The sequence below is a fragment of the Coregonus clupeaformis genome, chromosome 10, assembly GCF_020615455.1.
Source record: "Coregonus clupeaformis isolate EN_2021a chromosome 10, ASM2061545v1, whole genome shotgun sequence".
Taxonomy (NCBI): Eukaryota; Metazoa; Chordata; class Actinopteri; order Salmoniformes; family Salmonidae; genus Coregonus; species Coregonus clupeaformis.
This window is the reverse complement of record NC_059201.1, coordinates 45,616,663-45,760,841: the sequence shown is the minus strand read 5'-3', so window position 1 is coordinate 45,760,841 and position 144,179 is coordinate 45,616,663. Positions and strand designations below refer to the sequence as shown.

Genomic DNA, 144,179 nt, shown 5'->3' with positions numbered 1-144,179 from the left:
TCTGCTAAGGGGACAGGACAACTTCACCGCATCAAAGGGACGATGGACGGGGCCATGTACCTTCAAATCTTGGGTGAGAACCTCCTTCCCTCAGCCAGGGCATTGAAAATGGGTCGTGGATGGGTATTCCAGCATGGCAATTACCCAAAACACATGGCCAAGGCAACAAAGGAGTGGCTCAAGAAGCACATTAAGGTCCTAGAGTGACCTAGCCAGTCTCCAGACCTTAATCCCATAGAAAATCTGTGGAGGGAGCTGAAGGTTCGAGTCGCCAAACGTCAGCCTCGAAACCTTAATGACTTGGAGAAGATCTGCAAAGAGGAGTGGGACAAAATCCCTCCTGAGATGTGTGCAAACCTGGTGGCCAACTACAAGAAACGTCTGACCTCTGTGATTGCCAAAAAGGCTTTTGCCACCAAGTACTATGTCATGTTTTGCAGAGGGGTCAAATACTTATTTCCCTCACTAAAATGCAAATCAATTTATAACATTTTTGACATGCATTTTTCTGGATTATTTTGTTGTTATTCTGTCTCTCACTGTTCAAATAAACCTACCATTAAAATTATAGACTGATCATTTCTTTGTCAGTGGGCAAATGTACAAAATCAGCAGGGGATCAAATACTTTTTTCCCTCACCGTATGAGTAACCTCACTGCGTTCCAAATGGCACATGACATGTTTTACTGAAAATACAGGTCAAGACAAAAGGATTCTAATATCCCATAAGTATTTTAAAAAATGAAGAAGAATTTTAAACAATGGGACTAGCAATGCAAGTGAAAATGACGGGAAGTGAATGTTAGCAGTACAGAAAGTTTGCCATCAAAGTGGAAAATAAACACAATCGTAGTGAATTGAGCTAACTACTCGGCAAACACAGAGTATAACTGTTTTATTCTATTCATTTAAAAGTTTTTCTAAATATCTACAGCCACTTTATTACTTGATGTCCCGACAGCTGGTCACGTTTTCAATGCAATTTCCTGTAGAATCAGCAACAGCGCTGGTCCAAAAAATGTGTTTGTTTTCTAACTCTGCCACATAGAATTATTGCATTGTCCTAACATGTACACTATGTACCTTCAGAAGGTATTCAGACCCCTTGACTTTTTCCACATTTTGTTACGTTCTAAAATGGATTCAATAGGTTTTTTCTTCATCTATCTAAACAAAATACCCCATAATGACAAATCAAAAACAGGTTTTTAGAAATGTTTTGCAAATTTATTTAAAACAGAAAACTGAAATATCACATTTACATAACTATTCAGACCCTTTACTCAGTACTTTGTTGTGGCACCTTTGGCAGCGGTTACAGCCTCGAGTCTTCTTGGGTATGACGCTACAAGCTTGGCACACCTGTATTTGGGGAGTTTCTCCCATTCTTCTCTGCAGATTCTCTTAAGCTCTGTCAGGTTGGATCGACGCTGCCACCACCATGAACATCCAAAGATGTTCGATCAGGTTCAAGTCCGGGCTCTGGCTGGGCCACTCAAGGACATTCAGAGACTTGTCCCGAAGCCCCTCGTGTGTTGTCTTGGCTGTGTGCTTAGTGTCATTGTCCTGTTGGAAGGTAAACATTCACCCCAGTCTGAGGTCCTGAGCTCTATCTCTTTTCAACAAGGATCTCTCTGTACTTTGCTCTGTTTATCTTTCCCTCGAGCCTGACTAGTCTCCCAGTCACTGTCGCTGAAAAACATCCCCACAGCATGATGCTGCCACCACCATGCTTCACCGTAGTGATGGTGCCAGGTTTCCTCCAGATGTGACACTTGGCATTCAGGCCAAAGAGTTCAATCTTGGTTTCATCAGACCAGAGAATCTTGTTTCTCATGATCTGAGAGTCCTTTAGGTGCCTTTTGGCAAACTCCAAGCGGGCTGTCATGTGCCTTTTACTGAGGAGTGGCTCCCATCTCCACAGAAGAACTCTGGAACTCTGTCAGAGTGACCATCGGGTTCTTAATCACCTCCCTGACCAAGGCCCTTCTCCCCCTCTTGCTCAGTTCGGCCGTGCGGCAAGCTCTAGGAAGAGTCTTGGTGGTTCCAAACTTCTTCCATTTCAGAATGATGGAGGCCACTGTGTTCTTGGGTATCTTCAATGCTGCAGACTTTTTTGATACATTCCCCAGATCTGTGCCTCAACACAATCCTGTCTTGGAGCTCTACGGAAATTTCCTTCGACCTCATGGCTTGGTTTTTGTTCTGACATTCACTGTCAACTGTGGGACCTTATATAGACAGGTTTGTGCCTTTCTAAATAATGTCCAATCAATTGAATTTACCACAGGTGGACTCCAATCAAGTTGTAGAAACATCTCAAGGATGATCAATGGAAACAGGATGCACCTGAGCTCAATTTAAAGTATCATAGCAAAGGGTCTGAATACTTATGAAAATAAGGTATTTCAGTTTTTTCTTTTTATAAATTTCCAAAAATTTATAAAAACCTGTTTCCACTTAGTCATTATGGGGTATTGTGTGTAGATTGATGAGAATTGTTATTATATTTAATCCATCCGTAACAAAAAGTGGAAAAGTCAAGGGGTCTGAATATTCTCCGAATGCTCAAAAGTATGTGGACATCCCTTCAAATTAGTGGATTCGGCTATTTCAGCCACACCTGTTGCTGACAGATGTATAAAATCGAGCACACTGCCATGCAATCTCCAAAAACAAACATTGGCAGTAGAATGGCCTTACTGAAGAGCTCAGTGACTTCGAACTTGGCACTGTCATAAGATGCCAACTTTCCAACAAGTCAGTTCGTCAGATTTTTGTACTGCTAGAGCTGCCCCGGTCAACTGTACTGTAAGTGCTGTTATTGTGAAGTGAAAACGCCTAGGAGCAACAACGGCTCAGCCGTGAAGTGGTAGGCCACACAAGCTCACAGAACGGGACAGCCAAGTGCTGAAGTGCGTAGTGCATAAAAATCGCAGCTTCATGAAATGGGTTACCTGCGCTACCTGCCTGAAGGCATAGTGCCAACTGTAGTTTGGTGGAGGAGGAATAGTGGTCTGGGGCTGTTTTTCATGTTTTGGGCTAGTTCCAGTGAAGGGAAACCTTAACGCTGCAGCCTACAATGACATTCTAGACGATTCTGTGCTTCCAAATTTGTGGCAACAGTTTGGGGAAGGCCCTTTCCTCTTTCAGCATGACAATACCCCCGTGCACAAAGCAAGGACCCTACAGAAATGGTTTGTCGAGATCGGTGTGGAAGAACTTGACTGCCCTGCACAGAGCCCTGACCTCATCCCCATCGAACACCTTTGGGATGAATTGGAACGCCGACTGCGAGCCAGGCCTAATCGCCCACCATCAGTGCCCGACCTCACTAATGATCTTGTGGCTGAATGGAAGCAAGTCCCTGCAGCAATGTTCCAACATCTAGTACAACGCCTTCCAGAAGATTGGAGGCTGTTATAGCAGCAAAGGGGGGACCAACTCCATATTAATGCCCATGATTTTTGAATGAGATGTTTGATGAGCAGGTGTCCACATACTTTTGGTCAAGTAGTGTACATATACAGTTTAATTCTGTAGTATATCTAAACCTGTGTAGTGAATGAAGGGTGCATATAGGCTAACATTGTGATATAGCCAGTAATCAAGTCACCTGACCTTATATGGCTGTTAAGGCCATACAAATGTAATTACATTACCTGCAGAATTGGATGCACTAAATATGGCCGCCGGTCCACCCATCATGGATCATTTACTTGAATGGGGATCGCCCCTTCTGGGAGTTCTATTTCTATTGGTGTGGAAGAACTTCACAGGCCTGCGCAGAGCCCTGACCTCAATCTCATCGAACACCTTTGGGATGAATTGGAACGCTGACTGCGATCAAGGCCTAATTGCCCAACATCAGTGCCGGACCTCACTAATGCTCTTGTGGCTGAATGGAAGCAAGTCCCCGCAGCAATGTTCCAACATCTAGTGGAAAGCATCCCCAGAAGATGGAGGCTGTTATAGCAGCAAAGGGGGGACCAACTCCATATTAATGCCCATGATTTTAGAATGAAATGTTCGAGCAAGTGTCCACATACTGTTGGTCATGTAGTGTATATTTTCAACATAGAGAATCCCTGGGTATTCCCTGAGTAGCAATGCACTTCAAATCAAATCAAATCAAATTGTATTTGCCTCAGGCTTCACCTTACAGTGAAATGCTTACTTACAAGCCCTTAACCAACAATGCAGTTTTTATGGCTTGGGGGTAGAAGCTTTTAAGAAGTCTTTTGGACCTAGACTTGGCGCTCCGGTACCGCTTGCTGTGCGGTAGCAGAGAGAACAGTCTATGACTAGGGTGGCTGGAGTCTTTGGCCATTTTTAGGGCCTTCCTCTGACACCGCCTGGTATAGAGGTCCTGGATGGCAGGAAGCTTGCCCCTAGTGATGTACTGGGCCATACGCACTACCCTCTGTAGTGCCTTGCGGTCGGAGGCTGAGCAGTTGCCATACCAGGTGGTGATGCAACCAGTCAGGATGCTCTCGATGGTGCAGCTGTATAATTTTTTGAGGATCTGAGGACCCATGTCAAATCTTTTCAGTCTCCTGAGGGGGAATAGGCTTGTTGGTGATGTGGACACCAAGGAACTTGAAGCTCTCAACCTGTTCCACTACAGCCCCATCAATGAGAATGGCGGCGTGCTCAGTCCTCTTATTTTTCCTGTAGTCCACAATCATCTCCTTTGTCTTGATCACGTTGAGGGAGAGGTTGTTATCCTGGCACCACATGGCCTGGTCTCTGACCTCCTCCCTATAGGCTGTCTCATCGTTGTCGGTGATCAGGCCTACCACTGTTGTGTCGTCGGAAAACTTAATGATGGGGTTGGAGTCGTGCCTGGCCATGCAGTCATGGGTGAACAGGGAGTACAGGAGGGGACTGAGCATGTACCCCTGAGGGTCCCCCGTGTTGAGGATCAGCGTGGCAGATGTGTTGTTACCTACCCTTACCAAATGGGGGCGGCCCGTCAGGAAGTCCAGGATCCAGTTGCAGAGGGAGGTGTTTAGTCCCAGGGTCCTCATCGGAAATGCTAGCATGTAGGCTACAATTGTCTATATCAAGCTTTATTCGGATGTGTGTGTTTACGGTACACTCTTTGAAAAAAAGGTGCTATCTAGAACCTAAAAGGGTTCTTCAGCTGTCCCCATAGATGAACCCTTTGAATAACCTTTTTTGATTCCAGATAGAACCGTTTGGATTCCATGTAGAACCCTTTCCACAGAGTGTTCTACTTGGAACCCAAAAGGGTTCTGCCTGGAACCAAAACTGGTTCTACCTGGAACTAAGAAAGGTTATCCTATGGGGACTGCCCCAAAAAACTTTTGGAACCCTTTTTCTAAGAGTGTATGTGCCTCACCAGAAGGCACACAGGGACCTTTTTATAGATCTGTAATACTCTGCAGAAAATGTTCATTGATTTATCTAAAGGGACATGTGGATGTGGTATATTTATGTTGTCTCTCTGTGCAGCTGTTCTTCCCCAGGCTAGGAACCTGGAGAGGAGAAGGAGTGAGGGAGGACACTGCTGCCCCATCCTCATCATCTATCTATCATATCTATCCTCTACCTCTCTCTCAGGACCATCTTTCTATTTTTCTTCTCCAAGCTGACCCATGACCCAGGCAGCGTTGAGTTGACTGTTCCCTCAGTGTGAGAGAGCTTGTCAGAGATACCCATCCCAGCCCAGTTATCACAGACTCCTGTGGACACACAGCTCTGGGAGACTGCATTCATGTTTTTAATAAATATACATCTAAATATTCATCTTAGGGAAGAGGGGTCTGCATGTTATTAATGCATGTTAAAGGAGCTGATCATGTACTACAGCCAAGCACGCCCCCATTCACATCAACAGGGCTGTAGTGGAGCGGTTCGAAATATTCAAGTTCCTCAGTGTCTATCAAGGATCTATCATGTTCCAGACACACCAACACAGCTGTGAAGAGGGCATGACAACGCCTTTTTCCCCTCAGGAGGCTGAAAAGATTTGAAATGGGCCCTCAGATCATCAAACATTTCTACAGCTGCACCACTGAGAGCATTTTGACTGGCTGCAATACCGCTTGTCATGGTAACTGCTTGGCATCTGACCCCAAGGCGCTACAGAAGGTAGTGCGTACGGCCCAGTATTTCACTGGGGCTGAGCTACCTGCCATCCATGACTGCCTAAACCAGGCGGTGTCAGAGGAAGGCCCCAAAAATTGTGAAAGACTCCAGCCTCCCAAGTCATAGACTGTTCTCTCTGCTACTGCACGACAAGCGGTACCGATGCACCAAGTCTGGAACCAACAAGACCCTGAACAGCTTCTACCCCCAAGCCATAAGACAGCTAAATAGTTAGTCTGGATAGCTATTTGGTTAACTATTTACTATCTGCTTTGACCTTTTTACATTAACTTTTTTTGACTCATCACATACTCACTACTTTTTATTATCTATGCTGTTGCCTAGTCACTATATTCCTAGTTATATGTACATATCTACCTCAATTACCTCGTACCCTTGCACATCGACTTGGGACTGATACCCCATGTATATAGCCAAGTTATTGGTGTTAATTGTGTATTTATTATTACTTTTATTATTACGGGTTTTTACTTTTCTATTATTTCTCTATTTTCTTTCTCTCTGCATTGTTGGGAAGGGCCCGTAAGTAAGCATTTCACTGTTAGTCTACAACTGTTGTTTACGAAGCATGTGACAAATACAATTTGATTTGATTTAATGATTCTATCTGCTCCTAGGGAAGATGTGACTGTGAAAGTCCACTCGGATTGGTCCCTGTCATTTATCATTCTCATCTTATCTTCTAGGTCATCATCGGTATCGTATTTGATTATCACTGAATTAATGTTAGCACTTAGCCTACCTTCACTCCATCTCTAGTAGTTACTCACATCCTTCCCTCCTTTGTCCCTTCCTTCTTTCCTCCCTTCCGTGGGATCAAAGGGCAGACAGAGATGTAGACGATAGCATTAATTGAAATGTCACATTTGTGAAATAGAGTGCAGGAGGCTTTCTTTGAATTTTGATTGAACAGTAGGGTTGGCTGTAGAATTCAAACAACTGCCTTACCGAACTGTCATAATGGGGTGGAGCAGTGCAGTTATTCTAGTCATAAAGAGGATGGGAGAAAGAGAGAAAGAGTTATACAACATTTTTAACCACTAATAATATAGTAATTCTCTTTTTGTGTGTGTAATGTTTACTCTTAATGCCTTATTGTTTTTGTTTTGTTTAATTCACTTTGTTGTTTTCTGTCATTGTTTTTGTAAAAAGAAAATCACTTGCTTTGACAATGTAAACATGTCAATAAAGCCCCTTTCAATTGAATTGAGAGGGCAGATGAGAGGAAGGGATGAGACGGAGGGATGAGACGGAGGGATGAGAGGGAGGGATGAGAGGGAGGGATGAGACGGAGGGATGAGAGGGAGGGATGAGACGGAGGGATGAGAGGGAGGGATGAGACGGAGGGATGAGACGGAGGGATGAGACGGAGGGATGAGACGGAGGGATGAGAGGGAGAGATGGAGGGATGAGACGGAAGGATGAGAGGGAGGGATGAGATGGAGGGATGAGAGGGAGATATGAGAGGGAGGGATGGAAAGAGAGGGATGGAGAGAGAGGCAGTTTGGAAGACAGATGGAGAGAGAAAGAGTCAATCTGAAGGAGAGATAGAAGATACACTCTAGAGATGGCCATCTCTAATTCGTGTGTGTGTGTGTTTAGAGTGTGTTTAAAGTGTGTGTATGTTTGTTTGTGTATCACCCGACCGTGACGCTGTGGGTCCACCCTGACTCGACGTGCTCCCTCAGGGCTGGACTCTGTGATATAGCAGAAGAAGAACTTGGAGTAAAAAGCCAAACAAGAATGATTAACACACTATATATACTATCCCCTACCCACTAAAACCCCATAACTCACAGGTCGTGTCAGCGATTCCAACACCCTTATAATTACTTGTTAGACCCATGGTCCTAGTTTACTATTACCATTATGAGAAACACTGCTACAAAATGTACTATATATTGTACTCTAGCAGCCAAACTATATATTACCTTTTTTGCTCACACACCCTATGAGAAACAGTGTTACAAACTTACAATAAAGGCTAGCTAGTTGTACCTTTCTCTTTCTCTCTCACACCTTGGCTTTATAGTAAGTGTGTGTGTAGGTCTACTTCTTGGTAATAAGTGTGTGTAGGCCTATAGTGTGAGTATATATACCTGCAGAGGATGAGAGCCTGAGGGTGTGTATTCTCTGTGGGGAAGAGCTGTATACCTGCAGCAGCTGTTGGGCCAAACGCAGTCACGTCATGACAAACCCCCTGGAGACAGATCAGGACTACCCCCTCCCCAGTCATACACTCACAGGCCCTTCCCTAACAATTAACCCTCTCCTCTCCTCCTCTTTTCCCTCTCCTATTCTCTTCTCTCCTCTCCTCTACTTTCCTGTCCTCTCCTCCTCTTCCTCTCCTCCGCTCCTTTCCTTTCCTTTATTCTCCACTCCACCTCTCTTCCTTAATGACTTTAACTATTAATGAGTACAACTGTGAAACTTCCTAGGTTTATCTTTTTAATGACTATTATTATTATCTAATTTACTGAGAAGGTTTTTTCTTTTGGACAGAATAAAAGCCAATTACGCAGTGCCATGCACACTGTTTAAGGGGAACTTGTCTGAATGCTAATTGATTCAGGGAGCACTAGCATTTAGTGCTCCCTTTCGTTCTTCCCTCTGATTGTGTCAGCCCTTTGTGTGTCCAGGGTGACTGGGTTGTATCCACACTGTCCTCCTGACTCCTGTACAGTAGTCCTCTGGGCTCTATGATTAGTTTTCTGGACTGGTGTTCCAAGTTCCAAGTCCTTTTCCTTTGAAGGAAAACGTGTCTGAAAATGGACCCAGCTGACACAATGTGGCACCTTTGACATGTCACACAGGGGTTGATTGGAAATGTCACGAACAGTGGTGTGTGTGTGGGGGGGGGGGGGATACCCATACTTGCGTCCTAAATAGTAGGCTGTTTGAGTATGAGAAAAAATTATGTTAAATAGTATGTGACATTTAAAAAACAATCGAGTATACTATAAATGCCCGGATGCCATTCATTTCAGCTTTGACAGCAGCTGATCAATTAGATACGGTGATGCGCTTCCGAAATCAACGAATATCGGGAAACAACGCAATCGCAAATGACGCATTCTCAGTATGCGAAAATATGTTTATTATGACCAAACCATAAGTCTCAGCCCTGGCTTAAACTGTTATCAAGTGACAGTATGGGACAATGTAGTCCAACAAATCCCTTGCTCCATATGACATGAGCAAATCAAAAGGTTTGTGGTACATTATGTAATTTACATGAAATACCTTGCATGGTGGACTTCGCTTCAAAACAACTTTAAATGCATGCAAATGATCATCAAAACATACGGTTTCAAGAGCTGACCCAACCAAAAAAAAACATTTTCCTCTTTCAGAACAACAGCCTTAATTTGGTAAAATACTGGCATTTCAATGACTACTTCACCACTATGACCAAATCAAGATGATATTCTGTACCATGGTGCTTTACCCATTTAACTGACAAAACATGTGTGTGCACTGAGGCATTCAACTTGGCAGCAATCTCGTGGCCTTCTGTCACGATCGTCAGGGAGAGAAGTAGACCAAGGCGCAGCGTGTGAAACAAACATGACTTTAATTAGTTAAAGTATACCAAAACACGACTCGTGAAGTCCACGGTAAACAATACCGACACGGAACAAAAACCCACAAACACAAAGTGAAACACAGACAGTTAAATATGGCTCCCAATCAGAGACAACCAGCCGACAGCTGACACTCGTTGCCTCTGATTGGGAGTCACACAGGCAAACATAGAAACAGACAACCTAGAACACCCAAACAAAGAAACAGAACACAATGAATGAACACACCCTGGCTCAACATATAGAGTCCCAGAGCCAGGGGTGTGACAGTACTCCCTAAAAGGCGCGGACTGCGCCCGCGCCTAAATACGAGCAAAACAGGGGAGGGCTGGGTGGGCATACCTCCTCGGCGGCGGTTCTGGCTCCGGCCTTGCCCACCACCCTCCAACAAACCCCCCATAGCGCCCCTGGTCCGGTCTGGCCCCGCTGGCTGGAGCTGGACGTAGCAGGGGCGGTAGGCTTCAGCTCCTTAGTGGAGCAGTTGAGCGGTACCTGAATTGGCACCGATGACCCAGGCACGGGTTGTGCCGGACTGACGACTCGCACCCTAGGCTTGGTGCGTGGAGCAGCGACGGGCCTTACCAGGCTGACGCACTGCACCCGGGCTTGGTGCGAGTAGCAGGAACGGGCTGAACCAGGCTGACGACTCGCACCCCTGGCTTGGTGCGAGTGGCAGGAACGGGCTGGACCAGGCTGACGACTCGCACCCCTGGCTTGGTGCGAGTGGCAGGAACGGGCTGGACCAGGCTGACGACGCACACCGTAGGCTTGGTGCGTGGAGCACGGACAGGCCGGGCTGGGCTGTCGACGCACACCGTAGGCTTGGTGCGTGGAGCAGGGACAGGCTGGACAGGGCTGGCGACGCACACCGTAGGCTTGGTGCGTGGAGCAGGAACAGGCCGGGCTGGGCTGGCGACGCACACCGTAGGTTTGGTGCGTGGAGCAGGGACAGGCCGGGCTGGGCTGTCGACGCACAACGTAGGCTTGGTGCGTGGAGCAGGAACAGGCCGGGCAGGGCTGGTGACGCACACCGTAGGCTTGGTGCGTGGAGCAGGAACAGGCCGGGCAGGGCTGGCGACGCACACCGTAGGCTTGGTGCGTGGAGCAGGAACAGGCCGGGCTGGGCTGGCGACGCACACCGTAGGCTTGGTGCGTGGAGCAGGAACAGGCCGGGCTGGGCTGGCGACGCACACCGTAGGCTTGGTGCGTGGAGCAGGGACAGGCCGGACGACGCACACCGTAGGCTTGGTGCGTGGAGCAGGAACAGGCCGGACCGTACTGGGAACACACACCACTGGCCTTAAACGGGGATCAGGAACAGGCCGGACCGGACTGGCAATACACCTCAGTACCTCTCGCCGTGCCTCTACAACTTCCTTCCCTCCTCTCGTCAATGGCTCCCGTAACCCGGTGGCCTTCTCTCCTCGTCTCCCATTACGCCCTGTGGCAGCCTCCTGCTGCCCAGTCGCCCATGCCGTGTGCCCGCCCCTAAAAATTTCTTGGGGTTGCCTCTCGCCTGTCCGACGTTGACCCGTTTGGCGCCGCTGCTCCTCTCCTGCCTGGGTCTCCCCCTTTATCGCCCTCCGGTACCGGACGGCCTCCTCCTCAGTAATCTGCCCCCAACCGAGGAGGACATCCACAAGAGTCACCTCCTGCGTGTGTTCCTGGACACGCTGCTTGGTCCTGGTATGGTGGGTTTTTCTGTCACGATCGTCAGGGAGAGAAGTAGACCAAGGCGCAGCGTGTGAAACAAACATGACTTTAATTAGTTAAAGTATACCAAAACACGACTCGTGAAGTCCACGGTAAACAATACCGACACGGAACAAAAACCCACAAACACAAAGTGAAACACAGACAGTTAAATATGGCTCCCAATCAGAGACAACCAGCCGACAGCTGACACTCGTTGCCTCTGATTGGGAGTCACACAGGCAAACATAGAAACAGACAACCTAGAACACCCAAACAAAGAAACAGAACACAATGAATGAACACACCCTGGCTCAACATATAGAGTCCCAGAGCCAGGGTGTGACACCTTCTTTCAGTTCATTGAGCCTTGACATCTTTCCTGGACCTATAGCTAGTCTCTCCTGGCTGAACATTTCCCAGTTATATGCCATGTAATTTAGGTGTTTCTTGGATAAGCTCATAGTGACAAAAAACTCTTCAGTTGTTGTTTTTTAAAGAAATTATGTTTTGCCTCGTAGCGCATACACCACGAGTGAAGAATGGGCCCAATATTCCTTATACAATGAGGATAATGTATCATGAAGTGGTGTTTCGGTAACATATTTCTATCATGAAACAAATACTTGAACAGCCTATGATGTTCAGCAATTAAGATTATCAGATAGATAGTCATGCCCTCTGTTAGTATACACAATATTTACAATTGGTAGAAGTAACAGAAGCAGCTGCCATTATTTATCATCTTTCTGTACCATATCACCAAATATCAATGGCAAATTACGGAGAAGACACCAAGAATGAATTGCATTTAGACCCAAATCTGCAGGTTGACTGCAGGTGGACGATTCCTCCTCTCTGTGTAGCCATAGTTAAATGAATGAATTCTACCGTACACATCTTTAGCAGTCACACAAGTTTTCCCTCGAATTGTGCAACTCCTTCTAGAATGTCATGCATTATATCAACAGAAAAATTGTCTGTAGTATTGAAGTACTGCAGAGTTCAATAAGCAAGCACGCTTCACACCGTACATATGAGGTAGTGTTGGGTTTGACTGAATAGTTTGACAATGGTCTGAGTGCATGTGTTTTGTTCATAAAGTCCATCTTGGGTCATCCTCAGAGAACACAGTTTGAAAATCCAATTTCTCAGTGAGGTAAAAACGGCAAAAATAACGAGCACTAAATGATTCCACAAAACCAAACAGGCAATGTATACCAAGATTATCTCCAGTTAGAGTGCCTTGCAAAAGTATTCATCCCCCTTGGCGTTTTTCCTATTTTGTTGCATTACAACCTGTAATTTAAATTGATTTTTATTTGGATTTCATGTAATGGACATACACAAAATAGTCCAAATTGATGAAGTGGAATGAAAAAAATAACTTGTTTCAAAATATTCTAAAAAATAAATAACAGAAAAGTGGTGCGTGCATATGTATTCACCCCCTTTGCTATGAAGCCCCTAAATTAGATCTGGTGCAACCAATTACCTTCAGAAGTCACATAATTAGTTAAATAAACTCCACCTGTGTGCAATCTAAGTGTCACATGATCTGTCACATGATCTCAGTATATATACACCTGTTCTGAAAGGCCCCAGAGTCTGCAACACCACTAAGCAAGGGGCACCACCAAGCAAGCGGCACCATGAAGACCAAGCATCTCTCCAAACAGGTCAGGGACAAAGTTGTGGAGAAGTACAGATCAGGGTTGGGTTATAAAAAAATATCTGAAACTTTGAACATCCCACGGAGCACCATTAAATCCATTATTAAAAAGTGGAAAGAATATGGCACCACAACAAACCTGCCAAGAGAGGGCCGCCCACCAAAACTCATGGCCCAGGCAAGGAGGGCATTCATCAGAGAGGCAACAAAGAGACCAAAGATAACCCTGAAGGAGCTGCAAAGCTCCACAGCGGAGATTGGAGTATCTGTCCATAGGACCACTTTAAGCCGTACACTCCACAGAGCTGGGCTTTACGGAAGTGTGGCCAGAAAGAAGCCATTGCTTAAAGAAAAAAGGCATGTGGGAGACTCCCCAAACATATGGAAGAAGGCACTCTGGTCAGATGAGACTAAAATTGAGCTTTTTGGCCATCAAGGAAAACGCTATATCTGGCGCAAACCTAACACCTCTCATCACCCCGAGAACACCCCACAGTGAAGCATGGTGGTGGCAGCATCATGCTGTTGGGATGTTTTTCATCGGCAGGGACTGGGAAACTGGTCAGAATTGAAGGAATGATGGATGGCGCTAACTACAGGGAAATTCTTGAGGGAAACCTGTTTCAGTCTTCCAGAGATCTGAGACTGGGACAGAGGTTCACCTTCCAGCAGGACAATGACACTAAGCATACTGCTAAAGCAACACTCAAGTGTTTTAAGGGGAAACATTTAAATGTCTTTGAATGGCCTAGTCAAAGCCCAGACCTCAATCCAATTGAGAATCTGTGGTATGACTTGAAGATTGCTGTACACCAGCGGAAACTAGAGCTGGAGCAGTTTTGCCTTGAAGAATGTGCAAAAATCCCAGTGGCTAGATGTGCCAAGCTTATAGTGACATACCCCAAGACACTTGCAGCTGTAATTGCTGCAAAAGGTGGCTCTACAAAGTATTGACTTTTGGGGGGTGAATAGTTATGCACGCTCAAGTTTTCTGTTTTTTGGTCTTATTTCTTGTTTGTTTCACAATAAAACATATTTTGCATCTTCAAAGTGGTAGGCATGTTGTGTAAATCAAATGATACAAACCCCCCAAAAATCAATTTTAATTCCAGGTTGTAAGGCAACAAAATAGGAAAAATGCCAAGGGGGGTGAATACTTTCGCAAGCCACTGTACTTGGACAATACTGCCATGTATACGACCACTGAAGAAGGGAACTTCAATACCCTCCGTCTCAAGCGCTTTCAAATCGCTTACTATTGGCTCAAGAATGGAATCAAATCCATACGTTTTAAGGTCCTTGGTATGGAGGAGTGCACATAAGTGAATATTTACCAAGATTAAATTAAACTTTGGGGGACAATTTCTCAAAGTAAAGTATATACTGTACCTCCCAACTTGTGAATACCCTTTTTTGATCCCAATGGATGAGCAGTCTCAAAGTCATCATAAAATACTTGAATTTGCTATGCATTTTTCTCTTTAGAAAAGAGAGGATGTCTCTTCATATATATTCCATCTTCCAAATCAAAGTAAACTCCATCTTTAAAATTGTGCCCTGAGTTAAACATGCAACTTGTGTTTGGGTTCTTCAAAATTGACTGCAATGTCTCGAGAATTGGAACGTAAGAAAATGTATCAGTTATGACTATTTGAGCATAAGTTCCAGTAGTTTTGTTTCTTCTATTGTCAAATCTAACACCAAGGACTTTCTCAACTGGTTGAACTGTTCCCCATTTTTGTATGATACCAAATTCAACAATGTGAAAGGATTTTCAATATCCTGAATGTTGGATTTTTCTGACAGTTTCTGTGTCTTTTGAAGATATACATGTAAGAGGGGTCGCTTTAGCTTGACCCTGTATCCCCTGAACTGCTTCTTCCATGGAAGATACAGAACTATTTACAGTCGTCTGACCTACACCTGCAGTTGTGCAATAGCAGACGCACACATATCAAGTGTGTTCTTGTTAGATATTGGTACAACGTGGTCACAACTAGAATTTGAAGGAAAATCAGCATTACTTGGCTGATTATCAACAGCTGTATTAGCATCCAAGTTAGCATTTAACAAAATTTGTCTCCGGAATGTGCCCTGTTCAAATGCTTCCTAAAGCCTGAAAATGTACCAAATACACAACAACAATCTGCTTGACCACATTTTAGAATTCTACCAGGGCACATTCCATGCATCAATTTGAGATGCCTCACGAGCAAGTTGGTACTTCCATGACTAGCATGGCAAACAAAACATATCATCATAACTTAATCGGCATTAGTGCAGGAGTCTAGCTCTGAGCTCAGCAACCCTTGGATTCTCCTTAACCTTCCCAATGTATATGTTGTACACAATTGTCTGTATGAAGGTGTAAATTTTGCGCAGCATTGTATTGTAAGCAGTACCAAAAACAAAGTGAGTCTTGAAAAGCTCATCGAAGGCACCAAGAGCATTCGCTGACTTGCACGGCAAGGCTCGCTTGTCCAGGATGATGAAGTAAGCATGGACGCTGCTCTTCCTGGTCCTGACTGCAAGAAAATATGGTTGGCGGCTCTGGTCAATCGCATCATGGTGCTCCTGGATACTGGTTCTTGCCTGAAGATGACAAAAACGAACACCATCATTAGTTCATCATAACGGCTGCAGCACTGTCCAAGAATAAGAATGCCAATACAAACCTTTTGGAATACCACAAGATGCTGTTCAGCTTGGAATGCAGATATCTTGCCTGGTCTTTTGCGGCCTTGTGATGAAGGAGGAATCAATAGGAGCAGGAGAAGGATGGAGGAAAGGTCACCGTCCCATCCTAAACAAAGAAGAGATCCTGATTTAAAATGGTAAATTCTTCATCAGTGACATTAACATTTCAGAGTTATTTGAAATATAAATAATAAATTATCATCATCTAACCGTCAGCATTCGTGTCAGCTCCCTCATCAACTGCAGATTCTGCCATCTGGATCAGCTCCTGAAGTTCAGCTTCCAGAGTGGCCTTGCTTAGAATGATGATCTTTTACTTGGCTGATGTTCCCTCTCCAAACAGCAGCACAAAATCCTGTTCAATCTGAAACAAATACGTTTCGTGCAAGTCAATTTCTTTCTCACAAAACATTCCACTTTAACCTCCAAAACAGAGTTTGAGTAAATCACCAGCATACACATTAATTGAACTACAATTACGGAAGTGTTGTTTTTGTTTAAATTCACTGGCCAACCTGATTTGGCATCTAGAGATTAAACGCAATTTATACAACTTAAAACTGTTCTTTAAAAAAAGTCTTACCAAGCCCTTCACATCCAGAAAGCGTGGAAATTCGGTTAGGATGGTGGAGCATTTACTCAGGTCATGGGTCATCTTCTTCCTGTACTCAAAGGTCAATTTCATTTTCTGTTTGACTGTTTCTTCATCAGAAGAATGCTTCATAAGAGAAATGGCCTCTCTGCACTGGTCTTCACTCAGGGTAAACAAAGTGGATGGACTAGACTCCCTCTCAGCAGTTGGCCCTCCAGAGTATAGTTGAGTGGGCCGTTTCTCAGATGAAGCCGAATTCCTCTGAACGGTTTTGATTCTATACGAGAGGTACCCTTCTCCACTATTAGGGTCGTAATAATGCTCAGATACCATACCAGACGAATTAAACGCAGATAGATGCCCTTTATCAGTTGTAATGTATACTTACATATCCATTTGCAGTGTAGGGATCCTTCAGGTATGGGAACAAGGAGACGATACCTTGTGCAAACGTTTCTCTCACACTGCGCGGTGGTGATGTCCTGACAAGAATATAATGTTATGTTTAGGTGGCAAACAGAATCTCCACAAGCAGCATTGGTCCCCAGTCAGTTAAATATGAGGAGGGACTTTTGAAGCAGCATCATGCCCATCGAGTTTGATACAAGATAAATATTCTACCAATAGCAGTGGATGGTCAGCAATAGCCTAAGCAATTATGTGACTGAGATACTGATACAGAAGTCATTTTTAACATTCAGCAGATATGGGAGCAAGTAAAGCTCAACAATTTTCATTATGAATCTTTCCTTTAAACTTACCCGTGAGTCATCGCCGAAACAAGAATGTAGATAATCTTTCGTCTGTGTCACGCACGTTGACTGATGACTCGTGGAACCAAGGCGCAGCGTGATAAGCGTACATCTTTATTGATACACAACACACGAACAAAACAACAAAACGAAACGATACGTGAAGTCCTGAGGTTACACACACCAAACCTTTACGGATCAAGATCCCACCAACTAACTGGTGCTAACAGGCTGCCTAAGTATGGTCCCCAATCAGAGACAACGAGCTACAGCTGCCTCTGATTGGGAACCACCCTGGCCAACATAGATCTAAACAATCTAGAACAAAAAACATAGAAAAAAAAACATAGAAAAATCCACACCCTGGCTCAACATTTAAGAGTCCCCAGAGCCAGGGCGTGACAGTACCCCCAAAGGCGCGGACTGTGACCGCGGCACACAAACACAAGAGGGTAGGGGCCGGTTGGGCATTCTGCCTCGGAGGCGGATCCGGCTCCGGGCGTGACCACCACCTTTTCTCCACCTCCCCGTTGCGCCCCTGGTCTGGTCTGGCCCCGCTGACTGGAGCTGGACCCGACGACGGTGGACCAAACCTTACCGGCTCCTGACTGGAGTTGGACCGGACCCCGGTGGAGCGGATTGCTTTGACTCCGGAGTCGAGCAGCTGACCGGTGCCGGACCAGGCACCGGTGGAACAGGCACGGGCCGTGCCGGACTGGACACACGCACCACTGGCTTGGCGCGGGGAGCAGGAACGGACCGGGCTGACGACGCGCACCACTGGCTTGGTGCGGGGAGCAGGAACAGGCCGGACCGGGCTGGCGACGCGCACTACTGGCTTGGTGCGGGGAGCAGGAACGGGCCGGACCGGGCTGACGACGCGCACCACAGCCTTGGTGTGGGGAGCAGGAACAGGCCGGACCGGGCTGGCGACGCGCACCACTGGCTTGGTGCGGGGAGCAGGGACAGGCCGGACCGGGCTGGCGACGCGCACCACTGGCTTGGTGCGGGGAGCAGGAACAGGCCGGACCGGGCTGGCGACGTTCACCACTGGCTTGGTGCGAGGGACAGGAACAGGCCGGACCGGGCTGGCGACGCGCACCACTGGCTTGGTGCGAGGGACAGGAACAGGCCGGACCAGGCTGGCGACGCGCACCACTGGCTTGGTGCGAGGGACAGGAACAGGCCGGACCGGGCTGGGAACACGCACCACTGGCTTGGTGCGGGGAGCAGGAACAGGCCGGGCTGGACTGGGAACACGCACCACTGGCTTGGTGCGGGGAGAAGGAACAGGCCGGGCTGGACTGGGAACACGCACCACTGGCTTGGTGCGGGGAGCCGGAACGGGCCGGGCCGGACTGTGGAGGCGGAGTGGAGGTCTGGAGCAGAGAGCTGACACAACCCGTCCTGGCTGAATGCCTATTTCCAAACAATATGTGTGAGGCATCAGCACAGGACGTACAGGGCTGTGCACTCGTACTGGCGCTACAGCACGTGGCACTGGCGCAGGATATACGGGACCGAGGAGGCGTACTGGAGGCCACGAGCGTTGAGCCGGCACACCCCGTCCTGGCTGCATGCCCATCTTAGCACGACACGTGCGTGGTGCTAGCACCGGACGTACAGGACTGTGCCGGAACACTCGCGGCACAGTACGTGGCTCCGCATAACACAGAGCCTGCCCAGTCTCACGCTTCCTAGCCTGAGTACGGGGAGTTGGCTCTGCTCTAACTCTAGGCTCCGCCAACCACCCTTTTAGCCCCCCAAAAAAAAAAATCTTGGGGCTGTCTCTCGGGATTCCTCCTCGGCCGGTACCCTCTGCAATGCCGCTGCTCCTCTCTGTAGCGTGCCTCCACAGTCTCCTCCCAAGGACGGCGATCCATTCCGGCCTGAATCTCTTCCCAAGTCCAGGATCCCTTCCCGTCCAGGATCTCCTCCCAAGTCCAGGCTGTCTGTTCCTGGACACGCTGCTTGGTCCTTTTCTGGTGGGATCTTCTGTCACGCACGTTGACTGATGACTCGTGGAACCAAGGCGCAGTGTGATAAGCGTACATCTTTATTGATACACAACACACGAACAAAACAACAAAACGAAACGATACATGAAGTCCTGAGGTTACACACACCAAACCTTTACGGATCAAGATCCCACCAACTAACTGGTGCCAACAGGCTGCCTAAGTATGGTCCCCAATCAGAGACAACGAGCTACAGCTGCCTCTGATTGGGAACCACCCTGGCCAACATACATCTAAACGATCTAGAACAAAAACCATAGAAAACTAAACATAGAAAAATCCACACCCTGGCTCAACATTTAAGAGTCCCCAGAGCCAGGGCGTGACAGTCTGGTGCAGTCAGTCAGGCTTTTAGTTTTGTATGCTCTCTATTAGCTGTAAAAAACAGGAGTGAAAATCCATTTGATGGCAAGTGAATTGAAGAATTACAATCATACATTTTTTGCTTTCGTGAGGGGCTTCCATCCTCGCTGAAAATGATTGTATCATCCGACTCATGGTCTGAACCACCCATCACAGAACTGGCAGAGACAGGACTCATCAGGGAAGATTCTGAAATAAACAAAGATGACAATACAGGCATGTCAAATGTATGGTTATACTGAAAGTGATGCCACAACTAACCAAGACTTGAAAACCAGCACATACCTTGAGCATCATTGTTCATTGTGAGCTTAAAAAAACCAAGATCTGGCCGTTTCACCACATCCTCAAACACATCCCCATCAACTTCAGTTCCAGACTCATCATACAGCTTTGCCTCTGATAAACTAGTAAGTAGGATCTCAAATTTCAGGAAAGCTATGACAAACATTAAAACAACAACCTGCAATTAGAATTGCAATCATAATGGTAAGCGTAATCAGACTGACTTGTAAATGTATGAAAACAATACATCCATTTCCAATCACAAATTAAAAGTGTCAGGTCAATGATCTTGACATATTTTTGTTCACCATTTAATATCACCCTGATCAGCATGACTAGGCCTGAAAGCAGTTAATAGTACAAGATAAGGCCAAAATGGATGAAAAAGCATTACATTTGTATTTCAATCATGACACATTATAAGGATGACTACAAACGTTTTCACCAACACTCCTTTACTTAGCAGTGCTAATTTCAAAGTATATTATGAAAATATTGGATCATGACCACAACTTGTCTGATATTTCTTGAAGCAGGTCCCAAACTACAGCAACAGACTATTCAACTCACATTCACTGTCCTGAAATATGGACACAGCCTAATTAGTCCAGTAAAATACACTCATAATTCCAGCTAGTCACTATATTATGTTGTCATGTTCTAGGAGCAGTCTTACAAGACTGCCAAAATGAACTGGTGATAAAGCGAGTGGGAAACGCAGTTAGCTAGACTAGCTAGCTGCCGATGCAATGGCCACATTATTTATCTAAAAGCATCACCCACAAATCGAAAATTCAGTTGTAATTTGGCTAAATAAACAACTCACCTTAATCAGATAAGTCATCAATATACAGTGAGGGAAAAAAGTATTTGATCCCCTACTGATTTTGTACGTTTGCCCACTGACAAAGACATGATCAGTCTATAACTTTAATGGTAGGTTTATTTGAACAGTGAGAGACAGAATAACAACAAATGAATCCATAAAAACGCATGTCAAAAATGTTATGAATTGATTTGCATTTTAATGAGGGAAATAAGTATTTGACCCCTCTGCAAAACATGACTTAGTACTTGGTGGCAAAACCCTTGTTGGCAATCACAGAGGTCAGATGTTTCTTGTAGTTGGCCACCAGGTTTGCACACATCTCAGGAGGAATTTTGTCCCACTCCTCTTTGCAGATCTTCTCCAAGTCATTAAGGTTTCGAGGCTGACGTTTGGCAATTCAAACCTTCAGCTCCCTCCATAGATTTTCTATGGGATTAAGGTCTGGAGACTGGCTAGGCCACTCCAGGACCTTAATGTGCTTCTTCTTGAGCCACTCCTTTGTTACCTTGGCCGTGTGTTTTGGTTCATTGTCATGCTGGAATACCCATCCACGACCCATTTTCAATGCCCTGGCTGAGGGAAGGAGGTTCTCACCCAAGATTTGACGGTACATGGCCCCGTCCATCGTCCCTTTGATGCGGTGAAGTTGTCCTGTCCCCTTAGCAGAAAAACACCCCCAAAGCATAATGTTTCCACCTCCATGTTTGACGGTGGGGATGGTGTTCTTGGGGTCATAGGCAGCATTCCTCCTCCTCCAAACACGGCGAGTTGAGTTGATGCCAAAGAGCTCGATTTTGGTCTCATCTGACCACAACACTTTCACCCAGTTCTCCTCTGAATCATTCAGATGTTCATTGGCAAACTTCAGACGGGCCTGTATATGTGCTTTCTTGAGCAGGGGGACCTTGCGGGCGCTGCAGGATTTCAGTCCTTCACGGCGTAATGTGTTACCAATTGTTTTCTCGGTGACTATGGTCCCAGCTGCCTTGAAATCATTGACAAGATCCTCCCGTGTAGTTCTGGGCTGATTCCTCACCATCCTCATGATCATTGCCACTCCACGAGGTGAGATCTTGCATGGAGCCCCAGGCCGAGGGAGATTGACAGTTCTTTTGTGTTTCTTCCATTTGCGAATAATCGCACCAACTGTTGTCACCTTCTCACCAAGCTGCTTGGCGATGGTCTTGTAGCCCATTCCAGCCTTGTGTAGATCTATAATCTTGTCCCTGACATCCTTGGAGAGCTCTTTGGTCTTGGCCATGGTAGAGAGTTTGGAATCTGATTGATTGATTGCTTCTGTGGACAGGTGTCTTTTATACAGGTAACAAACTGAGATTAGGAGCACTCCCTTTAAGAGTGTGCTCCTAATCTCAGCTCGTTACCTGTATAAAAGACACCTGGGAGCCAGAAATCTTTCTGATTGAGAGGGGGTCAAATACTTATTTCCCTCATTAAAATGCAAATCAATTTATAACATTTTTGACATATGTTTATCTGGATTATTTTTGTTTGTTATTCTGTCTCTCACTGTTCAAATAAACCTACCATTAAAATTATAGACTGATAATTTCTTTGTCAGTGGGCAAACATACAAAATCAGCAGGGGATCAAATACTTTTTTCCCTCACTGTATAGTAAGCAGCTGAAATAAAGAGAACAAACTAGCATGAGGCTAAAAAAGCTCAGTACTGAAATGAGACACGCGCCCATGGAACCACCAAGTGGAGCAGACTAACTGCACAGGACAGGGGTGAGCTAGTTAGCTAGCATGCTAGCTATCTAGCAAAGACATGCAAATAGTTAAACGCAAGTAACTCTAACACACAATCAGAACTGTTACACTGCAGTCTGACAACCAAGTATCAAGTATTTATATTAAAATAGCTAAATAATATCAGTGAAATCATTGTTTAAAACCCACCTTTGCATGGAGCAAATTAGGATTTTGTGGATTTTTTAAAATTGTATTTCACCTTTATTTAACCAGGTAAGCCAGTTGAGAACAAGATCTAATTTACAACTGTGACCTGGCCAAGATAAAGCAAAGCAGTGCGATAAAAACAACAACACAGAGTTACATATGGGGTAAAACAAACATAAAGTCAAAAATACAACAGAAAATATATATATACAGTGTGTGCAAATGTAGCAAGTTATGGAGGTAAGGCAATAAATAGGCCATAGTGCAAAATATTTACAATTAGTATTAACACTGGAATGATATATGTGCAAGAGATGATGTGCAAATAGAGATACTAGGGTGCAAATGAGCAAAATAAATAACAATATGGGGATGAGGTAGTTGTGTGGGCTAATTCAGATGGGCTGTGTACAGGTGCAGTGATCGGTAAGGTGCTCTGACAACTGATGCTTAAAGTTAGTGAGGGAGATAAGAGTCTCCAGCTTCAGAGATTTTTGCAGTTCGTTCCAGTCATTGGCTGCAGAGAACTGGAAGGTATGGCGGCCAAAGGAGGTGTTGGCTTTGGGGATGACCAGTGAGATATACCTGCTGGAGCGCATACTACGGGTGGGTGTTGCTATGGTGACCAATGAGCTAAGATAAGGCAGGGATTTGCCTAGCAGTGATTTATAGATGGCCTGGAGCGTAGTGGGTTTGACGACGAATATGTAGTGAGGACCAGCCAACAAGAGCGTACAGGTCACAGTGGTGGGTAGTATATGGGGCTTTGGTGACAAAACGGATGGCACTGTGATAGACTACATCCAATTTGCTGAGTAGAGTGTTGGAGGCTATTTTGTAAATGACATCGCCGAAGTCAAGGATCGGTAAGATAGTCAGTTTTACGAGGGCATGTTTGGCAGCATGAGTGAAGGAGGCTTTGTTGCGAAATAGGAAGCCGATTCTAGATTTAACTTCGGATTGGAGATGCTTAATGTGAGTCTGAAAGGAGAGTTTACAGTCTAACCAGACACCTAGGTATTTGTAGTTGTCCACATACTCTAGGTCAAACCCGTCGAGAGTAGTGATTCTAGTCGGGTGGGCGGGTGCCAGCAGCGTTCGATTGAAGAGCATGCATTTAGTTTTACTAGCATTTAAGAGTGTCACGGTTTACTAAGCCAGAACCCAGAAGCAGACCAGGACAAGGTAAGTGGTGTCAAAGGTGAGTGTTTATTTAACTGATCCACGAGTGCTGCTGAATAATCCAGGGAACAGAGCGGGCGGCGTGGATGAGTTGTTGAGGGTGCAGTAGTTGGTCCAATGATGGCTCGGCAGTCGCCGACCATCAGGCAGAGGTTGGGTGAAGGTTCCGGACGAGTGATGTTCATGGCTAACGATCCGGCAGGGAATGGATGTTAGGCCAGAGCCTAAGAAGGGTGATGATCAGGACCAGGTGTGCAGATTGCTGATGGGATGCAGGTGCGGAAATCAAGAGAGCTCCCGCCTAGCAACGTTGCCCGGCAACCAGGCAGGGAGCGTTCCAGAGCCCTCGGGAAACTGGAGATCACGAGCAGAAAAACTAGTACACAGACAGGACCCGACTCAGACTGCCGGGATCGTTACAGTACCCCCCCTCCGACGAACGCCACCGGGCGGACTCCCCGGAGCGCCAGGATGGAGGCGGTAGAAGTCACGAATGAGGTCAGCATCTAGGATCTGTCGCCGCGGAATCCAACTCCTCTCTTCAGGACCATACCCCTCCCAGTCCACGAGATACTGGAAACCCCGGCCCCGCCGTCTGGAATCCATGATGCGTCGCACCGTGTAGGCAGGACCACCTCCGATCATCCGAGGAGGAGGAGGAGGAGGCGGAGGAGGCAACAGAGGACTGAGGAAAACAGGCTTGAGGCAGGAGACATGAAAGGTGGGATGGACTCTGAGCGTCCTCGGTAGTTTGAGTCGAACTGCCACCGGATTGATCACCTTCTCCACCACAAATGGACCAATGAACTTCGGTAACAACTTCCTAGACTCAGTCCGTAAAGGAAGATCCCGTGTGGCCAACCAGACCCTATCTCCGATGGTATAGGTGGGAGCGGGGATCCGGCGACGATTCGCCTGGAGCTGATACCGGTCCGAAACTCTAAGGAGTGCCTTTCTGGCCCGATGCCAGGTCCGGTGGCAACGACGAATATGGGCCTGAACAGAAGGCACTGAGAGCTCCTTCTCCTGAGAAGGGAACAAGGGAGGTTGGTAGCCATACAGGCACTGGAAGGGAGACATCCCAGTGGCAGATGTAGGGGAGAGTATTGTGGGCATACTCAACCCAAGGCAACTGAGAGACCCAGGAGGTGGGGTTGGAAGAGACCAGGCAGCGTAGCGTGGATTCCATCTTCTGGTTGGCTCTCTCCGCCTGACCATTAGATTGGGGGTGAAAACCAGATGTGAGACTGACTGTAGCTCCAATGGCCAAACAGAAGGACTTCCAGACAGCAGAGGTAAACTGAGGGCCACGGTCGGAAACGATATCACTGGGCAACCCGTGGACCCTGAAAACCTCCCTAACCAGGATCTCGGACGTCTCCGAGGCAGAGGGAAGCTTGGCAATTGGCACAAAGTGGGCGAACTTGCTGAATCTGTCCACGATAGTCAGAACGACCGTGTTCCCCTCAGAAGCGGGCAACCCAGTGACAAAGTCCAGGGCCAGATGCGACCATGGTCGCCGGGGAATAGGAAGGGGGTGAAGTAGTCCAGAGCTGGGCCGATTGGTACTCTTATTCTGCGCACACACTGGACAGGCAGCAACAAAACCCCGAGTATCCTCGGCCATGGCAGGCCACCAAAACCGTCTGCGAAGAAACGCCATCGTCCGAGCCACGCCAGGGTGACAAGCCATCTTGCTGGCGTGGGACCATTTGAGGACAGCAGGACGAACCGACTCAGGCACAAACAACCGACCGGGTGGACCGTTACGGACCGGGCTGCGTCCGAAGGGCCGCCATCACCTCCTCCTCAATCTTCCACATAACTGCTCCCACGACGCAGTTCCGGGGGAGAATTGTCTCGGTCTTGGACCCACTCTCTTCCGTCTTGGAGAACATCCGGGACAAGGCGTCCGCCTTGCCGTTCTTAGATCCAGGTCGGAACGTCAGGGAAAAATTGAATCGTCCGAAAAACAACGCCCACCTGGCCTGGACGGGAGTTGAGACGTCTAGCCGATTGCACGTAAGCAAGATTCTTGTGGTCAGTCCAGACAATAAACGGTTGCTCCGCCCCCTCCAACCAGTGGCGCCACTCCTCCAAGGCAAGTTTCACCGCGAGAAGCTCCCGGTTACCCACATCGTAATTCCTCTCCGCAGGCGAAAGGCGACAGAGTAGTAGGCGCAGGGATGGAGTTTACTGTCCGTGGAGCATCGCTGCGACAGGATGGCGCCAACTCCCACATCAGACGCGTCCACTTCAACGACGAACTGACGGGCCGTGTCCGGTTGAGAGAGAATCGGTGCGTTGGTGAATCGCCTCTTCAAATCCAGAAACGCTCGATCCGCCTCCGGATTCCACTTGAAGGTCCTGATACTGGAAGTCAAGGCAGTTAACGGAGCGGCCACACGGCTGTAATCCCGGATGAATCTGCGGTAGAAATTCGCAAACCCCAAAAATCTCTGGAGCTGCAATCTCGTACCGGGCTGGGCCCATTCCAGAACCGCTCTAACCTTCTCCTGGTCCATCCTAATCTCTCCCCTGGAGATGATGTACCCGAGAAAGGATGTCGTGTGGGCGTGAAACTCGCACTTCTCGGCCTTCACGAACAGGCGATTCTCCAACAATCGCTGCAGAACCTGCCGGACATGCTGGACGTGGTCGGAAGGTTCCTTCGAGAAGATCAGAATGTCATCCAGGTAAACAAACACAAAGAGACCGATCATATCTCTCAGGACGTCGTTCACCATACTCTGGAATACCGCTGGAGCATTGGTCAGTCCAAACGGCATCACCTGATACTCAAGTGACCCATCGGTGTATTGAAACCCGTCAACCACTCGTCCCCCTCTCTGATCCGGACCATGTGATACGCATTGCGTAGGTCTAGCTTGGTGAACACCGTAGCACCCTGTAAGGAGTCGAAGGCAGAACTCATCAAGGGCAGGGGATACTTGTTCTTGACCGTGATGTCATTCAACCCCCGATAATCAATACACGGTCGAAGAGAGCCATCCTTCTTACCCACAAAGAAGAATCCTGCCCCCAGGGGTGATGACGAGGGACCGAACGAGACCAGCAGCTAGGGACTCCTTGATGTAGGTCTCCAAAGCCTCACGTTCAGGTCGGGAGATACTGTATAACCTTCCCTTGGGGTAGACAGCTCCAGGGAACAGGTTGATGGCACAATCATATGGTCGGTGGGGAGGGAGTGACAGAGCCTTCTGCTTACTGAACACTTCCCCCAAATCGTGATATGTCTCGGGAACCAGGGACAAATCTGGGGGTTTAGCCTCAATCACCTGACTGGGAACCGAATGGGGACAGGCAGTCTTGAGACAGTTAGCATGACAATCAAGGCTCCAACTCGTTACCTTGCCCGTCACCCAATCGAACGTGGGATTGTGTTCCTTCAGCCAGGGGTATCCAAGGACCAGAGGAACATGGGAAGACGGCAGAATGAAGAATGAAATCATCTCCGAATGATTCCCCGACAACAGCATCTTAACCGGTTCAGTCCTCATCGTGATACGTGCCAGACTACTGCCGTCCAGAGTGGTAGCTTCAATGGCTTCCGGCAATTGCTCCTTGGAAAGCCCCAGCTGTTCCACCAACTCGGCATCAAGAAAGCTTCCATCGGCACCTGAATCGATAAAAGCGTTAATCGCTAAGCTCTGATTCCTGTTCATAAGGGTAGCCGGGAAACGGGGTCTGACAGAGGTATTGAGAGGTCGAAACTGGCTCGCTAAAAGTCCTCCCAACTTTAGCGAGCCGCGCAGTTTGACGACCGCCGGGAACCAGTGGCGAGGTAATGTCCCGAACCACCACAGTAGAGGCAACAGTTAGTCCTACGTCTGTGTTGGCGCTCCTCCTTGGTTAACCCGTGCCGCCCCACTTGCATGGGTTCAGAATCGGGAGACAGGACCTCTCCACTAATCCTGTGTGGTGGACGATGATCGACGTATTCTGGTCCAATCCCCGACCCGACTGGAACCTGAGAAGCTGATCGGTTGGACGGGACCCATTGCTTCTCCCTCCTTCGCTCTCGGACTCGATTATCCACCCGAATAGACAAGGCTACCAAGCTGTCCAGGTCACTAGGCTCCGGATAGGAGATCAACTCATCCTTGAGCTGCTCCGACAGACCCTGGTAAAAGGCCGCTTGCAGAGACTCCTCATTCCACCCACTCTCCACAGCCAACGTCTTGAACTCGATCACGAAGTCGGCCACGCTGCGAGTTCCTTGGCGAAGCGAAAACAGGCGCCTAGCTGCGTCCCTCCCTCGGACGGAATGGTCGAAGAGCTTCCTCATCTCGGCCGTGAACCCCTGGTATGAAGCCATGCAGGGATCCTGTCGTTCCCAAACGGCTGAAGCCCACTCCAGCGCTCGACCACGCAGCAACTCAATCACAAAGGCTATCCTAGCTTTGTCTGTGGCATAAGAGTAGGGCTGTAGATCGAACACTAATCCACACTGCATAAGGAAGGAACGGCATCTTCCCAGCTCCCCCTCATATTTATCCGGCGTCGGAACCTTGGGCTCACGGAAGGACGCAGCTCCAGAAGCGGCAGGCGAGATGGGTGAAACCGGTAGTGGATCCTCCACCGGAAACTTGCGCTGGTTCTGGACCTCCGTCAGACCGGTAGAAAGGTTCCGAACTGACAACGCGATCTCCTGTAGTACCGTGCTATGATGGCCCAACATCTTCTCCTGATGGGTAATGGCATGGCGAACAGAGTCCAGGTCCGCTGGGTTCATTACTGGCCGGATCGTTCTGTCACGGTTTACTAAGCCAGAACCCAGAAGCAGACCAGGACAAGGTAAGTGGTGTCAAAGGTGAGTGTTTATTTAACTGATCCACGAGTGCTGCTGAATAATCCAGGGAACAGAGCGGGCGGCGTGGATGAGTTGTTGAGGGTGCAGTAGTTGGTCCAATGATGGCTCGGCAGTCGCCGACCATCAGGCAGAGGTTGGGTGAAGGTTCCGGACGAGTGATGTTCATGGCTAACGATCCGGCAGGGAATGGATGTTAGGCCAGAGCCTAAGAAGGGTGATGATCAGGACCAGGTGTGCAGATTGCTGATGGGATGCAGGTGCGGAAATCAAGAGAGCTCCCGCCTAGCAACGTTGCCCGGCAACCAGGCAGGGAGCGTTCCAGAGCCCTCGGGAAACTGGAGATCACGAGCAGAAAAACTAGTACACAGACAGGACCCGACTCAGACTGCCGGGATCGTTACAAAGAGCAGTTGGAGGCCACGAAAGGAGTTTTGAATGGCATTGAAGCTTGTTTGGAGGTTTGTTAACACAGTGTCCAATGAAGGGCCAGATGTATACAAAATGGTGTCGTCTGCGTAGAGGTGGATCTGAGAATCACCAGCAGAAAGAGCGACATCATTGATATACACAGAGAAAAGAGTCGGCCCAAGAATTGAACCATGTGGCACCCCCATAGAGACTGCCATAGGTCCAGACAACAGGCCCTCCGATTTGACACATTGAACTCTATTTGAGAAGTAGTTGGTGAACCAGGCGAGGCAGTCATTTGAGAAACCAAGGCTATTTAGTCTGCCAATAAGAATGCGGTGGTTGACAGAGTCGAAAGCCTTGGCCAGGTCGATGAAGACGGCTGCACAGTACTATCTATTATCTATCGCGGTTATAGTATCGTTTAGGACCAGCTCGGAAACTGGATTGCATAGCGGAGAAGGTACGGTGTGATTCGAAATGGTCGGTGATCTGTTTGTTAACTTTGCTTTCAAAAACTTTCGAAAGGCAGGGCAGGATGGATATAGGTCTGTAACAGTTTGGATGTAGAGTGTCACCCACTTTGAAGAGGGGGATGACCGCGGCAGCTTTCCAATCTCTGGGGATCTCAGACGTTATGAAAGAGAGGTTGAACAGGCTAGTAATAGGGGTTGCGACAATTTCGGCAGCTAATTTTAGAAAGAAAGGGTCCAGATTGTCTAGCCCAGATGATTTGTAGGGGTCCAGATTTTGCAGCTCTTTCAGAACATCAGCTGTCTGAATTTGTGTGAAGGAGAAGCTGGGGGGACATGGGCAAGTTGCAGCGGAGGGTGCAGAGCTGGTGACCGGGGTAGTGGTAGCCAGGTGGAAAGCATGGCCAGCCATAGCAAAATGCTTGTTGAAATTCTCGATTATTGTAGATTTATCGGTGGTGATAGTGTTTCCAGTTTGGAGGAGGTGCTCTTATTCTCCATGGACTTTACAGTGTCCCAAAACTTTTTGGAGTTAGTGCTACAGGATGCAAATTTCTGTTTGAAAAAGCTAGCCTTTGTTTTCCTAACTGCTTGTGTATATTGATTCCTAACTTCCCTGAAAAGCTGCATATCACGGGGGCTATTCGATGCTAATGCAGTACGCCACAGGATGTTTTTGTGCTGGTCAAGGGCAGTCAAGTCTGAGGAGAACCAGGGGCTATATCTGTTCTTAGTTCTGAATTCTTTGAATGGGGCATGCTTATTTAAGATTGAGAGGGAAGCACTTTTAAAGAACAACCAGGCATCCTCTACTGACGGAACGAGATCGATATCCATCCAGGATACCTGGGCCAGGTCAATTAGGAAGGCCTGCTCGCTAAAGTGTTTTAGGGAGCGTTTGACAGTGATGAGGGATGGTCGTTTGACCGCGGACCCATTACGGACACAGGCAATAAGGCAGTGATCGCTGAGATCCTGGTTGAAACAGTGGAGGTGTATTTAGAGGGTAAGTTAGTCAGGATGATATCTATAAGGGTGCCCATGTTTACGGATTTAGGATTGTACCTGGTAGGTTCCTTGATAATTTGTGTGAGATTGAGGGCATCTAGTTTGGATTGTAGGATGGCCGGGGTGTTAAGCATATCCCAGTTTAGGTCACCAAGCAGTACGAACTCTGAGGATAGATGGGGGGCAATCAATTCACATATGGTGTCCAGGGCACAGCTGGGGGCTGAGGGGGGTCTGTAGCAAGCGGCAACAGTGAGAGACTTATTTCTGGAAAGGTGGATTTTTAGAAGTAGGAGCTCAAACTGTTTGGGCACAGACCTGGATAGTATGATAGAGCTCTGCAGGCTATCTCTACAGTAGATTGCAACTCCACCCCCTTTGGCAGTTCTATCTAGACGGAAAATGTTGTTGTAGGGGATGGACATTTCTGAATTTTTGGTGGCCTTCCTAAGCCAGGATTCAGACACTGCTAGAACATCAGGGTTGGCGGACTGTGCTAACGCAGTGAATAACTCAAACTTAGGGAGGAGGCTTCTGATGTTAACATGCAAAAAAACAATGCTTTTACGGTTACAGAAGTCAACAAATGATAGCTCCTGGGGAGTAGGAGTGATACTGGGGGCTGCAGGGCCTGGGTTAACCCCTACATCACCAGAGGAACAGAGGAGGACTAGAATAAGGATATGGCTAAAGGCTTTAAGTACTGGTCTTCTAGTGCGTTGGGTACAGAAAATAAAGGGGGCAGATTTCCAGGCGTTGTAGAATAGATTCAGGGCATTATGTACAGACAAGGATATGGAAGGATATGAGTACAGTGGAGGTAAACCTAAGCGTTGGGTAACAATGAAAGAGATAGCATCACTGGAGGCACCGATTGAGCCAGTCTCCGCGTGTATGAGGGGGTGGAACAAAGGAACTATTTGAGGCAGTTTGAGAGGGACTTGGGGCTCTACAGTGAAATTGTATAATAAGAACTAACTGGAACAGCAATAGCCAATGCATATTGACATGGGAGAGAGGCATAAAGCAACCACAGGTGTTATTCGAGAGAGCTAAGACAACAACTGGTAATGGCGATGAAAGTTTGGGCTGAGGCTAAACAGATAAATAGGACAGGGTACCCTGTAAAGGAACTGTCCAGCAGGCATCAGCTGTGCAGCTGAGTGATCATAAGGTCCAGTGAACAGCAATATGTGAGTCCGAGAGCAGTTCGAATTGGTGCTACAGCACAGGCTTGCAGGAAGCACGGCTGTTGTTTGCGTGTGCTAGTGGGCCGGGGCTAGCAGATGGATCTTCGTGGTTGTCGCAACGGGAAGCCTGTTGAAACCACAGACGATTACGTCGGCAGACCAGTCGTGATGGATCGGTGGGGCTCCGTGTCGACTCTAGGAGGTCCCGTCCGGTTGACAGAGAGGTAGATAGCCGGGAGATGGGCCTGACTCGAGGCTAGCTCAAGGCTGATTAGCCAACAACAACATTCATTTGGTTGCAGCTAGCTAGTTGTGATGATCCGGTGTTAAAGGTCCAGTGATTCAGTGATTCCGACAGAAAAACCGATATGTTCTGGGTCAATAACGCGCTGTGCAGACAGTGCAGACTGGCCGATAATAGTCCAGGCTAGAGCTGGCTGGTAGGTAGTGCAGGCCACGGACAATGGTGAAAAACCGCTAACGGTGGCTAATAGCAAGTAGCTAGTTAGCTGGCTACTCCCGTCCGGTAGACAGAGAGGTAGATAGCCGGGATATGGGCCTGGCTCGAGGCTAGCTCAAGGCTAACTGGTGCTTGCTTCGGGGGCAGTGGTGATTAGCCAACAGCAACATCCATTCGGTTTCGGCTAGCTAGTTGCAATCCAGTGTTAATGTCCAGTGATTCAGTTATTCCGGCAGAAAATCCAATGTTCTGGGTGAAAACCGCTAACGGTGGCTAATAGCAAGTAGCTAGTTAGCTGGCTAGCTAGTTTCAACTGGAGATTATAGATAAAAGGTAAGTCAATAATAGAGTCCGTTCCACATTGAGTGAAGCGGGTTGCAGGAAAGTATATTTAGTAGAAGGATGAAAAGTGTGATAGGGAAATATGTACGAAAAATACAAAAAAAAATACAAAAAACAGGCTATTTACACGGACACACACAGAGTACACGACCGCACTGCTACGCTATCTTGGAACCCCATCCAACAATGGCGTCGAGAAAATAGGAAATTTGAATGCAGAAACTGAATTTATGGGTGGGGTTGTGATGATGTTTACACTTACTGAGTAAAAGTCTACACTAATAGAGTAAAATGTTATACCTTAGCAATTAACACCAGTTATCAGCACTGACACTAGGGGTCATTTGGCACTGCCAGTTGCTAAAACAACTCTATGGGAGTCAATCACTTTTGACACTGTGAATTTAACACTGATGATTTTACTGTGTACTTTGCTCATGTTTTGGTTAATGTTGTACTTCATCTTATGTCTTTTCAGAATCTAAGTAAAGGAGTGTGAGCTGGAGGGGCAGCTGTCACCTGCATGGGTGAAAATGAAGTGGGAGAACCATAAGCAAAAAAACAATGTATGCTACCGTATGTTATCTTGATATTATTTGACTTTTCGCTAAGGGCAACAACACTTTCCCATCCATTTCCTATGCTTCACAGGCACATTCATGTAAGTGTGAAGATATACATGTTAGAAAGGTGCAAGTATTCCAGGGAAGTCTAGTTGGCATAATACCTTTTACATGGCTTTACATGTAGTATGTTTGACGCTGAAAACTAGGCCACTCCAACACCCCACCGGTCATCATCTCCTCCTCTCCCTCCCAGAAGGGTCCAGATGTGGAGGTGGGAGAAGTAGGTGACTGCCAGGGAGGCACGCCCTATGGCCATTTTGTAAGTCGCTTTGGATAAATGCGTCTGCTAAATGGCATACTATTATTATTATTATTATTTTAGAGGCCATGATTAAGAAGTAGTTTTATGTATTTTGTATGTATTGAATTTATAGCTATTAATTTCTTCATTTTCTACTGTTTTTGGTGAAGTCCTTTTTTTAAACCCAAAGTGGATTTCTGTTTTCTCATTGAAAGTGTTTCTTGTTTGTAATATATATATATATTTTTTTATGATACTGTTACATCAAATGTTGGTGTGTTTTACTTTCAACATTCAAAAATGCACTCGCACATCTCAGCTATCTTGTTGCAGGTGCATGGTAACAATTAGATACCTTGAAAGAAAAAAGAAACCCGCACACTGCTCTTGCAAGTATACATTTTTTGTTGAAGCTTATGTATCGGCCTCTTGTCCTTCGTCATAGCTTTTTACTCTACTAAATTAAATAAACCATCTTTGGTATAATAATAATTTATTTCATTTCTATAGCACTTTCATTACAATCTCAAAGAGCATTAAAAGCAACAAAAAAACAAACAAGCAATACATAATGAGTAGCCTAGATATAGTTGGCTAGGTCAACCAATAGAGGCCAAGTCTTTGAGTGCATGCATCCTCCAAAGGTGGTCAGGGGGATGGTTGATGGAGTCTGGTGACTATCTTGTAGAGGGCTACTCTGGGAACCAGCCTGAGTCGTGTAGCCACTGGACTGCTACTTCACAATGTATATCACCAACTTGAATGATGCCTCAGCAGCTCTGGGCACCAGAAAACCCACCACACACAGTTCAGAGTAGTAACAGTTAGCCAGTCGTCCTCATTATGAGCCCTCTGCCTCAGCACTGCATTCCTCTACTGCATTTCCCATTCCTTTCCAGCTTCAGGTGACTCTTAAATTGATACATGCGTAGGCCTATGGTACACTTAAGTTTACTCCAAATACGTTGTTCCAAATGCTAGCTAACGTTAGTCCAAAACAACAACACGAAAGGTCACTGGATGGAGCTACAGACAATCCTTTCCGGTTCATATGAAGCCGTGACTGATGATGTGTTCAAGACAACAGGGAACTCTGAAAAAACATGTTCAAACTGCGAAAAAAAATTTGAACGGTCATTCAACTCGGAATTACAAGTCAGAAACCCGGGCGTCACCCAACTTCTCCGACATGAAGATCACCGACGTCACCATTTTTTCCCCAGTCTGAGCTAGTTTTGTTTCCGTAGTCCCAGTTGTCTTGAACGCAACAAAAGTAGTACGTTTCGGCCGTGGCATACTGCATACTTTTTACTAAACAGTACGTTCTAAATAGTATGTGCAGTAGTCTGATTAGAACACAGTATGCAGTTTAGTAGTAGGCGAGCCAGATTTCGGACATGGCCAGGAACTCGCACTCACGTATGCAAGCCCCCACAAAGCAAAAGCATGACAGCCAACTGAGGTTTTAATGTTTTTGAAGAGAAAATCCAGTATGTGGCAAGTTCTGGGGACATTTAGGCTTAGGGGTTAGGGTTAGGCTTAAGGTTAGGTTTAGGGGTTAGGGAAAATAGGATTTTGAATGGTGTACACAGGGATAGTAAAACATACGTTGTTTGTGTGTGTGTAAAAGTGTGCCTTTAAAGGGGCATTTTGGACAGGTAGAGGCTACGAATACGGAGTCCTGCCCCTCTGGAAACTTATTTTGTGATCTCGAATCACGTTCTGCGCATGTTTTATTTGACACACACATTCACGTTTCTCTCTTTACTCACCCTCTTCTGAACCCTCAACCAATTTGATCGATATGATGGTAGCCTATCTCTCTGCCTCTTATTTCTGAACAGCTGTGATTTGAACGAACCTTCCAAAAATATATACAGTGGGGAGAACAAGTATTTGATACACTGCCGATTTTGCAGACAAAAATTCAGAAAATCACATTGTATGATTTTTAAGTAATTAATTAGCATTTTATTGCATGACATAAGTATTTGGTACATCAGAAAAGCAGAACTTAATATTTGGTACAGAAACCTTTGTTTGCAATTACAGAGATCATATGTTTCCTGTAGGTCTTGACCAGGTTTGCACACACTGCAGCAGGGATTTTGGCCCACTCCTCCATACAGACCTTCTCCAGATCCTTCAGGTTTCGGGGCTGTCGCTGGGCAATACGGACTTTCAGCTCCCTCCAAAGATTTTCTATTGGGTTCAGGTCTGGAGACTGGCTAGGCTACTCCAGGACCTTGAGATGCTTTTTACGGAGCCACTCCTTAGTTGCCCTGGCTGTGTGTTTCGGGTCGTTGTCATGCTGGAAGACCCAGCCACGACCCATCTTCAATGCTCTTACTGAGGGAAGGAGGTTGTTGGCCAAGATCTCGCGATACATGGCCCCATCCATCCTCCCCTCAATACGGTGCAGTCGTCCTGTCCCCTTTGCAGAAAAGCATCCCCAAAGAATGATGTTTCCACCTCCATGCTTCACGGTTGGGATGGTGTTGTTGGGGTTGTACTCATCCTTCTTCTTCCTCCAAACACGGCGAGTGGAGTTTAGACCAAAAGCTCTATTTTTGTCTCATCAGACCACATGACCTTCTTCCATTCCTCCTCTGGATCATCCAGATGGTCATTGGCAAACTTCAGATGGGCATGGACATGCACTGGCTTGAGCAGGGGGACCTTGCGTGCGCTGCAGGATTTTAATCCATGACGGCGTAGTGTGTTACTAATGGTTTTATTTGAGACTGTGGTCCCAGCTCTCTTCAGGTCATTGACCAGGTCCTGCCGTGTAGTTCTGGGCTGATCCCTCACTTTCCTCATGATCATTGATGCCCCACAAGGTGAGATCTTGCATGGAGCCCCAGACCGAGGGTGATTGAACGTCATCTTGAACTTCTTCAATTTTCTAATAATTGCGCCAACAGTTGTTGCCTTCTCACCAAGCTGCTTGCCTATTGTCCTGTAGCCCATCCCAGCCTTGTGCATGTCTATAATTGTATCCCTGATGTCCTTACACAGCTCTCTGGTCTTGGCCATTATGGAGAGGTTGGAGTCTGTTTGATTGAGTGTGTGGACAGGTGTCTTTTATACAGGTAACGAGTTCAAACAGGTGCAGTTAATACAGGTAATGAGTGGAGAACAGGAGGGCTTCTTAAAGAAAAACTAACAGGTCTGTGAGAGCCGGAATTCTTACTGGTTGGTAGGTGATCAAATACTTATGTCATGCAATAAAATGCAAATTAATTACTTAATAATCATACAATGTGATTTTCTGGATTTTTGTTTTAGATTCCGTCTCTCACAGTTGAAGTGTACCTATGATAAATATTACAGACCTCTACATGCTTTGTAAGTAGGAAAACCTGCAAAATTGGCAGTGTATCAAATACTTGTTCTCCCCACTGTATGAAGGCTACAACCTTCTCCGTCTGTTGTAACGGATATTGTCATAGCACAAGCAAGACACAGTCTACAGATTGCATTGGGTCAAAACAATTAGTGTTTTGTGTGATGATAGTTACATATGCTGCCATACAGCCAGCATTTTGCCTCCTGTTTAGCCAATGTTTGCGATGATGAAAAAAGAACATTACATCGCTATTAACTGCCTGTCTGTCTTGCTTGTATGATATGCTGCATAGGCTACACATACAGTGCCTTCAGAAAGTATTCACACCCCTTGAATTTTCCACATTTTGTTGTGTTACAGCCTGAATTTTTTTAAAAACTAAATTAGATATTTTGTCACTGGCCTAAACACAATAGCCCATAATGACAAAGTGGAATCATATTTTTTGAATCATAAAGCTGAAATGTCTTGAGTCAAAAGGTATTCAACCCCTTTGTTATGGCAAGCCTAAATAAGTTTAGTAGTAAAAATGTCACATAAATAAGTTAAATAGACTCACTCTGTGTGCAATAATAGTGTTTAACATGGTTTTTAAATGACTACCTCATCGCTGTACCCCACACATACAATTAAATGTAAGATCCCTGAGTCAAGCAGTGAATTTCAAACACAGATTCAACCACAAAGACCAGGGAGGTTTTCCAATGCCTCGCAACGAAGGGTACCTATTGGTAGATGTGTAACAAAAAAAGCAGACACTGAATATCCTTTTGAGCATGAAGTTATTAATTACACTTTGGATGGTGTATCAATACACCAACTCACTACAAAGATATGTTGCGCCCCTGAAAAAGGTGAGAAATAATCACGAGAGTTATACGGTTATGTTTCCTCACTGAGAACTTTAGTGTAATGAGGAAAAGACCGCGATTTCCCCGGGAACTTGGGTGGAGACCAGAGCAATCGATCTCAGGCTCATAGATTAAGAGCATTTAGTAGATCACAGATTAACACTTTTACCCTTAAATTAGGCACCACAAAATAAAGTAATCAATATAACGTTTACACATTCCTCTTACAATTTTTACCCTTTGTACGCTTGACGGATTTTAACTTTTTAACACAATTATATGAACTTTATCAATCTCTATGAACTAGTACTGAATGCATGATCTTTTTAACCTTAGATATTTTAAGATCCTCACATACTATGAACTTACTGATACTTTGTAGTGTATAACAGGCTATGAGTACTTCCTTTAACCTGTCACACTCTCCCCGACAAAATAAATGTTGTCCCAACATTACCAACATTGTCTTCTTAAATAGTCTATATGCACTGGACCTAGAAAATCCTCTTCCGTAAGCTAGTACTTGAGCAGAGGTCAAAGGTCACAGTTCAAATAGAACCAACAAGTTATATTCACAGTCCATATCTGTTGACCAGCTGTATAAACAGTCCATAAGCAGTCTTTTCTCATACTATTGTCAACAGTCCATCAGTTTTAATGATCTATATGCATAGTCTGCTAATTGTCTCTTGTGACAGTCTGTGAAATCAGTCAGTAGTCCATGGTCAAACATGTCAACTCTGTAGCCTCATGTTTGCTGAAGTCCATACATGTAGGGTGGCTGAAGGTAATATCGCTGTAGTGATGGCAGCCATGGAACCAGTCCTGGTGCAGGGTAGACAGGGAACAACTGTGGCTGTGGCTGGATACTGTAGCAGGAAGGGATACCAAGCTGATCATAGGTGATACGTCTTGGAGGATGTCTCTCTCTTTGTGGCAGCTGGTAGGCTGGTTCCTCAGGTTCAGCAGCAGCAGTTAATGAAGGAAAGGCACTTAGTGGACGATCATCAGGCAAATTTTTAGCAGGCAAGTTCATCTCCTCAGCAGGCAGGTCTTTAAATGTTGTTGTCTCCTCCAGCTGCTTTTCAACAAGAGGCTGTGCTGGTAGCGTATCAGGAACTGGCACCGCAACTGTCTGTTTTACTGGTGGGGGCCTGTGTTCCGACTCTCGCTGGTTCAGCATACCTCTCCTCAGGTACTGTAGGAGATGTGGGGACCTGTAGCGGCTCATGATGAAGGTCATATTCATCCCCGCTGTCTTCATCAGAATCTAGAGGCTGTGATGCAGGCTGATGTCTCTTTTTTTTCTTACTTTTGTCATCTTTAGTCATTTCTGGTTGTGTCTCAAAAGGTAAGTGGTCACAGGACATGAGCAGGTTTCTGTGCAGGACCCGGGAGCGTCCCCTACCCTTTTCTGGTCTCAACTCATAAATCGGCAGGTCTGAACCCATTTGTCTCACTACTGTGTGAATTTTATCTTCCCAATAGTTATGGAGTTTGCCTGGTCCTCCTCTTGGTGTCAGGTTTTTAATCAGAACTCACTCGCCAGGCTGTAGCACTGAACTCCTAACTTTAGTACCATAGTACTTCTTACTTCTTTCAGCAGATTTCTGAGCATTTTAATTTGCAATGGCGTATGCTTCTTCCATCCCTCGTTTCCAGTTCTCCACGTAGTCTCGCTGGTTACTGGAACCTGCCTCTGTGCACAATCCAAAGAGCATATCAACAGGAAGCCTGGTTGATCTCCCAAACAGAAGATACAATGGTGAATAGCCAGTCACTTCGCAACGGGTGCAGTTATAGGCATAAAGCAGTTTGTTCAGAGACTCCTTCCAATTTGACTTTTGTGTCTCAGTTAGTGTCTTTAGCATTTGCAACAATGTTCTGTTCATACGTTCCACTTGACCGTTCCCCATCGGGTGGTAGGGTGTTGTTCTGGACCCCGCCATGCCACTGAGTTTCTTTAACTGATGGAACAACTTATTTTCGAATTCTCCCCCTTGGTCATGGTGGATGCGGGAGGGGAACCCAAACTTCAGGGCAAAGTCATTGAAGATGAGATTTGCAGCAGTTTTTCCTGACTTTGATGTGGTGGCGTAGGCTTGAGTGAAACGTGTAAAATGATCAACAATCACGAGGATGTACTCATATCCCCCTTTGCATCTGTCGAGATGGAGGAAATCTATGCATACCAGTTCAAATGGCTGTGTTGTCACAATGTTTATCAGAGGAGCTCTTGTTTCATGGCCTGGCTTTTTCTGCTTGACACAGCTACAAGTTTTAGTCACATAGTGCTCGATGTCAGATTGCATATATGGCCAGAAGAAGCGGTCACGTACTAGTGATACAGTGCAGTCAGTACCTTGGTGTCCCATGTTATTGTGCAACTCTTCCATCACCTTACCTTTGTACTGCTCTGGTAGAACTAACTGCTTGCGGGCTGTAGTGATTCTGTACAGAATGCCATCACTGTCTATTGTCAATTTGTCCCATTCTCTGAATAGGCATTTTGTCTTTGGACTGGATTCCTTTTGCTCTTTAACTGGCGGTTTGGAACCAGACAGTTTGAAATCGAGCACAGGACAGATGACCGGATCAGATTCTTGTGCTTCTCTTATCCCATCTTTTGGGAACGAGCTGATTGTTGCAGTGGTTGTCTCACCTTCAGCTGATACTGACATAGATGCAGCTGAACGTGACCAAGGTACAACAGACACTTTCTGTACCTCAACTGATTGTATCGTGGCAGCAATGGTGTCTGGTGGAAGCTCCTCAGAACATTCTCTCATCAGTGACTCTACATCCAGTGGCATCCTAGACAAAGCATCTGCTTCACTGTTCTCTCTGCCTGGCCTGTACTTTATTGTAACGTGGAAATCAGCCAATTCTGCAACCCACCTGGAAGTGGTTGCGTTCAGTTTTGCAGTAGACAGAATGTAGCTGAGCGGGTTGTTATCGCTGTATACAGTGAACGTCGGAGCATAGTACAAATAATCATGGAACTTATCAGTGATTGCCCATTTTAGAGCTAGAAATTCTAGCTTGCCAGAGTGGTAGTGATAGTTCTTCTCAGCTGCTGTTAAGGTTCGAGAGCCATAAGCAATGACCCTAAGCTTTCCATCTTGCTCTTGATAAAGAACTGCTCCCAAGACTTGGTGTGACGCATCAGTGTGTACAACAAATGGCTGAGTGAAATCAGGGAAACCTAAGACTGGTGGGTGAAGCAAACACTCAATCAGCTGTTCAAGTGCCTGTTGATTCTGGTCAGTCCACAGGATTGGTTTGTTTGAGTGCACCACATGACTTACTTTCTTTGTTTTTGTTTTCCGTGGGTGGTCAGGTAATTTCTCTGAATCTGCTTTCAGGAGGTCATACAGACAGCTGGCCCTCCTAGAAAAGTATTTGATGTACTGTCTGCAGTAAGTGAGTAAACCAAGCATTTTTATGAGCTGGCCCACAGTCTCTGGTCTGATTTCTTTCAATGCTCTCACTGCTTCAAAATCGGCTGGATCCACTCTGCTGCCCTCTGCAGACACTATTCTGCCCAAATAACGGACCTGGGGTTTTATAGAGATCACACTTACTTGGCTTGAGTTTGATGCCATACTCTCTGAGACGCTGCAAAACTTTCACTCACATGGCTGTCGAAAGTTTTACTGAAAACTAGCGTGTCGTCCAGATAAGGAATGCAGATGTTATCCCGGAGCCCTTCCAAACATTCCTCCATACAACGCTGAAAAGCTGCAGGAGCGTTCATGAGGCCGAATGGCATATGTATCCACTCATAGAGTCCCCACGGGGTCACAAATGCTGTCAGTGATCTGCTTTCTTCAGAGATGAACCTCTGGTGATACGCTTTTCCCTGATCTAAGAGGGAGAACCAGGAATTACCACCTAAACTGTCCATGATGTCTTGGACCCAAGGGATGGGCTGGCGGTCGGGATGTGTCTTTCTGTTCAGGTCTCTGTAATCTATACACAACCGGAGGGTCCCGTCCTTCTTCCTAACGCACACGACAGGTGAAGAATATGAAGAGTTTGACTTCCTAACCCAGCCCTGGGTTATGAGGTCATGAAGGTAACCCTTCATCTCCTGATACAGTGGCCTGGGCACTGACATGTGTGTGCGCTTGACTGGTTCAGAGTCCTTTAGAGAAATATTCATTTTCAATCGTTCAATGCAGCCAATGTCATTGTCTGATCTGGAGAAGGAGTGACACTCTTCTCTAAGCATTTGCCTAACAACCTCTCTCTGCTCTTCGGTTAGGTGAATTAAACCTACTGGTGGATCCCACTGTTCAGTAGCAGTACATGGGGTTCGAACGCTGGTGTGATTCACTGTGGCTGGGGTGACAGCTTTTTCAAAGACTTGGGCAGGTAACACAGTCATAATGGTTTGTACTGTACCGATTATTGTGCGTCCTAGCAGGGCAATGTCGTGCTCAGTGGGGTTAGAGACATCAAGCATGATAACTGGAAAAACACCTTTCCTGACTCTGACTAGTGTGTCAAATAACTCAAGTTCATCTGGCCACTGCGGGTTCAGGTCTGGCTGGAAAAGCATTGTCATGTCCTCTTTGAAAGGCTGGGAAGCTACACGGCACTCAATCTGAATGCTATTGTGTTTTGGTACAGCAACCTTCTCTTTCTTGGTTTTCACTGCATATTCATCTGTCTGTTCTGCGCTAACAGCATGTATAAAAGCTCTCACCTTGTTTCTTTTGAGGCTTGGGAAAGCTTTTTTCACTGTACTGTACCGTTTATTCTTTTTCGGTCATTGTCAGGATGTGCTCGATAACATTGAAACCTAAGATGGGATGAGATAGGTGACAGCCTTTCATTACCAGCACTGGGAAGATCAGTTCCTTTGTTTGGTCAGTTTCAGAGGCTAGCCGAAAAGTTGTTTCAATCCATCCCAGGTACGGCATTTCAGTCCCATTTGCTGCAGTCAATCTTAGATCATCATGCAAGTCCAGAATTTCTGAAACATCCCTCAGCCTTGCGTTTGGGAGAGATTCCTCTTTCCATCGTTCATCAATGACCAATACCTGAGAGCCTGTGTCCCATAGGGCTTGGAGGTGGTGGCAATTCAGGTGACACTCAACAAGGCACTGTCTGCCGACTAGCGAGGTGACCTTATGGGGGGTGGCAAACTTGAGCTAGGGATGGTAAAGAGTGGGCATTTTCCTCTGTACAGGAAAGCTTTTCACTGGTAGAGTCAATTTTCAGGTGAGTGCATTTTTCCTTATGTTTAGTCCAATGTTGGTTTTGACATCATTTGGAACAGTACAGTGTCTCTTTACATGATGAACATTGTTTCAGGTTCTCAAATGAATCTTCTCTGGCACAATTTTCACATTTCTGGGACTTTTTGGTAGCTACGGTTAACACTCGTCCCTCAGCGGTAACCCTTCCCCGTTTAAAGGGGACTCTTTTGATGGTCTGACTCCCCAGATTTTACATCCAGCTTGAAAATGTTCTCCACTCCCACATCGGAAGCAGTGTGTGCAGCGTGCATCTGTTCTGGCCTGCTGGCAGACAAAACACCTCCTTGGAGCTTGAGCAGAGCGGTTGGTATACAGGTTAGGTGCATATTGATGCTGCGCAGGGTCAGATGCTTGGGGCTGACTGTAGTTGCTGTAATACTGCTGCTGGGAAACAGGTGGCTGGGGGTCCCTATCTGGCCTCCTAACTGGAGGTGGGGCATAGGCATAAGGCGGTGACTGAAACATAGGCTGCTGTAATGTCTCCTTAATCTGAGCAATCTCTGCACTGAGACCTTTTAGGGAAGCTACACCTGTCTTAAGTTCAGCTAACTCTGTTAACAGTTCTGCGGGTATCTTAGCTTTGGCTTCCTTCACAGGACACTTTCCAGATGGCGTATCTTCTAACTGGACTACACTTACAGTTGTAGCAGGCTGTGGGGCATTAAACCACTTTTTGTTTCATCTTTCTATCTCATTAGCACAAGCAATGTTAAGCTTCTCTAGCAAAACCTCATCTGATGTTTCGATATCTAGCAGGAGAGGCTGCATGTCTATCCTGATACTGTCACTCTGGAGACCTGTAAGGACTGTGTGTAAACACATGCGCTGGACTAGAGCAGGGTCATACTTAAGCCCTGATTCTGACTCCTGGGACGCAAATAGTACTTTCTGCCTCAAATCTAAGACGGGCATCAGGAAGCTTTGATGGGTCTCCTTGCTATGCTGTGCTTCTGAAGCTAGCTGTTCATAAAGCTCTGTTGCACTCTTCTCTTGGAAGTGGGAACGCAGGATGCATCTAAGTGTGGGAAGAGTTAGCTGGGGTTTACCTTCCAAGTAGCTGCGTAGCTGTGAGCCTGGAGAAATAGCCCTGATTACTGCATCTACTATTTCTACCTCAGGATAGCCTCTGTTAAGTCCATTCTCAATCTGATGGGCAAGGCTGGAAAATGTCAGTTTATCTTTCTGGCCCGGTTCACCTATCTGACCAGACATTTTAAACTCTTTGCGCCAGTATGAGCCGGGCTGTGCACTGGGTAAGAGCTGCATGCTCCCCTAAAGATGGGCAGGGGGTTGGGGCTGGCGCAGAGAATCACTGGCTTTGGCTGCAGTAATCTGCTCAGTTCCCACCCCTTGTTGTGGGGTTACAGTTCTCAGTTCCTCTATTCTGTGATGTGTTCCGACTGTTTCAATATCATGGTCAGTTTGCCCTGTTTTGTTATTGTTAGGCCTACTGCTGCTAGGTAGCTCTCTCTCTGCTCTCCCCCTCCCCTCTGTCTGTCCTTGATTGCAGGAGTGAAGTCTGGTGTGCGGGAGTCAGGGTTCCAGCTGCAGCTCATTCACCATAATCACCTCAGCCTTTAAGACCCGGTCAAACTTTCCACTCATCGTCAGATCATAGTCAAGACAACCATATATTTGGAACCTGACTCCTGCCTCCGCTTCACTCCTGCCACCACCATCCTGCTTTCCACTATCGGGCCTCTCCTTTGGACTCACCACGGACACTAGGACATTACGGTACCACACCTGCCCTGACCTGGATCTGTACCCTCCCTGTAACCTGGACTTGCTCTTCCCCATTTATTGGAAACCTGGACTATTGAACATTATAATAAACCTGTTAAAACTTCTCTGGCTTGGTGTACTTGTCTGCATTTGGGTTCTGTCCAGTTAAATCATAACAGTTATCTATGGCACTGATCATCTCTGTCATTTTGTCTTTAAGTAGCAACAATTCCGACATGCCGCCATCTTCTAACTCTGCAACTTCCACTCAAGGAACATCATAATGTGAGTCATCAATGATATGCAGGATTTGTCTTGAACATCTCTTCTCTGTTCGCCTGATATGTCAAGGAAATCACATATCTCTAGTAACTTGTCTTTAGTCAGGGTGTGCAATTCTCCTACTACCTCTTCCTGTAGTTCTTCCAAGGCGGTTGTCATGTTGACAGGACAGGAGGAACTTTTACTGTGCAGGAGTTGACTCTGAATTAGATGGTCCTTACTGTCTCTGATGGTCTCTCAATGGCCTCAGTTGACACGTACTTAACCACCAACTTCCAGCTCTCCTCGAACAGCAACACTTTCCTCACTCGTACTTCTACACCTGCATTACTAGCTGTTTGGGGTTTTAGGCTGGGTTTCTGTACAGCACTTCGAGATATTAGCTGATGTAAGAAGGGCTATATAAAATAAAATTGATTGAAATTGACTGCAGCCTGCCTGGGTTGTTATGTGGGGATTTAGCTGGCTCGGAATTCAGTGACCAGGAGCCTCCAAAAATGTTACGCCACTGAAAAAGGGGAGAAATAATCACGAGAGTGATACGGTTATGTTTCCTCACTGAGAACTTTAGTGTAATGAGGAAAAGAGCGCGATTTCCCCGGGAACTTGGGTGGAGACCAGAGCAATCGATCTCAGGCTCATAGATTAAGAGCATTTAGTAGATCACAGATTAACACTTTTACCCTTAAATTAGGCACCACAAAATAAAGTAATCAATATAACGTTTACACATTCCTCTTACAATTTTTACCCTTTGTACGCTTGACGGATTTTAACTTTTTAACACAATTATATACATTTTATCAATCTCTATGAACTAGTACTGAATGCATGATCTTTTTAACCATAGATATTTTAAGATCCTCACATACTATGAACTTACTGATACTTTGTAGTGTATAACAGGCTATGAGTACTTCCTTTAACCTGTCACAGATACAGGCGTCCTTCCTAACTCAGTTGCCGGAGAGGAAGGAAACTGCTCAGGGATTTCCACGAGGCCAATGGTGACTTTAAAATAGTTATTGTTTAATGGCTGTGATAGGAGAAAACGGAGGATGGCTCAACAACATTGTAGTTACTCCACAATATTAACCTAATTGACAGAGGGAAAAGAAGGAAGCCTGTATAGAATAAAAAAATATGTTTGGGGCAAATCCAACATATTACTGAGTACCACTCTCCATATTTGCAAGCATAGTAGTGGCTGTATCATGTTATGGGTATGATTGTAATCGTTAAGTTTTTCAGGATAAAAATGACACGGAATGGAGCTAAGCACAGGTAAAATCCTAGAGGAAAACATAGTTCAGTCTGCTTTCCACCAGACACTGGCAGATGAATTCACTTTTCAGCAGGACAATAACCTAAAACAAAAGGCCAAATCTACACTGGAGTTGCTTACCACGAAGACAGTGAATGTTCCTGAGTGGCCGAGTTACAGTTTTGACTTAAATCTACTTAAAATCAATGGCAAGACCTGAAAATGGTTGTCTAGCAATAATCAACAACCAGTTTGACAAAGCTTTAAAAATTTTCTAAATAAAAATGGGCAAATGTTGCACAATCCAGGAAAGACTCACAGCTGTAATCGCTGCTAAAGGTGCTTCTACAAAGTATTGACATAGGGGTGTGAATACTTACGTAAATTAGATATTTCTGTATTTCATGTTCAATACATTTGCAAACATTTCTAAAAACAAATTTTCACTCTGGCATTATGGGGTATCGTGTGTGTAGATAGATGAGATATCACGTTTCAGGAGAAGACCCAGATGCAGACTGTCAGCGCGTGCTGTAGGTGGGTGCAGTGGTGGAATCAAACGCAGGACACAGACGGATAGTCCAACAGACTTTAGTGATCGCCAAACACGGCAATAGGTCAACTCTTGCCCGAAGGCGAAATACGCACGAAGGCGAACAAAACAAAAGCGCACAAACAGGTGCGTAAATACTCCAACAGTGGAGGGAAGCTCAACCGAGCGAAATACAGGAATCACGCCCTATACACGAATGACAAAAATCAATAACACACAACACTAGACAAACACCACGAGAAACTTATAGAACACTAATTAGGCTAAACAAGAACAGGTGTGACAACAAACAGACAAAAGCAAACGAACATGAAACATACAACGGTGGCAGCTAGTATTCCGGAGACAACGAACGCCGAAGCCTGCCCGAACAAGGGAGAGAGGCAGCCTCGGCCGAAACCGTGACAGTACCCCCCCTTGACGCGCGGCTCCAGACGTGCGCCGACTCCGGCCTCGGGGACGACCCGGAGGACGCGGAGCAGGGTGCGTCGGGTGCCCACGATGGAATTCCGTCAGGAGAGACGGGTCCAAGATGTCTCTCCTCGGCACCCAGCACCGCTCCTCCGGACCGTACCCCTCCCACTCCACTAGATACTGGAGACCCCCCATCCGACGTCTCGAATCCAAGATGGACCTCACAGTGTACGCCGGTGCCCCCTCGATGTCCAATGGGGGCGGAGGAGTCTCCCTGATCTCACTTTCTTGGAGTGGGCCAGCTACCACCGGCCTGAGAAGGGACACATGGAACGAGGGGTTAATACTTTTATATTCAACAGGCAGTTGTAATTTGTAACACACCTCGTTCAACCTTCCCAGGACTTTAAATGGCCCTACAAACCGCCGACCCAGTTTCCGACAGGGCAGGCGGAGGGGCAGGTTTCTGGTAGAGAGCCAGACTCGATCACCAGGTGCGTACACCGGTCCCTCACTGCGGTGGAGATCGGCGCTCGCCTTATGACGTCGGAGGGCCCGCTGCAGGTGGACGTGTGCAGCGTTCCATGTCTCCTCCGAGCGCCGCGCCCACTCATCCACCGCAGGAGCCTCGATCTGGCTCTGCTGCCAAGGTGCCAGAACCGGCTGGTAACCCAGCACACATTGAAAAGGGGTTAGGTTAGTGGAGGAATGGCGTAGGGAATTCTGGGCCATCTCGGCCCAGGGAACGTACCTTGCCCACTCCTCCGGCCGGTCTTGGCAGTATGTTCTAAGAAACCTACCCACATCCTGGTTCACGCGTTCCACCTGCCCATTACTCTCCGGGTGGTAACCCGAGGTGAGGCTCACCGAGACCCCCAACCGCTCCATAAAGGCTCTCTAGACCCTGGAGGTAAATTGGGGACCCCGATCAGACACAATATTCTCGGGTACCCCGTAGTGCCGGAACACATGGGTGAATAGTGCTTCGGCGGTTTGCAGGGCAGTAGGAAGGCCCGGCATGGGGAGCAAACGACAGGCCTTAGAAAACCGGTCCACAACGACCAGTATAGTGGTGTTCCCCTGTGAAGGAGGAAGGTCAGTAATGAAATCCACCGAGAGGTGAGACCATGGTCGTTGTGGAACGGGCAGGGGTAGTAACTTACCCCTAGGCAGATGTCTAGGCGCCTTACACTGGGCGCACACCGAGCAGGAGGAAACATAAACCCTCACATCCTTCGCCAACGTGGGCTACCAGTACTTGGCACTAAGACAGTGCACTGTCCGGCCGATAACAGGATGTCCAGAGGAGGGTGACGTGTGAGCCCAATAGATCAATCGATCCCGAACCTCGAGCGGAACGTACTTCCGACCCTCAGGGCATTGCGGAGGACTAGGGTCGGTGCGTAACGCCCGCTCGAGTTCAGCATCGACCTCCCACACTACCGGTGCCACCAGACACGACTCCGGCAGTATGGGAGTGGGCTCCACGGACCTCTCCTCCGTGTCATACCGCCGAGACAGCGCATCTGCCTTACCGTTCTGTGACCCAGGGATGTACGTGATCTTAAATGTAAACCTGGTCAAGAACATATTCCATCTTGCCTGGCGAGGGTTCAGCCTCCTCGCTGCCCGGATGTACTCCAGGTTACGGTGGTCCGTCAAAATGAGGAAAGGGTGTTGAGCCCCCTCAAGCCAGTGCCTCCACACCTTTAGGGCCTGTACCACGGCTAACAGCTCCCTGTCCCCTACGTCATAGTTCCGCTCCGCCGGACTGAGCTTCTTAGAATAAAAAGCACAGGAGCGGAGTTTAGGTGGCGCGCCAGACCGTTGTGAAAGCACGGCTCCTAGACCGGCCTCTGACGCGTCCACCTCTACCTGGAACGGCAAAGAGGGATCCGGATGCGCCAGCACCGGGGCCGAGGTAAACAGGTCCTTCAGCCTCCCAAACGCCCTGTCCGCCTCGGCCGACCACTGCAGACGCACCGGACCCCCCTTCAAAAGAGACGTGATGGGAGCTGCCACCTGTCCAAAACCCCGGATAAACCTCCTGTAGTAATTTGCAAACCCCAAAAACTGCTGCACCTCCTTCACAGTGGTTGGTGTTTGCCAATTACGCACGGCCGACACCCGGTCTACCTCCATCTTCACCCCTGACGCAGACAACTGATACCCCAAAAGGAGACCGACTCCTGGAAAAACAGACACTTCTCTGCCTTAACATACAGGTCGTGCTCCACCAGCCTCCGCAACACTCGGCGCACCAGGGCCACATGCTCGACACGGGTAGGCGAGTACACGAGAATGTCATCTATGTACACAACCACCCCCTGCCCCTGCATGTCCCTGAAGATCTCATCCACGAATGATTGGAAAACTGACGGAGCGTTCATCAACCCGTATGGCATGACCAGATACTCGTAATGGCCCGAGGTGGTACTAAAGGCTGTCTTCCATTCATCGCCCTCCCTGATGCGCACCAAGTTGTACGCGCTCCTGAGATCTAATTTAGTGAAGAAGCGCGCCCCATACAATGACTCAGTCATGGTCGCAATCAACGGGAGTGGATAACTGTACTTCACCGTAATCTGATTGAGACCACGGTAATCGATGCACGGGCGCAAACCACCATCCTTCTTCTTCACAAAAAAGAAACTCGAGGACGCAGGGGAAGTGGAAGGCCGTATGTATCCTTGTCTCAGAGATTCGTCTATGTAGGTCTCCATAGATTTTTTCTCCTCTTGAGACAGAGGATACACATGGCTCTGTGGGAGCGCAGCTCCTGCCTGGAGGTCTATCGCACAATCTCCCTGCCTATGGGGCGGCAACTGCGTCGCCCTCGACTTACTAAACGCAATAGCCAAATCCCCATACGTGCAATGCGGGCACCTGGTTTGGACTCTCCACCGAGGTAGCCCCTACGGAAACGCCTAAACATCTACCCACACACTGGGCAGACCACTCCATCAGAGCCCTCTCCTGCCAAGAAATAGATGGGTTATGGGTACTCAACCAGGGCATGCCCAGCACCACCGGATACGCAGGAGAGTCAATCAGAAATAGCTGAATCATCTCCTGATGACCCCCCTGCGCACACATCCTAAGTGGCGCAGTGACCTCCCTGATCAAGCCCGCACCCAACGGACGACTATCTAGGGCATGAACGGGGAAAGGGACATCAACAGGAAGAAGGGGAATCCCTAAAGCTAAACAAAACTTCTTATCAATAAAATTCCCAGCCGCGCCTGAATCTACCAGCGCCTTATGCTGGGAATGAGGTGCTACCTGTGGAAAACGCACAGGTATACAGAAATGTGCAACAGAGAGCTCTGGGTGAGTGGGGCGCCTACTCACCTGGAAGGAATCCCCAGTGCGGGACCTGTCGTCCTCTCCCCTAGGAGGCCATCCCCAGCACCTAGCCGCGGTGTGTCCTCCCCGACCACAGTTGGTGCAGGGGATGGACCCCCTAGTAAGCCGACCCCTCCTCTCTCTAGCGCCAGCGCCCCGAGCTCCATGGGGCACGGCTCGGAGGCGCTGGAGGGTGAAATGGACGGACCCCCTCGGGCGTCCGCGGGTAGCTAGCAGGTTATCCAGCCTGATGGACATGTCGACCAACTGGTCGAACGTGAGGCTGGTGTCCCTACAGGCCAGCTCCCGACGGACGTCCTCTCGTAGACTACATCTGTAGTGATCGACGAGAGCCCGATCATTCCACCCTGCATCTGCCGCTAGAGTACGGAATTCGAGGGCGAACTCCTGAGCACTCCTCCTCCCCTGCCGGAGGAAGACCAGACGCTCCCCGCCGCTTTCCCCTCCGGGGATGGTCAAACACCGCCCTGAAGCGGCGGGAGAACTCCTCGTAGGTTATGGTGTCCGCGTCGATCCTCCTCCACTCCGCGTTGGCCCATTCCAACGCCTTCCCGGACAGGCAGGAGATCAGGACGGACACGCTCTCATGTCCCGAGGGCGCCGGGTGCAAGGTGGCCAGGTACAGCTCCACCTGGAGAAGGAAACCCTGGCACCCAGCCGCGGTTCCATCGTAAGCCCTCGGGAGCGAGAGTCGGACTCCTCGGGGTTCCGGTGCGGGAATAGGCTGACTGGCCGATGGTGCTGGCAGGGCGGGTGGCGGTGGAGGCGTCCCCCAGCCTCGGATGGTGGTGATCACCTCCTGCAGTGCGGTCCCCATCTGCAGGATCTGGTCACCTTGTTCCCCGGACCCTGTCCTCCAGCGTCGCCTGGGCTGCTGCGGCTCCTGCTGATTCCATTTAAAAGGTGTGTTATTCTGTCAGCGCGTGCTGTAGGTGGGTGCAGTGGTGGAATCAAACGCAGGACACAGACGGATAGTCCAACAGACTTTAGTGATCGCCAAACACGGCAATAGGTCAACTCTTGCCCGAAGGCGAAATACGCACGAAGGCGAACAAAACAAAAGCGCACAAACAGGTGCGTAAATACTCCAACAGTGGAGGGAAGCTCAACCGAGCGAAATACAGGAATCACGCCCTATACACGAATGACAAAAATCAATAACACACAACACTAGACAAACACCACGAGAAACTTATAGAACACTAATTAGGCTAAACAAGAACAGGTGTGACAACAAACAGACAAAAGCAAACGAACATGAAACATACAACGGTGGCAGCTAGTATTCCGGAGACAACGAACGCCGAAGCCTGCCCGAACAAGGGAGAGAGGCAGCCTCGGCCGAAACCGTGACACAGACAGTGTCGAAGTAACAAAAGTTTACAGAAACAGGGGGCAGGCAGTCAGTAATCCAGATCAGAGTACAAAAGGTACAGAATGGCAGGCAGGCTCAGGGTCAGGGCAGGCAGAATGGTCAAAACCGGGAAAACTAAAAAACAGGAACTTGAGAAAGACATGCGCAAGGGGAAAAACGCTGGTAGGCTTGACGAAACAAAACGAGCTGGCAACAGACAAACAGAGAACACAGGTATAAATACACTGGGGATAATGGGGAAGATGAGTGACACCTGGAGGGGGGTAGAGACAATCACAAAGGCAGGTAAAACAGATCAGGGTGTGACATGAGAAAAACAAATGTTTTAATAGATTTTGACTTCAGACTGTAGCACAACAAAATGTGGAATACGTGAAGGGGTATGAATACTTTCTGAAGACACTGTAGCTTGCCTAAATAGCTGCATGTAACTCCCCTACAATAGCTTACTGTTACAACAGACAAAGAACTATGTTTGTTCGAACTGTTTTGTGTACAAGCGGCATCGGAGTCATGGAGTGACTGAGCACTCAGCAACAGCTGAAAGGAGGAAGGGTAGTGGATCCCGCATGCACAAAAATCGCAGTATTTTTTAGCATCAGCAAGTCGGATTCCAGAAAATCCGGAACCACAGCCACTCCATTTTGGAAATCATGTCATGTGGACCTCTTTGTGTGTCTTGTTGTCTGTTTGTCAGTCAAATCATTTTTACTGCAGTGGGCTAAATAAGGGTCACACAGAGTGTTTCTTGGTAGTCTCAAACAAATCTTCTTTGAAACAGAAGTATACACCTCAGACACATGGTTATGGGCTTACAAAAAGGAAGACACCTGTAACATGTCAGATATAGTTAAAATGTATTCAATTTTGAGTTTGCATCCCAATATTACACTTTATATACATCACAGACTGAAATATAAGAACTTGACATAAACACTGGATTTTCTGAGTTTATTCATTTATATTTATAAATTATGTAATTTAGAAAAATATTAATAACATTCCCCCCATTAGGCCACTAGGTCATTTGACTGCAGGAAAGGGGTACATCAGAAGATCAGTTTGACCAGCACACCTTGACAAATTGTTGTTTCTCCTAGCACCATAACAGCTGTATTTTACTGCGATGTTAGGCTGTGTATTTAGAGTCTGCAGTATTATTTTTACACAATGACTTATTAAATAGCAGTACTTTTGCCTCAGGCAAAATGGCTGCCCACTATTAGATGATTATCAAGAATAATTAATAATAACAGCGCATCAAAATTCATAAGGAATTACAATTTTTCAAAGAGGAGACAAACAATAATATGGAATGATAATGACCTCAGTCAGTGCTTTAAAATACTGTCCTAATTAGGCCTAGCTGTTTACGTGTCAATTATTTCATTATTTTACGTTTGTTGGATTATTTTATGATGGGGATGGAAAGGATTACTGCATGGATCAAAAGCAAAGAGACCATGCCAATGTATGGTTATTGAACGTGTGTGTACAGGACAAACGGCAGTAATCTGCCTTCTCTGTTCGTGCGCTTGTGTGCGCAGAATAACAAAACGGCATGCATTCAAAGTTAATGAGCAGGGAGAAGTGAAGTGGTCTCTGTCATTGGGAACGCTCCTCCTTTTCTAGAGGAAACGAGAGGTATGAATATAGAAGATTGGAGACGGAGATGAACAAAGGCTACAGGGCTTTCAGCTTGCCTGGTTAATGCCAGAGAGGTTACTCATACATTAAAGAACGAGCAGAGGGATCAAAGCCATAGTTTGTGGGTGTAAGGGGGAGGAGGCTGGGAGGAAGAGGTTAGGGGGAGAAAGGGGTAAGGGGTAGGGGGAGGAAGGAGTGAGGGGTAGGTCTGTGGCAGTCTTGGAATTTTAGGTTACGGTAATAGGCAGGCCAATGTAGGTTAAAAAAAAGGGTCACAATTGTGTTTGTACACTTGTTTCCATGGATATGCTTCTTAATAAAACCTATTTGAAACAAGCCATTACACTTTGTTATTATAATGGCATTCATTATTATTATTCAGGTGATTACTTATAAATATTAATTAACAAATTAAGAAATGCCAGGTTGGAGAGGATCTGTCGCATTTTCGTATTGACACAACACTAACGGAGTCAAAATAAATATATTATTATATTATTGTTATTATTATATTATAAAATAAAGATATAGCCCTACATTGTCCTTGTTAGTTAGGCTTTTCTGCATATATATATTTTTTTTTTACAGAGATTCTATTTCGACGCACAAAACCATTCAAACAAAGTCCACTTTTCCGGAAATATTCGCATAATGTCACAAACCCTACTGCTGCGGTCATTCGATGGCAGTGGCATTGGCATATGTTCTTCAAAGAGAGGACACTGTAATGCGATAAATAATGTAGCCTAAGCTACTGAAAATAGGCCTTTTACAAGATTAAATCATGACAGGAGCGTTTGATTCTTATTGAAAAGATGGAGTCATATCGGCCAGGACCGGGTCTGATCAGCGTTGATTAGTCTATAAATTAAGAAAAGATTCCGTATCAAATTATACCATGCCAGGTTGGAGAGTATTGGCACATTGTCCATTTGACAGAACATTAGCGCATTATAGGCCTCAGAGCCAGAACAACCTTGTCGACTGCTGTTGAATAATTAATTAATAGTCAGACACATCAACCTTTTTTAAATGAAGACCAGTTTATTTATTTACTCTATCAAATAGTTTTGTATTGCCAGTCTCTCTTACATCAGCTTGATCATTCATGAATAGGTACATCATCTAAAAACATATGAACTTACAACAGAGTTGGAGAGTAGTGAACTACATGTAGTTCAACTAGTAATTTAAGTACATTTTCTCACATATGTTTGTTGCCTCCTCCCTCTCTTTCCCCAGGAGCGGAAGTTGTGTGCCCACTGATTCCTACAGAGAGGATCTGATCTCCTATGAGTCCTCTGGCTCGCCAGGGAGATTTCTGCCAGGACCTGGACAGGAGGCTGCTGGGAGACGGTGACTCCGAGAACCGACATCACAGGTACACTACAGTAGGCCCTAGACACACACACACACACACACTCTCCACTGGGCTATACCTAGTACTATAGAAGTAAACAACATTATTACCTCTATGGCCATCTCACCACTTTGTGTTTGAAGCCATTAAATGCCAATAAGCAGAAGAACAGTAGGCATATACGTATTTGTTGTTAACTGCTTGAATCACTAATATATGTAATAATGGATATGACTGTCTACATCGGCAGGTGTAAGAACACAGATAGCTAGGTCAGTGGCACAGAGATGGACTCTGCACATAATGTGAATGTAATGGTGATCCATTCTGACAGTTAGTGTCAGTTTTACTGTTATTGGTTTTGACTCCTCTTTGGCACTGCCACAGAATAACAGGTCACTCAATTGTATTAGCCGGCTTTGCCTTCAGCCTGCCGTAAGGCCTGACAACCTGGCACATATTCAACCGGCAAATCATGTTATAACGGGAATAAGTTAGGCCTATAACATAAAGGAATAAGTTAGGCCTATAACATAAAGGAATAAGTTAGGCCTATAACATAAAGGAATAAGTTAGGCCTATAACATAAAGGAATAAGTTAGGCCTATAACAGAAAGGAATAAGTTAGGCCTATAACATAAAGGAATAAGTTAGGCCTATAACAGAAAGGAATAAGTTAGGCCTATAACATAAAGGAATAAGTTAGGCCTATAACATAAAGGAATAAGTTAGGCCTATAACATAAAGGAATAAGTTAGGCCTATAACAGAAATGAATAAGTTAGGCCTATAACATAAAGGAATAAGTTAGGCCTATAACAGAAAGGAATAAGTTAGGCCTATAACATAAAGGAATAAGTAAGGCTATAACAGAAAGGAATACGTTAGGCCTATAACAGAAAGGAATAAGTTAGGCCTATAACAGAAAGGAATAAGTTAGGCCTATAACAGAAAGGAATAAGTTAGGCCTATAACAGAAAGGACAATAGTGTATTTTGAAAAAGCATACATGTATTTGATTTTTCAATAATGCTCAAAATGTACACTGTGTACAGTACCGGTCAAAAGTTTTAGAACACCTACTCATTCAAGGGTTTTTATTTAGTTTTACTATTTTCTACATTGTAGAATAATAGTGAAGACATCAAAACTATGAAATAACACATATGGAATCATGTATTAACCAAGAAAGTGTTAAACAAATATATGTTATATTTGAGATTCTTCAAATAGCCACTCATTGCCTTGATGACAGCTTTGCACACTCTTGGCATTCTCTCAACCAGCTTCATGAGGTAGTCACCTGGAATGCATTTCAATTAACAGGTGTATCTTCTTAAAAGTTCATTTGTGGAATTTCCTTCCTTCTTAACGCGTTTGAGCCAATCAGTTGTGTTGTGACAAGGAAAACCCTTGAATGAGTAGGTGTTTTAAAACTTTTAACCGGTAGTGTATGTTTTGTGTATAATTATCAAATCATTTGAGTTTCCAGCTGGTACCAATGGGATTTGGACCTTGTTGATGGTTGGTGGTCGCTCTGTGTTTATGAGCTGAATCCCCACTGTGTGCCAAAGTGTGTCTGTGTTTATGAGCTAGGGTGTGCTCCTGTCCTGCGAGTGACATATTAACACACACGCACACACACCGTATCCTGTGAGTGACATCCTGTCAGGTGCCAATGAAAGGTTAAGGTCCACAGGACACTGCTGTCACTCACCAGGGGGCCGGCCACAGCCACCACCACCATATGTACGGCCTGCTGCTACTCAGTACTTACCCATACTAGACTGGACTGGAGCTGTAGCAGAGTCCCCTGGGCTCCACTAGCACTGTGGCATAGCACCTAATGTTTAATGAACAGTAAGAATGAGAGGTGAAATTTAGGAATACTAACAATGTCTGCATCCCAAATGGCACCCTATTGCCTTTTATAGGGTACTACTGTTGACCAGAGCCATATGGGATATACAGTGTATAGGGACCATTTGGGACACAGCCCGTGTAACTGCTTGAGATGTTTAGGAATGACTGGCTATATTGGAACTTTATAGTCCAAATCAAATCATTTTGGCAGACACTTATGCAGGTAGTTTTGATGCAGAATATAGGCTAAAAAGTGATTGAAAGAAAGTGAATAGGGGGAAGACTAGAACTGAGACAAAGGGGCCAAACGACAGAATGACTGTTTTAGCGAGAGGGAGAGAGAGAGCTGCAGATAAGACTGATAGTGAGACGGTGCGAAGATTGGTCTCCACCCAAACATCACCATAGATAGACTTTGTTGCTGTTGGTGTGGTGTATCATGGAGGTGTGTTGTACACACTGTCTGTCTGTCACAGTGTGTGTGTGTGTGTGTGTGTGTGTGTGTGTGTTTGTTTGTCTGTCTGTCTGTCTGTCTGTCTGTCTGTCTGTCTGTCTGTCTGTCTGTGTGTGTGTTTATGTGTGTGTGTGTTTATGTGTGTGTGTGTGTGTGTGTGTGTGTGTGTGTGTGTGTGTGTGTGTGTGTGTGTGTGTGTGTGTGTGTGTGTGTGTGTGTGTGTGTGTGTGTGTGTGTGTGTGCTGATGATTATCTCTCTCACCTGCCATATGAAGTGTCTCTGTATCTTCCTCTTTATGGAAAAGCTGCATTCCAACCTTGTCATACCCCGAGGCTGCTGAGGTGAAACCACCCCCCACTCCACTCCAATCCCACAGCGCCCGGGGGCAAGGCCGTGTCACAGTCATGAATTATAGGAATGAGAAGAGCAAGAGAAAGTGAGATTTTGAGAGAGAGAAAGTGAGCAAGAGAGAGAGAGGGAGAGAATGTAAAGCGGGAGAGATGCGTCCGGGAGCTATGTGCATGCCTACTGCTTTAGCTTGCCTGATTTCCCTTCAAATCAGCTTCCCCTCAGCTCTTAACCTGTCAGGTGAACCACAATTCCAGCCACCATGGGAGGAGAGGGGAAGTTCTGGCCTACAGCCACGCAGCATGGTGGGGCACATCGTGGTGGGCTGGGACTGGGGGATGGACCTACAACCACCAGCTAGGGGGACAGCAGCAGGCGTGTGTTGGGGGTGGGGGGGTTGAGTGTGTGTGCATTTGTGTTAGTGTGTACATGCATGAAGAGTGGGTGATAGAAAACCCAAGGGGGGCATTTCTGTGTGTGTGTGTTTGTCAAGCGCATATCTGTGCACAGTGCTATTGGGGGGTGACTACAAACTGAGAGAGGAATAGGTATTTGCAACAGCAGTGTTTTGTCAGTGTAGTAGCCCATGACAGGGCCATTCTGTGTTGATGTGATCTAAGGAAACAGAGGAACACAGCTCTAGTAGGGGGATACATCCAGGGTGTCGTGTTGGATATGCAGGGCAGAAGGGGATGTGTGGATACAGTGTGTGCTGTGTGTGGGGGGTGGGGGGTAGGGTGTCGTGTGTGGACCCTCTCAAAGTTTGATGACTTGTCCTTTCTCACCGTGAGGAATCACATTGTCCAGCCTAATACACCAGCTGGACATCACTTCTGCACATATGCATAGAGAATACACACACACACACACACATACAGACACAGATGACACCACATATGCACACACACACACTTTCTTTTGCCTTCTGTCACTGTGTTTCATCTCAACTTTCCACCACATACACACACACACACACATTCTGACAGTATGTCTCTCTCTCTTTCTCTCTCGCTCTTTGTCATCTCTGTATCTCCACACATGACTGCAGACCTGACTGAAATTGAGTGACCGTGACAAAATCTGCATCTCTTCTCTATTCCCACTGTCCAAGGCCCTGCACTGTTTGTGTGTGTGTGTGTCTATAAATGTGTGCGTGCACGTGTGTGTGTGTGTGCGATGATACTGTGACAGGTACCCATGCTCCTGTCATTGACTGGTCTCGTCTCGTAGAGGTCACCGGAACACTGGAGCCTTCTCGGACCATCACCCCCTGTCTTTGTGAAGGGGCCAGCCGACCCCACACCCCCGCCTCCTCCTCCCTCTGTCAGCCTCCCTTCCATCTCAAAGTCACCTTCTCCCCTCTCTGTTTTTTCATAACATGTTAGTAAAAATAGTGGGTGGGTATCGTATGGATTTGCACCTGGTTGTATTTTCCTGAGAGTTCTAGGCCAATTTCTTTATAGTTTCTGACATATAGCTGTGCTAGCTTATGTCTCACTGCTCAGTATTGCCTACGGCTTTTTGAGAACGCTCCAGAAAATTCCTTTGGAATTCAAAGCCAAGCTCATGAAAGCGCATTAAATGGTAACAAGCTAAAAGTTTCACAGCATATTTCACACACAGGCACATTGTGATAATGGATCAACTGTAGCTTTGAAGGGTAGGAAGAGAAAATGACGGTAGCTTGAAGGCACCACTAAAACCATCCTCTCAAGTCCAGAAACAATTTTGGCACCTGGAAAAGAGGAATATCAAGCATAATATGTGTTTTCTAAACCAAATGGAAATTTTTTTCTCTCTATTGACTGATTCAATTTAGTGAGAGTAGCTTAAGGCGGGAGACCAGGAAGAGAAAATTATTTTAAAAGGCAGAAGCTGTAGCATTTGTGTGTGTGTGTCAGTGCATGTGTGTGCGTTTGTGTGCTCTTCGCTGTATTCCTCAATGTGCTTCATATTTCAGTTTCCACTTCCAATCCATAAAATGCAAATTATCTAAATTACTCAGTGATAGCTCTTGGCTAGATTTCAATTTCAATGCAACGTGGCAGTTTTATTAAGATAAAAAGGGACTGGTTGTGTGTGTCTGTGTGTACCAGAAATAGTTTAGACTTGTTTCATGGCCATTTTCTATTATATTGCTAATGTAGCCAAGTGTTAGCTAACTCAACTCAAACAGAATGAAACTGCCTTGCCTTATTGTCAAGAGTCAGTGAGCTTTGTGTCAATGTTTGGTGTCCTGTCATTAGCGGTGCCTTGCAAAAGTATTCATCCCCCTTGCCGTTTTTCCTATTTTGTTGCATTAAAACCTTTTAATTTAAATAGATTTTTATTTGGATTTCATGTAATGGACATACACAAAATAGTTCAAAAATTATAAAAAATAAATAATGGAAAAATGATGTGTGCATATGTAGTCACCCCCCTTGCTATAAATCCCCTAAATAAGATCTGGTGCAGCCAATTACCTTCAGAAGTCACATATTTAGTTAAATAAAGTCCACCTGTGTGCAATCGAAGTGTCACATGATCTGTCACATGATCTCAGTATATATACACCTGTTCTGAAAGGCCCCAGAGTCTGCAACACCAAGCAAGCAGCACCATGAAGACCAAGGAGCTCTCCAAACAGGTCAGGGACAAAGTTGTGGAGATGTACAGATCAGAGTTGGGTTATAAAAAAATATCCGAAACTTTGAACATCCCACAGAGCACCATTTAATCCATTATTAAAAAATGGAAAGAATATGGCACCACAACAAACCTGCCAAGAGAGGGCCGCCCACCAAAACTCACAGACCAGGTAAGGAGGGCATTAATCAGAGAGGCAACAAAGAGACCAAAGATAACCCTGAAGGAGCTGCAAAGCTCCACAGCGGAGATTGGAGTATCTGTCCATAGGACCACTTTAAGCCGTACACTCCACAGAGCTGAGCTTTACAAAAAAATCCATTGCTTAACGAAATAAATAAGCAAATACGTTTGGTGTTCGCCAAAAGGCATGTGGGAGACTCCCCAAACATATGGAAGAAGGTACTCGGGTCAGATGAGAATAAAATTGAGCTTTCTGGCCATCAAGGAAAACGCTATGTCTGGTGCAAACCCAACACCTCTCATCACCCCGAGAATACCATCTCCAAGCATGGTGGTGGCAGCATCATGCTGTGGGGATGTTTTTCATTGGACGGGACTGGGGAACTGGTCAGAATTGAAGGAATGATGGATGGCGCTAAATACAGGGAAATTCTTGAGGGAAACCTGTTTCAGTCTCCCAGAGATTTGAGACTGGGACGGAGGTTCACCTTCCAGCAGGACAATGACCCTAAGCATACTGCTAAAGCAACACTTGAGTGGTTTAAGGGGAAACATTTAAATGTCTTGGAATGGCCTAGTCAAAGCCCAAACCTCAATCCAATTAGGAATCTGTGGTATAACTTAGATTGCTGTACACCAGCAGAACCCATCCAACTTGAAGGAGCTGGAGCAGTTTTGCCTTGAAGAATGGGCAAATATCCCAGTGGCTAGATGTGCCAAGCTTATAGAGACATACCCCAAGAGACTTGCAGCTGTAATTGCTGCAAAAGGTGGCTCTACATAGTATTGACTTTGGGGGGGGTGAATAATTATGCATGCTCAAGTTTTATTTTTTTTGGTCTTATTTCTTGTTTGTTTCACAATAAAAAATATTTTGCATCTTCAAAGTGGTAGGCATGTTGTGTACATCAACTGATACAAAAAATCAATTTTAATTCCAGGTTGTAAGGCAATAAAATACAAAAAATGACAAGGGGGGTCAAGACTTTCGCAAGCCATACAGTTGAAGTCGGAAGTTTACATACACTTAGGTTGGAGTCATTTAAACTAGTTTTTCAACCACTCCACAAATGTCTTGTTAACAAACTATAGATTTGGCTAGTCGGTTAGGACTGCTACTTTGAGCATGACACAAGTAATATTTCCAACAATTGTTACAGACAGATTATTTCACTTATAATTCACTGTATCACAATTCCAGTGGGTCATAAGTTTACATACACTAAGTTGACTGTGCCTTTAAACAGCTTGGAAAATTCCAGAAAATGATGTCATGGCTTTAGAAGCTTCTGATAGGCTAATTGACATCATTTGAGTCAATTGGAGGTGTACCTGTGGATGTATTTCAAGGCCTACATTCAAACTCAGTGCCTCTTTGCTTGACATCATGGGAAAATCAAAAGAAATCAGCCAAGGCCTCAGAAAGAAAATTGTAGATTTCCACAAGTCTGGTTTATCCTTGGGAGCAATTTCAAAATGCCTGAAGGTACCACGTTCATCTGTACAAACAATAGTACGCAAGTACAAACACCATGGGACCACGCAGCCATCATACCGCTCAGGAATGAGACGCGTTCTGTCTCCTAGAGATTAACGTACTTTGGTGTGAAAAGTGCAAATCAATCCCAGAACAACACCAAAGGACCTTGTGAAGATGCTGGAGGAAACAGGTACCAAAGTATCTATATCCACAGTAAAACGAGTCCTATATCGACATAACCTGAAAGGCCGCTCAGCAAGGAAGAAGCCACTGCTCCAAAACCGGCATAAAAAAACCAGACTACGGTTTGCAACTGCACATGGGGACAAAGATCATACTTCGTGGTCCTCTGTAGCTCAGCTGGTAGAGCACGGTGCTTGTAATGCCAGGGTAGTGGGTTCGATCCCCGGGACCACCCATACGTAAAAAATGTATGCACACATGACTGTAAGTCGCTTTGGATAAAAGTGTCTGCTAAATGGCATATTATTATTATTAAATGTCCTCTGGTCTGATGAAACAAAAATTGAACTGTTTGGCCATAATGACCATTGTTATGTTTGGAGGAAAAAGGGGGATGCCTTGCAAGCCGAAGAACACCGTCCCAACCGTGAACCACGGGGGTGGCAGCATCATGCTGTGGGGGTGCTTTGCTGCAGGAGGGAATGGTGCACTGCCCAAAATAGATGGCATCATGAGGAAGGAAAATTATGTGGATATATTGAAGCAACATCTCAAGACATCAGTCAGGAAGTTAAAGCTTGGTCGCAAATGGGTCTTCCAAATGGACAATGACCCCAAGCATACTTCCAAAGTTGTGGCAAAATGGGTTAAGGACAACAAAGTCAAGGTATTGGAGTGGCCATCACAAAGCCCTGACCTCAAGCCTATAGAACATTTGTGGGCAGACTGAAAAAGCGTGTGCGAGCAAGGAGGCCTACAAACCGGACTCAGTTACACCAGCTCTGTTAGAAGGAATGGGCCAAAATTCACCCAACTTATTGTGGGAAGCTTGTGGAAGGCTACCCGAAATGTTTGACCCAAGTTAAACAATTTAAAGGCAATGCTACCAAATACTAATTGAGTGTATGTAAACTTCTGACCCACTGGGAATGTGATTAAAGAAATAAAAGCTGAAATAAATCATTATTTCTACTATTATTCTGACATTTCACATTCTTAAAATAAAGTGGTGATCCTAACTGACCTAAAACAGGGAATTTTTACTAGGATTAAATGTCAGGAATTGTGAAAAACTGAGTTTAAATGTATTTGGCTAAGGTGTATGTAAACTTCCATCTTCAACTGTATATACAGTACCAGTCAAAAGTTTGGACACACCTACTCATTCAAGGGTTTTTCTTTATTTGTTTTACTATTTTCTATATTGTAGAATAATAGTGAAGACATCAAAACTATGAAATAACACATATGGAATCATGTAGTAACCAAAAAAGTGTTAAACAAATCAAAATATATTTTATATTTGAGATTCTTCAAAAAGCCACACTTTGCCTTGATGCAAGCTTTGCACACTCTTGGCATTCTCTCAGCTTCATGAGGTAGTCATCTGGAATGCATTTCAATTAACAGGTGTGCCTTCTTAAAACTTAATTTGTGTTTGTTAATGTGTTTGAGCCAATCAGTTGTGTTGTGACAAGGTATGGGGGGTATACAGAAGATAGCCCTATTTGGTGAAAGACCAAGTCCATATTATGGCAAGAACAGCTCAAATAAGCAAAGAGAAACGACAGTCCATCATTACTTTAAGACATTAAGGTCAGTCAATACGGAACATTTCAAGATCTTTGAAAGTTTCTTCAAGTGCAGTCACAAAAACAATCAAGTGTTATGATGAAACTGGCTCTCATGAGGACCGCCACAGGAATGGAAGACACAGAGTTACCTCTGCTGCAGAGGATAAGTTCATTAGACTTACCAGCCTCAGAAATTGCAGCCCAAATAAATGCTTCACAGAGTTCAAGTCACAGACACATCTCAACATCAACTGGTCAGAGGGAACTGTGTGAATCAGGCCTTCATGGTCGAATTGCTGGAAAGAAACCACTACTAAAGGACACCAATAAGAACAAGAGACTTGATTGGGCCAAGAAACACGAGCAATAGACATTAGACTGGTGGAAATGTGTCCTTTGGTCTGGAATTCAAATTTGAGATTTTTAATTTTTTTAAATTGAAGAATCTCAAATATAACATATATTTGTTTAACACTTTTTTGGTTACTACATGATTCCATATGTGTTATTTCATAGTTTTGATGTATTCACTATTATTCTACAATGTAGGAAATAGTAAAAATTAAGAAAAACCCTTGAATTAGTAGGTGTGTCCAAACTGTTGTCTGGTACTGAATATTTCTTTTATTAAAAAAAATGTATATACAGTGGCTTGCAAAAGTATTCACCCCCCTTGGCATTTTTCCTATTTTGTTGCCTTACAACCTGGAATTAAATGGATTTTTGGGGGGGGTTGTATCATTTGATTTACACAACATGCCTACAACTTTGAAGATGCAAAATATTTTTTGTTGTGAAACAAACAAGAAATAAGACAAAAAAACAGAAAACTTGAGCGTGCATAACGACCCCCCAAAAGTCAATACTATGTAGAGCCACCTTTTGCAGCAATTACAGCTGCAAGTCTCTTGGGGTATGCCTCTATAAGCTTGGCACATCTAGCCACTGGGATTTTTTCCTATTCTTCAAGGCAAAACTGCTCCAGCTCCTTCAAGTTGGATGGGTTCCGCTGGTGTACAACAGTCTTTAAGCCATACCACAGATTCTCAATTGGATTGAAATCTGGGCTTTGACTAGGCCATTCCAAGACATTTAAATTTTCCATTCGAGTGTTGCTTTAGCAGTATGCTTAGGGTCATTGTCCTGCTGGAAGGTGAACCTCCGTCCCAGTCTGAACTCTCTGGAAGACTGAAACAGGTTTCCCTCAAGAATTTCCCTGTATTTAGCGCCATCCATCATTCCTTCAATTCTGACCAGTTTCCCAGTCCCTTCCGATGAAAAACATCCCCACAGCATGATGCTGCCACCACCATGCTTTACTGTGGGGATGGTATTCTCGGGGTGATGAGAGGTGTTGGGTTTGCGCCAGACATAGCGTTTTCCTTGATGGCCAGAAAGCTCAATTGTAGTCTCATCTGACCAGAGTACCTTCTTCCATATGTTTGGGGAGTCTCCCACATGCCTTTTGGTGAAAACCAAACGTGTTTGCTTATTTTTTTCTTTAAGCAATGGCTTTTTTCTGGCCACTCTTCCGTAAAGCCCAGCTCTGTGGAGTGTACGGCTTAAAGTGGTCCTATGGACAGATACTCCAATCTCCGCTGTGGAGCTTTGCAGCTCCTTCAGGGTTATCTTTGGTCTCTTTGTTGCCTCTCTGATTAATGCCCTCCTTGCCTGGTCTGTGAGTTTTGGTGGGCGGCCCTCTGCGGCCTTTCAGAACAGGTGTATATATACTGAGATCATGTGACAGATCATGTGACACTTAGATTGCACACAGGTGGACTTTATTTAACTACTTATGTGACTTATGAAGGTAACTGTTTGCACCAGATCTTATTTAGGGGCTTCATAGCAAAGGGGGTGAATACATATGCATGCACCACTTTTCCGTTATTTTTGTTTTGAATTTTTAGAAACAAGTAATTTTTTTCATTTCACTTCACCAATTTGGACTATTTTGTGTATGTCCATTACATGGAATCCAAATAAATATCCATTTAAATTGCAGGTTGTAATGCAACAAAATAGGAAAAACGCCATGGGGGATGAATACTTTTGCAAGGCACTGTAGGCCTCTACATAGAAAGAAAGAGAAAAACAGACACAGACACAGAGAGAGAATCAGCATTGATGACTTCAAGTCACCAGGGGAGTCTTTCTAGTTGGATTTAATTTGATAAAATGTTATTTACCTTGAATATTGCAGCCCATTTGTGTAGGCTATAGGCCAGACAATAAATAGTTAAACAATAAATAGTGGTTGAATTTATCCTCAAGCCGACTACTGTTTTCCTCATTGTTAGGCTATTTAATGTGTAATTTCTATAAAGAACATTATAAATAGCAGCTAAATAGCAGCTAAATACAATATATAGCTATAGATAGTATACTGAATAATGAAACAATCCCTAGTAAGCTAGTGTTTTGAGGGTGGACTGACTGTATTATTTGGCATTAATAGACTGGTTTTATGCCCAACTTTCTATCCAAGCTGGGAGAGAGCGCGAGGACAACTCATGTCATGCAGGTTCAGGTAGCCTATACAGGACAGTTGTATATTCAAAAAAATCTATTCGGCACTGGTTATTATGCTGTTGCATCAAACATTTATTTTACAATCTGCAATGTTTGAATTTTCAATTTTAATTAGTGAACAAGTAATTATTATTGACGCCAGCCAACCAGCATACACTGAGTACAGCTTCGGGAAATGTTAGGCTTAACATGAGAAAATTATGACCAAATAGGCCTACCAATGAACATTTATATATTAGCTAAAACAAAGCTATAGGCTACATGCCCTGGCAGTGGCATCACAGAAAGCCTGTAATCGATTCAATAGGCAGCTGCATAGTCATGTCATAATTTCAGCACCATGGACAGCGGTCGGTAGTCTATACTTTGTGAGTGGCTGTCTGGCGAACTCCGACTATGCAAGGGTCCAGAGAAACTGCATTACACCAGTGGATAGCCTACACAATTGTACTCTAACATATGGTTTAAAAAATGTAGCGATATAATACTCCATTCAAAACATACTTAAGTAAAAGTAAAATTACTGACTGAAAAATACTCAAAAAAGTACAAGTACTTGGAAAAGCTACTCAATTACAGTAACGAGAGTATATGTAATTCGTTAATTCCACCCCTGCCTGTATGTTGCCCTAAGGGTTGAGCAAAGTGCTTATTCACTTATTCACAAATATTTACAGCTGTAATGGCTATTAAAGGTTATTCCACAAAGTATAAGACATATGCAATCAAGAGATCTTTGTTTTGTTGATTTTTTTATCAGTTTGGAAAGTTTTCTATAATTGTCTTTCACTTCGAAAATGTGGAGTAGGTTGTGTAGATCTGTAGGAATTTTTTTGAATATAATCACTTTTTAGATTTAATTTTAGGTCAGCAAAATGTGAAGACTGTGTAAGGGGTGTGTAGACTTTCACTAGGCACTGTTTACTAAGCTATGCTATACTATGCTTGCTCTGTGCTGTGAGCAAAGAAATACTGAATCTGTACACCCCTCTGGCCTGGAAGACAAGCCATGAGATCATTAATTCACAATTAGTTTATTCATTAATTCATTAATTCATTCATAGATATTAATTTGGCTATGAAAAAGAGCTGAACGTCTCAATGTCTTCCAGTCTCTATCATCACACTCTCTGCATCTCTTCTCTCTATGCTATCTTTCTCTTGCATTCACTTTGACACCCTCTCCTACCTCCCTCTCTCATTTTCACACCCTCACTCCCTTCCTCACACTCTCTCTCCTCTCCTCACTCTCTCACCTCTCTTTCTCCCCTCCTCTGTCTCTCTTCCTCCCTTTCCCCTCATCTCCTCCATCTCTCCCCTCCCTGTCCTCCGTCCCGCACTCCAGCTCACTCTCCTCTCACTCTCACTCTCTCTCTCTGTCTCTATGATGAGCGTAAGGCAGCTGCTGCCTGAGAGACCACCCGGTGTTTCTCAGCATGAGGCTGATGTCCAGGCATATACTCATCCTGCATCTTCACACAGAGAGAGGGGGGGAGGGAGGGAAAGCGAGAGGGGTGGGAGGTAAAGGGAGAGAGAGAGAGAGAGAGCGAGAGGGAGGGAGAGAGAGATAGAGGGAAGGAAATGGAACGAGAGAGGGTGGAGGCATATCCCAGTCTGAATCTTCAGACAGCCCATTACATCCAGCCAGACAAACTGAGAGACACACCACCCCGTCAGTAATCTCCCAGGCCAGCCACGTCCTACTCACTGTGCTGGGGGAGAGGGAGAGAGAGGGAGGAGAGGGAAGGGGAGGGATGTAGGAAAGAGGGAGACAGAGCAGAGCGAAATGCAAGATGGTGAGAAGAGAGACAGGGAGTAAGTGATGTGAGGGAGATAGATAGATAAAGAAGGGAGGGGTGAGAAGGAGAGAGAGAGGGGGAGGAAGGGAGAGTGTACAGACCACACAGAGGGAATTAAATGACTGGGAGACTATAAATGCAAGTTTTATGCAAATGGTGTTTGTATATTCTGGACTACAGCATGTATATTCATTTGCAGCAGTGTTAAGGTATTCTCAAGATCACCCATTCGTTCCACACTCAGACATATGAATAATACAAGGCAGGCTGGGAAGAATCCATCTCCACTTCAGTTCATTCCAGTTTCTAACCCTGAGTGTGTCTCAAATGACATCCTGTTCCCTATATAGATCCATAAGGTTCTGGTCAAAAGTAGTGCACTATGTAGGGAGTAGGGTGCCGTTTGTGACACATTCCCTGTCTGCTTTAGGCGTTGAATGGATGCCTTTCTAGACACACACAACCTTCAGTGGATGATACATAACTCATATACATTTGTCAGCGTAGAGTACACTAATGTCATATATAATCAACCAACATGTCATTTGTCTTCCTGGTCCCCCTTTTCCTCCTCCTTCATGACCGTTATAATATGCTAACTCTCTGTTCGCCAGCATATGCCTTGTAAAACACAGTAATGAAAAGGACTATGAAAGTATATATAACAACAGACATATCCATGGATGAACTGTATCATATTTTTTCTGTCTTTATTCTTTAAAGGATCATCTGAGAAAATAATACATATTGTATACCTCCCCCTCAGACACTCAAAAGATCATTACTGAGCCATCCCCAAAGTTTGATCCATCCATTGTATTCTCCATCACTAGTTTCCTCTAGATTGTTCGGTTGAGTTGCTTTACCTCTCCTCAGTGAAATCAAGGCCAGTTGGTGGGTGTATGTTTTTAGAGTCAAACTTCAAAGTGCTACAACCACCCACTCTGATACTGATACAAGCCCTGGTTGCAAGCTATACCCATCCAGATCTATCTTCATTTATAATATGTTGCTGTCAATATTTTTACATCTAAGATCGGTGCACTAAGTTATATATGGTTTTTCCATAGTTCCATTTTGACGTAGCTTTTTAAGGTTAATTCAAGGATTTACCACAGGTGGGTTCCCAGGGGGACTGTTTTCATTTCCACCCCTGGGTAAGTGTACTGATGTTGTATATTTTGGCATGTGATGTGATGACCATGTCTGCATCCCAAATGGAACCCTACTTCCTACGTAGTACTACGTAGGGGATGGAGTGCCATTTGGGATGCAGACCATTATAACAAGGTTGACACTGATCCAGAGGGAGATGCCATTTTAAGGGCCTGAAGGCTGATAATATGAAATATGTAACTGATTTGTTAATTTTTGCAGCTCTGCAACAATATGTTTCTCCTGAGAGTTTTGTTGGAACTGTGTTAGTAAACTAAATGAATAAAAATGCTGAGCAAAACACAATTGGGTCGTTCCACAAAATAGGTGCCTTTTGAGTCCCTTTGATATTTAAAGTAGATATTTATGCACCAATATTGAATTTTAAAAGCCTGTTAAATGAAGTGCACTTTAATATAGACCACATGGAGAATTCAAGAAATCAGATTTTTTATATGAATAAAGGCTTGCTAAAGTGCCAAAATTCTGAATTTTTACTTGTCCCTCCATCAACCCTGTGTTACTTCTAGGAAGATTTCACCCCACTTAATCCAAAAATGTCTCCAAGATTCACCATCATTGTAAAGGCCTAGTTATTGTGCTGCTTTAACAAAGTCATTTCTGAAGATTATTATTTATATTCATGTGAATAGTGATGCATTTACGTCTCATTTTTAAGGCCAACCCTTATGCAAACAATTCACCCTTTTTAAAATAATGGACCATTCCACCAAGTTAAATGATTCACAGCAGGTGACATAGTTTGGGTCTTCTGAATAGCATGGTAGAAAGAGAAGTAAGTATTCTCTCTCTTTTTGGTCTATTCATAATTGTTTTATCATCTTTGACTGAGGTGGTCGAGCTAAACACCTCAACCCTATTCGCTCAATTAATGTTAGGAAAACTTAAATTTGATTAAACTTTCATTATGTGTGGAACATATGTATAATTCCTAATTTCATGAACACCATGTGGTCCCATGCGCTTCACCACATGAGTAATTGCTGATCTTCACCTAAAACCTCAACCCTGTCATCGTCAACCCAACGGTAACTTTATCAGTTTGATATTATAGGTGAGTTTATTTGATCAAGGGATACTTAATCAATGAGAAATGTATTTATCTCAAACATGTTTTTATATAATAGTTAGGCTAGGCAGTTGCATAAGTGTCTGTAACTTAGTTGACAGACTGTGTGGTACAAGTGCAGATAAAATGCTCTTAGTTCATAGGATTTTAATGCCTGAGATGGGAAAAATTATTTTTCCGTAGGCTAAACATATCCTCCATGCAATTGAATGTTGAAATAACAAATATTTAAAAGTAAAAAAAAGTACAGTTTCCATGTCCAAAAGGCACCCATTTCGTGGAACGACCCAGTTATACTATTTCTCTAAAGGGTCACAACATATGTAGGTAATTTGTACTATTCACTTAATTGCTCAATATTCAGTTATACATAAGTTGTGTCGGAGAGCAAGACTCAAAAGTAAGACCTGGTAAGGCAGAATAAGAAGCCCCGTACACACTCAAGTTGTATAACTGATGTACAATGCATTTGACACGACTGTTTTGATACAACGGAGAGTTTATCTGCACAAAAATAATTGCACAAGTGGTTTGGAGATACATTTACATTTTAGTCATTTAGCAGACGCTCTTATCCAGAGCGACTTACAGTTAGTGAGTGCATACATTTTCATACTGGTCCCCCGTGGGAATCGAACCCACAACCCTAGCGTTGCAAGCGCCATGCTCTACCAACTGAGCTACACGGGACTAGCTACCGCATAATGGTTGTGTAAATATTTTTGTGAAGACAAACTGTTTCATCCCAAGAATATCAGTTGTGTATCATCACCATGGTGTCAAATGGGTTGTACATCAGTTGTACAACCTGAGTATGTACGGGGCCTGAAATAAAACATCTGATCTCGTACAAGTTGTACTGATCCGATGATACGAATGGCAACCTAGTCCGTATATAGTGCAATACTTTTGACAATAGGGACAGGGGTGCCATTTGGGACAGAGACCGATAGTGAGTATTTGCGTTTCTAATATAAATGCTAATAATTATTGTCTTTGGAACAGTGCAGAAGTAAAATCTATGAGATACGGTAAGAACAGTATGCTGTCTCCTCTCACTTGTGCTAACACTTCCTGGTCAGGTGCTACCTATAAACAGTACCAGTCAAAAGTTTGGACACACCTACTCATTCAAGGGTTTTTCTTTATTTTTAATATTTTCAACATTGTAGAATAATAGTGAAGACATCAACATTATGAAATAACACACATGGAATCATGTAGTACCAAAAAAGGGTTAAACAAATAAAAATATATTTTATATTTGAGATTCTTCAAGTAGCCACCCTTTGCCTTTATAACAGCCTTGCACACTCTTGGCATTCTCTCAACCAGCTTCAACTGGAATGCTTTTCCAATAGTCTTGAAGGAGTTCCCACATATGCTGAGCACTTGTTGGCTGTTTTTCCTTCACTCTGCCATCCGACTCATCCCAAACCATCTCAATTGGGTTGAGGTCGGGGGATTGTGGAGGCCAGGTCATCTGATGCAGCACTCCATCACTCTCCTTCTTGGTAAAATAGCCCTTACACCGCCTGGAGGTGTGTTGGGTCATTGTCCTGTTGAAAAACAAATGATAGTCCCACTAAGCCCAAATCAGATGGGATGGCGTATCGCTGCAGAATGCTGTGGTAGCCATGCTGGTTAAGTGTGCCTTGAATTCTAAATAAAACACCAACAGTGTCACCAGCAAAGCACCCCCACACCATAACACCTCCTCCTCCATGCTTTACGGTGGGAAATACACATGTGGAGATCATCCGTTCACCCACACCGCGTCTCACAAAGACACGGCGGTTGGAACCAAAAATCTCCAATTTGGACTCTAGACCAAAGGACACATTTCCACCGGTCTAATGTCTATTGCTCGTGTTTTCTTTGCAGCAATTTGACCATGAAGGCCTGATTCACACAGTCCCCTGTAGTAATTGTTTACGTTTTTGCTGAGGAGGTCTTAGTCGCACAATTTAACTCTTTAAAATGTTTGGTGCTGTATTTCTCAAGTGAAAACATGTGCATGAAATCTAGCCGTCTCTTGTTGAATGACAACCAACACTTAATTGGAGTACTACTGTTGACCAATCACCGACAAAGGGGTGTAGACTTCGGCTATCAAACTTCGACTTGCCTCAAGGTAAACATTTGTGTGCCCGAACAGCCACAGAAACAAAAGCTTTCGAACACCAAAATGATCAAAAAAAGTCACAAAATGTCTTCATAATACATGCGCAAGCTGTTTCGACTGGGAAGCATGCGACACTCTTAAGAGACCACCAGAGACCAGATCCCAGCGGTGTGGAATCCATCACCAACATTGTCGTCATCAGCAGGGTCGCTGGCCTGTGGAGTATCACTGCTAATCAGCAACTCCATGCCGGCCCCAATATAACCCTGCTGTCCAAATTCAGACAGCCCCTGTCTCACATGATCAGGCAGGCTTTACAAGCACCCCACTGTGGCTATGCTTGGTACTGCCATTGCCAGCTCAATTATACTGTAATTATACATTGATATGAAAGAACACATATGATATGTAAGATGGATGTTTTGGTAAATAAATGAGCAGTGATCTGTTTTACATAAAACATTAAATTGCTATTTTCATGACTAACATACCACAATAGTCATTCATCCTTTTCCAAATGATGGTAGAACAGAGCGAGAGCGAGAGGAACAAAAGCCCGCAAGCACGCACTCACACACACACAGTCGGCACACGTCTTTTGGTTTGTAGCCTAATACAACATCTAGATGTTTCATCAGAGACTGAGTGACCACTGTACAGGAAGTCTTTGATAACAGACTGTTCTCTATAATTCTCCATGACATTAATTGACATGCTCCTATCTAACGTCCCTACTCTCCCTCCTCCTCCCCAGAGATCCCTGCCATTGTAATGTTAACTAAATGTCTATTTCAGGAGGAAATTGGTCCCTTTGTGTTGGCAGAGGGGGAATTATGCAACGAGCATGGACTAACTGCTAGTCATTTTAATTACCTCTCGCTCTCTCCCACTGAAAACCAACTGTTCTGTTTGTCTGGAGGTGAAAGAGAGAGAGAGAGAGAGTTAATGAAGTAAGTTAATTTGAGATAGAATGATCTTTGTTTTCATATGTTGCTTCCTGTCCTTGTTTCCAGATTTGCTCTTAATTGGTTGTGCCCTCATTCAGACGATCTGACAACAAAAGACAACTGGAGAAGGGAAGGAAAGATGGAAGGAGAGAGAGGGGGATGAGGACTTCACGAACACTTCCTCTGTGACAGATTATGCAACAGTCATTTGGCTGATGTTATTTACCAGTAGGTGTTATAACACCATAGTAGAAATTCAACAAAAGTGCTACGAAATAGCCTGCGGGCTCTGGACCGGTTGAGACAATATCATCAAGTTTGTAAGGTCAAAGTCTGTTGTCTATTAACAATTCTAATAGGCAGTGGTAAACTTGTCAAAGGGTGGTGCACTTACTTTCACATCATTAAACTAATGATGTATTTTGGTTCAGAGAACAATTGGTGTGCGTTTCCTTTTCTGGCTTCTAAAGCAGCCTACTCACACACACACACACACACACACACACACACACACACACACACAAACGCTCTTCTCCTGACTGTGTTCAAGAGATTCCTGTGGGAATCCTCTACACCTTATACAGTTCCACATGGATAGCTGATCCAAACAGCCGCATCATTGAATGGCCCAAACAGTCCTATGTCCATCTGCCACCTACAAGCTGTAGGCCTACATCTCTCTCTCTCTCTCGCTGTCTCCCTATCTACATCCTTCTCTCCCCTACCCCCATGAATTTGTGTCATTTCTGAAGTAGAGAGTTATTGTAGCTCAAAATAACTAACCTAATTTGTTACACAAAAAAAACTCCCCTCTCAGTAGTACAGTCAAATAGATCGTTTCCAGTTTTCTGACCAGAGCTTACAAAGATCAGTAATATTCCCACTCACTCAGACAATGCACTTGTTGTATATTAATAACGTGTTTGTGTGTGTGTGTGTGTGTGTGTGTGTGTGTGTGTGTGTGTGTGTGTGTGTGTGTGTGTGTGTGTGTGTGTGTGTGTGTGTGTGTGTGTGTGTGTGTGTGTGTGTGTGTGTGTGTGTGTGTGTGTGTGTGTGTGTGTGTGTGTGTGTGTGTGTGTGTGTGTGTGTGTGTGTGTGAAGAATGGATGACATAATGCCACTACTCACAACCATAAAATGAAATGTGATTTATATATTATTGCCGTTAATCCGTGCTGAGCTAAAGAATCGAGCTACCGCTTACAAAAAGACAGGACACGGAAATGGACGCATACAAGAAAGCCCACTATGACCCCTGATGAGACATAAAACATGCAAAAGGACAATATAGGAGGAAGGTGGAATCCTATTACACCAACTCCAACGCTCATCGTATGTGGCAGGGCTTGCAGACGATAACGAATTACAAAGGGAAACCCAGCCGTGAGACGCCCAGTGATGCAGAACTCCCAAATGAGCCAAATGCCTTTTATGCTTTTTTTTTTATTTCACCTTTATTTAACCAGGTAAGCCAGTTGAGAACAAGTTACAACACATAGTCTTGCATGAAACCCCCTGGTTGTTCTGGATGACTGTGTGATATCGCTCTCTGTGGCCGATGTGAGTAAAACATTGAAATAGGTAGGCAGGAGGAATACCAGGGTGCGTTCTCAAAGCATGCACAGAACAGCTAGCAAGTGTCTTCAGGGACATTTTCAATCTCCCCTTATCCCAGTCTGTAATCCCAACATGTTTCCCAGGAACTCCAAGGTAACCTGACTAAATGACTATCGCCCTGTAGCTCTCACAGCTGTAATGGACTGTCGTTTCTCTTTGCTTATTTGAGCTGTTCTTGCCATAATGTGGACTTGGTCTTTTACCAAATAGGGCTATCTTATGTATACCACCCCTACCTTGTCACAACACAACTGATTGGCTCAAAAGCATTAAGAAGGATAGAAATTCCACAAATTAACTTTTAACAATGCACACCTGATAATTGAAATGCATTCCAGGTGACTACCTCATGAACCTGGTGTCATCAAGGCAAAGGGTGGCTACTTTGAAGAATCTAAAATCTAAAATATATTTTGATTTGTTTAACAATTTCTGGTTACTACATGATTCCATATGTGTTATATCATAATTTTGATGTCTTCACTATTATTCTACAATGTAGAAAATATAAAAAAATTAAGAAAACTCCTTGAATGAGTAGGTGTGTCCAAATGTATATACAGTATATGTAATAATAATAATAATAATAATAATGATAATAATAATAATAATAATAATAATAATAATAATGAAAAAAAAATCAAATTCCCTTACGTTGTTGACTTTTTTCAAATCCAATCAGTTTCATGTTGATTCAACGTCCTCATATATACATTTATTGTTGAAATTATGTGGAAACAACGTTGATTCAAACAGTTTTTTCCCAGCGGGCAGCGTTCAACACTATATTCCCCTCTAAGCTCATCACAAAGCTATGGACCCTGAGAATGAACACATCCCTCTAACTGGACTTCCTGACGGGGTGGCCCTAGGTGGTGAGGGTAGGCAACAACACCTCTGACCATTAACACGGGGGCCCCTCCAGGGTGTGTGCTTAGTCCCCTCCTGTACTCCCTGTTCACCCACGACTTCGTGGCCACGCACGACTCCAACACCATCATCAAGTTTGCTGACGACACAACGGTCACAGATGCAACAAATATAGCCTCTTACAAGGCAAGCCTCAAAATATGTTAATGAGCCATAAACAACATTATCATGCACCCACTAGTAGTCAAAAGGTTTTTGGTGCTCCAAAGGTATGGTGTGGCAACTGTACTCTGTGGGGTGGAATTACAGTACCATTCGAAATACAGCAATTTTCCCACACTGCACCATAATTTACAACATGCTGCAGTTAAATGTTTCAGAGTTTTTTTTTTCTGTTGATAATACCTCAAATTACCAGATAAATTATAGTTTTCCATTACAGTGTTGGCTACCATTCCTATGCATGGTGACTCCTCCTGTTATAGAATCCACTAACTTTAGGAAGATGGTAGAGCACAGGCAGAGGGGGGCAGGGGGCCCTGATAGTAGGTGGTAGCCTATGTCAGTGCACTGGACAGGCACTCCTTAAACACAGCCAAATGAACTTCTCCACACTAACAGAAGGCAGCAGTCCTCGTCTACAGTCCTATAACCAAATGGGAATGGAAGTCCATTCTACATATTAACCAATCTAGGCAAAGATCCTTGTAATAATGTGAGTTTACATAGGCTAATGAAGCTTGATATGTCTCTGAAGCTTGATGGGGACATGAAGTTGAGCAATTGAAATCAAGTTCCTGCCAAGAATGCATTGGGGTTATTAACAGTCTAAAGTTACAAGAGTAGCCATTAGTAAAGAGCATCAAAGGCATTTGGTGGATATTGTATTTCCTGAGAGGGGGAATAGGCCTATTTTTTTTTCTTGGAAAGGCATTCCATAAAGGACATTCATTAATATTTACAGTAGCATAGATTCAAGACAAGTAGATTATTATCTCAAATTTCAACAAGTACTTTGTGCATAACAATAACCCAATGCAGGATACATTCCAAGAACAACTGCTACACAGCAAGCAACTTGCGCGTGAGACTACAGAGCATGTCAGAGAGGTTGGTCTGAGTTGAGGACTGACAACAGCTCGCAAGCTGCCCGCCTCAATAGTTAGGGGGTGCGTCTGTTTCGATGTTGACCTGATGAACTCGCATACAGAGAAGGATCTCTCTCTCTCTCTGCCATTGAAGACATTTAATTGGAAATACATGAGGCAAGAATGTTCTAACCGCATTATTAAATGGCACGTGATGTTTAAATTGGCTAATGAGAATTAACTCTAACATTCAGAATATTTTACACAGCCTCATTCAATCTGGTTTTGAAGAGCGCTTGCGGATCGAGACATTTAGGAACATTTTGAATTATGTAACTTTATACTTGACTATCTACTCTGGTCAGTGTTTCCGTTTAAAGTCATAGTAGCCTACTATATCCTACACTCGGCGCCTTGGAATTTCGAGCACAACTATGTGGTCAAGAATGTCGAGGAATTTGCCACTCCTGCCAATCTGAACTCGATTTCAGAACCAAGGACAGTTCCCACCTGCTCCACCTGGGAGACCGACGCGCGACGTTTCCTCACTTCCTGACTCAATTTGTATTCAAAGTTCTTATACTACTTCAAAAGTCACAGCTCCACACAGCTTTGGGTAAAAGGGACTTTTCATCATTTTAGTGGGATCGAACGAGTGAACATCGAAGTCTTGATAAGGCTATGGCAAGATTTTAACAATGCAACCAGGTAAGAAATTAACTCACTGTTACAGCGCGCCAGTTTTATCAGGAATACTTTTGTATCCATATATCATGAGCTGATGCGTTGTTCACACGGTTTAATGGTGCTCTTTCTACAGGTCGATAGTAACTGTACAATACATTATACCCCAATGATAACAGAGTTATTATAACATGGATTGCAAAGAATAGAGTAAAAAAAGAACAGGATAGCTACCTGTTGTATCGTCATAAGTCTTGGCACAAATAGCTGTTTGCTATTTTACCTCCATATCGATGTAGGTTTACACATTGTAACCTACTATGCTATATGGCTAAATTATGTCGTTTATGGAAATAGCTTACAAATAGATAATTTCCATTTGAAGAAAGACGTTGAATTTACAAGATCGATTGCATACAATAGTAGGCTATATTACATGCTGGAAGAGTAAACTTATTATTATTACAAATAAATATAATCTTGATTCAATGTTTATAAACACAGGCACAAGTTGTCACCACTCCCACTTCATCTGGAGTCCATGCTCTATTCTTCTGCACATTATCATTCTAAAGCAAAGTCTGACAGGTCAGAAGAATGTGACACAGTATTGACTATGTTTTAAAATGTAGTATTCCTAGATTATACATTGTTTGTTACTAAATGATATCCTAGGGGCTATGTATTGCTCACTGGTAGGCTATATAGAAATTTGCTCAGGTGCATTTGCATTATATTAGACATTTTAGTCATTTAGCAGATGCTCTTATCCAGAGCGGTTTACAGGAGCAATAGCCTATTTAAAAGTCACAATGGTAAGAGCGGTCAAAGGATAGATTTTATTGAGAGTGCAGAGCTGGAGATGCAGGTGCTAGCCTACGAAAAATGAAATCAATCATATATATATAGTCATTTAGCAGACGCTCTTATCCAGAGCGACTTACAGGAGCAATTAGGGTTAAGTGCCTTGCTCAAGGGCACATCGACAGATTTCTCACCTAGTCGGCTCAGGGATTAGAACCAACGACCTTTCGATTACTGGCACATCATGACCATGCTCCATGAGACATCAGAGATCTGTCCTAAGTTTTAAAGCTGACCATAGCAGCATATAGGGTAGGCTACAGTAGGCCTACCAGGAGCTATATGAATGTATTGTTAGATCACAGTATGTGGTGAACAGGTACTGAGGCAACTTGGATTTTGTCTGTCCTCTCTCCTACCTATAGGCTAGGCTACTACCTGTCTGTCCTCGCTGTTAATTATGTGTTGTGAAGTAAAAGTTGTCAAAAATATAAATAGTAAAGTAAAGTACAGATACCCCCAAAAACGACTTAAGTAGTACTTTAAAGTATTTTTACTTAAGGACTTTACGCCACTGCATATAGGTGGCGTAAGGATTCAAACCCACAATCCTGGAATTGCAGGTGCCATGCTCTACTAACTGAGCCATACAGCACCAGAAACAGACGCAGTTCCTCTGTAGGCTAATATATTTAAATGGGAACAGAGATTCATCTCATTGAGCTTTATCCATCTTCATGAAACACCATCAAAACCACCTTCCTTCCTGTTTTGAAGTGACACCCATTGTGTGTTGTATCTCTGTTCACTTTACAGGACCAATAGCCCCATTCATCTCATGTAGAAAGGAGTCAAAAGCCTCTTATCACCCCACAAAAAGTGGATCGTAATTGGATGACTTTTTGTGGGATTGAGCCCAAAACCCTCCTGTGAGAATTTGACACTCGGTCACTAATGCTCTAAATTGTAGCATACAATGGCTATTCAATCACACTTTCTGGTTTGAATAGGCTTCCGTTTACTGAGTGCACTTTTTGGATACATCACAAAAGAACACCAGTTGGCCTTCTGAATGCCCCCCTGCAAGAACTACTTGAAATCTGAAGTACCTATCAGAGTTGGATTCAGCTATTGAACTTTTTGAGTTCATTTTGAAGCCCATTGAGTCTTGGGCATTCTCACACTGTACTGATGAAAATACCATAGCAATGCAGAGATGAGTGCCGGGGGAAGGTCTTGAAGTTAACATTTTGGTTCAAGTGAGGAGAAAGGGGAATTGACCAGCATGTTGTGGTATGTGTATGTGTGTCCGTGTGTTTGGATTGAGAGATGAAATGGATCACTGAAACACAATAGTGACTTGGAGTGATAAGAAAGCGGGAAAGGTACAGTAACACATGGGTTAATCTAAATCATGATTATTTTACAGTCACAAATAGATACCACCTTTAGGTGTATCTGTCTAGAATAAGACATGTTATCCCCTTATGATTACAGGTGTTATTCCCATTCATCAACACAAGGTGTCTACTGTTAGTGTTGCCTTAGGAGGTAAATCCTTGTTACTTATGTGTTATGTCTTAAATATTTATATCCATCTTAGCATGCATTGTTTAATTGTTTATTTATTGAAATGTTAAAACAAGTTAAGAACCAAAGCCATTATTTTAAACATTACAGACTGAGCATCAATCATACTTATACCAGTGACATTATATAATACTTATTATAATCACACCAGCCATTCATACTCGTACCAATGGTGATATCCATTATAATACCAATGTTATGATAGATAAAATCAGACATGTTAAATATATGAAGGCTGTATTTGAGCAGTGCCTTGAGCAGCTGGGCTCTCTGTCTGAGGGCAAACAGGGCATAGGCTCCCTCTGGCTCCACCATGTGTTGTGTGATGGTGTTCAGGTCTGTTAGGGAGGGTCACTGGCTGTGCTGTCTGACATCTCACCACCTGATCAGGGTGCCACTTAACACAGCATGGGGACATCTACCAACTGATAACATTACCGTCCATATGAAGGTGCCATCATGCACCATTTACCAAGACAAACTGCAAACTATTTGATCTGAAAGTCCAGCTCAGTAGAACCTATTCAAGACTCTTCTACATCAATATATTCACAAGCGTCTGCTTCCCACAGTTGATGCAAACAGAAGCTTAATTGGGAGTCTTTGTACAGTAAAAGCCGGTGAACTATACTGTACTAACTAATCTGAAGGACCTGTGCTTGGTTGAAACACGTGATCAAAGCAACATTTGTACTTAGTCACACAATCATTTGGGAAATGTCCATTATTTGGATCCGAGAGAGAGAGGCACATTGTATTAGAGCCGGTTGACTACTGTACTGTATATTGCTAGAGTGATCTGCGTTGGAGAGACCTACAGCTTTTCCATGCACGTGATGGGAGGCTGGTGTGGAGTGGGTACTGTATGTGTGTTTTAGCTAGCTAGCTGAGGGTTCAAAGTGGAGCAATTATGCACACTGTCTTCTCTTTTTGAACTCCTGTTTCACTGGGTATAATTGTGCAGAGACAGCTGGGTAGGGAGGGAGCAGCTCTCTTGGTTGCCGAGTGCTATCGTGACGGTCGATTCCGCCGCGAGACAGATTGAATGATGTGACCAAGGCCTGATAGAAGATACGTCAGAACTAAGAGGAGGCTGAGCGAGAGTTGACAGTTGTAGTAGCAGCTCCAACTTGTGTCGAATTACTCTTGGTCCCCTTGGTTATTTACTATCTCCTGTTTTAGGGAAAAGTATTAGGAGCTCTACTAAGTGGGAAATGTTTTCCTAATATTGCCACAGATATAATTTGATATCTACTTACCTCCCAAACTTCAAGCTTGTGTATCCCCGTATCTCTTCAACACACACGTGGGGAACTTGTAGTAGGACTTTGTTAGCTATCACCAGACTAAGATCCACTCTTGGATCAAAACGTTGTATAACTACGCCTAATTAAAGGTATGTGGTGATGCAATCATGTGTCCGTGTCCTATATCTTTAGGATTTATTTAGCGACTATGACAGTCAGTCCTTAGAACTTACCTTGGCCTAGTTCCTGTTGGCCCCCTTCTTTGTCTTCTTGTTTGGCCCTGATTCGTCCATTAAACTCGGGCTCGGCAAATGGAGAGCCCCCACCAAGCCCATCTGGTACAAGGGACAGTCGAGAGCGAGGATTTGATTGCTAACGTCAATTAAACCGTTTTGGGTCACCTGTACCCCGTAGCTCCTGCTGGAAGGCTTTACAACAACAGACTGTGGCTCAGTCCCAACAATTTCTCCTTCTTGTTGAAGTGTGAACTCGTTCACTACTCCCCACAAATTGTAAAGCATGGATTGGTGTAGGCATGGGCTAGGGGAGGTTTCCATATACCAGTCATATCCTTTCAAATACATAAAGGGAAGTGAACAAGTACACAGTTCGAGAGAAAGGAGATACTATTGGGACACGCTATGAGACAGGAAGAAGGATCTGGCTGGAATATTTGTATGCTTCATGATCTCACCATACCAATCATAGCCATGCCAAACACCTGCTCCACTAAACTACATTAAACAAAAGGTCTCGGTTTTGCGTTGACAGGTCTAAACAGCTATAAAATAGAAAAGAAGGTAGGAGAAAATGTAGCATTGTAAAAGAGTCAACACAGTCTACTTTGTCTTGTACAATAATATGGACAGTAGATTTGGACAGTAAATTTGGTTATTTATGAAGATTTGGCCATTACAAGTGTTCTCCTCACACTATTTTTGTTGAGCGTGGATTACTGTCTTGCAAATGGTGCACAGGCAGTTTCAGTTATTTTTCTCTTGGAGGGAGAGAAGAGGTTTCATGAATGCACCATATGGTCACTGTCTCCCACAGCCTACAGTAATATAGGGTTTGAGTTTCTGTAGAGATGGCAGATTCAGCAGCAATCATTGCACTTGTTCCTGCCCACCCACAGGAAGCGTGACAGAAAATGCTATTGGCGTTTTTCCTATTTTGTTGCATTACAACCTGTAATTTAAATGGATTTTTATTTGGATTTCATGTAAGACATACACAAAATAGTCCAAATTGGTGAAGTGAAATTAAAGAAATTCAAAACAAAAATTACGGAAAATGGTGTGTGCATATGTATTCACCCCCTTTGCTATGAAACCCCTAAATAAGATCTGGTGCAACCAATTACCTTCAGAAGTCACATAAGTAGTTAAATAAAGTCCACCTGTGTGCAATCTAAGTGTCACATGATCTGTCACATGATCTCAGTATATATACACCTGTTCTGAAAGGCCCCAGAGTCTGCAACACCACTAAGCAAGGGGCACCACTAAGCAAGCTGCACATGAAGACCAAGGAGCTCTCCAAACAGGTCAGGGACAAAGTTGTGGAGAAGTACATATCAGAGTTGGGTTATAAAAAAATATCAGAAACTTTGAACATCCCACGGAGCACCATTGAATCCATTATAAAAAAATTGAAAGAATATGGCATTACAACAAATTTGCCAAGAGAGGGCCGCCCACCAAACTCACGGACCAGGCAAGGAGGGCATTATTCAGAGAGGCAACAAAGAGACCAAAGATAACCCTGAAGGAGCTGAAAAGCTCTACAGCGGAGATTGGAGTATCTGTCCATAGGACCACTTTAAGCCGTACACTCCACAGAGCTGGGCTTTACAGAAGAGTGGCCAGAAAAAAGCCATTGCTTAAAGAAAAAAATAAGCTTTTGGTGTTCGCCAAAAGGCATGTGGGAGACTCCCCAAAAATATGGAAGAATGTACTCTGGTCAGATGAGACTAAAATTGAGCTTTTTGGCCATCAAGGAAAACGCTATGTCTGGCGTAAACCCAACACCTCTCATCACCCCGAGAACACCATGTTGTTTTTCATCGGCAGGGACTGGGAAACTGGTCAGAATTGAAGGAATGATGGATGGCGCTAAATACAGGGAAATTCTTGAGGGAAACCTGTTTCAGTCTTCCAGAGATTTGAGACTGGGACGGAGGTTCACCTTCCAGCAGGACAATGACCCTAAGCATACTGCTAAAGCAACACTCAATGTCTTTGAATGGCCTAGTCAAAGCCCAGACCTCAATCCAATTGAGAATCTGTGGTATGACTTAAAGATTGCTGTACACCAGCGGAACCCATCCAACTTGAAGGAGCTGGAGCAGTTTTGCCAAACATCCCAGTGGGTAGATGTGCCAAGCTTATAGAGACATACCCCAAGAGACTTGCATCTGTAATTGCTGCAAAAGGTGGCTCTACAAAGTATTGACTTTCGGGGGGTGAATAGTTATGCACGCTCAAGTTTTCTGTTTTTTTGTCTCATTTCTTGTTTTTTTCACACACAAAAAAGATATTGCATCTTCAAAGTTGTAGGCATGTTGTGTAAATCAAATGATACAAACCCCCAAAAAATCTATTTTAACTCCAGGATGTAAGGCAACAAAATAGGAAAAATGCCAAGGGGGTGAATACTTTCGCAAGCCACTGTAGCTGTGCAGCGATGCTCCCCATCCAACTTGACAGATCTTGAGAGGATCTGCAGAGAAGAATAGGAGAAACTCCTCAAATACAAGTGTGCCAAGCTTGTAGCGTCATACCCAAGAAGACTTGAGGCTGTAATCCCAGCCAAAAGTGTTTAAACAAAGCACTGAGTAAAGGGTCTGAATACTTATTTAAATGTCATATTTCAGTTTTCTATTTTTAATACATTTGCAAAAACCTATTTTTGCTTTTTCATTATGGGGTATTGTGTGTAGATAGATAAAGGCTGTAATGTAACAAAATGTGGAAAAAGTCAAGGGGTCTGAATACTTTCCGACTGCACTGTACGTTGATCAATGAGATCCCAACCTATTTTAGTCACTCAAAAACACAGCCAAAAGTTTATTGAATTCCCAATGTGTTATCACTATGCTTTCACCCATCTAAAAGCACAACCAAATTCCAATGGAAAATCAATGTCAGATTTCTGGTTTAGTTGTAACCTAAAGTTGTTATCGCTGCGCTCTCAACCATTTAAAAGTTCAAATGGGAATAAAATATCAGATATTTTATTTATTTATACAACAACTTAATGTGTTTTCACTGTGCTTAATGTAATAGCACAACCAAATTACCTGGATTGCAGTTAGTTAAGATTACATTCAAGTACATGGTACACGTGATCAATGCCGTTTGAGATTCTCTGCAGATTATTATAGCAATTGTGACGATTTCCACAGACCTGCGAACCTGAACATGCACACTTTGTATGATTACATTAGAATACATGTATTGTTACAGTAACCTCAAAATGTGGCCATTGATGTGTTACTCATTTTAAGGTTTAATAAATGCTGTTACATTAGTTTGTAAGATAGCCTTAACTATCTGGTCCTCTGTAGCTCAATTGGTAGAGCATGGCGCTTGTAACGCCAGGGTAGTGGGTTCGAATCCCGGGACCACCCATACGTAGAAATGTATGCGCACATGACTGTAAGTCGCTTTGGATAAAAGCGTCTGCTAAATGTCATATTATTATTATTAACATTAGGCTACAAAAAGTAAAAATCTTACAAAAGTTATATTGAATTGTGTTTGCAACCAAATATCAACATTTAAAGTAGATGTATCTAACGCTTGGATAGTTCCATCTAAGCCACTAGCTTAATCCTATTCTTTAACTTTTCTTTTTGGTTAAGATGGAGAGGTGAATCCAGCATATAATTTCTTAACTTGTCGACAAGTTAATGGGCTATTTACCATATTGCAAAAGTGATATTGAATTGTGTTTGATTGTCAACGCAACCAAACATCTGCTTAGATAGCTCCATCTGCGCCACTGAGTCTGGCTTTAATTCCAGATTGTCTACAAATTAATAATTGATATGTTGGATTCATGTCTCCATTTCAACCCAAAAACTATGTTAAAGAATACGACTAAATAAAATAAAATCAAACTTTTAATGGACTTTAAATACAGTTTGATTGATTTAATCCTATTCGTTAACTTTTATTTGTGGTTGAGGAGAAGACGTGAATCCAACATATTTGTTATTAACTTGTAGATTGCATTTGAAATCAACCAAAGCTTGAAACCCTAGACCTACAGTACAAGTAAAAAGTTTGGACACACCTACTCATTCAAGGGTTTTTCTATCTTTTTACTATTTTCTACATTGTAGAATAATAGTGAAGTTTGTGGTGACAAATTTGGACTCCAGACCAAAGCACACATTTCTACCGGTCTAATGTTGATTGCTCAGTGTTTCTTGGCCCAAGCAGGTCTCTTCTTATTATTGATGTCCTTTATTAGTGGTTTATTTGCAGCAATTCGACTATGAAGGCCTGATTCACTCAGTCCCCTCTGAACAGTTGATGTTGAGATGTGTCTGTGACTTGAACTCTGTGAAGCATTTATTTGGGCTGCAATTTCTGAGGCTGGTAACTCTAATGAACTTATCCTCTTCCATTCCTGTGGCGGTCCTCATGAGAGCGAGTTTCATCATAGCGCTTGATGGTGTTTGCAACTGCAATTTAAGAAACGTTCAAAGTTCTTGAAATTTTTCGTATTGGCTGACCTCCATGTCTTAAAGTAATGATGGACTGTTGTTTCTCTTTGCTTATTTGAGCTGTTCTTGCCATAATAAGGACTTGGTCTTTTACCAAATAAGGATATCTTATGTATACCCCCCTACCTTGTCACAACACAACTGATTGGCTCAAACGCATTAAGAAGGAAATAAATTCCACAAATTAAGTTTTAAGAAGGCACACCTGTTAATTGAAATAAATTCCAGGTGACTACTTCATGAAGCTGGTTGAGAGAATGCCAAGAGTGTGCAAAGCTGTCATCAAGGCAAAGGGTGGCTATTTGAAGAATCTGAAATATAAAATATATTTTGATTTGTTTCACACTTTTTTGGTTACTACATGATTCCATATGTGTTATTTCATAGTTTTGATGTTTTCACTATTATTTAAAATGTAAAAAATAGTAAAAATAAAGAAAAACCCTTGAATGAGTAGGTGTCCAAACTTTTGAGTGGTAGTGTATATGTTTTGTCTATTTTTAGATTAATCCTGGGCTGAATTTAAACAATAGCTGTTGATGACTTCCCAAATGCCATATAAGCCTAAATACCATCATTGATTATAAATGATTGCTAAATTATGGTTACATTTAATTTGCTCTGTTGAACCTACCCTTTGGAATGACTTCGATAGCAACGATACATCTATTTAAGTAGAGGTTTCTCAACAATCATTCTCAAGATAGCACATTGGTAATAGTCAGTTACAAATATCAAAGATAAGCTGGGCTTGTTTAAAACCCTGGATGGGAGACCGAATGGATAGCTATAGATAGATCAACTCTCCATGTGCTGCCCTGCTTATTATTATTTATGTTTTCTTATAGTGGATATTACGTTGAAGATCTGACATTGTTTCAAAAGTACAAAATTCACATATTTTATACAAGGTTTATCTATGTTGAAAATTGGTTACCATGATTACATAAATTCTGTGGTTGAGATTTTATAAAGAATAAAACAACAGTTGATTACTTTTTTTTTTATCCAACGTATTTTCCATGTAGATTCCACATCTAAATATGTTGACAAATTACATTGAAACAACATTGATTTAACCAGTTTGTGCTGAGTGGGATGATGTAGACCAGACGCCCAGTGCAGTCTAGCAATGAGTAAGTGAAGCGGGCATGGTGCACGCAATAATAATGGATCTGCTGTGCTGATGACAGGCTTGATCCGTGAGACACATTTGACAGAAGTACTGAAAGTAACAAGAAGTCTGGTACCAAACCGTTTTTCATGTTCATGTTCTAGATATGTTGTTTCTTGTTTTTAGTGTTTTGCTCACTACTGTGCCTTCATCCCAAATGACACCCTATTCCCAATGGGCCCTGGTCAAAAGTAGTGCACTATATAGGGAATAGGGTGCCATTTAGGACGCACACCTGTATATCCTATACAGGGAGCCTGCTATTATCTATTTTGTTTACTGCTTACATTACATCACAGTTGAGTGTATTCTGTTTGTGAACATCTCTCCTTAATATACAGTGCATTCGGAAAGTATTCAGACCCATTGACTTTTTGCACATTCTGTTACATTACAGCCTTATTCTAAAATTGATTCAATAGGGTTATATGTTATATGTTAGAATCCTACGCGTGAACTGCCGACATTATTACGCATATTAATTGATAATGATGGAAAATAGGATATGCATAATTTTAAAAAAAAATGTTATATATATATATATAGAGGTGAAAGCATTGGAAATGCTTTTGGCGGTTAATCTGCTTCTGTTTTGTGGGTGGCACTGTGTGCTGTTTTCGATGGATGGGTCCTGGCCTCTCGGGGCCTTAGGGATACGGAGGGACGTGGGTGGGATGCTGATCACTGGGATGACGGCTCAACTTGGGATGGGGAGGGGCTTTAGCGGGGAATTAGTGGAGAACAATTGAAGGGTTACTCCGTAGCAATGCAAATATCACGGTACAGCTATATGGACACTCAATCATTACGCTATTTTTTATTGGTAAATTTACAAACATATATGATGATAAATAGACTTGAAACTTGTATCTCATTATGGTGTATGGTGAAATAAGTATAGCCAGTTATAATTGTAATGGCTTAGCTGATAATAACAAAAGAAGAACAATATTTACATGGCTCAAAGAGAAGGAATATAATATCTATTGTATACAGGAAACTCATTCAACAATTCGAGATGAAGTAGCGTGGGAAAAAAGAATGGGAGGGGGGAAATATACTTCTCCCATGGGCAAAAAAAATTCAAAAGGGGTGATGATATTAATTAATAGTAATTTCGATCCGAATGTGCAAATTGTCCAAATAGATACGCAAGGTAGATGGATTATTTTAAATATGTTATTGGACCATAAACAGATATGGCTCATTAACCTTTACGGACCAAATAATGATGATCCACAATTCTTTGACAATATATATAATAAATTATCAAGCCTGCAAGCAACTCAAGACAATATTATTATGGTGGGGGATTATAATACTGTTTTAAATAGCTCAATGGACCGTAAAGGAAATCACACCACAAACAATCACCCACATGCTCTTAAGGAAATTGTGAATGTCATGGATACATTAGAACTAGTAGATATATGGAGGCTTAAATATACTGATCTAGTGAGATATACATGGCGGAGACTGAATCAAGCTAGTCGTCTTGACTTCTTTCTTATCTCATTCTCGTTGCCACCAAAAGTTTAAAAAAGTGTTGATAGGGGACAGAATGCGGTCGGACCATCATATAATAGGCATATACATTACTCTTACTGAATTTACACGTGGGAGAGGATATTGGAAATGTAATCAAAGCCTATTGGATGATAATTTATTTATAATTAGAACAAAGGAATTTATAACTGACTTTTTCCAACATAACATAGGTACAGCGAATCCCCTTATTGTATGGGACACCTTTAAATGTGCCTTTAGAGGCCATGCAATTCAGTACTCATCTCGAAAACAAAAGCAATTTAGGTCAAAATAGTTTATACTAAGAAAGGAAATAGAAAGTCTAACAGAACAGATAGATGGCAATAAAAACTGTAACATAGAGGCTCAGAATAAATTAGAGGAAAAACTAAAATAAATGGAGAAACTTATTCAAGAAAGATCAAGTGTTATATATTATAAAAATAAAGCAAACTGGATGGAATATGGGGAAAAATGCACAAAATTCTTTTTTAATCTTCAACATAGGAATGCTACCAAAAAGAACTTAATGAAACTGGGTACAATTGACGGAGTCACCCATAATTCACCAAATGATATTTTGAAGGAAGAAACAAAGTACTTTGAGCATATGTTTTCTTTTCAGTCGCCTCCATCTCCTCTAACTGAAGCTAATTGTAGAGATTTTTTTCTATTGATAATGTCAAATTAACAGCCACACAGAAAGACTCATGTGAAGGTGAAATTACAGAGGAGGAACTTCTGGATGCAATTAAAGACTTTAAGTCCGGGAAAACTCCAGGGTTGGATGGCATACCAGTCGAGGTATACCAAACCTTTTTTGATATACTAAGAGGACCGTTATTAGCATGTTTTAACCACTCCTATGTAAATGGTAGATTATCTGACACTCAAGAAGAAGGTCTGATCTCATTATTACTGAAACAGGATACAAGTGGAAAATATAAAGATCCAGTCCATTTACAAAATTGGAGGCCCCTTACACTTCAGTGTTGTGATGCAAAAATCCTAGCAAAATGTATAGCGCATAGAATTAAAAAGGTATTGTTGGATATTATTCATTCTAATCAGACAGGTTTTTTACATGGAAGATACATTGGAGATAATATAAGGCAAGTATTGGAAACAATAGAACACTATGGAAAATATGGGAAACCAGGCCTGCTATTCATAGCAGACTTCGAAAAGGCATTTGATAAAGTTCGACTGGGGTTTATATATAAATGCCTGGAGCATTTCAATTTTGGAGAATCTCTTATAAAATGGGTCAAAATCATGTATAGTAACCCTAGGTGTAAAATAGTAAATAATGGCTATTTCTCAGAAAGTTTTAAACTGTCAAGAGGAGTGAAACAAGGTTGTCCACTATCGACATATCTATTTATTGTGGCCATCGAGATGTTAGCTATTAAAATCAGATCCAACAATAATATCAGAGGATTAGAAATACAGGGCTTAAAAACAAAGGTGTCATTGTACGCTGATGATTCATGTTTTCTTTTAAATCCACAATTAGAATCCCTCCACAGCCTCATAGAGGATCTAGATACATTTTCTAACCTCTCTGGATTACAACCAAATTATGACAAATGTACTATATTATGTATTGGATCACTAAAAAATAAAAATTTTACATGACCATGTAGTTTACCAATACAATGGTCTGATGGTGATGTGGATATACTCGGAATACATATCCCAAAGGAAATAAATGATCTCACTTCAATAAATGTTAATAGAAAGTTAGCAAAAAGAGATAAGATCTTACTACCATGGAAAGGAAAATACCTGTCAATTTGTGGAAAAATCACCCTGATTAACTCTTTAGTATTATCCCAGTTTACCTATTTGCTTATGGTCTTGCCTACGCCTAGCGAACAGTTTTTTAAATTATATGAGAAAAAAATATTCAATTTTATTTGGAACGGCAAGCCAGACAAAATTAAAAGAGCATATTTATATAATGAATATGAATTCGGAGGACAGAAATTATTAAATATTAAAGCATTAGACCTATCACTAAAAGCTTCAGTCATACAAAAAAGTTATACTTAAATCCGAACTGGTTCTCAAGCAAATTAGTAAGATTGTCTCACCCAATGTTCAAGAAAGGCCTTTTTCCCTTTATTCAGATTACAACCTCTCACTTTCAGTTATTTGAAAAGGAAATAATCTCCCAAATGTCACTATTTCTAAAACAAGCCATAGAAAGTTGGTTGCAATTTCAATTTAATCCTCCAGAAACGACAGAACAAATAATGCAACAAATATTGTGGTTAAATTCAAATATACTAATTGACAAAAAAACTTTATTTTTTGACAGAATGTTTAAAAAAGGTATAATCTTCGTAAATGATATCATCGGTAGGACTGGTGGAGTTATGTCGCACATGCAGCTAACAAAAACATATGGAAATGTCTGATCTACCCAAAATTACAACCAAATAATTGCAGCCTTACCGCAAAAGTGGAAGAGGAAAGTGGAAGGGGGAGAAAGTAAGGAACTTGTCTGTCGGCCTTACATTAAAGAACATAATTGGTTAAGCAAAACTGTGATAAATAAAAAAGTATATCAGTTTCACTTAAGGACCAAAGGATTGACAGCCGTCCCATATAGATTGCAAAGTAGTTGGGAAGAGACCTTTGACGTACCGATCCCATGGCATAGTGTTTATGAACTGACACGCAAAACGACACCGGATTCAAAAATTAGAATCTTTCAATTTAAATTATTATATAAAATTCTTGCTACCAATAGAATGTTATTTATATGGGGGATACAATCTTCCCAGCTTTGCAGATTTTGCTGTGAAGAGACAGAATCATTAGATCATTTGTTTTGGTTCTGTCCATTTGTAGTTTGTTTTTGGACACAGGTCCAGGAATGGCTAAAGGTTTGCAATATTTACCTGGAACTAACCTTGCAGATGGCATTACTGGGTGATCTGAAAAGTCATAGTCAATCAATCAATAATATAATAATACTTTTAGCAAAAAAAAAAATTTTTAATTCACAATCTGTAGAAGCAATGAGAATAGAAAGGTTCAGAACTTTTGTAAAACATCACAGTACGGTTGAAATATATATGGCAAATAGAAATCCTATATCGATGGTGTTAAGAGATAGATGGGAGGTATTGAATAGAGTTGAAGGATGGGACTAATAACAAATAACAACAAATAATAACAACGATAGCTAATAATGTAAGCATACTGTGTCCATAATAAGTATATAGGTTGTATGTTGGGAGCTTTTGGGAAAGAGCACAGTTAGAAAGATATGGCATATAGAAGCAAACCGGATGGACATCATGAAAATGATCGGAGAGGTTGAGAGTAGAAGAAGTTCAGGAGCAAAAAAAAATTATATATATATATATATATATATATATATATATATAATAGAATTATTGTAAAATTAACTCTGTCCATAAGGTGTAGATAGTAAGTATAGACCGGAAGTAGAGGCCTGGGCATTGTTGTTCACTAATTTACTCCAAGTAGGGAAAGGATGGTGGGGTTGAAAAGTAATAAAGGGGAGTATATATATAAAAAAAAAACAAAAAAAAACATGGGGGATTGGAAGTGATGCAGACAATTACATTGATAGAAGATACAATCTATCTGCAATATTAAGCTGATCCATCCCCCCCCCAAAAAAATAAATAAATAATAATAGTACTAATAATAATTTTAAAAAAAAATGTGATTCAATAGTTTTTTCCCTCATTAATCTAAACAGAATACCCCATAATGACAAAGCAAAAACTGGTTTTCAGACATTTTTGCAAATGTATTACAAAAACAAATATCACATTTACGTAAGTATTCAGACCCTTTACTCTGTACTTTGTTGAAGCACCTTTGGCAGCAATTACAGCCTTGAGTCTTCTTGGGTATGACGCTACAATCCTCTCAAGCTCTGTCAGGTTGGATGGGGAGCGTCGCTGCACAGCTATTTTCTGGTCTCTCCAGAGATGTTCGATCGGGTTGAAGTCCAGGCCACTCAAGGACATTCAGAGACTTGTCCAGAAGCCAATCATACGTTGTCTTGGTTGTGTGCTTAGGGTTGTTATCCTATTGGAAGGTGAACCTTTGCCCCAGTCTGAGGTCCTCTGGAGCAGGTTTTCATCAAGGATCTCTCTGTACTTTGCTCCGTTCATCTTTCCCTCGATCCTGACTAGTCTCCCAGTCCCTGCCACTGAAAAACCCACAGCATGATGCTGCCACCACCAAATCAAATCAAATCAAATCAAATAGTATTTGCCACATGCGCCGAATACAACAGGTGTAGACATTACCGTGAAATGCTTACTTACAGCCCTTAACCAACAATGCATTTATTTTTTTATAAAAAAGGAAAATAAAACAACAACAACAAAAAAGTGTTGAGAAAAAAAGAGCAGATGTAAAATAAAATAACTGTAGGGAGGCTATATATAGGGGGGTACCGGTGCAGAGTCAATGTGCGGGGGCACCGGCTAGTTGAGGTAGTTGAGGTAGTTGAGGTAATATGTACATGTGGGTAGAGTTAAAGTGACTATGCATAAATAATTAACAGAGTAGCAGCAGCGTAAAAAGATGGGGTGGAGGTGGGGGGTCAGTGCAAATAGTCTGATTAGCTGTTCAGCAGTCTTATGGCTTGGGGGTAGAAGCTGTTGAGAAGCCTTTTGGACCTAGACTTGGCGCTCCGGTACCACTTGCCGTGCGGGAGCAGAGACAACAGTCTATGACTAGGGTGGCTGGAGTCTTTGACAATTTTGAGGGTCTTCCTCTGACACCGCCTGGTATAGAGGTCCTGGATGGCAGGAAGCTTGGCCCCAGTGATGTACTGGGCCGTACGCACTACCCTCTGTAGTGCCTTGCGGTCGGAGGCCAAGCAGTTGCCATACCAGGTGGTGATGCAACCAGTCAGGATGCTCTCGATGGTGCAGCTGTATAACTTTTTGAGGATCTGAGGACCCATGCCAAATCTTTTCAGTCTCCTGAGGGGGAATAGGCTTTGTCGTGCCCTCTTCACGACTGTCTTGGTGTGTTTGTACCATGATAGTTTGTTGGTGATGTGGACACCAAGGAACTTGAGGCTCTCAACCTGTTCCACTACAGCCCCGTCAGTGAGAATGGGGGTGTGCTCAGTCCTCTTTTTGTACCTGTAGTCCACAATCATCTCCTTTGTCTTGGTCACATTGAGGGAGAGGTTGTTATCCTGGTAACATGCTTCATCGTAGGGATGGTGCCAGGTATCCTCCATATGTGATGCTTGGCATTCAGGCTAAAGAGTTCAATCTTGGTTTCATCAGACCAGAAAATCTTGTTTCTCATGGTCTGAGAGTCCTTCGGGTGCCTTTTGCCATACTCCAAGCGGGCTGTCATGTGCCTTTTACTGAGGAGTGGCTTCCATCTGGCCACTCTACGTTAAGGCCTGATTGGTGGATTGCTGCAGAGATGGTTGTCCCTCTGGAAGGTTCTCCCATCTCCAAAGAGGAACTCTGGAGCTCTGTCAGAGTGACCATCAGGTTCTTGGTCACCTCCCTGACCAAGGCCCTTTTCCACCGATTGCTCAGTTTGGCCGGGCTGCCAGCTCTAGGAAGAGTCTTGGTGGTTCCAAACGTCTTCTATTTAAGAATAATGGAGGCCACGGTGTTCTTCGGAACCTTCAATGCTGCAGAAATGTTTTGGTACCCTTCCCAAGGTCTGTGCCTCAACGCAATCCTGTCTCTGAGCTTTACGGACAATTCCTTTCGACCTCATGGCTTGGTTTTTGCTCTGACATGCACTGTCAACTGTGGGACCTTACATAAACATGTATGTGACTTTACAAATCATGTCCAATCAATTGAAAATACCAATCAAGTTGTAGAAACATCTCAAGGATGGTCAATTGAAACAGGATGCACATGAGCTCAATTTCGAGTTTCATAGCAAAGGGTCTGAATACTTATGTAAATAAGGTATTTCTAAAAAACTGTTTTTGCAACATAAAAAACATAACAAAATGTGGAAAAAGGGAATGGGTCTGAATACTTTCCAAATGCACTGTATTTTCCCATTCATTACAAAGGCACCATTGCTTTGTTTGACAAACCCATGCAGCTCTCTCTCTCTCTCTCTCTCTCTCTCTCTCTCTCTCTCTCTCTCTCTCTCACACTCTCTCTCTCTCTCTCTCACTCTCTCTCTCTCTCTCTCTCACTCTCTCTCTCTCTTTCTCTCTCTCTCCAGTCAAACAGATATTTTCAACCCCTAATATACCAGATATTTGACCTCAACATGATACGAATTTATATCAGCAAAACTCTTGTCATACTGCCCACTACCCCTCCCTGCCCACCCACAACCATCCTCTTTTTTGCCCACCATGTTTCCATGGCAACCCCGGTTAGCGAAGAAGAGAGCCCTTCCAAGTGTGAGAATATCTCTGATGATACTTCTTGGTTGGTATGGTTCACACTCCATGATGATATACTGTAAATATTTGATTAGGTTTTTCAGTATGGATTAAAATAACTTGAAGTAGGCTATAACCACTGTCCAAGGACATAGCACTTTTATACAGTATTCATTCACTTCTAACTTTCATTCAAAAAGTGATCCCACTAAGGTTTTCTTCTACTGTTTCTCTACTGTGGTCCTTGGAGATGGTTCTTCACTGAACTAGCTCCCAGTACACACACAAAAATCTTTCTAAATAGTACCAGATAGGGGTTATTTGGCTTGTAACCATATCTGAACTCTTTTTTGGTGCTATATAGAACCCTTTCTTCAAGGTTCAATAAAGAACCATACTCATAAGTACCTAAATGGAACCTGTATGGTGCTATAAATAACATTTTCCTAAGGTTCTATAAAGAAGCATTAAAAAAGGTTTTATATAGCACACAAAAAATGTTCCGCTATGGTTACAACCCTTTTTGGAGCTATATAGAACAATTTTTTATGGTTTACAGAACCTTCATACATCTTTATACAACATTGTTTGCTGAGGAAAGTGCTCTCTCTCTCTCTCTCTCTCTCTCTCTCTCTCTCTCTCTCTCTCTCTCTCTCTCTCTCTCTCTCTCTCTCTCTCTCTCTCTCTCTCTCTCTCTCTCTCTCTCTCTCGCTCTCGCTCTCTCTTTCTCTATTTCTCTCTCTTTCACTCTCTGTTATAACTTTCTTTCTCCTCAAGTCAGTGTTCACTATTTATATTCTTAATCCCCCAGTAATGCATTTAGTTAGAACAACTCATGTCAAGTGCTGGATGCACTCGACAGAAGCAGAGGGCAACACATCATATATTTACTCAATAGATGTATTATGTACCCATGTGCATATGCTGTGCATGTGCTGTGAAGTCAGTCAAGTGAAAACAGAGGAAGTATGTATAGTATATACTGTAGATGTATGTGATTCGGTGGAAGTGGGTGAGTGTTTCATGTTTCAGAGAAGTCAAATGTGTCATAAGATTAAATCAAGCTTTATTTATACAGCACATTTCAGACATGGAATGCAACGCAATGTTCTTCACAGGAAAAAACAAATACAATTTTTTTTAAATAAAAGCAGAAATATTACTACACAACAAACATAAGATAAAAAACAAAAGAATGACAAAAACTGAACGACTTAAAAGCACCCTAAGCAAAGCTAAAAATATGCGTTTTAAGATCTCTTTTAAATACGTCCACAGTTTCGGCCCCCCTCAGGTTCTCTGGCAGGCTATTCCAGAGGCTGGGGGCATAATAACTAAAGACTGCCTCTCATTGCCTCTTGGTCATAGGCTTTGGGATAGTTAAAAGGCCAGTGCCAGATGACCTGAGGGATCTACTGGGTACATAACTTAAAAGCATGTCTGACATGTATTGGGGTGCACAATCGTGGATTGATTTAAAAACCAATAGAACCAACTTAAAATTAATTCTAAAACTCACAGGCAGTAAGTGCAGAGATCTTAAAACAGGTGTAATGTGTGCTGTCTGTCTGGTCTTTGTCAGTACCCGTGCTGCAGCATTCTGTATGTTTTGCAGTTGACCAATGGCTTTCTTGGGTAGACCAGACAGGAAAGCATTACAGTAGTCAAGCATGCTTGTAATATAAGCATGGATGAGTCTCTCTGTATTAGCCTGAGAGAGAAACTGCCGCACCTTGGCACTGTTCCTCAGGTGATAAAAAACTACGTTGGTCACATTCCTAATGTGTGATTCAAAATGTTGTTCTGAGTCTAAAATAACACCTAGGTTTTTTACCTGGTGTTTTGTCTTTATTGCCCATGAATTAAAATGTGCGGCCAGATTTGCTCACTGTGCTTTGGCTCCAAAAATAAGTACCTCGGTCTTGTGTTGATATAGCTGGATGAAGTTGTAAACCATCCAAGTATTTAAATCACCAATACAGTCTAAAAATTAATCCTTGAAGCTAAAATCTGTGTATCGTCTGTGTAGTAGTGAAAATCAATGCTGTGCTTTCTGATAACGCTGTCTAGTTCTAAATTGGTTTAGGACCTATTTAACCAGTCGGGAGTTCTTTGTCACCCTACGGTGAACTTAACTCAGAGAAAATACATATCACATCTGGCGTTCCACAAGGTTAAATTTTGGGTCCGGTACTGTTCAGTTTCTATATGTTACCCCTTGTAACATATTTAAACTAAATAGTACCGGACCCAAATTAATCCACCTCTCCAGTCTATCCAGAAGGACATCATGGTCGACAGTGTTGAATGCTGTACTTAAATCCAAGAGTACAATGACAGAGAGCTGTTTGGCATCTCGGTTGTCTCTTAGATCATTTACCACTTTAACTAAGGCTGCCTCTGTGCTGTGGTGGGCACGAAAAGCAGATTGGAAATAAAAAATCATTTAGCTGTTTGAAAACCAATTTCTCCCGAATTTTCTTAACAATGGAAGGTTGGAGTTTGGCCGAAAATTGTTAAGAGCTGAAGAGTCTAGATTACTTTTCTTCAGAAGGGATTTCACCATAGCAGTTTTTAGTGCAGTGGGGAAAGTGCCTGTGAACAGGGAGTGATTAACAATAGCTTGCACTTCTTCAGATATACAATTAAAAACTGTTTTGAAGAAGGTGGTGGGGAAAGGATCAAGAAGGCAGGTAGAAGGCTTAAGTTGTGATATCACTTTCCTGAGCATGTGTCAACCAGGGAAAATAAATCAATTTTGCCTTTGCGTGGTAGGCTAGGGAACAAATCATCAAACTTCTCATCAGGTTTTGCTTGACTGATACCCAGCCTAATGTTGGTTATATTATCTCTGAAATATGCCGCAAACCCATCACATTTAGATGTGGAGGAAAGTTCAAATAGGTTTGTAGGATTTATCAGGCAATCAATGGTCGAGAAGAGCACTCTCAAATTATTCTGATTAATAGTGATCTAGTTAGAAAAATTAGCCCGTCTGGCATTTCTAATTGCCTTGTTATATATGCCAAGTTTGTCACGGTTCCCTCAGACAGAACCCAGAAGCAGACCAGGACAAGGAGAGTTGAACGAAGGTGAGGGTTTATTCAGATTCAAAAAAGGTGCAGAATAATCCAGGGACAGAGCGGGCGGCGTGGATGAGTTGTTGAGGGTGCAGTTATTGGTCCAGTGATGGCTCGGCAGCCGCCGACCATCAGGCAGAGGTAGGGTGAAGGTTCCGGACGAGTGACTGCAGATGGAACAAAAACGGAGGTAAGTAAACAATAACCCAACAAGGTACAAAACAACAAAACTAACGCTAGATACTCTAGGACTGATACTCTGATACACCTACTGTTCATGGCTAACGATCCGGCAGGAACTGGATGTTCGGCCAGAGCCTAAGAAGGGTGATGATCAGGACCAGGTGTGCAGATTGCTGATGGGATGCAGGTGCGGAAAACCAGAGCGCTCCCCGGAGCGTTCCCGAACCCTCGGGAAACTGGAGAATACGAACAGGAACACTAGTCACCAGACAGGACCCGACTCAGACAGCCGGGATCGTTACAAAGTTGCTCTCTCAGAATATCATAATGGACCTGCAACTTTGACTTTCTCAACTTCTGCTCTGCCTTTCTGCAATTTCTCTTTAATTGATTAGTTTCCTCACTCATCCAAGGGTCTCTCTGTTTGGATGTGGCCTTTTTCAACTTTACTGGAGCTATGGCATCAATGGTTGCCCTTAAATTGCTATTAAAGTTATCAACTAAATCATCACAAGAGGAAGGCAGAATAGGTGATGGAGTATTGTTCATACACTCAATAAAATCTGTAGTAACCTTCAGATGTAGGATAGCGTTTCTTAATAATGCGTTCAGTATTACCCTGTGCTATGGGCAACAAGGTAGTAAAAAATACACAGTGGTGATCAGATAAAGCAACATCAATAATAGAGGATATGTCAATAGAAATCCCCTTGGTAATAAACAGGTCCAGAGTATGGCCGCGGTTATGGGTGGGCCCAGTAACATGTTGGATAAAGTCCATAGAGCTCAAAAGATTAATACATTCAATGGCCTTGGAGTCAGTCTCTTTCTCAACATGAATATTAAAATCGCCCAACACAATGATTTTATCATAGTTCTCAAGGACAATAGTCAATAGTTCAGATAAATCAGTAAATAAAGTGGGGCAGGGCTTTGGTGGCCTATACAGGGTTATGGCCAGCACTGGTGGCTGATATTTAGACAGTATAACAAGATGTTCAAAAGACCCAAAGTCGCCAAATGAAATATCTTTACAGCTGAGAGCATTAGTAAAAATAGAGGCTGTCCCCCCAATTTTTTTCAATTTTCTGATAGAGTATGAAAAGCTGTAGTTCAGGGGGAGGCTTCAATAAGAGCGACACTACAGCCTGATGACAGCCATGTTTCCATGCAATCAACTTTGCACTCAGTAATGAGGTCATTCACGAGAAAGGTTTTACTAGTGATTGCTCTAACATTTAAAAGCCCCATATTCAATGACTGTGGACCACTCTGCCCCTTGGGCATCTGCCTCGAGGTAACCAATGGAATAACCAAATTATTAACATTACAACCATGTTTTCTGAAAGTCTCCAATCTAACATAATGGTAGGAGATGACAGTTTGTATAAAGCTTTCAAGGAGCGGGACTCTAACCCGGACGATTATAAGAAATCCCGCTATGCCCTCTGACGAACCATCAAACAGGCAAAGAGTCAATACAGGACTAAGATTGAATCGTACTACACCGGCTCTGACGCTCGTCGGATGTGGCAGGGCTTAAAAACTATTGTAGACTACAAAGGGAAGCACAGCCGCGAGCTGCCCAGTGACACCAGCCTACCAGACGAGCTAAATCACTTCTATGCTTGCTTCGATGCAAGCAACACTGAAGCATTCATGAGAGCATCAGCTGTTCCGGATGACTATGTGATCACGCTCTCCGTAGCCGACGTAAGTAAGGCTTTTAAGCAGGTCAACATTCACAAGGCCGCAGGGCCAGACGGATTACCAGGATGTGTTCTCCGAGCATGCGCTGACCAACTGGCAAGTGTCTTCAATGACATTTTCAACATTTCCCTGACTGAGTCTGTAATACGAACATGTTTCAAGCAGACCACCATAGTCCCTGTGCCCAAGAACACTAAGATAACCTGCCTAAATGACTACCGACCCGTAGCACTCACATCTATTGCCATGAAGTGCTTTCATGAAGTGCTTTGAAAGGCTGGTCATGGCTCACATAAACACCATTATCCCTGAAACCCTAGACCCACTCCAATTTGCATACCGCCCCAACAGATCCACAGATGATGCAATCTATATTGCACTCCACACTGCCCTTTCCCACCTGGACAAGAGGAACACCTACGTGAGAATGCTATTCATTGACTACAGCTCAGCGTTCAACACCATAGTGCCCTCAAAGCTCATCACTAAGCTAAGGATCCTGGGACTAAACACCTCCCTCTGCAACTGGATCCTGGACTTCCTGACGGGCCGTCCCCAGGTGGTAAGGGTAGGTAACAACACATCTGCCACGCTGATCCTCAACACGGGGGCCCCTCAGGGGTGCGTGCTCAGTCCCCTCCTGTAAGTAAGCATTTCACTGTAATGTCTACACCTGTTGTATTCGGCGTGTGTGGCATATAAAATGTTATTTTATTTTATTTTATTCCCTGGCCTTGAGTGTGTGAGTCATCAAAGCGGATGCCCTCCTATTTGGGCCATCTCCTGTTGTTGTTCTTGTGGTCGTAGTGACTGTGTATGTCCCTATCCCTGTCTGTAGATACATACTGATGGGTGTGTCCAGGGTTTGGAGGTCTGTTGTAGCCAGAGCTGCTGTAGGCCCGTTCATGGCATCCAACATTGTTATGTCTGTAGTAAACCATAGCATGATGGCTATGGTTTACCATAGCCATCATGCTGTCCACCATAGCTATCACGTTGCTTAGTTGGTTGGTGTGAGTAACGTTGTTCTGTGTACGTAGGGCGGCTAGGTGAGCGTTTCCTCTGATGAGACGAGATGTAGTCTGGACTAGGTGAGCGACTGAATCTGAGAAACCCGTCGACTGGGACGGCCTCTTGAATCCTGTTGTGGGTCATCCTACCCCTGTTGTTGTATTGAAAAAAACTGTTTCATCACTTGTTGTTCTTCACGTAGTCCGGAGAAATCACTTTGCAGTGCTTTCATGTCGTTTGTAAGGTCCTCTATTATTTTGATGAGCCGTTCATCACATGAAGCGGTGGGTGTGGTTGCAGCACATGAAGCCGTGCATTGGGAGGCATGTTAACCATTACACTTGGGGAGCTACATTTTATTTAATCCTGTGCTCTCTCCCATTGGCTAGCAAGTACAAATGTCTGTTCCAGAGTAGCAGCCCCATGTTCATGGCACTTAGCCTGAAAGCACCGGGTCCAGTCCAGCTACAAAATGTCTAAAATGTTCCATTTGGATGGCAGCATCATTGTAGCATGGAAAAGCTTCCTGAGTTAGACGTGTGATTTCAGCTGCATACACCTCTAATGCTTCTCTTGGGAGTCTAGGCCTAGCATTAACAGAACTCTGAAAAAGAGCTAAGTATTGCTTTCCACCACAAACATCACTCAACTTTTCAATAGTTTTCCCATAGAAAATGGAATTGCTTGCGGCAGAGAAATCCAGTAAAACAGTACATCATATGGGGGATTGGAAGTGATGCAGACAGTTACATTGATGGAAGTTACAATCTATCTGCAGTATTAAAGCTGATCTACCCCCTAAAAAAATATTATAATAAAAATAAAATAAATAAAAAGACAGTGCATCCCCACTCAGTTTGGTTGGAAGGATTGTGTCTAAATCATTGTCTGTTGTGTCGGCACAAGCTTTGACAGCTAATTCCCCCCAAAAAATCTTCAGAGTAAAACTTTCCTGTCCTTTCCATCACCATGAAATGTTTGGAGCAGATCCACTTTTTAATATATCACTTTGTTAACAGTAGGATGTGCAGGGCACTCAGTACTCACAGAGGCTCCAGCGGCAGCAGCAGGCTCTCGCCTTTCCTCTCGCCTCTCCTATCCTCATCCGAGTCTGACATTCTTGAATGATTGATATATCTTGAATCAGATATCCAATTTAATTCCACTCATGTTTTAGCTGTTTAGTTTGTTTGTTATTCCACTCACTTGTAATTGTATAGTCCTTTCCTAAGTCTGTTTTGTTGTACAGTTCTTGGTCTTGAATAGCAAGCTTCACAGCAGAGGCTCATTCATTCACAGTTTGTACGCTAGCTAGCTAGTTAAATGCTGTGGTCTGTAGCGCCATCATGCAAAACAGCATATAAAGTCTGTAATTCCTAACAGAAACTGAAAAGTTCTGTTCCACAGCCGCTGTCACCAATTATTTAAGGTGTGGATATGAAGATGAGCCTAACAGCTTCTCTCTTAGATTATAAATATTTAATATCCAACTGCTAGCTTTACATAGAACAAGTCATACATCAAAGTCTAGTTCAAAAGACCACCCGGGAACATGCATGAACCCCAATAACCTTTTCCCAGGTCAAGTATTCCATAGAGTGATTACGCCCTCTCATCGCAAGGAGACATTAACAGTATATCACTTTCTACACTAGTATGAAACATGTGCTGCCCTTTTTTTCCTGTTTTATGTGGAAGCCTTTCCCACTGCTATTGCTGCAAATACAGTCAATAAACTTGCCATGGTGGAAAATGCAAACTTTAGGAATGTGATATCTATCAAGAAATGACACACGTGACATGCACACAGATGATAGATTGGACTGCCCAGAATTTGACTTTCTATGAGTGAGCATTATAATTGGCAGATTACAAATTGTGCATCCCAAATGGCACCATATTCCCAACATAGTGCACTTCTAAAGTAGTGCACTATAGGGAATATGGTGCCGTTTAGGATGCAGACAAGGCTATCAGGCTAACAAGGACCACATGAAACAGTGGTCCTTTAACTGAAGCATTGTTATGAGCAAAATGGTAGAAAGAGGAAGGGTGGGAGAGAACCTCAGAAGTAGAGTTTGTGTGGCTGTGGGTGAGACAGACAGACAGACATACAGACAGACTGTGTGAGAGAGAGAAAGAGAGAGAAAAAGAGATTAGGAATTAGAAAAAAAAGGGAGAATATAAGTATTTAAATGTCTAGAGGGCAGTAGATTGGGGTGCTGGGAAATCCAGGCAGAGGAGTGAAACGTGACCGACCACCTTAATTCGGTCTTATGTAGCAAAATTCTTAGTCTACACCTATTCAGCATTTTTTTACACCCTCTTAAGCCTTAGCCCCACCCATCTCTTTAAGGATTCACATGTGAGGCCATGTGCTAAACAGAGTGAGTAAGGTAGTGTAGTAAACAACCAAAGATTTCAAGACTAAAAGTGGTAGCCTACAATAAGGAAAAACTCCAGGTAAAAATACACTTTATCTAGTGCTTGGCCTATATCCTAATCTGACTTTGGTGCAGGTCATGTTGTTCTTCACATTAACATCTCTGGTAAACACACACTATATCAAATACAATCAACATGTATTTGTCACATGCACAGGATACAGATGGTGTAAACGGTACAGTGAAATGGTTAATTGCATATTTGCACAGTAACAATATAAAAAACCGAAAGTGTCCAGATAAAGATATTTTATAAATATTTTATAATTATTAGATGATGCTTACCCAGATACTAGAGGTGTGCCGAGTAGTCGGACAAAACAAGTATCATATGGGCAATTTTCTGGATTTGATTATGATTTTTTTGGGTGCCAGCAAGCATGTTTCTCATGTGTTAGTCACAGAGTTTCTGAACCATATTGTACTGTCTTTGAGACAGTCATGTATGTGGTCTAAATAACTCAACTGGCTAGTTTGCCTGTCTGTAAAGAGAAGGGTTGGCTGTACATTGATATTGCTGCTCAGATTGGATAGAGTGAAGTTGCATTACACCTCCGCGCTGCTCCTAATCTGCAGCTTTTTTGCAGTGAGAACTTGCAGGGAGGTAAATTACCAACATCTATTTAGGCATATTAAAACACTTTCCAATCACGTGTATCATCCGATCCGACTATCAACTGTCAATTTACAGATACGATTACGAATATGAGTATGGCCATGTCGGCACACCCCTACCAAACACACTTGTCTAAATTGATGGGACATGCAAAATAAATGCTAGAACCACCCCCCAGCCACATCTAGCTAAGTGGATGGGTCACTATTGTCTAGACACGTACACATGTTCATGAAATACAACAGATGGCTGTAATCACCCCCAGACACACCTGGCTAACTTGATGGGTCATGTAATCATCTGGTGAAGTGGAGTCTTTTGTTTAGACATGTAGCTAGCTAGCTAGCTAAACAATGAACCATAATCCCAACCCATACTACTAGCAATACAAACTGATTGTCATAGCTATCCACCATGCATGAAATGCTGTAATATGAATCTGCAGGTAGCTACAGCTAACCAGCTAGGTTCAATGTTAGCTCGCTAGCTAACATTATGCTATAACTAGCAATGCAAATGGATTTCTGAGATACAAATAATATTACTACACAGATCATACATGTAACGTTAGCTAGCGAGCCAGCAAGCTAACGTTCGCTAGCTAGCGAACAGTACATTTACATTTTAGTCATTTAGCAGACCTCTTTAACTTGCAATGAAAACTACTTTCTGACAAAATTAGAAACGTATAATATTTGAAAATGTAGCTAGACTTTTACCCGTATACATAGATGAATTCTTTACGGCATACTGGAACCCCTTTAACTCCGTTTTGTTTGTACAGCTTGTTTGGCCGGCGTTGTGTCAAGGCACTCCAGTGCACACTGACTGTGTGCAGAAAGTAGTCCATCACAACTTTTTCCCACTAATCTTTGTCGATAGTGCCTGCTAAACTCAGGACAGCAATGTTGTTGAGGGCAGTAGCAACACTTTTGCAATTCTCCATGGCTAACATTATATCTTTCACAAAAGCAGTGGTAGCAAGGATTATCTACCTCTTCTGGGAAGTAGTGACGTACACCTAGCTTCCTGAAACGGGTCACAAATACACACACACACACACACACACACACACACACACACAGTGTCTTGCTGAGGACGGGCGACATACTCACTCATCTGTTGAGATGGTTTACAGTCAGGTTATGTGGCACAAGACAAGTTGCTGGGATGAAGTGCTTCTTGAGGAATGTGCCGAGAGCCACAACCACCTGCAGCCAGTCTTTAAGATAGAGAGCTCTTATAGAAGGGCTGTAAATAAACCTTTAGAGGTTGTTAAAAGATTGATGGGAAAAATGAAGCCATCTATTCCCTTTACACCTTAAAGGGATACTTCGGGTTTTGGCAACGAGGCCATTTATCTACTTCCCCAGAGTCAGATTAACTTGTGTATACCATTTGTTTGTCTCTGTGTCCAGTATGAAGGAAGTTAGAGGTAGTTTCGAAAGCAAATGCTAACTAGCGTTAGCGCAATGTCTGGAAGTCTATGGGTATCTGCTAGCTAGCAGACACCCATAGATAAAGAGCCTCGTTGTCAAAATCCTGAAGTATCCCTTTAAACTAGACTGGAGGCAGAGAGGAAAGTCTGGATTTTCACACCTTCTTGCCATGAGAAGTAGGAGCAAATAGCATCTGTAAACCTCAATTTGGATTGTTTGGAATTAATTCCGTGCTTTATTTTGGAGGGGGCAAAAATGCTCTTTGAATTACAAATTTGTATCAGTCACTTTTATGACTGAAGTACCACAACATAAATGCACTATAACATGAACAATTATATATTTTTCCTTCTCCTCTCCTCCACTTGCAGCAAATAACCAAGATGTCACGAGTGTCGAGAGTGGGCTCTAGAGTGATCCACCTCGCCCAGCCTCAGCCCCTGTAAGACCCTTCTGTGTCCCACTCCTACACCCACCACCCACCACACTGACCCCAGCTACCCGACCTGACCATGCCCACCTCCGGCCTCCTGTGCCCCGGGCTCTGGGCCAAGGTTGCCACATGGTGGTCCCTCCACCTGCTCCTCTTTGACCTGCTCATCTCTGAGGCCCTGGCCAGCCCTAACAACAGATTCCCGCCTTCCACCAAGAGGGAGATCACCATCGACGGGGACCTGGTGATCGGTGGACTGTTCCCGGTGCACGAGAAGGGTGAGGGGGTGGAGGACTGTGGGAAGATCAACGAGCAGCGAGGGATCCAGAGACTGGAGGCGATGCTGTTAGCGCTGGACGAGATCAACGCGGACGAGAGGCTGCTGCCGGGACTCAGGCTGGGAGCCCACATTCTGGACACCTGCTCTAAGGACACCTACGCTCTGGAGCAGAGCCTGGAGTTTGTACGAGCCTCCCTCACCAAGGTGCACGAGCCGGGGTTCATCTGTCCAGACGGATCCAACCCCATCCAGGATGATGTCCCACTGGCGATTTCTGGAGTCATCGGGGGCTCCTACAGTGACGTGTCCATCCAGGTACGTTTCTCATAGGAATCCATTCATTAACTGGTTATGACTGTGTCCAGTTATTTCTATACAGTCTATGGTCCATACAGGTACCTTTACACCTCGTCATCTCACACCCCACCCATAGCATCTGTGCCTATGCCTGCATATACCTGCTGGTAGATAGATGTGAGATGTGCTGGTAGAGGCGTGCTGTTAACGTAATATCAGTATTCAGGTTTCACGAGCGGCAGAAAGAGATAGAGCTGAGATAGAGTGAGATGAAATACAGTTCTCAGCTCTCGCTGACGATTCAAAGCTCTCTGTAACTAATTGGTCCCAGCTGAGATGATGTCGTATTGCTGTTTCCTCAGTTAGTACTCCAAATACTGTGTGTGTGCGTGTGTGTGCGTGTGTGTACGTGTGTGTACGTGGGTGCGTGTGTGCTTGCGTGTGTGTCTGTGCTTGTGTGTGTGTGTTTATGTTTATGAGTGGGTTGCTGTGTCTATAAGTGTCAACACTATGTCTTTGAGATGGTGTCTTGTTGGATAGGAAGTGTAATATACAGGGGGAAAAACACTTTAAAAAAAGAGAAGAAAACAGTTACCGGAAACGGATTGCATCCCATCCCCACCTACCTCCGCTGAGCCACAGGAACTTGCCTCTAGCTCCAGCTCTGTGCGTTTCGTTTGTGTCTGGTCGGGCTGGAATAATTATCCACCTGGGAGGCTTGTAGTAGCTGCCCGCAGTAGCTGTTTAAAGCTCTGCTCCTCCACATCGTTTGTTCACAGAGACCTCAGTGACTTTGTCAGCGCAATAACTTCCTGATAGAGAAGTGTGTGTGTACAGTGTGCATGTGTGCATGTGTGATTGTGTGTGTGTGTATTTGTGTATTTGTGTGTGTGTGCGTATTGCTGATGATGAAGTGATCCCACAGACAGAACATGTCATCATGGAGTGTTCCAGTATGTCTGCTTCAGAATCGATTAGCACCATGCCAGTCAAGACATGTAAGGATGTGAATAAGATCAGAATATGATCTGTGACTTTACGATGCCTTTGTTAAGTGCCAATCCTTGGTGAAATATAGTTTGCATCTCAAATGGTACCCTTTTCCCAATGTAGTGCACTACCTTTAACCAGGGCCCATAGGGGACACAGACATCGACACGTCACTTCTGGAATGATTCATCAAGTGCAGTATTCACTTATGCCATGCTTCCTAGCAAGCAAGTTGAAGCAATCAAAATGATGAATGAACAGAACACACATCTTATAGCAACTGGATGTTATAACAAATAACTTGATAGATGGCTCTCTCTGTCAGATGTGATGAGGCAGAGCAGTAGCTTGTGGATGCTTAGTGATTAAGCTTCTGCTCATTAAGTCATGAAGTTACATTGTATTGTACAGTTTATGCCTGACAAAGACTGAGAATATTGAGTCAATCAATAGTTGATCAATGAGATTGTAACTAGGACAATTCAACTATATGGTCTATAGAGGTGTGATCTGACAGAGATAGTTATGTTCCCTTCTTAAAGAATCCGGAAAAGGATCATTTATAATGTCATCCCTCCATAAGGAATACAAACAGAGTAAAATGACTGTTCCTTTGGATCATTCAGTAAGCATGTTTCCAGCAACTCTGCATTCGTTTTTTTGATTCTCCATTCTATATTGAAGCCGTCTAATTAATGCTTGTGTTCAGTGCCTGCATAAAATAAATTTCTGGGGCCGGTCTATACAGATATTATATCTTAATTTGACCAGTTTCTCACGGCACAAAAATAATTTTGCAGCAACAGGACATTTTTATGTGGATTATAATTAATGTACATTTTTGTAGTGGTTGATACATTTTTTGTTAAGATAAATCAAGGATGACATTTTAAAAGTGGAAATTACAAACTTTAGAAGCCTTTTTAAACCTGCAATTTGGATTTCCTCCTGCGCAGGAAAATTAGCTGTGACAACAAGAGTGATCAAATCAAAATAGTACACCTGTAGCTCTCTGTGTGGTAGAGAAACACCAGACAACACGGCAGGGATTGCATTATACACTTCAGTTGAGTCAGTTGAGACCGCAGCGAACACAAGGACTCCCTACTAAAAGAGTAGAGCTTTATGGATCTGTGTTGCCATCTGTGGCCCCTTTGTGGTCAGTGACAGTCAGTGACAGGAGAGCTGAACGGGACTGGATACTTCACCGTGAGTGGGAAAAGGAGCCAGAGAGGGACACTTTACTGGACTGTCGCACACAAAGGTTTGGAAGAAAACAGAGCTTTTGAGTGCTTCCATATGGATTAGCATTCAATCGAATAACATTTCTAATCACATTTGATTTGTCACATGCTTCGTAAAACAACAGGTGTAGACTAACAGTAAAATGCTTACTTACAGGCCTTTCCCAACAATGCAGAGAAAGAAAATAGAGAAATAATAGAAAAGTAATAACATGTAAAAGTAATAATAAATGCACAATGAGTAAAGATAACTTGGCTATATACAGGGGGTACCAGTACCGAGAAAAAGTGCAGGGATACGAATAATTGAGGTAGATACATATATAAGTAGGAATAGAGTGACTAGTCAACAGGATAATACAATTAATAAAGTAGCAGAAGCATATGTGATGAGTCAAAAAAGTTAGCGCAAAAAGGATCAATGCCGATAGTGCGGGTAGCTATTTGGTTAACTATTTAACTAACTATTTAGCAATCTTATGGCTTGGGGGTAGAAGCTGTTCAGGGTCCTGTTGGTTCCATTTAGAATACATGCTTACAGTACAGTCATAATGCCATAGGGGTTCAAGGTTCTGTTGGCAGTGACCTATAGTTCCAGGTCCCCTTCATTCTCACTCCTTTGTGAGGACTGAGGAGCCTGTGATGGAGTTTGTCCGAAGGAGGGCGGCTGCTTACGCACTCAGTCCCACTGTGTCTCAGAGGCAGAGTTGTGTGTATGTGTGTGAGTGTTTATGCTGACATACTCTGTCCCACTGTGCTTCAGACTCAAAAGCTGAATTTACTGTATTAGAGGAAGGGCACCACCAGGGCCAGTGGAATGACGTCACTGGAGAGCTCTGCCCTTAGAGATACAATATAACACTCATATATAAATCTATTCAATGATGTGATGCTGTCTGCATCCTTCAGAGGAGCTGCTTTGCTTTTCCCATCTGTGGGGTGCAATAGGGCCACAGAGAAACAGAGAATCTTGGCACGGACCTGTCCACCTAACTTGGGGTGGGGGGAAGACGCCGAGACACTGCCCCAGCCTGGATGCCAGTCACTGGGGCCAAGGGCTGCCTGTGAGGGGGTTGTGTGATGTGCTGGCCATCTGGTGGTGCATATACCCATGGGCGTCAGAACCAATCATTCACAGCCTCCGCAGGATGCCATTTGGGATGCATCCATAGACTATAACAGGAAACGCAGACAGAGAGCACATGGCACAGCATCCTCCCCGTTTAGATTAGCTGTTTTTTCTCTCATTGATGTGAAAACGCTTCATCGCCATCTGGGATGAGGCTGGGGGCGAAGCATCACTGATGACTAAATGACACTTAGTTCAGGTGCCAAATGATAGGTAGCTGACAAGTTTTATTGCATACTGGAAATTATGCTCTTTAGGCTTTATGAATTGTGCTGTTAATGACTAACCACCACAAGTAGAAATTGGATCTGTGTGGAATGTATTTATGCATGGGTGCAAATGATAATGATATAACCTATACATTTTATAGTGTATCAAAAATGATGCTCTTTATATTAGTTATGCTGCTACTGTATACCCACCACTAGAAATGGAATCTGTGTGGTGCTTGTTGTGGTCAGAGTTGTATTTCTACATGTTCAGCACACTCTTACTCTTTCTACCTGACAGACATGTCTACTAAGGTGGTCTGTTTGTTTACCAGTCCGAGCATTCTGTGGTCATGATTTGTATTCAGACAGAAGGCTTTGTGTGAACTCCTCACAAACCAACACCTCACTCCATGTGAATATTCTAGAAAGTCTCTCTATTTGTCACCTTAAATAAACCTCAGATATACCAGCCCCATATCTGCATGGTGTCCTGTAGATCAATATAGGAAAATATTGCATATGAACATTCAATGTCTTAGAGCAGGTGTTAGATATCAATCCATAAATAGATATCAATCCATAAATTCAGCAAATTATAAAAAGAGACTCGGAACACCCAATCACATTACTAAAATCAAAGTTTAAATCTTAACTCTGTCTCTTTTTTCCTTGAATGTCATGCTTTTGTTTTAAACACTGTGTCATCTCCAATCCTATAAGCAGTGTTTTCCCATCCTGACAGTGGTTCAGTACAGTACGTATGCCAGAACTCAAACGATGACAATCCTTGTCTCCTTCATTAAGCCCAGTTACAGATGGTGGCTGTTAATGACAGGAAAAGAAAACAAACTGCAGTATGTACAGCCATTAGACAGGATACACTTTTAGAACTCTCATAACTTGAGGCAATATGAGTTGTTTGAGGAAGGAGGTCCACTGTGATTTGGGGTGTTGTTATTTCAGGGTGGATAATAATAATGATAAGGTAGATGTAGGAGTGTGGGGGCTCGATTCAATCCGTAGCGCTGAAGTTCCGTGTTGTAGCCTGATTGACATTTAAAGGCAATGTTCCCGCGTTTGCAGAGACTGCTTTCACGGTAAACGGTGCATGTGTCAGCTAAATTGGAAATTACCTTTCAATTTCAATCGCGCTACAGTGCTGATCTTCAGCTCTATACCGATTGAATCGAGCCCTAGGGTTAGAGTGTGCTATAGTAGTGTATAAGTGTTGATTATGTGTCAGAGTGGCTAGGAAGGTGGATGAATCTCTCACCGTGTGTGTTTGTATTTCGAACTGAGCTGAGCTTCACAAAGAGATTGCAATACAGGGTAAAAAAAGACTTCTCCTTTGGTGTGAACTTCAAAAGGGTCTTGTTTATTATGTGCGGTATCATAGCTATCTCCCTCTCTCCCTTCTTCCCTCCCTCCCTCCTCCTCTCCTCCCACCTTCTCCTACCTGAACCTGTTATTTTAAAACGGTACATTTGCAAACTACTGTGAGGCATACTAATTAGTGCGTCAGAATGCCATTTAGAAGTGGGGGGAAACAGTGGAGGTTGAAAAGAGTCCGATTCATGAAGCCCACGCGTATCACACAGAGACAGGCTTTAATAATGCCAGACAATCTATATCCACGTGCGCTCACACAAACACACACGCGCACGCATGTACACACACACACACACAAACCTTCTCTTTTGTTCCTCCCATTTCCCAGAGAACTGTTGTTTTCATTTCTTTCCTTCTCTCTCACAAGGTGACATTAAATAATGTTCATATTTTTGTTCAGAACCTCTGGGTTTCCACACTGCATTTTTAATGTATGTATATGCATGTATACAGTTGAAGTCGGAAGTTTACATACACTTAGGTTGGATTCATTAAAACTCGTTTTTCAACCACTCCACACATTTATTTTTAATACAAATATATTTTTGGCAAGTCTACTTTGTCTACTTTGTGCATGACACAAGTAATTTTTCCAACAATTGTTTACAGACAGATTATTTCACTTATAATTCAGTGTATCACATTTCCAGTGGGTCAGATGTTTACATACACTAAGTTGACTGTGCCTTTAAACAGCTTGGAAAATTCCAGAAAATGATGTCATGGCTTTAGAAGCTTCTGATAGGCTAATTGACATCCTTTGAGACAATTGGAGGTGTACCTGTGGATGTATTTCAAGGCCTACCTTCAAACTCAGTGCCTCTTTGCTTGACATCATGGGGAAATCAAAAGAAATCAGCCAACACCTCAGAAAAATAATTGTAAAACTCCACAAGTCTGGTTCATCCTTGGGAGCAATTTCCAAATGCCTGAAGGTACCACGTTCATCTGTACAAACAATAGTACGCAAGTATAAACACCATGGGACCACGCAGCCGTCATACCGCTCAGGAAGGAGACGCGTTCTGTCTCCTACAGATGAACGGACTTTGGTACGAAAAGTGCAAATCAATCCCAGAACAACAGCAAAGGACATTGTGAAGATGCTGGAGGAAACAGGTACAAAATTATCTATATCCACAGTAAAACGAGTCCTATATCGACATAACCTGAAAGGCCGCTCAGCAAGGAAGATGCCACTGCTCCAAAACCGCCATAGAAAAGCCAGACTACGGTTTGCAACTGCACATGGGAACAAAGATCGTACTTTTTGGAGAAATGTCCTTTGGTCTGATGAAACAAAAATAGAACTGTTTGGCCATAATTACCATTGTTATGTTTGGAGGAAAAAGGGGATGCTTGCAAGCCGAAGAAAACTATCCCAACCGTGAAGCACGGGGGTGGTAGCATCATGCTGTGGGGGTGCTTTGCTGCAGGAGGGCCTGGTGCACTTCATAAAATAGATGGCATCATGAGGAAGGAAAATGATGTGGATATATTGAAGCAACATCTCAAGACATCAGTCAAGAAGTTAAAGTTTGGTTTCAAATGGTTCTTCCAAATGGACAATGACCCCAAGCATACTTCCAAAGTTGTGGCAAAATGGCTTAAGGACAACAGAGTCAAGGTATTGGAGTGGGTTGTGGGTTCGTTTCCCACGGGGGGCCAGTATGAAAATAAAAATGTATGCACTCACTAAATGTAAGTCGCTCTGGATAAGAGCGTCTGCTAAATGACTAAAATGTAAATGTAATTATTCTGACATTTCACATTCTTAAAATAAAGTGGTGATCCTAACTGACCTAAGACAGGGGATTTTTACTAGCATTAAATGTCAGGAATTGTGAAAAACGGAGTTTAAATGTATGTAAAAGGTGTATGTAAACTTCCGACTTCAATTGTATATAGGCGTGACAGGCTTATATCCTCTGGTATCAACTATGATGAAATGAAAAATACCTGGAATCATTTCAGACATTTTTACAAATGCAATGCGAGAGACTGGGGAGAAAACAGCATTACACAGGCTCTCCAAACAAATGATGCAGAACAATGTGTTTGTGTGTGCGTGTGCAGGCGGGATGTTTGTGTGTTTGCTTGCGTGGGTGTGTGTGTTTGTGTGAGTAGGTGTGTTTATCAAGGTGTTTTTTGTTGTTTTAATAGAGGTCATTAACATGTGGTTGATTTGGCTGTGGGTGACTTCCTGGTAAAGAGCACTGTCAGCCGATCCCATAACATCTCACAGGCTGTATCTGTGTGTGTGTGTGTGTGTGTGTGTGTGTGTGTTGTGTGTGTGGTGTGTGTTTGTGGTGTGTGTGTGTGTGTGTGTGTTTGTTTGTGTGTGTGTGTGTGTGTGTGTGTGTGTGTGTGTGTGTGTGTGTGTGTGTGTGTGTGTGTTAATTTTGGAACTCTTTTTAGATTTAGTGTAGTCTAGTCACATTGTTGTCATTTGAATAATGATTTAATCTAGTAACTGTCAAAATGACGAAAAAAGTGGGTCATTTTAATCAGCTAAATGCCCTTTTAGTTTAGTCACATTTGAGTCACATCACATTTTTATTGCCTCATTAATCTATAGTAAACATAAATCACTGACTTCCATGTGCACAAACATACATAGCCTTGTCCGACCATCATATTTTTAGGCATAACATACTATCGCATGAATCTCTTTCCAACAGCCAGATTGGCTGAAGAACACATTACTCTGCAGCAGATAGAAATCACACCCCTTGACAATGCTCCAGACTAACATTTTCCCCTGGTGGCACTGGTGCCACTAACTTTTTCAGTTGGTGGCACCTGCCCATGATTTGGATGTACCAATTTTTTTCTGCGGCGCCACACAATAGATACTTTTTGGAATTACCTTACAAAGTCATTCACAGTGCTTTAGACTATGTAATACACTACTGAGATGGTGGGCTATTAAATAAATAAATTGTTTCATCTAACATGTCCAAGCAGGAATGCATGATTCAAAATATTTTGGTGTACAACCTAATCCAGTGATTGTCATGAATTGTGGGTTGACAATAGGGTATTGTTGTTTTCTGAATTGTGTCTACATCTTTATGTGTAACGAGTTCAAACATGTGCAGTTAATACAGGTAATGAGTGGAGAACAGGAGGGCTTCTTAAAGAAAAACTAACAGGTCTGTGAGAGCCGGAATTCTTACTGGTTGGTAGGTGATCAAATACTTATGTCATGCAATAAAATGCAAATTAATTATTAAAAAATCATACAATGTGATTTTCTGGATTTTTGTTTTAGATTCCGTCTCTCACAGTTGAAGTGTACCTATGATAAAAATTACAATCGGCAGTGTATCAAATACTTGTTCTCCCCACTGTATGTCTCTATAAGCTTGGCACATCTAGCCACTGGGATTTTTGCCCATTCTTCAAGGCAAAACTGCTCCAGCTCCTTCAAGTTGGATGGGTTCCGCTGGTGTACAGCAATCTTTAAGTCACACCACAGATTCTCAATTGGATTGAGGTCTGTGCTTTGACTAGGCCATTCCAAGATATTTAAATGTTTCCCCTTAAACCACTCGATTGTTGCTTTATCAGTATGCTTAGGGTCATTGTCCTGCTGGAAGGTGAACCTCCTTCCCAGTCTCAAATCTCTGGAAGACTGAAACAGGTTTCCCTCAATAATTTTCCTGTATTTAGCGCCATCCATCATTCCTTCAATTCCGACCAGTTTCCCAGTCACTGCCGATGAAAAACATCCCCACAGCATGATGCTGCCACCACCATGCTTCACTGTGGGGATGGTGTTCTCGGGGTGATGAGAGGTGTTGTGTTTGCGCCAGACATAGCGTTTTCCTTGATGGCCAAAAAGCTCAATTTTAGTCTCATCTGACCAGAGTACCTTCTTCCATATGTTTGGGGAGTCTCCCACATGCCTTTTGGCGAACACCAAACGTGTTTGCTTATTTTTTCCTGTAAGCAATGGCTTTTTTCAGGCCCCTCTTCTGTAAAGCTCAGCTCTGTGGAGTGTACGGCTTAAAGTGGTCCTATAGGGTTATTGTTGGTCACTTTGTTGCCTCTCTGATTAATGCCCTCCTTGCCTGGTCTGTGAGTTTTGGTGGGCGGCCCTCTCTTTGCAGGTTTGTTGTGGTGCCATATTCTTTCAATTTTTTAATAATGGATTTAATGGTGCTCCATGGGATGTTCAAAGTTTCTGATATTTTTTTATAACCCAACCCTGATCTGTACTTCTCCACAACTTTGTCCCTGACCTGTTTGGAGAGCTCCTTGGTCTTCATGGTTACGCTTGCTTGGTGGTGCCCCTTGCTTAGTGGTGTTGCAGGCTTTCAGAACAGGTGTATATATACTGAGATCATGTGACAGATCATGTGACATTTAGATTGCACACAGGTGGACTTTATTTAACTAATTATAGTGGGGGAAAAATTATTTAGTCAGCCACCAATTGTGCAAGTTCTCCCACTTAAAAAGATGAGAGAGGCCTGTAATTTTCATCATAGGTACACGTCAACTATGACAGACAAAATGAGAATTTTTTTCTCCAGAAAATCACATTGTAGGATTTTTATGAATTTATTTGCAAATTATGGTGGAAAATAAGTATTTGGTCAATAACAAAAGTTTCTCAATACTTTGTTATATACCCTTTGTTGGCAATGACACAGGTCAAACGTTTTCTGTAAGTCTTCACAAGGTTTTCACACACTGTTGCTGGTATTTTGGCCCATTCCTCCATGCAGATCTCCTCTAGAGCAGTGATGTTTTGGGGCTGTCGCTGGGCAACACAGACTTTCAACTCCCTCCAAAGATTTTCTATGGGGTTGAGATCTGGAGACTGGCTAGGCCACTCCAGGACCTTGAAATGCTTCTTACGAAGCCACTCCTTCGTTGCCCGGGCGGTGTGTTTGGGATCATTGTCATGCTGAAAGATCCAGCCACGTTTCATCTTCAATGCCCTTGCTGATGGAAGGAGGTTTTCACTCAAAATCTCACGATACATGGCCCCATTCATTCTTTCCTTTACACGGATCAGTCGTCCTGGTCCCTTTGGAGAAAAACAGCCCCAAAGTATGATGTTTCCACCCCCATGCTTCACAGTAGGTATGGTGTTCTTTGGATGCAACTCAGCATTCTTTGTCCTCCAAACACGACGAGTTGAGTTTTTACCAAAAAGTTCTATTTTTGTTTCATCTGACCATATGACATTCTACCAATCTTCTTCTCATCCAAATGCACTCTAGCAAACTTCAGACGGGCCTGGACATGTACTGGCTTAGGCAGGGGGACACGTCTGGCACTGCAGCATTTGAGTCCCTGGCGGCGTAGTGTGTTACTGATGGTAGGCTTTGTTACTTTGGTCCCAGCTCTCTGCAGGTCATTCACTAGGTCCCCCCGTGTGGTTCTGGGATTTTTGCTCACCGTTCTTGTGATCATTTTGACCCCATGGGGTGAGATCTTGCGTGGAGCCCCAGATCGAGGGAGATTATCAGTGGTCTTGTATGTCTTCCATTTCCTAATAATTGCTCCCACAGTTGATTTATTCAAACCGAGCTGCTTACCTATTGCAGATTCAGTCTTCCCAGCCTGGTGCAGGTCTACAATTTTGTTTCTGGTGTCCTTTGACAGCTCTTTGGTCTTGGCCATAGTGGAGTTTGGAGTGTGACTGTTTGAGGTTGTGGACAGGTGTATTTTATACTGATAACAAGTTCAAACAGGTGTCATTAATACAGGTAACGAGTGGAGGACAGATGAGCCTCTTAAAGAAGAAGTTACAGGTCTGTGAGAGCCAGAAATCTTGCTTGTTTGTAGGTGACCAAATACTTATTTTCCACCATAATTTGCAAATAAATTCATAAAAAATCCTACAATGTGATTTTCTGGATTTTTTTTTCTCAATTTGTCTGTCATAGTTGACGTGTACCTATGATGAAAATTACAGGCCTCTCTCATCTTTTTAAGTGGGAGAACTTGCACAATTGGTGGCTGACTAAATATTTTTTTCCCCACTGTATGTGACTTCTGAAGGTAATTGGTTGCACCAGATCTTATTTAGGGGCTTCATAGCAAAGGCGGTGAATACATATGCACGCACCACCAATTTTTTTAAAACAAGAAATCCAAATAAAAATCCATTTAAATTACAGGTTGTAATGCAACAAAATAGGAAAAACGCCAAGGGGAATGACTACTTTTGCAAGGCACTGTAATTGAGTTCCCTTCATTCACATGTTAAGCACTAATCAACCAACCTCCTGCATTCTGTATCCAAGTCAAACGTATTCCCAATTATCAGATGTGTGTGAGATTATTGAAATACAATCTCAATGATCGTCTGATTATGAAAGGAACGGGAATGACACATCAACACCCGGAGGAGAATCTCAGTCTCAGTGCTCTTCTTAGCTCTAAAATCAAAATATAAAAACAACCTGGGTTTATTCTGCTCAGCTCAATATTTACCCCAGTTTTGATCTAATACTGAGGTTGTGAGGTGTTGTTATTTCAGTGTTGAGCACTCCACCTGTTCCTTCTGCACAGGTTTACTCTTAATTGACACACAGATCAATGCGGCTTCATCAATAGACAGACAGACATCATGCAGCCTCTCTCAGTCAATACAACTGACTGACTGGAGTTCTTCACTCTACTAGTGTGTATTGTGTATAATATGGTGGTTTTGAACATGATGAACCAGGCAAAGCTGAGCACCATGGCCTTGGACAATGGATACACAGCCCATATTGGCCATAGAGATTGCTATAGAGAGAGTAACAATCTACAAGGTTCACGTAGTCTCCTTGTCATTCAAATGACTGTCATATCTGACATTGACTGACAGTGCACATAGAATTACAATCACTTATAATGACGCTCTGCATTTGATATGGTAATGCACATGCTTGTATGGTCCAATGGTAGAAGGCTGGATGGACGGAGTGTGTGTGTGTGTCTGTGGGTTCTACTAAGCTATTTGGAATTGATTTAAGAAGGCCATATCAAGGATCATTTTGCTATTTTATTAAAAAAATTAAAACCCCTTGAAGTATTAAAAAAATATATACAAAAAGTGTCTGTCCTACAGTGGGCTCTACAATTACTGGCACCCCTGACTGGCAATGCACAAACAATATTTTAAAAAATATAAACAATATAATTATAGAGATAAACTCAAAATACCAACGTGTGAGAAATACTGTACTTTATTAATGTTTCAATGGAACCAACCAAAATCATACAGTTATTTAATACAAAATAAATTTCACCAAAATCAAGGTTTCATAATTATTGGCACTCCTCATGTAGTACTTAGTGCAACCACTACAGGATAACAGCATGGAGTCTTTTCCTGTAATGTTTGACAAGGTTAAGGAACACATTTGGAGGGATTTTGGACCATTCCTCTACGCAGATCCTTTCAAGATCCTTCACATTCTTGGGTTTGTGCTTATCAACTGCCCTCTTCAACTCAGCCCACAGATTTTCGATTGGATTGAGGTCCGGCGACTGAGATGGCCATGGCAGAACATTGATTTTGTTGTCACAGAACCATTTCTGTGTGGATCTTGAGGTATGTTTTGGGTCATTGTCTTGTTGGAAAGTCCACCTACGGCCAAGTCCCAGCCTTCTGGCAGAGGCAACCAACTTGTCAGCCAAAATTGCCTTATACAGTGGGGAAAAAAAGTATTTAGTCAGCCACCAATTGTGCAAGTTCTCCCACTTAAAAAGATGAGAGAGGCCTGTAATATTCATCATAGGTACACGTCAACTATGACAGACAAATTGGGATTTTTTTTCTCCAGAAAATCACATTGTAGGATTTTTTATGAATTTATTTGCAAATTATGGTGGAAAATAAGTATTTGGTCACCTACAAACAAGCAAGATTTCTGGCTCTCACAGACCTGTAACTTCTTCTTTAAGAGGCTCCTCTGTCCTCCACTCGTTACCTGTATTAATGGCACCTGTTTCAACTTGTTATCAGTATAAAAGACACCTGTCCACAACCTCAAACAGTCACACTCCAAACTCCACTATGGCCAAGACCAAAGAGCTGTCAAAGGACACCAGAAACAAAATTGTAGACCTGCACCAGGCTGGGAAGACTGAATCTGCAATAGGTAAGCAGCTTGGTTTGAAGAAATCAACTGTGGGAGCAATTATTAGGAAATGGAAGACATACAAGACCACTGATAATCTCCCTCGATCTGGGGCTCCACGCAAGATCTCACCCCGTGGGGTCAAAATGATCACAAGAACGGTGAGCAAAAATCCCAGAACCACACGGGGGGACCTAGTGAATGACCTGCAGAGAGCTGGGACCAAAGTAACAAAGCCTACCATCAGTAACACACTACGCTGCCAGGGACTCAAATGCTGCAGTGCCAGACGTGTCCCCCTGCTTAAGCCAGTACATGTCCAGGCCCGTCTGAAGTTTGCTAGAGTGCATTTAGATGATCCAGAAGAGGATTGGGAGAATGTCATATGGTCAGATGAAACCAAAATATAACTTTTTGGTAAAAACTCAACTCTTCGTGTTTGGAGGACAAAGAATGCTGAGTTGCATCCAAAGAACACCATACCTACTGTGAAGCATGAGGGTGGAAACATCATGCTTTGGGGCTGTTTTTCTGCAAAGGGACCAGGACGACTGATCCGGTAAAGGAAAGAATGAATGGGGCCATGTATCGTGAGATTTTGAGTGAAAACCTCCTTCCATCAGCAAGGGCATTGAAGATGAAACGTGGCTGGGTCTTTCAGCATGACAATGATCCCAAACACACCGCCCCGGGCAACGAAGGAGTGGCTTCGTAAGAAGCATTTCAAGGTCCTGGAGTGGCCTAGCCAGTCTCCAGATCTCAACCCCATAGAAAATCTTTGGAGGGAGTTGAAAGTCTGTGTTGCCCAGCGACAGCCCCAAAACATCACTGCTCTAGAGGAGATCTGCATGGAGGAATGGGCCAAAATACCAGCAACAGTGTGTGAAAACCTTGTGAAGACTTACAGAAAACGTTTGACCTGTGTCATTGCCAACAAAGGGTATATAACAAAGTATTGAGAAACTTTTGTTATTGACCAAATACTTATTTTCCACCATAATTTGCAAATAAATTCATAAAAAATCCTACAATGTGATTTTCTGGATTTTCTTTTCTCATTTTGTCTGTCATAGTTGACGTGTACATATGATTACAGGCCTCTCTCATCTTTTTAAGTGGGAGAACTTGCACAATTGGTGGCTGACTAAATACTTTTTTCCCCACTGTAAACCACAAATGGGGCCACATATGTGCTCTGAAGAACATACAGCTGCAACACGGCATAGGGCATCTCACAACACATACAAATACATTGTGTGTGTAATGATGTGCATGAAGTATCAAATACTGGATTAATTTCCCTTTTTAAAGATTAATTTCTGGCTATTTAAATTCCCATGAGCTGGAAACTGGGAAGCGAATGAAGGCTGGTGAACGAATGGGAATCTAAATGTGGATTAGTGTGAAGAGGAATTGTTAAATGAGCTCCATAGGAATGGTAGGGCTGTGGAAGCCTCTAGGTATTCCGAGATGCCTGGGGGACAGTGGTAGTTAGTTACAGTAGTGTTAGAACACACATGGGCACGCACATACACGCTCGCATGCACGCACGCACACACACAGTGGAAGTTCCAGTAATGTTAGAACACACATGGGCACGCACTCAGAAACCCTGTGGCGGGAAGGGAGAGATGGAGAACAACATGCTGAAAGCAAGATGATTTTTGTTACCATTCTCTTGCGGACAATGTGTCACTCAATAAAAAAAAGGGCAACATAGACATACACTGACCACTAAACAAACACATGCTTCTTGTGACAATAATTACAATTTCTAATGCTCATTCAACATGATCTGCTTTCAGAGTGGTGCATCACACATAATAATATCCCTCGTTGCTCTCAGCAGCATCCACTTTCACTAGCGCCCACATTGTAGATCAATAGATCTTGTTCAAGTTATTTGGGGCGTAATGAGCTTATGGTGTCAGAATATTGACTGTAGATTCCAACACACACACACACACACACACACACCTCAGTCTGTCTGTCTGGGGGCTTGAGTGTATCTGGCCCTGGACTAGACAGCTTTAAACTGTAAATGGCAAAGCAAGTGTCTAATGTTCTTATCTCAATTATGGTTTTGTTGTTGTTATCATATAATTAAACAGATATGGTTGTTATCCACTATGGCTCTTGCTCCAGGTAATGTGGATAGCTGACATGGTAGACAGGGTTGGAGATAGTGTCAGATTGTGTGACATGTGAAAGGGGCATTGGCTGGAGGCCTCCTCATCTCACCAATGTCAGTCAAACCCTCAGGTAGACACCTGATAGACAGCAGAAGCTGTTTTAAATAAGCTCCTCTGAGGAATACAGACACAGTAGAAATAGGCATTTTTGGACTGGGGCTGCAGAGATAAAGAGATAGACCATTTTTGGACAGCAGAAGATATATTCGATATATATACTGTATGCTTCCCAAATGGCACCCTTTTCCCTATATAGTGCACTACTTTTGACCAGAGCCACTATATAGGGAATAGGGTGCCATTTGGACGCAACCATAGACACCTTTGGACTGGGGCTGCGGAGCTGATATCACTCCCTGATAAATTAGCTCTGAAAACAGAGAGCATGTTGTGCTGCAGTGGTTTTGTTAGTTTCTTTAAAAGCTACAATATGTAACTTTTTGGGCAACCCGATCACATAGAAATGTGAGTTATAGATCTGTCATTCACATTGAAAGCAAGTCTAAGAAGAGGAAGAACTGTTCTATGTGTGTTATTTCTATGCTTCCCATTCTTAAGTTTTGTTTTTGTGTCTTTTAGTTTAGGTTTTGTACACCAGCTTTAAAAAGCTGAAAATACAATATTTTTGGTTATGGAAAATATATTTCACAGCAATTTAGATGGTACAATGATTCTCTACACAATGACTTTGTCACATAAACTGAAAATTAGGCAAACTATTAGAATTTTTGCAACCAGGAAATGGCGGAGCGATTTGTACATATATATACAGTGGGGGAAAAAAGTATTTAGTCAGCCACCAATTGTGCAAGTTCTCCCACTTAAAAAGATGAGAGAGGCCTGTAATTTTCATCATAGGTACACGTCAACTATGACAGACAAAATGAGAAAAAAATATCCAGAAAATCACATTGTAGGATTTTTAATGAATTTATTTGCAAATTATGGTGGAAAATAAGTATTTGGTCAATAACAAAAGTTTCTCAATACTTTGTTATACACCCTTTGTTGGCAATGACACAGGTCAAACATTTTCTGTAAGTCTTCACAAGGTTTTCACACACTGTTGCTGGTATTTTGGCCCATTCCTCCATGCAGATCTCCTCTAGAGCAGTGATGTTTTGGGGCTGTCGCTGGGCAACACGGACTTTCAACTCCCTCCAAAGATTTTCTATGGGGTTGAGATCTGGAGACTGGCTAGGCCACTCCAGGACCTTGAAATGCTTCTTACAAAGCCACTCCTTCGTTGCCCGGGCGGTGTGTTTGGGATCATTGTCATGCTGAAAGATCCAGCCACGTTTCATCTTCAATGCCCTTGCTGATGGAAGGAGGTTTTAACTCAAAATCTCACGATACATGGCCCCATTCATTCTTTCCTTTACACGGATCAGTCGTCCTGGTCCCTTTGCAGAAAAACAGCCCCAAAGCATGATGTTTCCACCCCCATGCTTCACAGTAGGTATGGTGTTCTTTGGATGCAACTCAGCATTCTTTGTCCTCCAAACACGACGAGTTGAGTTTTTACCAAAAAGTTATATTTTGGTTTCATCTGACCATATGACATTCTCCCAATCCTCTTCTGGATCATCCAAATGCACTCTAGCAAACTTCAGACGGGCCTGGACATGTACTGGCTTAAGCAGGGGGGACACGTCTGGCACTGCAGGATTTGAGGCCCTGGCGGCGTAGTGTGTTACTGATGGTAGGCTTTGTTACTTTGGTCCCAGCTCTCTGCAGGTCATTCACCAGGTCCCCCCGTGTGGTTCTGGGATTTTTGCTCACCGTTCTTGTGATCATTTTGACCCCACGGGGTGAGATCTTGCGTGGAGCCCCAGATCGAGGGAGATTATCAGTGGTCTTCCATTTCCTAATAATTGCTCCCACAGTTGATTTCTTCAAACCAAGCTGCTTACCTATTGCAGATTCAGTCTTCCAAGCCTGGTGCAGGTCTACAATTTTGTTTCTGGTGTCCTTTGACAGCTCTTTGGTCTTGGCCATAGTGGAGTTTGGAGTGTGACTGTTTGAGGTTGTGGACAGGTGTCTTTTATACTGATAACAAGTTCAAACAGGTGCCATTAATACAGGTAACGAGTGGAGGACAGAGGAGCCTCTTAAAGAAGAAGTTACAGGTCTGTGAGAGCCAGAAATCTTGCTTGTTTGTAGGTGACCAAATACTTATTTTCCACCATAATTTGCAAATAAATTCATGAAAAATCCTACAATGTGATTTTCTGGAGAAAAAAAATTCTCAATTTGTCTGTCATAGTTGACGTTTACCTATGATGAAAATTACAGGCCTCTCTCATCTTTTTAAGTGGGAGAACATGCACAATTGGTGGCTGACTAAATACTTTTTTTCCCCACTGTATGTGTCGGTTGAGATCACCTAACCCAAGGCGGGAACTGTGTATTGTCACCTTCAACCATACAGAGGCCACAGCCATTGTCACTGTGAGAGTAATTTACATGATAAATATGGTGATTATAGGCCATTTGAATTTCAGATGAGGATAAAGCTCTCTTAGGCCTTTTTGAACAATAAGTGTAGGTGGTAGATGTCTGGAACTAGCTGATATAGTTTCTCCGTCCCTCCCTCTCTCTCTCTGTATAGGTGGCCAAACTCCCCCCTCAGCCTCTTCCAGTGGTGGGAATGGCGAGATTATTCAATTATTATTAGATTCAAATTTTAGATTAGATCGCATTATGTTAAATGTCTGGGACTAGCTGGCATGGTTTATCACTCTCCCTCTCTCCCTCCCTTCTTCCCACACCAGGTGGCCAACCTCCTGCGCCTCTTCCAGATCCCCCAGATCAGCTACGCCTCCACCAGCGCCAAGCTCAGTGACAAGTCTCGCTACGACTACTTCGCCCGCACCGTGCCGCCAGACTTCTACCAGGCCAAGGCCATCGCCGAGATCCTGCGTTACTTCAACTGGACCTATGTGTCCACCGTGGCGTCCGAGGGCGATTACGGCGAGACGGGCATCGATGCCTTCCAGCAGGAGGCCCGCGCCCGCCAGATCTGCATCGCCACCTCGGCCAAGGTCAGCCAGTTGTTGTTGTTTGTTTGTTTGTTGTTGTTGCCACTTTCACAGTGAAAATAATTAATCATTACAAAGGTTTCATACTGTGGTGACATTAACCCAACACCTACGGACCTTGTCAAGGGGTTCAGAAATCTTGGCGTGATGGTTAAGGTGTTGGCTTAAGAGTCGCTGGACCCGGGTTAGAATCCCAATTGGGGCTACCCACCAATTTCGCTACAATACTATTGCATGGTGTTAAATTACATTTGATCATGGGTTGTCGACAATGGGGTTTCTAAAGGCAATTTTACCGCGTTAGCAGAGATCGCATTCACAGTAGACGCTGCAGATGTCGGCTCAATCGGAAATTGGCTTTAAAAGCTGATTTAACGACAACCCACGATCAGATTTAATCCTGGCCTCGGTTGATTCCATTTAAAATAGTGCTGTATGTTTTGCTGCCTTGATGTTATAGACTGTCTTATTCTAGCACATGATGTTTCAAAGCTGGTGCATAATTAACAGGTGAGCCGCTCGATGAACCGGTACAGCTACGACCAGGTGATCCGCTCGCTGCAGCAGAAGTCCAATGCCAAGGTGGTCATTCTGTTCACACGCAGTGAGGATGCCAGGGAGCTGCTGGTGGCCGCCGCCCGCATGAAAGTCACCTTCATCTGGGTGGCCAGTGATGGCTGGGGGGCGCAGGTAGGACCTTGGCTTCCATTCAAAAAGAGTTGATTCCCGAATCCCTAACAGTGTGAGAATCAGAATCGACTCCTTCACAATTAAGGAATAAATTCCTGTATAAGAATGTTTTCGATAAAATGTAATGTTTTGCGATTTTGATAAATGGTGTATTTTCATTCCAATTACTCCGAAAATGTGAATGATTTGCAGGAAAGTGTCGTGAGGGGAAGTGAGACGGCAGCCGACGGGGCCTTCACCATCGAGCTGGCCTCCTACCCTATCCGGGAGTTTGCCGACTACTTCACCAAGCTGAACCCCTACACTAACACACGGAATCCCTGGTTCAGAGAATTCTGGGAGCACCGCTTCGACTGTAGTCTCACAGAGCCTGGTTGTAGCGAAAACAGTCTGCGGGACGGCAAGTTTGAGCAGGAGTCCAAGATCATGTTTGTAGTGAACGCAGTGTATGCCATGGCTCATGCCCTGCATAATATGAGGCAGGCGGTTTGCCCACCCAATGCCACCAAGATCTGTGATGCCATGAAGCCAGGCACCGGGAAGAGGTTCTATAGGGACTTCATCCTCAAGGCCAAGTTCGATGGTGAGTGAAGCAGTCTTAACAATAGAAATAGAACTCCCAGAAGGGGCAATCCCCATTCAAGTAAATTTTCCATGATGGGTGTACCGGCGGCCATATTTAGTGCATCCAATTCTGCAGGTAATATAATTACATTTGTGGTAATTACATTTGCATGGCCTTAACAGCCATATAAGGTCAGGTGACTTGATTACTGGCTATATCACAATGTTAGCCTATATGCACCCTTCATTCACTACACAGGTTTAGATATACTACAGAATTAAACTGTATATGTACACTACTTGACCAAAAGTATGTGGACACCTGCTCATCAAACATCTCATTCAAAAATCATGGGCATTAATATGGAGTTGGTCCCCCCTTTGCTGCTATAACAGCCTCCACTCTTCTGGAAGGTGTTGTACTAGATGTTGGAACATTGCTGCAGGGACTTGCTTCCATTCAGCCACAAGATCATTAGTGAGGTCGGGCACTGACGTTGGGCGATTAGGCCTGGCTCGCAATCGGCGTTCCAATTCATCCCAAAGGTGTTCGATGGGGTTGAGGTCAGGGCTCTGTGCAGGGCAGTCAAGTTCTTCCACACCAATCTCGACAAACCATTTCTGTAGGGACCTTGCTTTGTGCACGGGGGCATTGTCATGCTGAAACAGGAAACGGCCTTCCCTGTTGCCACAAAGTTGGAAGCACAGAATCGTCTAGAATATCGTCTAGTATGCTGTAGCGTTAAGATTTCCCTTCACTGGAACTAAGGGACCTAGCCCGAACCATGAAAAACAGCCCCAGACCATTATTACTCCTCCACCAAACCTTACAGTTGGCACTATGCATTCGGGCAGGTAGTGTTCTCCTGGCATCCGCCAAACCCAGATTCGTCTGTCGGACTGCCAGATGGTGAAGCGTGATTCATCACTCCAGAGAAACAGGTTCCACTGCTCCAGAGTCCAATGGTGGCGAGCTTTACACCACTCCAGCCAACGCTTGGCATTGTAAATGGTGATCTTAGGCTTGTGTGCGACTGCTCGGCCATGGAAACCCATTTCATGAAGCTCCCGACGAACAGTTCCTGTGCTGACGTTGCTTCCAAAGGCAGTGTGGAACTCGGTAGTGAGTGTTGCAACCGAGGACAGACGATTTTTACGCACTACGCACTTCTGCAATCACCGGTCCCGTTCTGTGAGCTTGTGTGGCCTACCACTTTGCGGCTGAGCCGTTGTTGCTCCTAGACATTTCCACTTCACAATAACAGCACTTGCAGTTGAACGGGGCAGCTCTTGCAGAGCAGATTTTTGACAAACTGACTTGTTGGAAAGGTGCCATCCTATGACGGTGCCACGTTGAAAGTTAATAAGCTCTTCAGTAAGGCCATTCTACTGCCAATGTTTGTCTATGGAGATTGCATGGCTGCGTGCTCGATTTTATACACCTGTCAGCAACGGGTGTGGCTGAAATAGCCAAATCCAGTAATTTGAAGGGGTATCCACATACTTTTGTATATATAGTGTACCATTCATGTCATCAGAAATAATCAATTAAATATATTCTTACATTCTTATTTTCAATGTAATAACACATAATGTAAGAACAGACCGGAAGCAGCTCAGAATCACATAGTAATCCTGTTATTACCCTGAGCTAGTCCTAGAATGATGTCTAAACATAATTGAGTATTACGTTTTTTTAAATATATATATAATCAATATTGGTACATTGGGGTAATTTGAAACAAATGCAAATCTGAATTGACTGTGAGATTGGTTTCTCAGTTTATGTTGTGTCCTTGTAGAATTGAAAAGGGTTTGGTGATGATTTGATTTGCAGTGGGACCAGTAACAAATTGGGACTGAGTAAGATGCTTAGAGTAAGCAAGCAGTGTGCACTATTTTGAGAAGATGCCTCATGAATAGTTGCATTAAAGAAATGAATTAAAAAACAAACGGAGAAGATGAAGGAAACATTGACATAACATCTCATTTGTGATTTTTTGTGAGAAATTACTAGAGACTCATATTAAAAGTCAATATCTAACTAAAAGGGAGGGTTTCTCTTTCTTCTGAAATGTCATCATTCTGTTTCCCCTAATCTGAAACCCTGAAGAAGGCATCACACCGAAATGTGTTGGTTTTAATTATATAGACGCATTTCTGAAATCTACTTCCATTGTCTTCCAAGACAAGAGTGGTTGAATATTCCCCTCTTCTGCTTCCCCTCAGCTCCATTCAGACCTGCCGACACGGAGAACATGGTGCGTTTCGACGCCTACGGAGACAGTCTGGGCCGCTACAACATCTTCCACTACCACAAACAGGATGATAAATACGTGTATAGGAAGGTATGTAGCTCTCCATCCAGGAGTGCTGCACTGCGGCTGAACCTGTGCCTCTCAACATGTGTGTGTGTGTGTTTGGGTTGGGAAAAAGGCAGAAGAATAAAGTATCTCTCCTCTCCTCTTCAGGTGGGCTACTGGGCCCAGGGTCTGATCCTGAACACCAGCCAAGTGCCATGGAGGGGTCCAGCCGGAGCACCCCCCACCTCCCAGTGCAGTGACCCTTGCAGGAAGAACGAGGTGAAGAGCATGCAGCCTGGAGACGTGTGCTGCTGGATCTGCATCCCCTGCCAGGTAATACATCCACAAGCAAGGAGAGATGAGTGTGAGAGATTACTTTCTTTTTTCATTGTATAGTTTATCTTTTGATAGTAAGCAGCTCACTTTGAGGGTGTGTTCCGCCCGGCGCCATTCATTTCTGCCGGTTGAATATACACTACCTTTTTTTTGGGGGTAGGATAAAGGTTAGGGCTAGGGTAAGTGGATAGTAAGTTGAAAGATTGTAGATATTCAGTAGATGTTTAACTATCTATTTCCCCTACCAGCCCTACCAGTACCTGCTAGATGAGTTCACCTGTGCAGACTGCAGCTTCGGACAGTGGCCCCAGGCCAACCTGACAGGCTGCTTCGACCTCCCAGAGGAGTACATCCGCTGGGAGGTACTGTCACTGTTTTCCCTCATTTTTCTCCTCTTTTCCCCCTCGTTTTGTATATTTTTCTGTGTTTTGAGACATTCACGTGTGAAATAACACTTTAAATAAACCTTTCTTTGATTTAGGATGCCTGGGCCATTGGGCCCGTCACGATCTCCTGCCTGGGCATGTTGTGTACCCTCTCCGTGGTGGGCCTGTTCTTCAAGCACAATGACACCCCTGTGGTCAAAGCCAGCGGCCGTGAGCTTTCCTATATCCTCCTACTCGGGGTCCTAATGTGCTACAGCATGACCTTCATCTACATCGCCAAGCCCTCGATGGCCGTGTGTACCCTACGTCGACTAGGCCTGGGAACCTCCTTCGCTGTGTGCTACTCAGCACTGCTCACTAAGACCAACCGCATCGCAAGGATCTTCAGCGGGGTGAAGGACGGGGCCACAAGGCCACGGTTCATCAGCCCAGCCTCCCAGGTGGCCATCTGCGGCGGACTGATCTCCTGTCAGCTACTGGTGGCTGTGGTCTGGCTCCTGGTGGAGATGCCTGGCGTCAGGAAGGAGGTGAGTGTAACAGAGTTGGATTCCTTACATCACTCAAATGTTTCCACTCAAGCTACCGACTCATTAGCTTTTCTATAGAGTAATTGGCTGAGACGTTGACAAGTGTGGGGTCATGTGTGTTTGCAAGGCAGATGATCCCTGTTTCCAGCCCAGTGAGGGTCAGGGAAGAAAGCTATACTGTTAAGCAATCACAGTGACATTATTGCCCGTCACATGAGCATAGAAATATATAATAATATTCTATATTAATATACTGTATACACTACTCTATAGCTAATACGGTTCTGTTCTATTTAATTCTATGAGGTGAGCCCCGAGAGGAGGGATATAGTCACCCTGAAGTGCAACAGCAAGGACTCCAGCATGCTGGCCGCTCTTGCCTACAACTGCGTCCTTATCGTCCTCTGCACAGTCTACGCCTTCAAGACCAGGAAGTGTCCTGAGAACTTCAACGAGGCCAAGTTCATTGGGTTCACCATGTACACCACCTGTATCATCTGGCTGGCCTTCCAGCCCATCTTCTACGTCACAGCCAGCGACTACAGGGTGAGTGGGAAAAATATACTCCAATTAGGGTTGTAAAATTGTCACGAACGTTGAGAGACGGGTCAGACCAAGGTGCAGTGTGGTATGCGAACATGTTTATTAACTGAATACACACTGACAAAACAACAAAAGTCAACGAAATGTGACGTCAGAAGGCTATACACAAATAAGCCCAACACACGAAACACAAACAAGATCCCACAACCCAGGCAGGAAAACTGGCTGCCTAAGTATGATCCCCAATCAGAGACAACGAGTGACAGCTGCCTCTGATTGGGAATCACACCCGGCCAAACATAGAAATACAAATATAGAATGTCCACATAGAAATACACACACATGATATTCACACCCTGACAAAACTACCTCGAAAATAACAGTCTCTCCAGGTCAGGGCGTGACAGTACCCCCCAAAGGTGCGTGGAGCGGACTTATCTGGCTCCGGAGTGGAGCCGCTGACCGGAGCTGGACTAGGCACTGGTGGAGCGGACTGCTCTGGCTCAGGAGTGGAGCTGCTGACCGGAGCTGGACTGGGCACCGGTGGAGCGGACTGCTCTGGCTCCGGAGTGGAGCCGCTGACCGGAGCTGGACTAGGCACTGGTGGAGCGGACTGCTCTGGCTCAGGAGTGGAGCTGCTGACCGGAGCTGGACTGGGCACCGGTGGAGCGGACTGCTCTGGCTCCGGAGTGGAGCTGCTGACCGGAGCTGGACTAGGCACCGGTGGAACGGGCACGGGCCGTGCCGGACTGGGAACACGCACCACTGGCTTGGTGCGAGGAGCATGCACGGGCCGGGCCGGGCCGGACTGGGAACACGCACCACTGGTCTGGTGCGAGGAGCAGGACCGGACCGGACTGGAGACACGCACCACAGGTCTGGTGCGAGGAGCAGGGACGGGCCGTACTGGACTGGGAACACGCACCACTGGCTTGGTGCGGGGAGCAGGTACGGGGCGTACCGGGCTGGCGACACGCACCACTGGTTTGGTGCGAGGAGCAGGGATGGGCCATACTGGACTGGGAACATGCACCACTGGCTTGGTGCGGGGAGCAGGTACGGGGCGTACCGGGCTGGCGACACGCACCACTGGTTTGATGCGAGGAGCAGGGACGGGCCGTACCGGACTGGGAACACGCACCACTAGTTTGGGACTGGGAACTGACGTTAGATACTCCGACTGTACCAGTCTCTTACTCTCCGCGCCCAGTCCTCCTCCAGTGAGGACTCCTCCTTGAGCCCCCACGAGTGCAGTGTTCAGGGCTCCTCTCTATTGTTCCCCGACCACCCTTTAGCCCCCCCCAAAAAATGTACTGGGGCTGTCTCTCGGGCTTCCTCCTCGGCCGGCGCCTTCTGTGTTCCTCTCCTGCCTGGGCTTCCTCCTTCGCCCAGGGTCCTTTACCTGCCAATATCTCCTCCCAAGTCCAAAATGACTTCCCCACATGTGTCCAGGGTGTCTGCTCCTGGGCACGCTGCTTGGTCCATCTTTGGTGGGATCTTCTGTCACGAACGTTGAGAGACGGGTCAGACCAAGGTGCAGCGTGGTATGCGAACATGTTTATTAACTGAATACACACTGACAAAACAACAAAAGTCACCGAAACGTGACATCGGAAGCCTATACACAAATAAGCCCAACACACCGAAACGCAAACAAGATCCCACAACCCAGGCAGGAAAACTGGCTGCCTAAGTATGATCCCCAATCAGAGACAACGAGCGACAGCTGCCTCTGATTGGGAATCACACACGGCCAAACATAGAAATACAAATATTTCAAGGACAGCTTTTCAAGGACAGCTGTTTCAAGGACAGCTTTTTTCCATCTACGTAACATTGCAAAAATCAGAAATTTTCTGTCCAAAAATGATGCAGAAAAATTAATCCATGCATTTGTTACTTCTAGATTAGACTACTGCAATGCTCTATTTTCCGGCTACCCGGATAAAGCACTAAATAAACTTCAGTTAGTGCTAAATACGGCTGCTAGAATCCTGACTAGAACCAAGAAATTTGATCATATTACTCCAGTGCTAGCTTCCCTACACTGGCTTCCTGTTAAGGCAAGGGCTGATTTCAAGGTTTTACTGTTAACCTATAAAGCGTTACATGGGCTTGCTCCTACCTATCTTTCCGAGTTGGTCCTGCCGTACATACCAATACGTACGCTACGGTCACAAGACGCAGGCCTCCTAATTGTCCCTAGAATTTCTAAGCAAACAGCGGGAGGCAGGGCTTTCTCCTATAGATCTCCATTTTTATGGAACAGTCTGCCTACCCATGTGAGAGACGCAGACTCGGTCTCAACCTTTAAGTCTTTACTGAAGACTTATCTCTTCAGTAGGTCATATGATTGAGTGTAGTCTGGCCCAGGAGTGTGAAGGTGAACGGAAAGGCTGGAGCAACGAACAGCCCTTGCTGTCTCTGCCGGGCCGGTTCCCCTCTCCACTGGGGTTCTCTGCCTCTAACCCTGTTGCAGGGGCTGAGTCACTGGCTTGCTGGTGCTCTTTCATGCCGTCCCTGGGAGGGGTGCGTCACTTGAGTGGGTTGAGTTACTGACGTGATCTTCCTGTCTGGGTTGGCGCCCCCCTTGGTTTGTGCTGTGGTGGAGACCTCTGTGGGCTATACTCGGCCTTGTCTCAGGATTGTAAGTTGGTGGTTGGGGATATCCCTCTAGTGGTGCGGGGGCTGTGCTTTGGCGGAGTGGGTGGGGTTATATCCTTCCTGTTTGGCCCTGTCCGGGGTTTCTTCGGATGGGGCCACAGTGTCTCCGGACCGCTCCTGTCTCAGCCTCCAGTATTTATGCTGCAGTAGTTTATGTGTCGGGGGGCTGGGGTTAGTTGGTTATACCTGGAGTACTTCTCCTGTCTTATCCAGTGTCCTGTGTGAATTTAAGTATGCTCTCTCTAATTCTCTCGTTCTCTCTTTCTCTCTGAGAACCTGAGCCCCTAGGACCATACGTCAGGACTACCGGGCATGATGACACCTTGCTGTCCCCAGTCCGCCTGGCCTTGCTGCTATTCCAGTTTCAACTGTTCTGCCTGCGGCTACGAAACCCCTACCTGTCCCAGACCTGCTGTTTTCAACTCTAAATGATCGGCTATGAAAAGCCAACTGAGAGACCTGAGCCCTAGGACCATACGTCGGGACTACCGGCCGTGGTGACTCCTTGCTGTCCCCAGTCCGCCTGGCCTTGCTGCTATTCCAGTTTAAACTGTTCTGCCTGCGGTTATGGAACCCCTACCTGTCCCAGACCTGCTGTTTTAAACTCTAATGATCGGCTATGAAAAGCCAACTGAGATTTATTCCTGATTATTATTTGACCATGCTTGTCACTTATGAACATTTTTGAACATCTTGGCATGGTTCTGTTATAATCTCCACCCGGCACAGCCAGAAGAGGACTGGCCACCCCTCATAGCCTGGTTCCTCTCTAGGTTTCTTCCTAGGTTTTGCCTTTCTAGGGAGTTTTTCCTAGCCACCGTGCTTCTACACCTGCATTACTAGCTGTTTGGGGTTTTAGGCTGGGTTTCTGTACAGCACTTCGAGATATTAGCTGATGTAAGAAGGGCTATATAAAATAAAATTGATTGAAAATTGAAATATAGAATGTCCACATAGAAATACACACACATGATATTCACGTGACAAAAATGCTGGTAACTTTCCCAAAATGTCCAGATTTTCCAGAAATCCTGGTTGGAGGTTTCCGGATTTCCTGCTTATTCCCCTCTGATTCTGGGAATATTCTACACAGAACTTCTGGACAATCTAGGAATTTGGAGAAAGTTACTGGAATTTTCCAACCCCAACTCCAATATATTGTGAAGACATGACGGAGTAGAACAAGGTAATTGTGCTTATCAACACTAGGGTCATTACGATATTAATGACAATGTGGGTATATTTTCTCCCAGATCATTATTAAAGAAATCTATAAGTGTCACGGAATCAGCCGAGGCTGCTCCTCCTCCCTGCTCGGGCAGGCTTCGGCGTTCGTCGTCCCCGGAGTACTAGCTGCCACCGATCTATGTTTCGGTGTTTGACTTGTTTTGTCCTGATTGTGTACACCTGTTCCCCATTATGTTGTATTGTATTCCCTATTTAACCCTCTGTCGTTCATTGTGTGTTGTTGTTATTGTATTCGTCATCGGCAGTGTTCGTGTGCGGGTTGTTGAATCCTCCTAGTGTGGAGATTGTTTTCTACTCTGGTTACTTTTGAGTAAAGTACGTTTCCAGTAAGCTCTGTGTCCTGCGTTTGACTTCGCCTACCGCATTCACCGTCGCATTCTGACAGAATAACACACCTTCATGGAGTCAGCAGGATCGGCGGTACCAAGTGGATCACTGGAGGAGCGCGTAATCCACCAGGAGGACATGATCCAGAACCTGGGCACCGCCATGCAAGGGGTGATGGACACCTTGAGGCGATGGGAGAGTGGAGGTTTGCCCACACCTCCTCCTACGATACCACCACCATCAGCCATACCCACTCCTCCGGAGTCCAGTGGGATTCGGCTCTCGCTCCCGAGGGCTTATGATGGCACCGCGGCCGGGTGTCAGGGTTTCCTACTCCAGGTTGAACTCTACCTACGGAGACGGCCGCTATGGAGACCTACGTCACCGAATCTATGAGACAGGGTTACATACGGCCGTCTACTTCCCCTGCATCCTCGAGTTTCTTTTTTGTGAAGAAGAAGGATGGGGGTTTATGCCCGTGTATTGATTACCGTGGTCTAAATCAGATCACAATCAAATACAGCTATCCTCTCCCTCTGATTGCTAGTATGACGGAGTCATTACACGGGGCGCGATTCTTCACAAAATTGGATCTCAGGAGCGCGTACAACCTGGTGCGCATTAGGGAGGGAGATGAGTGGAAGACAGCATTCAGTACCACCTCGGGTCACTATGAGTACCTCGTCATGCCATACGGGTTAATGAATGCTCCTTCAGTCTTCCAATCATTTGTGGACGAGATTTTCCGGGACTTGCATGGACAGGGTGTTGTGGTATATATTGATGACATTCTAATATACTCCGCTACACGAGCCGAGCATGTGTCCCTGGTGCGTCGAGTGCTTGGTAGACTGTTGGAGCATGACCTGTATGCGAAGGCGGAGAAATGTCTGTTCTTCCAGGAGTCCATCTCCTTCCTGGGACATCGGTTGTCCGCGTCAGGGGTAGAGATGGAGATTGACCGCGTTTCTGCCGTGCGTAATTGGCAGACTCCCACCACGGTAAAGGAGGTGCAGCGCTTCTTGGGTTTTGCCAATTACTACCAGCGCTCGGGTACGCCACCTAAACTCCGCCCCTGTGCTTTCTATTCTAAGAAGCTCAGTCCGGCGGAGCGCAATTATGACGTGGGGGATAGGGAGCTGCTGGCTGTGGTTCAAGCCCTGAAGGTGTGGAGACATTGGCTTGAGGGGGCTAAACACCCTTTTCTCATTCTGACTGACCATCGTAACCTGGAGTACATCCGGGCAGCGAGGAGGCTGAATCCTCGCCAGGCAAGGTGGTCAATGTTTCTTTCCCGCTTTGTAATTAAGCTCACCTATAGACCAGGGTCCCAGAACGCTAAGGCAGACGCCCTGTCCCGACTATATGACACAGAGGAGAGGTCCATTGAGCCCACTCCCATACTCCCAGAGTCTTGTTTAGTGGCACCGGTGGTGTGGGAGGTGGATGCGGAAATCGAGCGGGCGTTACGTTCCGATCCTACTCCTCCACAGTGTCCAGACGGTCGGAGGTATGTGCCGCTCGAGGTTCGCGATCGTTTGATATACTGGGCTCACACGTCACCCTCCTCTGGTCATCCGGGTATTGGTCGGACAGTGCACTGCTTTAGTGAGAAGTACTGGTGGCCAATCTTAGCTAAGGACGTGAGGGTTTATGTTTCCTCCTGCTCGGTGTGCGCCCAGTGTAAGGCACCTAGACACCTGCCCAGGGGGAAGTTACAACCCCTACCTGTTCCACAACGGCCGTGGTCTCACCTATCGGTGGATTTTGTGACGGACCTTCCCCCCTCCCAGGGGAACACTACGATCTTGGTCGTTGTGGATCGGTTTTCTAAAGCCTGCCGTCTCATTCCCCTGCCAGGTCTCCCTACTGCCCTACAAACTGCTGAGGCCCTGTTTACACACGTCTTCCGGCACTATGGGGTGCCTGAGGATATAGTGTCTGATCGGGGTCCCCAGTTCACCTCTAGAGGCTGGAGGGCATTTATGGAACGTCTGGGGGTCTCGATTAGCCTTACCTCAGGTTTTCACCCCGAGAGTAATGGGCAGGTGGAGAGAGTTAACCAGGATGTGGGTAGGTTTCTGAGGTCATATTGCCAGGACCGGCAAGAGGAGTGGTCGGGATATATTCCCTGGGCAGAGATAGCCCAAAACTCCCTCCGCCATTCGTCCACTAACCTTACGCCTTTCCAGTGTGTGTTAGGTTATCAGCCGGTTCTGGCACCTTGGCATCAGAGCCAGACCGAAGCCCCTGCGGTGGACGAGTAGTTTCGGCGCTCGGAAGAAACTTGGAACACTGCGCATGTCCATCTGCAGCGGGCCATCAGGCGGCAAAAGGCGAGCGCCGATCGCCACCGCAGTGAGGCTCCGGTGTATGCACCGGGAGACCGGGTCTGGCTCTCGACCCGAAACCTGCCCCTTCGCCTGCCCTGCCGGAAGCTGGGTCGGCGGTTTGTGGGGCCCTTTAAAGTCCTGAGGAGATTGAACGAGGTATGTTATAGGTTACAACTGCCCATTAATTACCGCATTAACCCCTCGTTCCATGTGTCTCTCCTCAGGCCGGTGGTGGCTGGTCCACTCCAGGAGAGTGAGGTACGAGAGGCTCCTCCGCCCCGTTGGACATCGAGGGGGCTCCGGCGTACTCAGTCCGTTCCATCTTGGATTCGAGGCGTCGGACGGGGGGCCTGCAGTATCTCGTGGAGTGGGAGGGGTACGGTCCGGAGGAACGGTGCTGGGTCCCCAGGAGGGACATTCTAGATCCCTCCATGTTGAGGGACTTCCACCGGAGTCATCCGACTCGCCCTGCTCCGCGTCCTCCTGGCCGTCCCCGAGGCCGGGGTCGGCGCACGGCTGGGGGCCGCGCGTCAAGGGGGGGTACTGTCACGGAATCAGCCGAGGCTGCTCCTCCTCCTTGCTCGGGCAGGCTTCGGCGTTCGTCGTCCCCGGAGTACTAGCTGCCACCGATCTATGTTTCGGTGTTTGACTTGTTTTGTCCTGATTGTGTACACCTGTTCCCCATTATGTTGTATTGTATTCCCTATTTAACCCTCTGTCGTTCATTGTGTGTTGTGTGTTATTGTATCGTCATCGGCAGTGTTCGTGTGCGGGTTGTTGAATCCTCCTAGTGTGGAGATTGTTTTCTACTCTGGTTACTTCCGAGTAAAGTACGTTTCCAGTAAGCTCTGTGTCCTGCGTTTGACTTCGCCTACCGCATTCACCGTCGCATTCTGACAATAAGTCCTTGAATGTGTCTTTTAATGTACCAATGGATCTAGGTGGCATACATACATTCATTTTGATCATCACCTTCCTCTGTGTCTCATAAAAGGACTGTATTTATTTTCATGTGGCGTAGAGACACTTCCAAGACAAGAACATAAACACTGGAGATATCAAAGATACCCAGCCGTGATTATGTGGGAATTAAACATCAGTCTTAATAGACACGTACAGTATAGTCAAATCGACTGACTGGGAAGACATATAGCCATTCTCCAAATGACGTTCCTTATCTAAAACTCCAGTATTACCAATACAATACAAAGTATGTTTTTTTCTCCCTTTTAATGTTGACAGTGAAATGTGCAGGAGATTCCCCCAGGGCATTTAGATAGGAAGACTCTTCCATTGGGCAAAAACGTTGTTGTTTCCGCATCATTTCAACCAAAAAATTCAAAATGACAACGTTGAATCAACGTCGAAAAATGATTGGATTTTTAAAAAGTCATCAGCATAATGGAATTTCTTTTCACCCAGCTTTTAACCTAAATCCAATGACATGGCCATTTAAAAAAATGATTTCACATTGAATTCACGTTAGTTGACAACTCAACCAAATGTAAATCAAAAGTAGTTGAACTGTCTGTGCCCAGTGGGTTGTTCCCAGATTTCCTCCACAATATTGCCACAGCATCGTTTCCAGTTCTCAGTTGAGATCAGTTCAAACGAGGGAATAGATGGGAGCTGGGCTCCTGAGGGCCTGATGCTAAGATTATCTTAGGATAGTGATAGTCATCTACAGACAGCCTTCTGCTTAACTGATAAACAAATAAACACCCAGAACCAGTGTGCATCTCAGACTGTGCCCCTTCTCAATACCCACATGACTAGCCCGATATGACACCACACCATAGCCTAACAGGATAGATGACTTACTGTATATATTATATCTGTATAGAAAATATAGATTAAAGGCCCTTATAGTGCTTTCACCATCCTGTTTAAGGCCTATGTAGACAATATGTATAAAACTGACACAACAGTTCAGTCCAGAGTGTATGATAACTGTGACCCAAGGCTGAATCTAGTCTAGTCTAATGCCTGTCCGGTTGGTGTTGGTGTGCCACTGGGCTCTGGGTGTACAGACGGAGGGAGGAGAAAGGAGAGAGGAGAGGGGGGAGTCTCATATTGGCCTTGCATCAGAATCATGAGTTTCCCCAGGCCATCTCCTCATCGTCTCTATGATGTTCTATGTGCTAGCAAAAAACACCTCTGAAAAAAACACTTTCAGCACTAGCAACACTTAAGTTGGAAGAGAAAGGTTTGAGAGAAGGGGCGAGAACGCGGGCGAGAAAGGAGTGAGAGACTGGATGAACAGTATTATGATGAGTGTTCATATTGGAGCTGTGGTAGACAGGATAATTAAGCTAGGAAAAGGTTTTGGCTATGCCAAAGAACGCTTTGCTCTCTGTTTGTGTGCCATTAATAATGCCAGCAGTTGGGCTCAGCTTCCTGCATTTCAAATGTGGTTTAGATAAAACATTGGAGATGTTCTCACATGAAAGACAAGCTGTGTTGTTAATTGAATCGCGATGAACCTGGGGTCTCATATGGACATGGACATTCAATATTCCAGCCGGTGCTTACAGCAACTGTGAAGCAACATACTGTTTTCTCTCTTTCTCTCTCTCCTGCTTTCTAAGTCGCTTTCTCTCTCTCTCTTAAAGCTCAAGGCTATTGATCTAGTCTAGTGCATGGTTCGTTAAATTATTTTGTGTTAAAATATGCATTGGATAGCTCCTAGATAGCTAAATGCTTACTGTATCTTTACATCCATGCATATACAGTACATTCGGAAAGTATTCAGACCCCTTGACTTTTTCCACATTTTGTTACGTTACAGCCTTTTTCTAAAATTGATTAAATTGTTATTTTCCCTCATCAATCTACACACAATACTCCATAATGACAAAGTGAAAACAGGTTTTAGAATTTTTGCAGATGTATTAAATATAAAAACTGAAATACCTTATTTACATAAGTATCCAAACCCTTTTCTATTAGACTTGAAAAAGAGCTCAGGTGCAACCTGTTTCCATTGATCATCCTTGAGATGTTTCTACAACTTGATTGGAGTCCACCTGTGGTAAATTCAATTGATTGGACATGATTTGGAAAGGCACACACCTGGCTATATAAGGTCCCAGATTTGACAGTGCACGTCAGAGCAAAAACCAAGACATGAGGTTAAAGGAATTGTCCGTAGAGCTCAGAGACAGGATTGTGTCGAGGCAAAGATCTGGGGAAGGGTGCCAACAAATTTCTGCAGCATTGAAGGTCCCCAAGAACACACAGTGGCCTCCATCAGTCTTAAATGGAAGAAGTTTGGAACCACCAAGACTCTTCCTAAGAGCTGGCTGCACGGCCAAACTGAGCAATCGGTGGAGAAGAGCCTTGGTCAGGGAGGTGACCAAGAACCCGATGGTCACTCTGACAGAGCTTCAGAGTTCCTCTGTGGAGATGGGAGAACCTTCCAGAAGGACAACCATCTCTGCATCACTCCACCAATCAGGCCTTTATGGTAGAGTGGCCAGATGGAAGCCACTCTTCAGTAAAAGGCACATGACAGCCCACTTGGAGTTTTCCAAAAGGCACCTAAAGACTCTCAGACCTTGAGAAACAAGATTCTCTGGTCTGATGAATCCAAGATTGAACTATTTGGCCTGAATGCCAAGCGTCACGTCTGGAGGAAACCTGGCACCCTCCCTACGGTGAAGCATGGTGGTGGCAGCATCATGCTGTGGGGATGTTTTTCAGCGACTGGGAGACTAGTCAGGATCGAGGGAAACATGAATGGCGCAAAGTACAGAGAGATCCTTGATGAAAACATGCTCCAGAGCGCTCAGGACCTCAGACTGGGGCGAAGGTTCACCTTACAACCAGGCAACAACCCTAAGCACACACCCAAGACAACGCAGGAGTGGCTTCGGGACAAGTCTCTGAATGTCCTTGAGTGGCCCAGCCAGAGCCCGGACTTGAACCCGATCGAGCATCTCTGGAGAGACCTGAAAATAGCTGTGCAGCGACGCTCCCCATCCAACCTGACAGAGCTTGAGAGGATCTGCAGAGAAGAATGGGAGAAACTCCCCAAATACAGGTGTGCCAAGCTTGTAGCGTCATACCCCGAAAAAACTAGAGGCTGTAATCGCTGCCAAAGGTGCTTCAACAAAGTACTGAGTAAAGGGTCTGAATACTTATGTAAATGTAATATTTCTGTTTTTGCTTTGTCATTATGGGGTATTGTGTGTAGATTGATGAGGGGGGAACAAAACAATTTAATCCATTTTAGAATAAGGCTGTAACGTAACAAAATGTGGAAAAAGTGAAGGGGTGTGAATACTTTCCGAATGCACTGTATATATTATCAAACCTGATGCTTGTTGAGGTCAGTGACGGGCCATAGACAGCTCTTAGAAATTCACACTTAACTGTGACCTGGACAAAAGCCCTCACCCTATCATAGTGTTATTTCATCAGGGTGAAATGGAGTTCAAATTTAACAGAAACAAAGCTGAAAGCCTCCCGTCATACTATTATGAATTGTGCATGCTGTTAATGTATTACATAGATGTGCTTTGATGCTCAGAGTCAGACCATACTGTTGTGCGAATTGGTGATCTTTGCCTGCGGAAACAGCAGTGGTATGAGGCAGCCTATAGGTTGGGAAGACTGAGTAACCACAGGCCAGGAGTCAGAGCAGATTAACGATTGGCTCATGATGACAAACTGGACCAGGGCCCAGATTCACAAAACCTTTTTTAAGAAGACATTTCTTCTTAACTGCCATTTTTTCCTTAACTATAGACTTAAGAAGAAAGTTAAGCAAAGTTGCTATTCCTCAAAAAGGTTATTGTAAATGTTCTTGCGCTATTTCTTATGTTTCTCCTTAAGCAAAAAGTGAAGAAGAAATAAAAGTTATTGGATTCAGATAGCTAAACCCTTGTCTTAAACTCAGGGCAGTGATAGAAAAAGCTCATGAAAACAATTGAACATGTTTAATTCACTCACAAACTTCATCTGAAAGTTTCAGTATTGATTTTTTTAAACCCAAGAACAGTAATCTCAGTAAGAAATATGCTAACATGATTGCCATTGCTAACTAGAAAGCTAACTAAAACGGTTGCCTAGCAACAAATATCTTAAGAAGATATTTGAGAAGTTCGAAAGAAAATCATTAAATCTTAAGATATTGTTGAGGAATTACACTTACGAACTATCATATGAACTTTTCTTAAGAAGCTTCTTAAGTTTTTGCCTAAGTGTTTTGTGAATCTGGGCCCAGGCTCTGCCAGGACAGCCAGCAGTGCCAGTCATTAGTGGGCACAGTTGAATGAGACATTACATAGAGCATGTGCAGATTTCCATCAGTTTGGTCCACCAGAGATGCTGACAACAGCTCAGCTGGTTGGCAAAAATGGCAGATAGCAAAAGACCACTAAAGTCCCTTGCCACTTGCATTGTAATAGAGCCCAATGTCTGTCAGGAAGAGACTAAAAGACCCCAGCCCTATCAGTCTATCCAGTGAATCCTGAGGATTCAACCTGTCTCCTCTCCCGGTCTATCTCCCTATACAGGTTCAGACCACCACCATGTGTATCTCTGTCAGTCTGAGTGGCTCTGTGGTGCTTGGCTGTCTCTTCGCTCCTAAGGTCCACATCATCCTATTCCAGCCCCAGAAGAACGTGACCACATTAAGGGTGTCTGCCAACCGCTTCGGGGCCACGGTCACCACAGCATCAGCATCCGTCCCCAGCTACTCAAAAGGCAGCGTCTCTATCACTGGTAAAAATCAGTCATTGTTGGTGAACATGACATAAATCTCATGACATAAATGTTGCTGACCAGAGCACACAAGATTTGGTTCTGCGTTCCGAGAATAGTAAGCTATCAACTGAAGCATATATATGTCTACTGATGTTTATGATTTCATTTACATTTTGTATTCTTATTTGTTGCATGAGCCTCTCTCTGCCTGTGTGCCAACAGCAGTAACAACGGTGTGTAACGGTCGTGAGGTGGTGGACTCCACTACGTCCTCTTTGTGAAGAAGGTTGAGCTGCTTGTATGATCCCTCCTCTCTCCAAACAACACAAGCTACAGTGCCATCAGAAATCATTCCCTCTCATCCAACAAGGCTGCTGATGACATAACGCTCATGTCATATCTCAAGTCCCATTTACAGTAGAGACAAGTAGAGGCTCTCTCTATTCGGACAGAGGACTGTGAAAGCTAAATTATGTGACTATACATACGTAATGTACGAGTGTAAATCATTTTTGTATAGATTTAACATAACATTACATTGATTTTACTTGGTTTCAAGATAGACTTGTCGTTGAATGCACTGTTGTATGTAGGGTTGCAAAGGGAGGGTATATTACTGAAAACGTTCAAAGTCTAGTGACATCTAATGGCCTTTTTGAGTACTTCAGATTATCACAGGTGTCTGTAATTATGCCTGTAAAACATTATCCTAAATATAAACCATCAACTAAGTGAACACCATTGGTGTTTAATATGAGGGTTTCAGCATGAAATATCCTTTATATATTTTTTTTACACACTCATTTATTTTACTATTTCAATATGTCTTTGTTGTAAATGTTTTGGATTCAAACTGTTGGCAGTTGTGAAAGAAGTCAATAGTTCGAAGAGTTAATGAAAATAATGCAATTGTTGATTAGATGCTTTTTTCATTAATTAGGCTATTTTCTCTTGAACCATATGGTCTATCTACTAGAAACTCATGGACAATATGCACACAGATATATATATATATATATATATATATATATAATTAAACACTTTTTATAAATATATTTAAAAAAAAGTTATTCAAGTATAAATTAACAAAGTTATCAGGTTTCCATCCAACATTTTTATGCGAGTAAAGTACATGCAGGATAAAACATTTCACGACAGGCCTGATGGAAACAGCTAATTTGTTGATAACTTTCCAAATGTCAACAAAACACATTATACAAGGTGGGATCTTTTTTGTGTCTGTAAAATTAATTATGCGAGGAATTGTAGTGGAAACTCCTTTATGCGCAAATATTGATATAATAACCATCATATCGAAGTAAACTTGGAGTCACGGAATGATATGTTGTGTGGTCCTCCCACTACAATTTGGGGAAAGCATGCAGTTTATTAGGCTACAGATGAAATAAATTATGAACTTCACAGGGTGGTGAAAGTGGACGGTCATGAGTTTGATGCTACTTTCCAATAAATATCGAGGGACTTATTCTGGTGACATGATGATCAATGCTTGGCTGCCGGTTGAAAATAAAAATAATCTCGCTCTTGTCCATAATAATCTCGTCATGTAGGCTATATCTGCACTGTACCTGCCAGCTGTTGGCTAGAGTACACGTGCCAAGACCAGAGTGGGCACATTCGCTATATAACGCAAAATATATAGTGACAAAACCATTAGAAGAGTTGAAAATAAGATGTAACCCCATTTAACATGGGAATTAAAATTAAACCACAAAAATTATTTTTATGTGCAATACGTCATCACACACATCCTTTTTCCCCACAAGTCAATTTGATGGAAACATCACTGGGAAAATGTGCATATTGTTTTTGCAGATATTTGAATATTAGCATTAAAATCTGTCGCAATTGGATGGAACCCTAGCTATAGATTGCAATAGATTCTGTTAATTACCAAAATTCCAG

The 144,179-nt window shown here is 44.0% G+C and overlaps 1 protein-coding gene across 1 annotated transcript; it reads left to right on the top strand.

The window, feature by feature from the left end:
- Positions 1-76,789: 76,789 nt before the first annotated feature.
- Positions 76,790-142,983, top strand: LOC121575043 (metabotropic glutamate receptor 2-like). Its single transcript, XM_041887831.2, has 12 exons — positions 76,790-77,402; positions 105,695-106,351; positions 124,357-124,626; positions 125,134-125,313; positions 125,506-125,896; positions 128,107-128,225; positions 128,349-128,513; positions 128,765-128,878; positions 128,998-129,429; positions 129,736-129,975; positions 142,064-142,271; positions 142,476-142,983. Exons 2-12 carry the CDS (start codon positions 105,836-105,838, stop codon positions 142,532-142,534), a joined length of 2,694 nt encoding a protein of 897 aa, XP_041743765.2. The 5' UTR covers positions 76,790-77,402; positions 105,695-105,835; the 3' UTR covers positions 142,535-142,983.
- The last annotated feature ends 1,196 nt before the right edge of the window (positions 142,984-144,179 follow it).

What these genes read in the sequence shown, in the direction of transcription:
- LOC121575043 (XM_041887831.2), top strand. Translation starts at nt 105,836, where the DNA reads ATGCCCACCTCCGGCCTCCTGTGCCCCGGGCTCTGGGCCAAGGTTGCC. An exon ending in CCTCAAGGCCAAGTTCGATG is followed by an intron (nt 125,897 to 128,106) that starts GTGAGTGAAGCA and finishes GCTTCCCCTCAG; the next exon opens with CTCCATTCAGACCTGCCGAC. An exon ending in AGGCAGCGTCTCTATCACTG is followed by an intron (nt 142,272 to 142,475) that starts GTAAAAATCAGT and finishes GTGTGCCAACAG; the next exon opens with CAGTAACAACGGTGTGTAAC.